The sequence below is a fragment of the Aedes albopictus genome, chromosome 3, assembly GCF_035046485.1.
Source record: "Aedes albopictus strain Foshan chromosome 3, AalbF5, whole genome shotgun sequence".
NCBI lineage: Eukaryota > Metazoa > Arthropoda > Insecta > Diptera > Culicidae > Aedes > Aedes albopictus.
Window position 1 is genome coordinate 388,674,615 of NC_085138.1, and position 125,166 is coordinate 388,799,780.

General features: G+C 39.8%; 2 protein-coding genes across 13 annotated transcripts; both read left to right on the forward strand.

Moving 5' to 3' along the window:
• Positions 1–6,921: 6,921 nt before the first annotated feature.
• On the forward strand, positions 6,922–84,022 carry LOC109399662 (1-acylglycerol-3-phosphate O-acyltransferase Pnpla3). 11 transcript variants are annotated; one of them, XM_062855950.1, is made up of 10 exons: positions 17,302–17,843; positions 27,047–27,657; positions 63,190–63,422; positions 70,422–71,071; positions 71,313–71,573; positions 72,340–72,445; positions 72,515–72,871; positions 72,993–73,181; positions 82,393–82,518; positions 82,589–84,022. In XM_062855950.1, the coding sequence occupies exons 2-10, from the start codon at positions 27,486–27,488 to the stop codon at positions 82,625–82,627; spliced, it is 2,133 nt and encodes a 710-aa protein (XP_062711934.1). In that variant the 5' UTR covers positions 17,302–17,843; positions 27,047–27,485; the 3' UTR covers positions 82,628–84,022. The 11 variants fall into 11 exon arrangements, 10 of the variants coding, with proteins under 10 accessions (XP_062711932.1, XP_062711936.1, XP_062711934.1 ...); XR_009998614.1 differs by having other exon boundaries at positions 17,305–17,843; positions 72,993–73,113; positions 82,589–82,612; XM_062855948.1 differs by lacking the exons at positions 17,302–17,843; positions 82,393–82,518 and adding an exon at positions 6,922–7,410 and having other exon boundaries at positions 72,993–73,113.
• Positions 84,023–92,802: 8,780 nt separating this feature from the next.
• On the forward strand, positions 92,803–102,693 carry LOC109418987 (two pore potassium channel protein sup-9). 2 transcript variants are annotated; one of them, XM_019693222.3, is made up of 5 exons: positions 92,803–93,082; positions 93,160–93,353; positions 93,522–93,804; positions 101,719–102,097; positions 102,163–102,693. In XM_019693222.3, exons 2-5 carry the CDS (start codon positions 93,227–93,229, stop codon positions 102,493–102,495), a joined length of 1,122 nt encoding a protein of 373 aa, XP_019548767.2. In that variant the 5' UTR covers positions 92,803–93,082; positions 93,160–93,226; the 3' UTR covers positions 102,496–102,693. The 2 variants fall into 2 exon arrangements, with proteins under 2 accessions (XP_019548767.2, XP_029731246.1); XM_029875386.2 differs by lacking the exon at positions 92,803–93,082 and having other exon boundaries at positions 93,211–93,456.
• Positions 102,694–125,166: the final 22,473 nt, after the last annotated feature.

Consider the following 125,166-nt stretch of genomic DNA (forward strand, 5'->3'; position numbering starts at 1 on the left):
AACATATATTTTTTAAACCCACATACATTCATCAATCCCAATCAAGTTCGGAAAAGTAGACCGTTAGAATATTGACAAGTATAAAATTGATTTTTCTAGAGCCGAGTTGCAAAAATACAGTTTTGGTGCTCTATGTTCTGCAATAAGGTCAAAATTTGTCAAAAATACAAGTTGAAAAGGTAATGTTGCTACACACTCTTCACTAAGTAAGGGCTACATTCTATTCGTCATCTACGCTTGTCACACAGTGAAACTCATTATGCCATGATATTTTTTATTCTTAACCGCTTAACCTAATTAACTACGCTCTTATGTGCACTGGGGCACTACGAGAGCGATTACAACTGATTGCTGCACGTACAGTTTTCACCATGAATATCAATTGGCATTTTTCGAAGGACTTCAGGACATTTCCCCGAATTCCATAACCCCGAATAGTCAATTACGCCGAATGATCCATTACCCCGAATGACCCATTACCCCGAATGATTTATCCGCAAGCCTATCTGAAGACCTGGTCTGGGTAACTAACGGTGCTCGAAGTTGATGGCCATATTTTCAACAAAGATTTTCCTTCTTTGCGCATTCTTCCTAACAATACTATTGAGGAACTTTTTGGCATTCCAACTGCTAATGTGATCATCAGATATGTATCCCTCTTTCAAGCATAGCCTATTCTTTCTAGTTATTCTTTCAAGGAATTTGTTGGCGTTTCAACTGGTGATACTTTTATCAGAGATTTTTCCTTCTTTTAATCATAGGCTATCTTTCAAGGTGTACTGTCATGTAGAATAGTGACATGACCACTAGTTTATTATTCTTATTATTCATTATTATTTTTCGATCATATGATCTGAAACCAATAGTTCAATAATGATATTTTCCTTCTTGTGGCTTTTGGTGGTTCTTTGATGTTCCAGGATTTGAATATACTCTCCTATAACTAATTCAGTTCTCTAAAAGGCAGAGTAATATATTATCAATCAAGCTAGTTCATTCCGGGGCATGGCTTTTCTTCATTTCAGCAAATAGAAAATAAATAATAGAGAATAAAATATTCGGGGTAATGGGTCGTTCGGGGTAATGTCATTCGGGGTAATGGAATTCGGGGAAATGTCATAGAGTTTTTCGAAGCTAGTCCATGACATTTACCTTAAATATTCAAAAAAGAGCGGTTTTCCGTGACTTTCTTGTAGAACTGGTCTAGCAGCTAAAATTTGTGGGTGGTTGAATTTTTATATGTCGAAATGACATTTTTGCATTACGTTGTGAAAACGTCAACTTCTTATTGAGCAATAGAGTGTTAAAATGGCCTACTTTTTTCATTAAAACAAAAGTGCTGAAAAGTACTACTTTTCGACACTTGTGCTGAAAAGTAGCTTTTTCGGCACTTTTGTCAACATCCTTTTTCATTCATTTTCGTGTGTGTAATCAATAGTAGAATGGACTGCATGTTAAATGAGGTTGATTGACCACGACTCGTGCTGAAAAAAATCATCATTTTGCTACTTGTTGCATAAATAACTATTTCAGTACTGATTCGTACGCTCATTGCGCTCGCATAATTTTTGCTCCTGTTTGACGTTTGTTCACTACTGGCATTCATTCTCCAAATATTGGTATTGATTGGCTTTTTGATTGGCATCGAGCGATTATGTTCTCATAACGATTGTTTTAATCGCAATTTGATCCAAGTGATACGTATATTTATCTCTGCTCACAATTTTAGTGGCTTGATCAGTAAACTATTGTTGTCACCTAAGGATGATTAGTTAATAAAATCATATCCATGCATATGCAAGGTACATACGCTTATAAATTTACACTTATCCGAAAAGGTAAACTGCAGAAGTGATTATGCAATATATCAATAAATAACAATAAATTTCATATTCTGGACATGAATTTTGAAAGATATTTCATATGTTTCGCTCAAAACTAAAATTCATAAATTTTCAAATAATCCGCAACCATGCGTCTCCATTACAACTTTTAACAAAAGAAAAAGTTATTTTTTTCGTTCTTTGCGCAGTTTTGCGTAACAAACAGTTACATGTATCTTCAAAAACTAGTAAAGAATTGGGGTTAGATGCAATACACATGATCGTTTCTAAATGTTTCATTAAATAGTGCTAAGATTGAAACCCAGCAGGTCATCACACCAGAGTCAAGCTCAGAGGCTCATGGCAGCGCAGCCACAACAAAGAAATAAAAGAAGGCGACCGAAATTTGAGCTGGCCACAAGTCAAGACGATGGCTGGTAATCGCTCAGGATGGAATATTTTCAGTTCAGCAATCTGGGTGCTCAGAACTGAAAGCAAGTAAAGCGTTGTCCAGTTAGAATCCGGACGCAAAGGATAATTTATTGTAACGCTCTAAATGATCACAATCATATTTTTTTTAAAGCAGTCTGATCATAAACAAGTCCTCTATTGATGGTGAAAATATCATCGATTAACTTGCTACGAGTGAAAAGTTATTTCAGATTGAAGACAAGCAAAGGAAAAAAATCTTGCACATATACGTTGAAAATTTTGCGTTCTCAGGTACGACAGTCGCGATAAATGTTAATATTTCCAAAACCATTATGTGTGATGTGCTCGGGTTACGTACAAAAGGCTGAATCACATAAGGCTGAATGATCAAAAGGCTGAAACACATAAGGCTGAATGATCAAAAGGCTGAAAGCATCAAAAGGCTGAAATATATCAAAAGGCTGAAAGGTATCAACATGTTGAAAAGTTTTGAAAGTTGTAGAGAATCGAATGAAATGACATTTTGGACATTTATGGCTAATCTATTGGTCTTTGATAAACATTTGACTCGACTTGAAAATGATCATAAGAAACAAAAGAATCTTTGCTCGAAAGTACATTTGGTCAAACGGTCATTTGGTCAAAACCCATTTTACGGAAGAAGTATATGACATTCAATCGATTTGACTATTCATCGAATGGATATCTGGTCACGTGAGCTAACTCTAACTGATGAAAAGACATTCAAGTGGAACATAATCTTATGGATTTTGGTATCATAATGTCTATGTTATTGTACTTTCTTCAGTATCATATCAGCCAATACCCCGCTAATACTAAACTATTTTAGCTCAAATTGACAAAGCATTTCGCCAACAATTTATTCCCACTCATTTGAAGTATTATGTGTGTCAACTCGGAAACTAGGTTGAATGAGTCTTAGATGTAAACAATTGTTCGGGTAATTTGGGTAATAAGCGGTAGTTGAGGCAAAAACTATTGTACCTAACTGTTGCTCAAAAATGTTTGAACTTTGTTCAGTTCTAAATTTATAACGCGTGCGAGCTCTAAATTGAACACTAGCGAAATCCGCGAAACTGAAATGGCAATACCTCCACCATGTTTCCACAGATTTCAAACATTTTGAGCTCATTAGATTTAGAAATTCTTCCGCTATTGGAACCATATCTGAGCGTACCAGTCCGGTCAACATGGGTTTTGGAAAATCCGGATTTCCAATCATATGATTTAATACAATACAGTAACGGAGTTATTGGCATGAATTATCGAAAATCATAAAATTGCCTAAACCATTGGCCATTCCTGATTAAGTTTCTCAAGGAACTCCGGTGAATTAACAGGTTTATTAGCATCACATATCGACAGAAACTATTTCCCCCAATGTTGTGCGCATAAGAATTCAGAACCGAATTGCAGCACTGCAGTGTGAACGCGTTCAATTTGCATTGAAGTTCATACTCGGCACACTGCGATCAAATATATTTGAACATGCAAATTTAACGCGGCATGAACTGGAAAGGACTGAACCCGTAGCATGCTGACTCACATGTTACCCTGGTATCTGTGATACTAAAATGGTCATATAATTGTGCCATTTCACCTTCAATCTTGGCAATCTTTTGGGCTAATTCAATCTCCTTTTATTGAAGAGTGAACCAGTCCGACCATCGTGTGTTTCGAAAAATCTTAATTCCTGGAGTTGTATTTCAATACCGAGACCACAATGTCGTTCCAAAGGATCTATGATGTATTTTCCTGTGACATAACATAATAACGTCCAAATGTAGATGCGGCACATGGTTTTAGTCCTAGAAAAGAAGACACATCGGATTTGATGATGAAGATAAGCGCATGTGAACTCAGAGTCGGATGGGAACCGAGCGGGCGCTCTTAGGCAGCAAAAGCTCTGACAGGCAAGTTCAATGCTTTGCGACCAAAAAATTTAAAGTGTTCAGTTCATTTTTGGCTCACGTTCTGTTCGAATACAATACTGCTTGAAAGAATAGCCTGTTTTATAAGAAGGAGAAACATGTGGTAAAAAGTAAGCAGCTTCAACACCTGAACTTAAATTTTGGTTCTTCCAACATTTTAAAAGAAGGAAAACCTTTGATAAAAAATAGATGCAGCTATAACATTCAAACACAGTAAGAACAGCCTATGTTCAAAAGAAGGGGAAATCTCCGATGAATCGTTTTTAAGGAATATGCGCACGCGGAAGCTCGCTGCATTTTACACATTGGTAAGAATGCCAACACTGAATTTATGCAAATACCTCAAAAGAACAACCTATTTTTAAAAGAAGGAAAAATCACTCACGGGAGAGTTATTAGTATGCAGATATTATCATCAAACCTTTCCGCTTGCTCGTTATACTGTACTTTTTGCGGCCACAATACTTACTCTTCCATCAGAGATTTTTCCCGCTTTTTTAGAAAGGCTGTTCTTTCGAGGTAAATGCATAGATCATAATTTAACCATTCAACTGGGCTGCCTAGTAAACCTCCTTTGCATAAAAATCATTTTAACCCATTCGTCTTAGTGGCATTCGAGGCCTGATATCCTTCGTCATAATGACACAGCACCAACGAGAACGACATTTCGGCAAATGCCACTCCGGAGTATAGTATTCCGGAACATATAATACCTTGTGTAATACCATCATTTAAATCATTAAACCCTCAGCTCAGATTCTATAGAGTTCATTATTATGCATATTTCAAGTTTTGAAATTTGCCGTGTTTTCAGCCTTTTGTTATTTCAGCCTTTTGTAATTTCAGCCTTTTGTTACATATCCATAGTTTCAGCCTTTTGTATTCAGCCTTATGTGCATTCAGCCTTTTGAAATTCAGCCTTATGTTACCATCCCGATGTGCTCAGATGTTGTTAACCATGCCATGAGGAAGTGTCCAAGGAAGATTGAAGTTTATGTTCATGGATATATTCAGCTTGGAATTACAAGATTTGCCAGGAGGTTCGAGCTCTGGACATCGTTTTCTCAAATCACGATTTTGACACCATATTTGTACAAAGATGATAACCTCAAGAATCGCGTGCTGTTTTATTTGAAATGCACACAAAGGATCTGTAGAGGTTTGAGCTACTTTGATGAGTTATCAGGACAGCCTGAGATATGCAGTGGTGTCATCACTGTGGGATAATGTTTATTAACGAAAAAACACTCAAATTTCGCTTCTTTGGAATTCACTGAATAGCCTTAATTTCGCAACAAGAGACATATTTGGCAAAGTTTCTTTGGAATCCTAATCAGACTGACAGAGGGTCTCAGGACACTACAGAGATGACCCGATTGTTAAACAAATGCGCCGAAGGGGTTGATGTTAACATTTACTACCATTGTGCAGATTTTTAAAGAAGCTGACACGGAAAAAATGAGAAAATGTATAAAAAAATAAACTAAATAATTTCAATGATATTTTTCCATGAAACTACAGTAAATTATCTTTGTTAAGCCCTCAATTAACCTTTTCTGTTTATTATTCCACCTCTGAGATATAAGTGATTATCTGCGTCCGGATTCTTACTGGACAATGCCTTAAGTATACTCTTAAACAAAAATACGAGTAACTTCCACGCATCGATCAAAAATACAAAGGATTTTCCATTCATATTATTTAAGTACATCCTAAAGCGAAACAACACAGGCCTGTGCTCAATTGACACATATTTGTGTACTACTGGATTATCCTCCAACCCTGTGTCAAATATAAATAGTTACTATTTTTGGCTCTGGCGCCAAAGTTCATAATTAATTTTCATTGAACTAAGCCATGCATTATCAAGAATCGATCAGTGCAAAAAAAAGTTGATTTTGTTCTCATGCCAGTGCTAGAGCCAGAAAAGTAACTGTGTACATTTGAAACAGCGGTGAGGCTGATCCAGTCCTACACAAAAATGTGTAACTTCTGTAACCATGTAGGTATCACTAGATCAGCACACTAACACGAAGCACGAATAACTAGAAAAAAATCTACGGCTGTGTTAGCGTGTAATGAATGTTCTAGATCCGATCGTTGTTGTCCTCCGCTCGATGCCATTCATTCAGTTCATTCAGCTGTTCTACATAGTTTTCGGTTGTTTCAATGATTTGATTCGTATTGCTACTAGCGACCATGCGTCCCCTTTCTTATTTAGCTGGACGTTATACGTGAACGTTATTGGTGGAAACGCTCAGTGATTATTGCCATTTGCCTATCATATGCTGCGGTTCATCAACGTCGCACCGATAAGCACCTCAGATGGATGGCTTACTAAATAATTTACTGATAAACTTTGTTGTTCCAGGTAGGTGTACTTTGTTATGGCACTTAAGTGATGTACCGCTATATTAAAATATGGCTCCCCAATATATACTATATTATTTTTTCCCAAGACACCAACCATTCATTCCAATCTAGTACTATACCCACCGATTTATGTCGTCACTTCTCTCTCAAATTATGCTTTAACATTCCCTCTCTCACGGCTCTCTCAGCATAACTATGAAACATAAAACACGCCACCTCCAGCCGTACCAGTATTGGTGCGACCCATACATCCCCCTGGTACAACACCACCAACGGCACGAAACTGAACGTAGTGGATGATAGGTAACAGAAAAAAACGCGCTTCCCAGCGACGATCGTTTACACGCGCGAATCAGTTACATTCGGACCGTTCCACTCGCAGCAAGTAAAAATTCACGAATAGGCCGTACCCATAGCTTTCACCATTCCAGATTCGCCCGTCATATGAGAAAAGTGTTTCTAGTTCCTGAAAAGTGATTGTGCGTGGTACTTACACTATACCGGGAAGTTCTCTAATCAACCGGAATCTAGGCACATATTTGTGTTATTGTGTGCACCAGGTTCAAGAATTGGCACAGTGGAAATAGCAAACGGCGGCCTTATTAGCCAGTCAGTGTCGCAGAAATTCTTATACGCGCATTCTTTGCGAGTGCGGTGTGTGGCAAGTTGTACATTAATCGCAATCACATATAGAGAGGCAAACAAGGTCAACAGGCGCTTGTGCGGTGTGGTACGATTTTTTTTTCGGTGTTTGTGATTTGTATAGTTGCTAATTTTGTGTGGCGTGCGAAGTGACTGCTTTTTATTGGACTTTTTAAGCACACGGAAAGGTACGTATCGGTCGGAGTGACTGTTTATAATTTTGTTTAGTGGTTGTAACTTTCGATAAGTAGAACAAGTGCAATGGAGTTCATGGCAACAAAGGAAAGTCGTTGGTTTGCTACGCTATCATGAGGAAGTATCACAATGGGTTTTGTGTAGTTTACGAGTGTGCAATCAATAACCCAATGTTCCCATCACAGGAGAGTGTGCGATGACTCGAGCGCGCAGAATGGTTCGGCAGTGATGCCAAGCCGTTGATTCATCTGGTTGCAGTGTTTTATCCGTTAACGTTTGTAATCATCGTTTCAGCTGTGTGCACTTGCATGTTTATTTCAAAATATGTTGTAATCATACAGAGCAACCCCCAGTCGCATTCCTAACGGTCACGTGTATCCTTTACACTGGCAACACTGCCATCGTCATACCTTGCCAACGGCCAAACACAATAGTGCATGCTGCAAAAGATAAATTCTCGTTTCGATGAAAATACTGATATCTACACAGAGCACCGAGCAAGTGATGGAAACTATATCGGCAGATGCTATCTTTCATCCAATATCTGCAGCTTGACTTCCGTTCATACAACGTTAGCAGTGACGGTGGCAGAGGGGCACTTTGGAAGATAGTTTAGTCTGGCTCTCCCGATGTTTCTGTTTACATATATGCAATCTAACATCATCGCTTACGGCTCACGTGTTTATCTTCATGTATATACGACAGCATGTAGGGCTCAGATGAAGCTCCGATGATCGTTTGTTTGAATGTTGCTAATGTCGACGCCGATGACGGTATAACTGGATCTTGGGTTGAATTGAAGCAGGGGGTGAAGGTGTGGCTAGTTGTTTACTACAAATTGCCATTAAAGTGTCTAATTTATTCATTTGAGTGTAGATTCCTTCCGCGTCAAGTTTGATTTTTGGTATGCTAATGTTGATTACAATACACGCCTCAACAGTTGGAGGACTGTTCGTTATGGCTGTGTATGTCAGACTCTAGTGGATTTATCTTAGTATTTCCCAAATATTTTTAACCGGTCTTCTCCAATAATCTCTACAAATCCTCGACCACAACAATGTCCGTTTGTTCTTATTACAAATGAAATATCCAAACCCGCAAGTTTTCTGTTACTTGTTTATTTTTCTGGAAAACCTGCATTGTTATTTACGGAAAATATTCTCTCCGCAACCAAAACAGTTGTGACTTGTGACTACAGTCATGCGAACTATAATTGGCACACAATTTTCTAGTTTCCAGTTAAGAAAAATAGGATTGTTTAAGATTATAACGGTTTTTATAAGGGGCTGTCTATTAATTACGCAAGGGAATTTCCACGATTTTCGACAAACGCTACCCCCCCTTGTAAGATTTTTTGTATGAAAACTCAAATATTTTTGTGTGAAACGTGAGATTTCTCAAACCCCCTCTCCCTCCATAAACCTTGACGTAATTAAAGACTGGACTCGAAAAAAATGAGACACAAAGAATAATGTATAACTTTTGACTGCGTGCACAAATATAGCTGATTTTTTGACCAGGAATAGTACATTATGTGTAGCTAATACCATAAAAATTTCATCAAAATCGGTTAAGTGTTGACGGAGATATTGTCGAAACGAGAGACTTACCATTTGAGAATCTTGGGCCAAACAAACACTTTAAAAAAATATCACATTTTTTAATTAAAACGGTAGAGCCAAAAATACTGAATCGATTTCAATGAAACTTTTTCTGTACAAAAAGTATGTATGTAGATGTATTGTGTCGAAATTTCATTCAATTTTATTTGACCTTTAAAAAGTTATAGCCATATATGTAGCACTATGTCACAATAAGCAGATGTGGTTTTTGATATAGAGATTTTCAAACTGCTCTAACTTTTAAAATGTTCAATCAAAATGGCTGAAATATTCACTGAGAACAGATTAACACAACGATTTTACACTGTCAAAGTTTCAAAAAAAATTGGGACAGTGTTGCCGATTCTACAGTCAAAATAATGCACACTGATTTTAAAATGTTAAAAAGTGCCCAAAATTTGAATCCCTTTTAAATCCGCCCTATGTTGCTTATCCTTTGACAGATACGCGTATTTCGACTACCACTTGTAATCTTAGGGCGGTACATAGGGCGGAATTAAAAGGTACGAAACTGATTCCACTCATTCGAAGAGGGTACTCTGCTTAGAGGGTTCGAAAAGTCGGTACAAGATTGAAAATCCCGTTTTTTTGTTTGAATTGTTAAAAAAAAGTACTGATTCGATTATAAAGAAATTTTCACCTCTTATTATGACTTACTTGAAGAACTTACAGTCAAATTTTCAGACGTTTTGATGAGCTAACAAGCAAGTTATAGCCTAAACAATTTTTATAATGGAAGCCCAAACTTTCCAAAATCACATTTTATTGTATCGACAATATTTGCGCCAATACTGAACCGATTTTGATGAAATTTTTTGGGCATTAACTACACATAACATGCTATTCCTGGTTAAAAAATCAGCTATTTTTGTGAACGCAATCAAAAGTTATACATTATCATTTTTTTTCGAGTCCAATCTATAATGGACAGCTCCTAAGATAGATTGCTAGAAATAAATATAAAGAAAGAGCCGATTTCCGTACAAAATAATTATGTCTGGGGATCAAAATCTCTGTTACTAGCGATTCGCATGTGATGGAAATTTTCGTTAAAGGTTCCATCTGAAATTTCTCCAGCCAGGAACTCCTGTTGGAGGAAAATCAGAAGGACATTGCCGGACCTTATTTTCTCAAAGAAATCCTATAGAAATTCCATGAAGAATGCCATAAACAAAAACTGCAGGAGAGATTTTTCAAAATACTCCCTAATGAAGCCTGGGAAGAGTTCCTGTAGAACTTCCGGATGCAGTTTCTGAAAGAATTCCAAAAGGACTTCCCGGAAGAGGTTCCTAAAGCAATCCATGAAGTAGTTCCTAAAAAAAAAATCAGAAGCAATTCCTGGCAGAAGCCCAGAAGATATTCCCGGAAGTAACCCTAGATGCAGTGTAGTTACTGAAAAAATCCCGGAGAAGTTTTTGGAGTAACACTGAAACAAGTTCTTGCAGGATTCCTGGAAGGAAGTTAGAAAGAATTTCTGAAGAAATCCCAGAAGGAACTCTGGGAGGATTCTTGCATGGAAGGAATCTCAGACGGAATTTTGAAAGGAGTTTCTGTAGGAATCTTAGACGGAATTTGTGAAGCAATCTCTGAGAGATCTCTTGGAAAAATTGCGGAAGAAATCCCGGGAAAAATTGCTGGAATTCCTTGGCATATTGTCCAGGAAGGTATCAGAAAAAAAAACTCCAAGAAAGAAGTTAAACAAATAAACTTCCGAATACATTTTAAAAGAATCTATTAGGAGAATATAATATGACACTCCAGAAGGATTCTCGCAACTTCTTGATACAGACTCCCGGCAGAAATACCTTAAAATCCCAGAAGAAATATCTGAAGGAATCATGATGGAGTACATGGAGAAACCTTTTTGGATTATTAGAAAGGATCCTAGAGTGAATTACTTAAGGAACCCCAAAACAATCTCAGATGGGTCTCTCTGTGGAATCACAGAAGGGAATCATAAGAGCGAATCCTGTGGAGAAACCACGGAAGAAATTCCCGGAGGAATCTCAGGAAAAAAAATGCTTGGATAATACTAGAAGGAATTGTTGGAGGAATTCTTCTTCTTCTTCTTCTTCTTGGCGTAACGTCTTCACTGGGTCAAAGCCTGCTTCTCAGCTTAGTGTTCTATGAGCACTTCCACAGTTATTAACTGAGAGCTTCCTCTGCCAATGACCATTTTGCATGTGTATATCGTGTGGCAGGCACGAAGATACTCTATGCCCAAGGAAGTCAAGGAAATTTCCTTTACGAAAAGATCCTGGACCGACCGGGAATCGAACCCGTCACCCTCAGCATGGTCATGCTGAATACCCGTGCGTTTACCGCCTCGGCTATATGGAGGAATCTCAGCGTTAATTTCGGTAGGAATTTAGAAACTACTTAAGTAGTCTCAGAAGGTCTTTCTTCAGAAATACTGGCAAGAGTTCTTGAAGGAATCCAGGACAGACCCTCTGCAGGAATCTCAGGAGACACTCCTGGAAGAATCCCAGATGCAACTTCTGAAGGAATCCTAAATAAACCAACGGAAGAATCTCATCAAGAACTCCCTGGGAATCCCACAAGAAACTCCAGGTTCTGGGTGTGATTGTCACTTTTAACCACCTGGTGTTAAGGCTTCAAGGTTTGGGCTTGCCACGATGGGAATATTTGAAAATTTGAATACCCTTATGCTGGGTCACCTCCATTTGGCAACACTTGAAATGATATAATATGTTACCATTTTAACCTTAGATAATGGACAAAGTCGGAATGTTCCAGAATACTAAAAAATCAGGTCTTCTTAAACTATGAACCGCGAATCTCTGGTGGTGGACCGCAGGCGGATTCAGGTAAATCGCGAAGATTCAGTTTATTTCGCAATAAATTTTGATTGTTTCTATGTTGGTCTATGCATAACTGTCCCATGTAAATAGAGATTCCCATATAACATGGGGCAATTGTGCATAGAACGGCAGTATAGTATTTATGTCAATTTTCTCTGTAGGTTTTTTAAAATACTTCTGATATTTTTTCAGTTTTAGAGTCTGTCTGCAGTAGCTTTGCGTGAAGTTTGAAATTATCTATGGAATTATCGGGTATTTTTGAAGTATGTTTAGGTTTTATCTATGGTGAGCTCATGGTGCAAACATTTCGGAATCAAAATTGGTAGGATTCCACAGGAGTTTCGTGGTTCGTTGCACCTGTCTTTCAATTTGAATTTCAAATCAGAATTTTTGCTTTGCCATGATTGCACATTCGAAAAATCATCTAAAATATCGGATATTTCGACAAAATGTCATGAGCTTCTGTACCTAATATTTTGCATTTTTTTTCAAACTCTTGGAATGTATTTTGTCTGTAAGAGTGGAAGATAAATGTTATTTGAACTTGAATCTAGCTCTGCATGAAAGTTTAGTTTAGTTTCCACTTGCTTTAAATAGTCTAAGTACCAAGGTTCCGAATATTAGCCTCACTCCACTCATATTCATTCCTCGAGGATCTTTTGTGATGCCAATCTAGAAAGTAGGCACCATCAAACGACGCGTCCCGAACGAACCACCCAGTCCCATCTCCAGATTATAAACACATTATAGACTCGCGGACAAGCTCGCGGAAACATGGTTGAGCAAAGCAAATTCAGTGTGTTTTGCCGTGAATTTAAAATGTACCGAGCGATTATGACGTTACACAATCCACTGTCGCTATTGAAATCATTACGGCATGCTCGTTTGGCTACACCGAACGGCGGCTTGCGGTGAAAATTACTATTCTGAGGGTCAATTTAAATACACAACGCCACTAAATTTGTGCAGACTGAGTAGTTTCGTTTCAATTCAACAGAATTATGCTTTCAATGTTACCATGTACTCGATTTCCATTAAAAAAAAGTTTCTGTTGGCAACCGGATTCGAACCAAAAACCTCGACATCGCAAGGCCCGCACGCTACCACTCGGCTATCGAACCGGTTGATGTGAGAAGAAACAAAACGCACACAAGAAGCGTTGGTGGGTCGAAGATCATGTTTTGCCATGGTAAATTTAAAAACATTTTTATGCTTGTTATTACTGCACGCCGCCTTTCAGTGTACACGAACGGATAGTCCGTTTGGCTAGAGTTGTCTTCGCCTCCGCGAGTCTATGGTATTTATAGTATCTGTACTCTAGATGCGATACGTCACTCCTTTGGCATCGAATACGAATGCATGAATTGTGATAGAGGGAGGGACTAATCGAAGTGATTGATTAATAATAAGCACAGAACTTTTGCACGAAAGGTATAAAGTTTTAGCTTAGCTTTGTTGTTAAGTTGGCACAGAAAATAATAAAGCTTATTCGGCAACAACACATCGGTTCAATACACGGCGACTGGAAGACGCTGCGGTGAAAAGGTCCTTTGTCGAGGAGCTGAAGAACCGTGCTGAGGATATTCCGGGCGTAGAAGCATAGAAGATCAATGGAGTGCCATCAAGAATGCCTTCATAGCCACCGGCAAGAATAATTTGGGTGAGCTATGCATCCAGAGAAAGCAGTGGATCACAGATGACACCTGGAGGAAGATAGAGGTGCGAAGAAACGCCAAAGTCGCGATAAAGCGAGCGAAAACACGATGAGCCAAAGCCGTAGTCTGTCAACGCTATTCGGCTCTCGAGAAGGAAGTGTAGCGGTCAAGTAGGCGAGACAAAAGCGCGTGGGTGGACTCTCTAGTCGACGAAGGCAAATACCGGCGACATTCGTCTCTACGATTTTCACGTCACCTTTGGGATGAATGCTACGATGCCCGTGAAAGACACATCTGTACAGCTATTGATCGACCCGAAGAACGGCTGAAACGCTGGAAACCTTTTCCAAGTGTCGGTCATGCAACCAACACCTCAGCATGATCCGCCATGGTTCGACGTATAACCCGTGTCAACACCGAAGCTCCATCGTTGCAGGAGATAGAAACAGCCATCCGTAGCATGAAATCAGACAGGGCCACGGGGGTAGATCCCATATCAGCCGAGTTGCTCAAAGCTGACCCCGTAGTATCTGCACTACTGCTGCATCAATTATTCTGCAGCATATGGGGAACCGCAACATTTCCCGTCGACTGGACATTAAGTAAAGGTGTCTAAAAAGGGTGACCTGACTATATGCGATAAATGGCGAGGTATCATATTGCTGTGCATCGTTTTCAAAGTCCTGTGAAGTGTGATTCTTAATCGGATACAAGAGAAGATTGACGCAACTGTCCGACAACAGCAAGCAGGATTCCATGCCGGACGATCCTGTGCGGACCATATTGTCACGTCCCGTATCATCTTGGATCAAATCAATGAATTCCAAGAATATCCCTACCTAGTGTTCATTGATTACGAAAACATATGGGGTGCCCTAAGTGTAGAATTAGCATAAGTTAAAATACACAGAAAAAAAATTTAAAAAAAATTTGGGGTGCCCTCAGCCGCAAGGGTATCCCTGAGAAAATCATCGGCCTCATTGAAGAACAGCACGGGGCGTTTGCGTACTGCACAACGGTATCTGGTCCGATCCCATCCGGGTCGTTGCTGGAGCGAGGCAAGGATGTATCACATCACCGCTACTTTTCCTTATCGTAATCGACGAGTTCCTAGGAGGTGCGATTGATCGTGAACCAAATCGTGGGTTTTTGTGGCAGCCCATCACCATGGAGCACCTAAATGACTTCGAACTGGTTGATTACGTTGCTCTGATATGCAGAGTAAGCTCGATGATCTTGCCGATCGCTCCTCGGCGGCAGGTCTTACCATTAACGACAACAAGAGTAAATCGTTGGATGTAATCACGGTCAATCCTTCCAGCACCACGGTAGCTGGGCAAACAGTAGAGAATGTTGAAAGCTTCCAATATCTTGGCAGCCAAATGGTGGCACCAAGATCAACATAGGTGGAAGGATCAACAAGGCGAGGGCTGCCTTTGCGAGTATAAGAAATGTATGGAAAAACAATCAGATTAGTCGACGCACCAAAATCCGAAGTTTCAACTCGAATGTAAAATCTGTGCTGCTGTACACAGTTAAACTTATTGTGTATCAGCGTAGAACACTCAACGGCTACAGGTCTTCATCAATAGATGCCTGAGGTATATAATTCGTGCATGGTGGCCTGACAAGAGGATCTCCGATGTGGAGCTCCTTCGTCGGTACCGTAATCCGGGGTATCATTGATCAGCGGGGTAACATTGATTGGCTTGACTGACCTCACGAATTGTTCAAACAAGCATTTTACATTGAATCAGTTTCTGCTATCAAATGGTATATCGTAATCTTCTATCATTTAGCTATTAAATGACATGCAATTCATGAAAATTGAATTTCATTAACATTGAAATAAATCGATTTTTCCATAACTGTGTTTCGTAACGCAATGAGATACATTGTCAAACATTTATGCTTGGCGTAAATACTAGAGACAATATGAGGTTCGAAATCACTGTATTAATTCGATATGATATCCTAGAGTTGGATTTAATAAACGACACTTTTATGAAAATACTCTTTTTCTATTAAATATACGGTTTATTAAAAGTCGGCTATCAATTCCTTAAGCCATTGCCTACCTTTAGGCGTTATTCACGGTTTGGAGGATTTTAATCCTACAATAACTCAAAAAGTACACAATTTGTAGGAATTTGGACAACATATTCGAATTCAGCTACCCCGAATTTAGTAAGTAAGGGTATTATCAACACAAATGAACATTGATCACTGACATGATCAATGTTACCCCAAATCAACAAAATCAAAAATTAGATTTAAAAACCTATTTTAACATGTTTTAAAGTTTTACAATACTTTTTCGAGTAGCTTAACACATACTCAGAGGGCCAGTACTTGTTTTAAAAATATAAAACATGTAACGTTTGCTTTAACAAGAGAATTATTCAAGAAAGATTGAAAATTCTGATCAATGTTACCCCGCATTACGGTATCATCAAAAGCCGATAGCGACAAAAAATCGGGAGCGAAATTGGAGGGCGGGAATGAAATCTGCAAAAATGAGGACAGCATAGGCAGACCCAGAGGCTCAGGCGGCGCATCCTCAACAAAGAAATTAGGGAAGTTGACAGAAATTTGACCAGGCCTTAGGCCAAGGCGATGACTGGCAATCGCCCAGACTGGAGATCTTTCAATTCGGCCCTCTGTACCACCATGGGTGCTCAAGACTGAAAGTCAGTAAGTTCGACAGCAATGAAGAATCGATTGTGCAATCATTCACGAATCGCGTCGTTGATCGACCGGGACCGTTTCGGCTATATGGGCTCTATCCATCTACGAGCTATCCGTGGAAGTTAAATGTTATTGAAGTTAATGCTTCGAGAACCTTCTCGAAGATATTCCACAGTTCGAGCTCCAGAAACAGCTTGCAATAAATCTCGATGATGAGTAATCTCAACAGAGTGTCATTCTTTTGTTGAACCACTTTAAGAGTATACCTTTTCTTGCCTTTTACCCTCACTTCTGTCGAACGGTTGTTCACACCTGACCCCACGGCTAACTAATTTCTAAGCTAATGCCACCAAGCATAGCACAGATTAGAGCGAGTTGATGGGTCGTGTGGTCAGACTTGCCAACCGTTTGACTGATGTAGAGGTACCCTTAAATGAATAACAAATTTGAGCCTGGAATGTTCTAGAAACATTTGGAATTTTCGTTGGATGGAACGGGGGAGGGGGAACGAGGAAAGGAGGTGGGTGTGAATAAAAAGAGGAAGAGGGGTAAGAAGAGGGGGGGGGGGGGGGGGGGTTAGTGGAAAGAGAATGTAAAGTGATGAAACATGGTTAGAGGAAGAGATGAAGCATGATCAACTGAATGGTTCTCGAAGCTTCTCGAACATTTTTGTTATGGTGTAATATGTAGTAACTATTTAACTCCTAGACGAGGGTTAAGATACATTTGAATGCATTTTGGTTCACGACCTCATGTTCATTTACGTATTACTGATAAGCGTCGTAAACGAAATTGCGATAAACCTTTTTTGAGCCACCCGAGCAATTTCATGATTATGACTCTATATTTTTGTCCAATTCACGGTATTCCCTGATTGTTGAAACCGTGAGAGTGTATGGATGCAAGGCGATAGAAAACTGTTTGTTTTCGTTTTCGCGATGATATTGGTGGTAGCAGCGGAACAGTCACTCTGATGATGTCAACAATAACAATAACATCAATAATCAATCCCGCTGCATTGGCGGCGGCGGAGCCGCCCGCCGCTCAACCGAGAACGCTGTCGATTGCGATAATGGCGCGCGAAGTCAGCGACGGATGCGGCGTGGAAAGGCAAAGTCGTGGCGAGATACGCGCGATGTCTAATCAGCAGCGACGACGTCGTCGTCGTCGTCGTCAGTACGTTACACACTGCTGCCTCGTCCTCGTCCTTCCGTTCCGTTCCATGTGGCCTGTCGCAGCGCAGCTGATTGAATCCCGCACCGCCAACAAAACCACCGAACGCGACCGCACAGGGCACAGTATAAAACGACGGCTCCTAGCTAGCGGTAGCTTTTAGTTCAGTTCCAGCTGGTCAGGCAGGCGATTGCAAGCTGCTTACAACCAACATACTTTCTTCTCACCACTTTGAGTTTGAGTGGATTCTGCTACAGTTGTTTTATTTGTTCCGATCTTTGTTTTGATTCGTTGATCCGGACGGTTGTTGTGAAAATTGAAGACGAAAAAACAATCGAACCAGCTTATAGTATAGTGTATTTGGAACGTGCGCACGCAGTGTGACTCTAGTTGGAGGAACTGAAACCGCGAGGAAGCATCATCGATCGATTGCGCGTCGTGATTAGAGGCGATTCGAGTGAGACTGGTGAGAGATGGGATTTCTTTGTTCTTCTCCGGTGGGGTTTGGAGTGATCTTTGAGATGGTTGATAATCAGTTGGGGTCAGTGCAGAATTGAGAACAACACATTTGATTGTGCTGTTGAATATAAGTGTTCGGAAGCAAACGTTGTGAATGCCACTGAAAGTAATGAAAATTGGCAGCAGTAACTGAACTAGTTTATGATATTTAGAAGATTGTTCATGAAAGATGGATGTGTTAAGTGACTCATTTCAAATCTATACAGAGCATTTGTTTTTGCCCTTCTTACATCCATAAGAAGGGCATACATATCGTTTAAAAAATCGACGATCGAATGGTTCGATCCGAGGCCGGGAGGGCCGAGTCTAATATACCAACCAACTTAGCTCGACGAATTGAGCAAATGTCTGTATGTGTGTATGTGTGTATGTATGTGCGTTACAAAAAAAAGTCGCTCCCGTTTCTCAGACGTCTGTCAACCGATTGGGGTTCTCTTGGCAGAAAATGAAAGCAACAACATCCTAGTACAACGCTATTGAATTTTATTTCGATTGGACATTTGGTTACCGAGATATTTTTCGAAGAGTACTTGGGAGTATCACAACTTAACAATTTAAATGATTGTTGACAAAGTGCATCATAATAAATTTCTCAGCCATCTACCAACCGGTTTGGGTTCTCTTAGCATCAAATGAAAGCTACTACATGCTAGTAGAACCATACTAAATTTTATCACGATTGGACATTTGGTTACTGAGGTATCTTTCGAAGATTACTTGGGAGTAACAACTCAACTTTGTGAGAGATTTTCGAAAAAGTGTATCTTAATGAATTTCTCAGTCTTCTATTGTCCGACTTAGGTTCTCTTAGCACCTAATCAAAGCTACTGCATTTTAGTAGAACCCTATTAAATTTGATCATGATTGGACATTTGGTTACTATGATATTTTTCGAAGAGTAATTGAGAGTAATATTACTTAACAATTTAAGATATTTTTGACAAAATGTATCGAAATAAATTTCTCAGTCATCTATCAAGCGATTTGGGTTCTTTTAGCATCAAATGAAAGCTACTGCATGCTAGTAGAACCCAATTAAGTTTTATCACAATTGGACATTTGGTTGCCAAGATATCTTTCGAAGAGTACTTGACAGTATCAAAACTTAATTTTTTGAGAGATTTTTGACCAAGTGCATCGTAATAAATTTCTCAGTCGTCTTTCAACCGATTTGAGATGTCTTAGTACCAAATGAAAGCTACAACATCCTCGAAGAAACCTATTAAATTTGATTACGATTGGACATTTGGTTACAGAGATAACTTTCTAAGAGTACTTGGGAGTTACAATTCAACCTTGTGAGAGATTTTTGACAAAGTGTTTCATAATAAATTTCTCAGCAATCTATCAACCAATTTGGGTTCTCTTAGCATCAAATGAAAGCTACTACATCCTAGTATAACCCTATTAAATTTGATCACGATTTTACATTGCGATTATCGAGATATTTTTTGACGAGTACTTGAGAGTAATACAACTTAACTTTTTGAGGGATTTTTGACCAAGTGTATCATATTAAACTTCTCAAACGTCTGTCAACCGATTTCAGTTATTTTACCACCAAATGAAAAAAAAAACAACCTCTTAGCGGATAGCTCTCGAATCTTATTTGGAAAGTGTTTATAAAACTCATTCATAGAATTTATTTCAATTTTTAATCAGGAATTGTATGAAAGGTTATGTCTAATTTTTAAATACAGTGGTTTTTCGATTTTATCACGGTCAAAAAAAATTTTGCCGTGAATTTAGCGAAACCGTGAATTTGGCGAAATGAAAAACAAATGAAAATTTTATGTTAAAAATCAATAAACTGCAAAATGTTTGAATTGTAATTCACAGCTTTAGTAATATGTCAATGAAAGTATTGTTTAGGCGCTGTCCATACACTACAGAGACCCATTTCGGGTCATATCCAACAACCATTTTCCTCTGTCGACTTTCGTTCTAACAAAATTTTGATTTTTTTTATGGACCTAAGACTTTGGCCAGATCTACCTCCCCCTTGAAGTCTACGAAGTTTACACTTAAAGGCGGCTTGCAGTTATGAGAAGCATAAAAATGTTTTTAAATTTACCATGGCAAAATATGACCATCGACTCACCAACGCTTCTTGTGTGCGTTTTGTTTCTTCTCACATCAACCGGTTCGATAGCCGAGTGGTAGCGCGAGCCTGGTGATGTCAAGGTTCTTGGTTCGAATCCGGTTGCCAACAGAAACTTTTTTAATTGAAAATAAAGTCCATGGTAAAATTGAAAACATAATTCTGTTGAATTGAAACGAAACTCAGTCTGCACAAATTTAGTGGCGTTGTGTATTTAAATTGACCCTCAGAATAGTAATTTTAACCGCAAGCCGCCGTTCAGTGTATGTACGGGCCAACAGTGATTAGGAGTCAAAACTTACAAGAACATTGTACCATTCTCACGCTTAGTATCATACAGGCGTAAATACAATGATCGTTTTCTTTTTATCGATTTTCTCTTTTGTTAATAACTTAGCCGGCAAATAATTTTCGGTTGATTTCGTTGTTCTAGAAGCTAGTACTAGTCGTCCATCACCGAAACATACCAAGATATCATTCGAATATTGAACGTATTTCTCGAAATAATCCGCAGAGAAAATCGATGAAGAAATATCAAGCATTGTAGATATGCCCGTAAGAAGTTTTTTTTGTAGTAGATAATTCAAAGTCTCTTTTATATATGAAGCTATAAGAAATAATCAGACAATTTACTAAATGGAACTGCATTTATTTCGATGAACGAGGTAATGCAAACTGAAGCAGTAATCATGAAAGTGAAGAAATAACAAATGGTAATCTTGTCAAGTTTGTTGTGACTTATTTTACAAAGTTTATTCGTCAAATCTTAAAAGTTTCCATAATCTAACTAATCGTTTCTGTATGAATTGCTTCCCTAACGGTTTTCATCAATTAGATATTGACAATATTTATTTATGAAATGGTTTAATGTGCAATGACCAAAAATCTCTATAATTTTGTTTTAGGGATATTGAGGAAAATAAAGTCATTGAAATAAAAATAAAATATTTTTAATTTGTGAAAATTCTTTACTCAGTTTTATATTTGCTCTGAGATTTAAAACCTCTATTCAAAGAAACCTATTTCCACTTTTTTCTCGTAGTAAAGGTCAAATATTCCAGACTCTGGAAAGCCCTAAAAGTAGTTTCACAATCAGGGCCTGTCTATAAACTACGTAGACTCTTAGGCGGAGCAGGGTTCCTGACCAAAGTCTACGCTTCATACACATTTCTATAATTTGGTATGGACAAAAGTCTACGAGGGGGTCTCAGATGGCCAAACATTAGTCTACGTAGTTTATGGACAACGCCTAACATTTATATGTTGATTTCGCGATGTTTTAGAAAAGGCGTGATAAAAACGAAACGAAAACCGTGATAAAATCGAGAGTGAATTTGGCGAGTAGTGAATAAAATGACTAGTGATAAAACCGAAACGCCACTGTATTTTGTTTTTTTTTCTGAATAGTTCTGAACAAACTATTTGAGCAAAGTTTTTTTTTGCTTTTCCTAATGTGTTTTTCTTAGATAAAAGCAAATTCTGCACTCTTAAGCAAAGATAAAGATGCATCATTTTGACCTCAGTTTTTTTTTCTTTCTATGGAATTGGCTCCATGTGTTGTTCTCCACAAGTTTTACAAAAAAAATCGTCTTAAAAATTCTCAATAAAATGTACTTTAGTCTAGTCTAGTCTAGTCTACACATACACAGCCATTCATTGAAAGAATCCTGGAAAATGATAGGATCGACTAGTCCTATCATTTTTCTTGTCATTATTAATGGTTGCAGTGCATCAGAGATGCATTACAAGCATTAAAGCGGCCAGGCCTACTGTGCAGCGTTGTTATTGTTATTGAAATCAGAAAACGGGGACATCTCGTACCAACCGTTCCTTGAAAAGTGATAATAATGTACCGCATCGTTGGGAGTGACAATGCTAAGAATATTAATGTCACTCCATGTCCTTTGGAATCCTGGGATGGGACAACGGTATTTACCCCGTATGCCCTGGCTCTCAAGCCTAGGCTTAAGCGCCTTTACCCGCTCTCTGAAACGAGATCAAAAGTTATGGTATCCAACCCTCCCCAAATAAACATTCACCTATAATACTTGGATGTTACTGATATGGGTATAAATAAAAATAAATCAGAAAGATCTCACCATATTGATTCTTATTGGAGCCCTGAGAGTTATTCTTTTATCACGGACAATCGGTGGATTTATCCTCGGCAATACGGCAAGTTTTTTTTAAGCTGCTTCAGATAGAATTAGCATCAGCAACACACTTTAGCAATTCCACCTTATTCAAACTCATTCAAAACATTTTTGTGGGTGGCAGATTCCTCTCATTAACCAAAAATGATCACTTTGAAGTCCCTATGCACTCAAACTCTCATTAGTATTCAGTTTATAGGGATCCAGTGAAACCAACATAAATTGCGATAGACCCATCTACACCACAAAATAATACACGGAGCAGGACCACTTTCTTACGTGGAAAAATATTAGCTCGGCATCAAACCGCAGCACCACCAGCCAAATAGTAAAGAAAAAAATCAATTCATACCAGTGCCGCATAAATGGAAAGAGAAACTTATTAATACTATTATAATTCAAAATCTTCTCAAAATCCACCCGGCAGAATCACTTCTTGGAGTAACAATTTTTTTCTTTTTCGGATGGCGTAGTACCTCTCTGACCGGCCGAATCAATAATAAACGCGGAAACCATAAAAAAGAGAACACATTTCCTTTTATGATTTTATCTGTAACATTTGATCTCACTTAAAAAAAACAAATCGGAATTATTACAGATTCCACTTGTATATCTTTTTCACTTCAAGTAATTTCAATTCTTCCGGATTTTCGCGAAAAATTCTGCTGTCACGAAAACGCGTTCACTCCCGAGCAAAGCTTACTACGATCCTCAGATTCAATTCTCAATAAAATGTACTTTAAATACTGAAACTATATCATAGGAGGAATTAAAAAAACTTATTTTTCACCAGAAACAAAACCAAAGGCAACTTAATCTCACGAAATAAAAAAAAATATTTTCAAAATTTTTATCAGGAATAGTTAATAGGAATGTTCCAACACTAAAAGCTCTAAAAAGTGCTTAAGCTGCGTGTTCTGAAGTTTAAACGGCAATTTTCATAAACTTTTCTTAAAAAAATATTAAAATTTACTCTTCCAAGATTTCGTTTTTATTTTGAAAATAGGTATCGCTTGATCCATTGATTGGAATTGAATTCCGAATTTCATTAATTGAACATAATTAGTGAAATTTTGTTTTTAAAAACTGTTACATAAATTCCTTATGGAAAGATTTTGGCTGAGCATATTAAAGAAACAACGCGGCTTCTTAGAGAGTTGAAAAAAAAAAACAAAAAACAAATCCGATAAACTATGATAAAACATTTATCACACCTTAGGGTAGACTTTTGAAGTAATTCATGAGGAGTTCGCCAAAGTTTTGTTGGAAGAAATGGGATGAAATAGGAGAACAACCCATTTTTTTAGTTTACCAGGAAAACATTTAAAAAGAATATCTCCGGTGAAATTTTCTAAGAATATTTTGTTATATATAATGAAAAATGTTCAAAGGGTTTTAATATCGTTTTGTTTGTTTTTTTTTTGTTCCAATGAGTTTCTTAAAATAAGTTTTGAAATTCTACCAGAAGTTTATTTATAATGTTTAGGGATGTATCAACCAATTCTCCTCCAAAAGTTCTGCCGAAGTCTTCTAAATTTTATCTTGAGATATATGTTTTTACATTTTTTTTTTTACTAAAACTTCTATGTCATACTTCAGCGAAGAGGCCAAACACTTCACATTTTGGCTTTTGTTCAAATTCTTACGTATTTTTTTAACATCAGCTCTAATTTCTTTTTGAGTTACCCTTTTTCTAATTTTTTTTTTAATTTCTGCTAAAAGTTTTAACTTTTGCTAAAAACTAAGGCAACGAAATATACTTTTTATTTTATAAAAAGAACATAAGGCTGTTACAAATATTTATTTCACTTTTTGTTCCACCACCCTTTGGCTGGTCGCTGGGGGGATAAAAATAATAAAGCATTTAAGGACAAACGTCTTGACATCCCTCTTCAACAGTGCATGAGAACTTCAGTCGCACAAATCTTAAGAAGCAAGCTTCAAACAACAATGCATTTTATTATTCTGTTCTTGCTCACTTGTAATAAGCTTAAAAGGAGAAACTCAGGTGCGCTGGTTTTGTTTACGAAGAGATTTGTGCCCTCAAAATCGTGAGTAGGCGCCGAAGTCGGCCATTGTGTCGGCCATTTTGGGATTCTAACAAGTCTGTCTTTAATCTGAAAAATATTAGGGACTCATCGGATTTGTTAATGACTTTTTAGCAAAACCCAAAATTTTGATAAATATTTTTTATCTGCCCCCTCAAAATGCAAAATTTAGTCAAAAATTTTTGAAGGGGGGGGGAGACAAATGAAAGTTAAAATTATATCAGCCTAAGCGAATTTTAACTACAGCTAATCCTTCACACCGGAAAATACTGGAAAGTTCTTATGTATACACTTTTCAGTATTCTCCGAAAAAAATAGTTTTAATAAAAATTATATAAAAATACATATGACAAATGAAAGGAAAGGAAATATAAAGAAAGAAAAGACTAACAAAACAAAGGAAAGTAAAGGAAAAGCAAGAAAAGGAAGGGAAGGGAAGGAAAGAAACAAATGCAATGTGACACAACACAATAGAATGGCATGAAATGGAATGAGATAGATTGGAATGGAATGAAATACAATATAATGGAACGGACTAGAATATAGTAGATTGGAATAGAATATAATCGAATGGAATAGAATGCAAAGGAATACAATCCATAAGAAAGGAAGAGGATGGAATGGATAGAAAAGGAAAGAAAATGAAAGGAAAGGTAATGAAAGGAAAGGAAAGGAAAGGAAAGGAAAGGAAAGGAAAGGAAAAGAAAGGAAAGGAAAGAAAAGAAAGGAAAGGAAAGGAAAGGAAAGGAAAGGAAAGGAAAGGAAAGAAAAGGAAAGGAAAGAAAAGGAAAGGAAAGGAAAGGAAAGGAAAGGAAAGGAAAGGAAAGGAAAGGAAAGGAAAGGAAAGGAAAGGAAAGGAAAGGAATGGAAAGGAAAGGAAAGGAAATGAAAGGAAAGGAAAGGAAAGGAAAGGAAAGGAAAGGAAAGGAAAGGAAAGGAAAGGAAAGGAAAGGAAAGGAAAGGAAAGGAAAGGAAAGGGAAGGAATGGAAAGAAGAAAGGGAAGGAAAAGAAAGGAAAGTACAGGAAAGGAAAGAAAAGGAAAGGAATGGAAAGGAATGGTAAGGAAAGGAAAGGATAGGAGAGGATACGAAAGGAAAGGAAAAGAAAGGAAAGAAAAGGAAAGGAATGGAAGGGAAAGTCGAATATTTAATGGAAGAATTGGAATAAATTTGGAAATTGGTTATATTGCAGTTTGCTAGAAATACATATGAAACGGATATTTTCAGAAAAGTTTTTCTAGGAATAATTGTTATATATCATCGACAATTTTCAAATAGATCCTAAAATATTTTTTTTAATTCTATTAGTAGTTTATTCAGAATTTTTCGAGATGCAAAACTTTCCTAAAAAATCGGCAAAATTATTGCAAAAGTTAACATTTAATATTTCTCTATAGACATGTTTTCAAAAACTCTTATATTTATGACGCGAATGACCCGCGAGGTTAAAGCGTCTTTAATTAAAAAAAAGAAAAAAAGAAACAAGACAAAATGAACGGGACTGGCAAAGTTTTCACTTTTTTAAAAATGTTCAACTAGCTGTAACTTTTCGAAAAGTGCATCAAATATTCTTAAATTTTTACTGTAAGCTATGAAAAACCAACCAACTTAAATTTTTTTTTATCTGTTATAACGGGTTTTTAGCCCTAGGCTAACTTATCTCGCGACTCACGCTTTACTTCCCTTCCGAAGGAAGAACTCACATTTTGTGAGTTTGTCGGGAGTGGGATTCGATCCCAGGTCCTCGACGTGATAGTCAAGTGTTCTAACCATCACACCAGATCCGCTCCACAACTTAAAATTCTTAATACGGAAGAAAATTATAACGATTAGATTATTTTTCTAATAAAACACCAAATCATCCAAAACATCAACATCGTTTCAAAATTCGAGATGCAAATTAGGGTATTGGTTCCCTTATTAAGCATGTGGCTCCCATTTTCATCCCACGAAAAACAAAGGATTGAAGCGCTGTTTGTTTTGTTTCTTATTTTTGTATTTTTTGTTAGAAGTGAGCACCCATGAAAACAAAAAGAACGGAGTCAATTGGTGCCGTAATCGCTTGTTTTCGAATAGGATGAAAATGGGAGCATGAGATTACTGATGGCACACATACCCTATAATTAACTTAATTTCCCTCAAATTGACTTTTATATAAATGTGTTTTGAAGGAAAGTAACAACATAGCCGCCCATTAATTGAAAAAGTAATGGGATGCATATTAAAAATTGACCAATTTACTAAAAAATCGTGAAAAAATAAAATCGCTTTTTCTCTTTTTCTCTTGTTAAAAATTTCAAGTATTGGCAATGGAAAATACAGAAAATATACACCTAAAAGGTATACAAGGAAAGGAAAGGAAAAAGGAAGAGATAGGAAAGGAAAGGATTATAAATGGAAAATGGAACAGAAAAAGGGAAAGGAAAATGAAAGAAAAGAAAAAAATGAAAATAGAGGAAAAAATGAACGGAAATTAATGTAAAATTAATGATTTAATAAAATTGGAATGGCATGCAATAAAATGAAATAGTATAAAATAACCTCCGGTGGGAGTGATTCCCATGCACCAAATACTTCAAATGTTTGATCTCAAAGCACTGATGAGTATAAATAAAAAAAAATAAACGAAGCGTATATTGAAGAAGTATTTTTTTGGCAGTAACATGTAGTTCACGCATTTCAGCTAATGTGCATTAAATACTCATCTCCAGTGCCACTTGACTCTTGCAAGCCAGTTCCACTACACTTTCTTTCACATCGTAAATCCGTTCCACTAAAAACCCTAATTAACGCTCAATAAAAACGAATCCCTAATGGACTTCTTTCTCGTCTGCTTTCCCTTCCACAGGAGAATCATGTAAACTGGATATCGTTCCACAAACAGTTTCAACCATTGAATTGTGAATAAACTTCCAGACAGCGAAGAACGATCTGTCAGTGATTGCGCATAAAACGGCCGGTTCTTTTTACTTGAGTGAAACCACAAAATCTTCCAAGACACAAGAAGTGTGAGTGTAGTGATCGACCAGTTTCGGGTGCTCATTTTTTTCGCTTTCCTGACAAAAAAAACAAGAACCAATTGCGGACGGAAAGTTTCGGGCATTTCGGCAAAATCGGAAGAACCCTACGGAAGCGTTTCTCGGAAAGCATTCCTTGTTCCTTTTTTACTGGATTTTCGTTTTATTGTAAGTGACTAGTGACCCAGAAAGCGACACCGACACCGACTCCGTAGGACTCGGTTTAATTGTTTCCCGTATCGTTAATTCCCCGAACCGGTCGTCGGTTGTATGGCCACCAAGATGAATCTGTCATTTGCTGGATGCGGATTTCTCGGAATCTACCACGTTGGAGTGGCCGTCTGTTTCAAAAAGTATGCACCCCATCTGCTGTTGCATCGGATTAGCGGAGCCTCGGCCGGCTCGCTGGCCGCCTGCTGTCTGCTGTGTGATATGCCCTTAGGTAAGTACCTTTCCTCTTTTTTTAGCTAGCTAGTCTAAAAATAGATCGGCGCACGAATCAAACAGGAAACAACACGAGCAGAACGGGGGTTTGTTCCTTTCTTGATCGGATGATTTCGTGTTGTTTTGTATGTATTTCATCATCACGTTTTAAAGAATAAAAAAAAATGCAAGGTCGGCCTTTCGCCTTCGGCTGCCTTGTAATTATCTTTCCATTTGTACGAGTCTGACTGAAATGGAGGTATCTCCTGTTTCAAATTCTAACAGCATATGCTCAGCAGGGTCGATCTACCTGAAACTAGCCTGTGCGCGCAGGCGCAGTCGACATATGAATGACACTAACGAGTGGAGCTTTTTTGTCGATCATATTTAAAGCTTTCAACAGTGTTCGACATTCGATGAGAAAATCTTATTGGAATCTTATTGGAATCGTAAACAACAGCTTTTCCCATTAAATTCTCATTGACTGAAATTCAATTTAACCGTTATTTTGTAGTTGAAAATATGATTTTTTTTTTGTCACGCGAAAATCGTTTTTTTTTCGTAAACCGTGGGATGGACGTACTTCGGACATATTGCGCTGGATAGAGGGCCAGATCTGCTGTCCAATGCATTACGTCCGCGTTATGTTTCACATATTTATTTGAAGAAAAAATTATTGTTAAAACCGTGACGACAATAGACTAACGTGAAGGTAAGTAATACATCAACGATTATCATTAGTTACATGAAAAAATAATTTGAGATCAAATTAGATTAGAATTAACAGAATTAATTAGAAACAATTACGGCAAGTATAACACTATAACAATAGCTGGAAAGTCAATCCTTTTTTGTCGTTAATTCAATGCAAAACTGCAAACTAGAACGGTGATTTTTTTTCAACGGTTGGAAGTTTAATTTACTTATTTATTTATTGTTATGACCTCCATCTAACAAAATCCCATCAAATAATTGATTAATATGGGGATTCACTTGACAGCGTAAACCACTTATTAAAGTATATTCTGATTAAAGGTCGCGATCGTCAAGGCAATCTTTGATTATTTCATTCACAATTTCATGAAACATTTCAAATAACAGAAAATCATGGCTTACGCAGCAATTTAAACTGTTTAGTGAGTCCTCTTAATAATTAATTAGTTTTGTACTGTTAACCTTCTTCGTGCATTAGCTTGCGCTCACCTCGCTGACCTAGTGTACGTTTAGGGGTCATAATGACCCCAATGCACGACGAGGGTTAATTTTAATTCCGCCCTCTAATGTTTATCTTTTGACTGATACGCGTATTTAGACTACTACCTATAATCTTCCTCAGTGTCTCCTCTAAGCAGAATATCCTCTTCGAATGAGTGTATTGTGGATTTAGCACCAAATCGGTGTCGGAAATAACTTCATTGACTTCCGCTGCCTTTCTTATGCGTTAAACATAACGTCGGAAGTAGTGCGCTGTATAGCAAATCTGATGCTCTATTCAGCGCACTACTTCCGACGTTATGTTTAACGCACAGGAAAAGCAGCGGAAGTCAATGAAGTTACTTCCGACACCAATTTGGTGCAAAATCCACAATACACTCATTCGAAGAGGATATTCTGCTTAGAGGAGACACTGAGGAAGATTATAAGTAGTAGTCTAAATACGCGTATCAGTCAAAAGATAAACATTAGAGGGCGGAATTAAAATGAACAGTACAAAACTAATTAATTATTAAGAGGACTCACTAAACAGTTTAAATTGCTGCGTAAGCCATGATTTTCTGTTATTTGAAATGTTTCATGAAATTGTGAATGAAATAATCAAAGATTGCCTTGGCGATCGCGACCTTTAATCAGAATATACTTTAATAAGTGGTTTACGCTGTCAAGTGAATCCCCTTATTAATTAATTAATTGATTACATTTTGTTAGATGGAGGTCATAACAATAAATAAATAAGTAAATTAAACTTCCAACCGTTGAAAAAAATCACCGTTCTAGTTTGCAGTTTTGCATTGAATTAACGACAAAAAGGATTGAATTTCCAGCTATTGTTATACTTGCCGTAATTGTTTCTAATTAATTCTGTTAATTCTAATCTAATTTGATCTTAAATTATTTTTTCATGTAACTAATGATAATCGTTGATGTATTACTTACCTTCGCGTTAGTCTATTGTCGTCACGGTTGAAACAATATTTTTTTCTTCAAATAAATATGTGAAACATAACGCGGACGTAATGCATTGGACAGCAGATCTGGTCCTCTATCCAGCGCAATATGCCCGAAGTACGTCCATCCCACGGTTTACGAAAAAAAAAACGATTTTCGCGTGACAAAAAAAAATCATATTTTCAACTACAAAATAACGGTTAAATTGAATTTCAGTCAATGAGAAAAGCTGTTGTTTACGATTCCAATAAGATTTTCTCATCGAATGTCGAACACTGTTGAAAGCTTTAAATGATCGACAAAAAAGCTCCACTCGTTAGTGTCATTCATATGTCGACTACGCCTGCGCGCACAGGCTAACTGAAGCATGCATATACTTGCACCAAATGTAAATCATGAAAGAACACGTTGATACCTGATCTTCGGAAATGTTTTACCAAAACACCCGCACGTGCAGCACCCCTTTGCTTTCGTGGTCGTGGTTCAATGGCACCATTTTCAGAGTCGGATGGTTTCTAACTTCACACGTCTAGCTCCGAAATCAGGTTAATTATACCTACATATGTGATGGCGATAACCTTGGGACGGATTCGTGTCGTTGATGGGAATTTGCGGCAATGTGAGCATAATGATTATGCGTAAAACAAAGGTCAATGGTTTGGCCGGATTTGTTTACTACATGGAGAGTGTAGTTATTATTCGACGCTTTCTTGCTGGCTTGCTTCCATTGCTATCTCATCTACGACAAGGGAAGATTCATTTATTACGTCCATAGTTTTTCGGGATTTCTAGACCCCCCCTCTTCCCCCTCTGTCACGCTATTTTCCTATACCTAATACACGTACTGTCACACTTTCTTAGACCCCCCTTCCCCCAAAATGTTGGACGTAATTTTTGAACGTTCCCCAATTGAGGTAACTTTTCAGTCGAATATGTTTGTAGAGTAACTGGGGGTAAGATGCTGATGTTAAGCAAGAAGACAATTTTAACTGTGAAAAATTAAACACTTTTATGCACTTTTATTGAGAATCGACATCCTCATAAAAGTCATTGCTCTGTACAAGTAAACGTTGTCATATAACTCAAATAAGGCATTTTTAGTGGTTCTTCACGTGTTTCAGGAAACAATGTTTTTCACGTGTTTTGGAAAAAAATGTTAAAAAACCCTGGAAAAGTATTGCTACGAATCGTGGAGAAATTTTCTAAAACATATGGAAAGTTTTTTGTAAAATTCCTGGAGGATTTTTGGAATGTATGTATGGAAGAAATTTTGAAAGAATCCTCGGAGTAGTTTATGAAAAATTGTAAGAAGAATATTTGAAGGAATTTCTGATATTTTTCTGGAGGAATTCTGAAGAAATCACAGTAAGAAATTCTGGATGAATCTCCGGATTAATTTCCAACGGAAAGTCTAAAGGGCCAAGGGCTGAAAGTCTCTAAAATAAAGATAAATCAATCAATCTAGAAAAGATTTGAAGAAATTCATGTAGGAAGTTTTTGAAACAAACTGTTTACTTATTATCAAAAAGAATCTTTTGAGGATTTCCTAGAAAAAACCATGATTTTTTTTTTCTATTTAGATCCACAAGAGATTTTTAAAAAGTTCTTAGAGAAATTTCTCGTGGAATTACTACAGGATTTTAGGAACGAACCTCTGTAGAAACTTCTGAAGGAATCCCTACAACATAAATCTGGAAGAAAGGCGAAAATTTTAAAACTTTCTTCAAAAATGCCTGATAGAATTTCAAATGTTACTTTGAAGAATCTGTTTTAAGGATTTTCGAAGGACTTTTCAGAAGAATTTTTAAAGGAACTCTTTGAAAATTTTTTTTAAAGAACCTTCGGAAGATTTTCTCATGAAAAATTATGATTTTTCTGAAGAAATTCCTTGAAATTTTCTAAAGGAGTCCATGGCGGATTTATTATGAAAATCTATGGAAGGTTTTCTTAAGGAATTCTTGAAGACATTTATGGAGGAATCTACAGAGGAATTTCCATAGGATGCTCAGCTCACGCTCAGTATCTTATTGAGAAATTTCTGAAGCAACCCATCGGAAGTTTTTTTTAAAGCATCCATCGAACAATAGAACTTCCAGAGAAAATTCCGAAGTATTCCCTGAAGAGTTATTCACCAGAATCCGTAGAGGGATTTTTGATTTTGAATCTCTCTTTCAGATCATCCACGACAATCTCGCTTTTGTGCCCACGAACTACATGTGAGAGCGAATTGTTTTGTGATAAAAATAGTGTTGATGGTGTGGCTTTCGAATCAGTTTAGATTTGTATTCCACAGTATCCTTACATGTTCTGTGGCTTAGTTGGTTAAAGCGCTGGTCTAGCGAATACGGAGTCGTGGGTTCGAGTCCCACTAGAACGCGTTTTTTTTCACAAATTTTATCTCTCAATTTGTCAATTGGCAACATTCTGTGCCTTCTGGAAGTTTTTCTAGTATGTTTCTTCAGGGATTCTTTCAGAAATTTTTCCGGTGACCCTTTAGGATTTCCTTCACCTCTCAGAGATTCTTTCATGAGCTCCTTTAGAAAACACTTGATGATTTATTTCTTGACATTTCTTTCTTCTTGGGAAATTGCTTCAGAGAATTTTATATACAAATAATGTTGGGTTGTGGTCCTCCTGGGTCTTTTATTATCATCCCACTTCTCAATCACAATTAGATGTCTTTTGTTCACAATAGGACTGATCGGTGAAGTACTAGATTTGTAGTAATGAGCTGAACTTTAGTATGGTGAGAAGGTCAATTCTCCGTTTCTGCAATAAAATGGTGCAAAAAGCGTGGGTATTATGATTCCTTGCCTAATTTGATGCTGTTTGAGCAAAACTTTGGACAACAGTGTTATTGTTTTCTTCATTTCTTGCAACATAAACAACATAGTTATCCGAAGTTTTGCTCAAACAGCATCAAATTAGGCAAGGAATCATAATACCCACGCTTTTTGTACCATTTTATTGCAGAAACGGAGAATTGATCTTCTTACCATACTAAAACTCAGCTCATTACTACAAATCTAGTACTGCACCAAACGTGCCCCATTTGTTACACTTAACAGGCTCAGTTTGATACAAAACGAATATATTTCACACAAATTATCTACGTGTATTAAACACACTTTTCTAGAAATACTGCACAATTTGACATAAAACAGAATAAAATCCTATTCGGTAGGCTGTTCTTATCGTCTTGGAGACTTTACCGGCACTGCCTGATGGGGATATTGCTCAAACTTTATTTAGATAAAAGAATGTAGATTTCTTCCCATTCCTAAACTAAAGATTCCTCAACACTCTCAGAGTTTCGTATTAGAATGACTCTCCAACAAATACGTTTCAGAAATTTTGCAAGAAATTGATCCAGAAGTATCTTCAGGAGTTCTTCCAGGATTTGTTCTATCATCTTCTAGGAATTTCTTCAGAAATTTATTAGGGGATTTATTCAGGAATTCCTCCAGTAGCTTTGTGTGCAATTCTTGAAGAATATTTTTCAAGAATTCATTAAGAAACTTCTTCGAGATTTAATTCAGAAACTCCTCAAGGTTACCCTCTGGAAATAATTTTAGGGATTTTCTCAAAAACTTTTCCATGATTTTTTTCCTTAAATTTCTCCAAAAAAAAATCATAAAATTCTTCTAGAAATAGAGGAATACATATATCATAGAGCCATATCAGAAGTTCTGCTCCTCCAAAGATTGTTGCTAAAATTGTGTCAATGAAATTGAATCAGGTATATTTAAAACATTCCTATAACATTTTTTCAGATAACCCTTGAAGAATTACTTCAATATTGTTTGTGTTATTTCATAAAATATAAATTCATTAAATCTTCTGTAAATATCTGTAGAGGAATATCTCGAAGAATTACTGGAGGTCTTTCAGAAGAAATACCAGGAGATATTTCTGAAAGAAACGCATAAGGGAATCCAAAAAGAAACCTTATGGACATTACTTTGGTAGCCCCTGACGCAATTTTTCAAGGGATTTCTGGAGGAACCTTGGAAGAGTTTCAGAAGGAATCGCTGAAAATTCTCTGATAATTCTGCAAACTAAAAAAATGGATTTTTTAGGTAGTCTCATGAAAAATCTCAAAGCTACTGAAGGAGTCTTTATTGATACTTCTGAAGGAGTTCTAGAGCATGTTTCAGATGCAACCCATGAAAAAATATCTGAAAGCATCCTTGGAGGAATATTAAAAAAAAAAATGTATATTTAATTCTTGCTGAAATCTCTGGAGATATTCTTAAACGAAGCCCCGAGATATTTGAACGAATCTCAAAAGTTTTTCTGAAGGAATTCTAGAAATATTTACTACAGAAACTTCTGGAAACTCTCCCTCAGAAACCCTTCATGGATTTCTTATAAGGATTTATCAATAAATGGGAAAAAAAATCCTAGAGAAATCTCTTACAAAAATTCATGTATAATTTTCTGGAAGAATTCCCGGAGGAATTCATGAACACATTTTTAAAGAAATGTCTGGAGAAATACTAGAATCTAGAAATAGAAGTATCTCCAGGTGCTTTTCCAGGGTTTGTTCCAAATCATCCTCCAGGAATCCTTTCAGAAATTCTTCCAGTACCGTCGTGCGGGGCTTCTTTATACACTTTTTCATGGTTTTTCAACTTTATGACATTATAACTCCCAGTCTAGTGAATGAATTTCCGCAATTTTTATACACAATAATTGTGAGTATGTATGTAGGATGTATGCAAAATTTGAGCTAAATCCATCAATACACAAAAAAGTTGTTCATACACCAATCGGACACATCTCATATAGAACCGGATGGGGGCTACTTTGGACATTTTTATCTACAACAAAACTGCATTTCAAATTCCAGGGTTATTTGGAAAACTACATTGTACCAATACTGTAGTATACTGTATCATACATAATTTCAATAAAAATATGCGTTTTAAGATGGTTCTGTGCTGCCTTTGGTATTATGAGCAGCGTGAAATTGCTATATAGATAGCCTGAAAAAAGGGACCATCAATCCTTTATTTGGGTGAAACGGTCATTTATAACGTATAACCATACAAATATTCGATTGTATATGCCACGTTGATACATTTTGAATGAATTGAGCAACCCTTCGAAATTTATGAACTGTAGAAACAATGCCTATAGACCAAATGTTCTGATACGTTATGTATATTATATTGGTTTATTTGATGTTTTTTCGCGTCCTGACAAGCAATAAACGGTCTGTTTGAAAAATAATTTCAACCAAATGAAGGGAAAACTATTGCTTCATAATAGTTCCTAAGACATCAAACAGATTTGAACCATATTTTGAATTCAAAAAATCCATATTCAAAAGTGTCCAAAGTAGCCCCGCATTTCAAAAGTAGCCCCGCACGACGGTACCTTTGTCTGCAGTTCCTGAACGTATTCTCAAAGAATATTTTTTAAGAATACATCAAGAAACTGCTTCGAGATTTAATTCAGAGATTCCTCAAGGATGGCCCCTAGAAATCCTATTAGGGATTTTCTCACAAACTGCTCCATGATTTTTTCCTTAAGTTCCTCAACAAAATACTCATAAAATTCTTCTCGAAATTCCTTCAAAGGCATATCAGAAGCTGTTACGGGTATAAATATTTGTTACATTAATAAGACAAAATAATTGTTTAATGTGTTCCAAATGTAACATTCGTGAGTTCTTTGTGTTTAATGTTTCAATTTGACTTGTAAATATTCGTCTAATTTTAATGCACATTTATAGGGTTCTGGAAGAATAGTGGCCCATGAAGTGCAATCCTCTTTTGATTGTCAACTTTCAGGCTGTTTCGTTCAGCGGATAAATACCAGAGATACAAACCTTTCCCTGACACGGACTTCAAGTTATAAAGCTCTAGCATCGAAACCCGAAACGGGATGCCCGATTAGGATTAGTTTTCCTTGACAAAACCAAGCTATGAACACAGCATCAAATGCTGTGAACTAAAAGGCAAACTGCCAAATAAAATACAATTCCAGGATGACTGATGGACCCAAATCAATACATGAAACCTCGTCATCCTGTGATCGGAAGATGTTATCCATCTGGATAACAGGGCACATTTATGTTATGTGTTGTGCTGCGTCAATTTGCGATGTTCCTAATTTGTGCATTTGTAAGGTTCTATGTGTATCGTGAAGTGTTAATACTTTGTAATAATTAATTTCTTTTATTTTTGTAACATGGCGCCCCACGTTGGGCGCCATGTTACAAAAATACAACATGGAACCCTACAAATGCAAGGGCCCAAATATTTACACCCGTAGCAAAGCTTCTCCAGATATTAATTCCCGAGGGGTTTTTCGAGGAGCTCCTCCAAAGATTGTTCCTAAAATTGTTCCAATGAAATTGAATCAGCATTTTTTTTAAACATTCCTATGAAAGTCCTTGAAGAATTTCTTCAATATTGTTCATGTAATTTTTCAAAATACTTAAATACTTCCGTAAATATCTGTAGAGGAATATCTCGAAGAAATACTGGAGCTCTTTCTGAAGGAATACCAGGACTCAGGAGGTATTTCTGAAAGAACCGCATAAGGAAATCCAGAAACAAACCTTATAGGCCTACCGAACTTGACGAAATTTTCCAAGGGATTCCTGGAGGACCCTATGAAGAATTTCAGAAGAAATCGTTGGAAATTCTCTAAAATATCTGCAAACCAAAAATAAAATGGATTTTCTTCAGAGGTATGCTCATGAAAAACCCTTAAGGTACTGAAGGAGTCTTTAGTGATATTTCTGAAGGAATTCCTGAGCATCATTGGAGGAATATTTGAATAAATTGTGTATTTAATTCTTGCAGAAATCCTTGGAGACATTCTTAAACGAATCCCTGGAGGATTATTTGAAAGAATGCCAAAGGATTTTCTGAAAGAATTCTAGAAAGGTTTACTGAAGAAAATTCTGGAAACGCTCCCTCAGTCAGAAACTCTTGATGGAATTCCTATAAGGATTTATTAATAAATAGAAAAAATCCAAGAGAAATCTTTTACCAAAATTCATGGTGAATTTTCCGCAGGAATTCGTGAACAAACTTTATAAAGTTATCCTTTTAAGAAATTCAGAAAGAAATAATTTTCTGAATTTTAAGAAATTCAGAAGGAATAAGAAATTTAGGAGGAATACCTGGACGAACTCATGAAGGAATCTCTTTACGAATTTGTGCAGAAATCACTGAAAAAATATCTAGTGGAATCTCTAAATAAAGTCATGAAAGAACTTCAGGAGAATTTCCTCCATGAAGAAATTTTTAGAAGAAACCCCGAAAGAATTTCGGAAGCAACCGATGGAGGAATTACTGGAACAACCCTGAGGTTACTTTGCAAATGGAACTCCTGGAGTCATTTCTGAAGGGGGAAAGTCCATAAATTACGCCACGCTTTGAGAAGGCTGGGGTTCTGAAAAGTGTTACAACCCATACTCAAATTTCAGAGGATGTCCCATACAAAAAGTGTGAAAAAATGGGGAAGAGGGTTGAGAATGAACGTTTTTGTGTGACCTAATTTATGGATTTTTTCAGAAATCAATGGAGCCTTTTTAGGAGGTTCTATATAGTCATTTTTTAGGGATTTTTATGGCGTCCCCAAAAAATATTTCTGAAGGAACTTTTAGATTTTTTTGAAGAAATCCTTAGAGAAATCTCTGGATAAAAATCTAGATTCTCCGTTTTCTGGAAATAAAACGCAGTTAGAATGCCTAGAATCTATGGATGGTTTTCTGAAAGTATTCCCGGAGAAATTTATTAAGCATGGAAGATCTACTACAATTTCTGGAGGGTCCTCTAGAAAAAAATCTGAAGAATATTTCATTCTAGCCGTTCAGGTTGGCACAAATATTCAAGTTATCTGAAAACACTATAATATTTATACAAAAAGCGACCGTCGTTCGTCGTGGTGTTGTTTTCAGTCCCATTCTTAGTCTACCTTTCCAGCGGCAGGTATACAATCTGGCAGTCTAGCTCCTGAGATTATCAGTTGACCTCTGAGGTAACGCATAAATTGACACTTATTTCAAACAAAATCTTCCTCAAAGCCAAAGCAAACACCTCAATCTGGTTCCGAACATCAAACTACCTCATTCATTCAACCCAGCAGCCTCAGCCATATTCGATTGTGTTGTATATTTGATCACCTCATTCAAGATGCAAACGCTAGGCGCTGCGCCGGCTGGCTGCTCTGAAATGTGGACCTATAGCTCCTATCACCTTCCGATTCCGTGGTGTGGCTCGGTGAGAATTGTTGTAAATTTGACCTCTGTGTACTGTTATCATTACCCAAACAGAGCGGAGGCGTTCGATTTCCGATTGGATGATGGGGGCAAGCACGTGTTACGAACTTCACCCTTGCGGGTGGAGTGTCCGTTCGCGTGCTGTCACGGGGCGGCGGCTGTCTTTGGAGCACACGGAACGTGGAAACCCTCCAAGTGTTCCTTGTGTGTGCGCCACTAACTAGGTACAAGCAGTGGCCTCTACAAGGTAAAACTGTAACTTGAAAGGATTGATAACCAAGGTCAATAATGCCCTACAAATGATTTGAGGTTCGTTTTGGTGTCCTCCTAAGAGGACGCCGCCCGTCAGCTGTCCAAAGGTAATCTAAACGTATCGATTGCCTTATTTGCCTTGTTTCTTAGGTAAACCGACTGTCTCCAAAGCAGGAATAAAGGGGTAGCACTGGTCAAAGTCCACACTCTTAATGAACAGTAGTTACACGTGCCGCCCCGTCGTACTTACTCGGTCTCGGTCATCGAGACGAGAGAAAAGGTAGATTCTCTCGCTAAGTTGCAATGCTGGTGATGTCACCGTATCAAACGGTAGGTAGGTACAAAGTTCGCTTCTATAAATCCTCGTTCGTTGGGCAGCTCTGATGGGAACAAAAAATAAATCCACGCCACCTCATTAATTGCACACAGTCTCTAGATGGACTGGCCATACTCAGTGCAGTGCAGTGCAGTGGCCAGCTGTTGCGTTGTCTGGAATTACTGATGGTGACTTTGAACCTTTTTCGTCTTGGTCGTGATTCCCGCGCGCTAATCAGCCGGTAGGTGAGGTGCATCATTCGGGTGCATTTGCTGCTGCGGCCGGAGAATAATTGGTGCAGCCGAATATTAACTGATAAAGAGGATTTGAGACGGACGGACGAACGGGTCTTTGTTGCAGTCGCTTTACGCTTCTGGGTGATGAAATTTAATGTGATTATTTGGGGAGATATATGCCCTGAGTTTATTTGCTGATTTAGATTCGATGTCTGAATACAATGCACTTTGTTATAAAGTGACATACTAAAGAATATTGTCCGCATTCATGTGATCTTCATCACGGTTTACAGGTTTGCAAATAACCTAATACCCGAGGCATCCGTTGATCTTGTTCAGTAGACCTGAAACAAACTCAACGGAAACACATTTGTTACAATCCGAAAACCTCGAAGACCTACTCGAAGAAAGTCTGCCTTCGTAAATCTTCCATGACCTACGGCTGTCTCATCTATCTATCTAGTATTTTAGCACATCCTTCTTGCGGTACACTCTAACATGCTATCGGTTAGACTGGATTAAAATTGTATGACGTTTGTAACTGACCAACCGATAAATTTCATTTTTCATTACCACATGTCACACGATACGAAGATAACACGTTTCGGGCGATAGGGGCAATGGAAATCTACGAGATATGTGTTGATAAGATAACTCCAAATCCCATCCAAGAACAATGGAATATCGCTGATTGATTTTCCGATTCTGTAGCGTGATGAAGATGACACTTAATTTTATCTTCATTGAATTTCTAGACGGAAGGATATGGTTAAGACTTGGATCATTAGTGCAGAAGTTGATTCAGCGGAAATATTTCAAACAGGTGTAGCTTACTTTCCAAATTAAGCTTTTTCTAAAGCTGTGGATCGTATTTGATTTATCCCAGGTAATCCACCAGCATTGATAGAAAGGAATAGTTTTGTTAATATGCCAAATGACATCCGTTCTCGTCGGTGTCCAGAAGGCAGATAGGTCTGTATGCCGCCGGGTCGTCAGGTGGCTTCCCGGGTTGGGGCAGTAGAACCAATCTTTGCCTTTTCCACCTCTCCTCCGGAGATTTGCCTCTTTTTTTTCCTTCTAACCCATAGGGGGATAATCTGCTCAACAGACACCCTAACAGAAGGTTAGGGTAGTGTAGGTCTGAGGCCGTCTTCTACAACAAAAGTAAAAGCCGGGACTACTCTCTCCTCGTACCCACTAAACCATTCCTATGGTCGCCAAACCCTACGTCTCTCCGGAACCACCAAGAAGGTATTGCTTCAGAGAGGGGCTAGTGCACATCGCACCCTCAAGGTTAGCTGCGTAGCCTAGCAGCAACGAACATCGATGACTCGCTCTGGAGAGTCCATCACGGCATGCTGGCGCTTAGCCAGTTTCCCGAGTGATCCCTCCCAAGTAACACATATGTTATATATAAGTTACGACAGCGCAAGTTTTGGTTGTATAGAAGTTTATTTTACGTAATTTCAACACAATGTTAGAATTACGTAAAATGAACTTCTATACAACCAAAACTTGCGCTGTCGTAACTCTATTATAACATGTGTGTTGCTTGGGCTGCCACTCCCTTTGTGCTCGGAAGGCGGGCAGGATCAACCCCGCCCACGCCCAACTGCTTGACAGACATCAAGAACTGATGCCCACGTGCAACCCGATCTGACCTGCCCGTAAGAAAGGGAATCACTACCCTTCAGGCCCTATCAGATGCACCCGAAGGTTGCAGACAGCAGGGTCTCACCTACCCCGACCCTTGCCGGGGACCCCTTTCCAACCGCGGGCTCGGATCCAACCCAGTAGACCGCCGCCACGACAGCACCGCCACCGGGACTTCCTCTCCGCGGCCACTTAATCGCTGTAAGGATCGATCTCGACCGCAGGGCTCCGGTATGACCTACGAAGCCGACTCCGAACCCCTGGACCGAACCCTGTACTGCATCTGGACTAGCCTCTGCATAGTCATACTGAACATATCTTGGCCGTCTTGATGGCTACTGCTGGAGCCTTGTTCAACTTAACCCTTATGTGGGCGACAGGGTACCCGGGTACCCAGCACCCCTTTAAAATACACAGTGTAGAAAAAAATCAAAAAGTTTGTCGGAAACATAACGGTTAAGCGACTTCGCTATTGCGATGAACTTATCATCCGTCACCGGGCTGACCTCGCTTTGTCCGTAGGGAATGGGGGTCCATGGTCTTTTGTCGTGATGCGGGAACAACGATTCCACGATCTTCTGCAGCATGTCGGGGGAGGGTTCTGGGAGTGCTGACGTGCCCTCCACTTTGGCCATGACTACTCTGTAGGCATCACCCCAAGGAGTCGTGTTGGCTGCCTGGCAGAGATTTTCGAGACACGCCCGCTTACGCGCCTTAATCTCTTTGTTGAGTGCCTGTTTAGCCGCCCTGTAGGCCAAACTTCGATTCATTCTACCCTCGTCGGTGCGAACTCTTTGCATCCCTCTTCTAGCTCTTAGGCGGGATGCGCAGAGTTCTGTGATTTTTGAACAATACCAGTATACCTGTTTGCGTTCATTTCTGGGTAGGGATTGCCTTGGTATTGTGGCGTAGGGTTCTGACCAGATCATATTGATTTATACGCCGAACAAACATATTGATCTATACACCGACGGGTCACCGGGTGGATTCCCAGCCTTTGGCCACAGGACCAGGCTTTGTCACTTCTAAACCTCTGGGAAGACTCTCTCGATCGGACATCGGACACTACTAAAGGAGGCCAAGTACTCGGATCTGGACGCGGGAAGAACCCCTCGATGAGCCTCTCCAGCATCGCTGAACACTGCTCAATAGGAGCCATTTATCCTCGTATTTTGGCCATCACGACCCTGTAAGCATCACCCAACGGGTTCGTTTTTGGTTGCCCTTATCTCGGTGTTGAGAGGGACAGACGCGACGCAGATTCGCAATAGCTTGAGTTCATCAGCATGGCGATGGTCTCCCATTTCTAGGGTAGACTTGACAAGACATTGTGGCAACTCATGCACGCGAGAGCACCGCTATCAACTGGTCACTGCTTAGACCGAGTAAGGTTCGCTCACGGCGGAGCACCTCCCTAATATCTCGTCGTTGAAGTATGATGTCTTCCACGTACGAGGGTTGGGCATTTGCTTAGTAGCCCTTTCCTCTACCCGCTGCCTGCTCTTATTGTATGTACTCGATACAGTAGCGAACCGTCAGATGATCGCTGTTCGTATAGGCATCGTCTACCCTCCAGTTCGAAATATTTGTTAGGGCAGGACTACAAAAAGTAACGTCGATGGTCGATTCCTCTCCGTTCCGGTTAAGGACACTTTTAGTAACGACATTAGCTCTAATTGGCAAAACGGCTTCCACGTGACACGGCACAGGCCTTGAAGTCACCCGCTATTATCACCGGTCTTGAGCTTCTGCGTGAACTGCTCGATCGACCACTCTGGAGGCGCATAGCAACTACAGAAAAAGACCACCCCTTAGCCATTAGCTTCATGGTCGCCTTTGTAAGTTGTAGATACCAAATCCTTGACTACGAGATGAACTAGCCTAGGGTTAAAAATCTCGTTAATACAGATAAAAAAACCCTTGACTCGGTATTTTCTCCATTACGATATGACGCCATTTGTACACATCTGCGATCCAATTTCCATTACCGGTGGGTATCCAGCGACTGCCTGATAGAGCATTCGCCAGGGCGCGCGCTGTCCATAAACTACGTAGACTCATTTTTGACCATCTTAGACTCCTCCGTCGCAGACTTTTGTTCATTCAAAATTTTCGAAATTTGTGTGGAGTGTGGACTTTGGTCAGATTCCCCCTCGCCCCCTAAGAGTCTACGTAGTTTATTGACAGGCCCTTGGTTGCGTCATAGTGGTTCAGGTGACTTGCCAGCTGAGGCTATCTTAGAGACCGGGAACTTTGGACGTCCCGTTGGTTGCCTGCCATTCAGAACACAGCTCAAGCATTTGGAAAGCTTCGTGAGGGCTTGCTTTTTATGACAGTCACCTCATCGCCTATAAAGCTTGCTCCTGTCAGATCCTTTACAGTTCCACAACTTGTGTCACGGTTCAAGAAACCTGAAGCAAGCCTGCTGTGGGTGGCTCATGTATACTTAGCGAACTTATCGACCAGCTCACCTTGAGCTTCCCTACTTTAACGTTTTGTGTCTGCACAGGTAGCTGCATTAAGCCCATCTGTGTCCCTGGCGAACCTTTCCGTAGCCGAACGGCTACGGTGGCCACCTGCATTTCGTGAGGAGCTCCTTCGCGTCCGTGATTTACATCCAAGTTTTATACCTTTTAAGTCGCGTCAACGGAGAGAGCTCTAACCGTAACACCATTACCAAGGCCGTCATCCCCCAGATTTTTGTAGGCTGCATCCTTGCGCGTTTTGGTGTGCTTGAGCTCGAGGACTAGTTCAATGATGCGAGTACATACGTCAATCAATGTGTACATCACCTGCAAGATCAGAGAGCTTGATATTGCTCCTCATCGCCATCAAAACCTCTGAATACTTGGACTCGTCTTTTAATGACTCGGCCTTGTATTTTTGGTGACTGAGAACCTACAGATGATCGCAAATCCCTGCTCGCTTTAACCCGGTTCGGGCCGGCCTTTTCAGGTCCACCCTTCCCAGCTTTCCGGGATGCCTGGCCGGGGTCCGACGTAGTGGCATTACTGCCCCTCACCTTCAGGGTTAACAACTGTCTGGCCTTACGAACGCCACTTGGTAGCTCCTTCCCTGATGGTTGGTTTCGCACACTTCTGTGGTTGCTTGTCGTAAGCGTGCTGGCGTACTCTTCGAATTACCCGCGAATGCGAAAGCCTCAGTCTGAGTAGACTTAGGCACTGTAAGCTTCACGGACTCTGCTTCTGCAGTAGTTTCCATGAGTTTATTATGGTCTTCCTTGGCCGCCATAATGGACTCACAAAGTCTCAGAAAATCCGATTCTAGACTTTGCTTGAGGTCCCAGTTTTTATTAAGCAGAATATGTAAACTACGAAGTTGGATTGCGGGAACTACCGCGGGATCACACTACTGAGCGCTTTCTACAAGATACTCTCTTTCAAATTTAATGCCACCGTCTATCACCGATTGCAAGAGAGTTCGTGGGACAATATCAGGCTGGATTCATGGGTGAACGCGCTACAATGGACCAGGTGTTCACCATCCGCCAGGTGTTGCAGAAATGCCGCGAATACAACGTGCCCACACATCATTTGTTCATCGATTTCAAATGATTCGTATGATACAATCGATCAAGAACAGCTACGGCAGATTATGCACAAATATGGATTCTCGAATAAACTTATACGATTGATCAAGGTGACGATGGATTGAGTGATGTGCATAGTTCGAGTATTAGGGACACTCTCGAGTCCCTTCGAATCTCGCAAAGGGCTACGGCAAGGTGATGGTCTTTCGTGTTTGCTGTTCAACATTGCTGTAGAGGGTGTAATTAGGAGAGCGGGATAAACACGAATTGAACGATTTTACTTTAGTCGTACAATTCATAACAAATATCACTCCACTTTCACTCTTTGATGTTAGACTTTTTCCAAAATTATCCCTTCTGTTTTAGTTTGATTTGCGATAGAAATTTTTAAGGATAAAAGAGTAACATAGTTAACTATTGGGGGTCTCCAGTTAGCCTAGTGGTTAAGGCTATGGATCGCCAATCCGGAGACGGCGGGTTCTATTCCCGTTCCGGTCGGGAAAATTTTCTCGATTCCCTGGGCATAGTGTATCATTGTACTTGCCTCACAATATACAAATTCATGCAATGGCAGGCAAAGAAAAGCCCTTCAATTAATAACTGTGGAAGTGCTCAAAGAACACTAAGTTGAAGCGAGGCAGGCCAAGTCCCAGTGAGGACGTCGAGCCATTAAGAAGAAGAAGAAGTTAACTATTGATAACTCGTTAAGTAGAAACACTGTCATTCAAAACCGCGAGTCCCAACGAGCCCCCAAACTGTCGACCGGTTTTTCAAATTCAAACCTACAAAACTTCAATCGAGCACCCCTTCACTATTCCACCGGTTGCGCAACTTCAAAAATTTTCCATGAATCCATCCGTCTACGACAAATTCAAAGCTTAGGACACGGGTTCCCAACCGGTGGTCCGCGGCCCCTTGGGGGGCCGTGAAGCCAGTCCAGGGGGGCCGCAATGTTACCAAATAATTGTTAAATTTTTATTCTATTTTATGCAAATTATACCAATTTTCAATTCTGTATACCATCACCCCCAAAATTTGAGGAACAAATTTTCAGTATAAAACGCCTTCAGAAGAAAAAATTTTCGGCTGCGCCGCTATTTTTCAGCTACGACTCAAATTTAATCTACATGACATCATCTTAACGAAATAAGAGTGCCGAATAAAAAAAAATTATCATTGATCGTCGAAAATATCTCCCACAATAAATTCCTGGCTACATCACTGTACCCAAAAAACTCGGTGTCGTTCATTTAATTCATGTTTTTTTTCTAAAAATTTTCATTGGGCCGCAGATGTTTTGAGAATGCTTAAAGGGGGTCGCCACCTCAAAAAGGTTGGGAACCCCTGGCTTAGGAGGTAGTGTTGGGTTGGGGGTATGCTGCTCGTTGCTCGCTACCCGACGTTAGCACCCACGTGTCTACTACGCGTGCGGTGTGTTCTTGCACGCAAACACCCTAAACCCAGTAGGACCTAGGTATAGGTAAAACCCCGCGACGACGTGACGCGACCGGACGACGCGACGACGAGCGGTCGGTGAAGATATTCACCATATGGCGTGATCGACGACGTCACCGTCGGATCAACCAATCGCAGCCGCGTAGCCAAAAATAGTTTTAGGGGAGTTGTTGTTTGTTTGGAAAACCGGTGCGCTGGTGGTGAGTGATAAAAACAAACTCGAATCTAATCGGAGACGTCGCTTCATAGGGCGACCTTGCGATATGCGAGGTGGTGCGGTAGCGTAGGGGGTGTTACTACCCTTTGTGGAGGTGATATGGGTGCGGGTGCAAGTGCATGTTGATATGGCTTCATCAGTTATTGTGTTGTCGAGTACATACGACAAGTACCAAGTGATTGAGTTTCATTGAATCAGGCTTGGAATCAGGAAGCCGAGTTTCGTTTCAAAACACGTGACCTTAAAGAGTTGCTAGCACACAACACTTATGGTGGCGTGAGGGGAAAAACGCGAATTGCGGGACGCGGAGATAGTTATAGTGATTGTAGTCTCACGATTTACGGCTACTCTCGCTAAACAGCCCGGGCGGGAAGGGAAGTGGCAAAAAGTGAGATGGAAAGGATTACGCGTGTTCTTGACCCTCTCGCTTCTAAGGTCACCGCGCGACGCGATGACGCAAGTAGCCATCTACGCTGATTAGTGATTAAGATTTTTTCTTTCGTTCATATAATGTTAGTAACACTATAGCTTGGGAGAAAAGTATTCGGCGTGCGCACTCCCAAGCAGGAGTTCTATATTAAGTACCGTGTGAGGCGATTTCGCATGGAAAGTTTTGTTATTGAATGGCGGTCACACGACACACGACGTCCATCAAAGCCGAGTTAATACAATCTTTCTCCCTTGGCTAACGGAACGGCAACCGCGTTGTTGTTTGTTATTATTGTTGCTCGAGAGATAACTGGAACAGCCCACTTTGAGTCGCGATGTAGTTCAACCGAGAAGTGGCCGCAGAGCTTTGACGTAATAGGGCTTTTTGTATTTCAGATTGTTTATATTCAATGGGGACGCGCACCCTTACAGAAACGCGAGCAATGGCGATGAAGGGATAGTATACTCTAAGAAGCTCTATTTTCCAAAATAAAAAAAATGTTTATTTTTAGTTCAGTCCCTATCGCTACCATTCCCCATCGTTGTAGTTGTTGTTGGTTTGTTGTAGTTTAATCACCAAGGCAACGATAACGAAGCACCCTTGCGGCTTTTTGCCTTTGGTTTCCAATAAAGGCAAGAAGGATTCATTAGGGTGCAGCTTCTTTCCAGAGTGATTGAAGCTAATATTTGCTTAAGGCGAAATTGGAAGTATTTCCTCACTTTTTGGTTTTTGATTTTTTATTAAATAACGAAGCAATATTTTCAAATTCGGTTTTCGTGCACATGTAGGGTATGGATCAAGGTATCTTCTGATTTTTTTTTGGTAGTGAAAAATGTTTTTCGTTTTTGCAGAAACCATTTTTGAACAAAATTTCACAAAAAAATGGTTTCTGTCAAAGTTGAAAACATTTCCACCTCAAAAAAAATCAGAAGATACCTTGATCCATACTCTACATGTGCACGAAAACCGATTTTGAAAATATTGCTTCGCTGTTAAATAAAAAATCAAAAACCAAAAAAATGAGAAAATGCTTCCAATTTCGCCTTCAGCATCTACTTCAAAAATTCTTTTTTTTTAGAAAATCGTTCAAAGTTTTGTTCTCGGGTACTTTTCGAAAATTTCCCAATAGTACTTTAAAAATTCTTCCTTGGATTCAGGAATTTCTCCCGGAATAAATCTTCCAAGGATTCAGGGTTCCTTCTCAAAACTTTAACATGGGATTTCTATAGAAATTCACAAATAATTCTTTCAGAAATGTTTGCATGATTTGCTTCATAAAGTCCTCTGGGTTCTTATTCCAAAATTTTTCTATGGATTCCTTTGGAAAATCTTCCAGAGATTCCTACAAAATTTATTAAGGATTTTTCAGTAAATCTTCAGAAATTACTTCATGAATTTCTTCAGAAAAAACTTCTTCAGGAATTTTTTTCCAGAAATTTGTCGTTAGATTACTTCAACAATTCCTCTTTAAATATTCGGAATTTTCTCTTGAGATAGTTTTGGAAAATTATTCAAAGATACTTTCAGTAAACTTCCGCTGGGTTTTTCTAAAAATCTTTGAAACAATCTTTCAGACATTGCTGGAAGCATTTTTCCGGGAAAATTTTCTCTGTTCCGAAGAAACTTTTGAGGATTTATTCAAAATTTTGTTCAAAGATTGCATTTGAAAATTCTCCGGATATTTCTTCTGAAATTCTGGAATTCTGCTCTGGACTCATCCAGAAATTGAAAAAAAAAACGTTCAGAAAAACTTGCATGGACTCGGACTGCTTCGGAAATTCATCCAGGTATTCTTTTTAGAATGTTTTCTGAGATTTCTATAGGCATTCAAAACCTTTTTATAAATTACTTTAGAAGTTCTTCCCGGATTCCTTTAGAAAATTCATCGATGATTTCTGCAGAATGTCTTCCAGAGAGGCTTCCAGGAAGTTTTCCAGGGTTTTTTTTTATAGATTCCTTTAAACATCCCTACAAAATTTTATTTAGAAATTCCTCAGAAAATCCTCCAGAGATTCGTTGAAATTTTTTTCAGAAATTTTTCTATAGACTTCCTAATAAGTCTCTCATAAATCCTTTAGAAAATCTGTCATGGATTCAGTGCTGCCATGGGTAAATCAATGCTGGTTACTTAATGTTTCAAAATTTCAGGAGAAGAAATTTCTTAAAAGATTTATCTTGAATTCATTTGGGATTCAAAAGGAAAATCCTTCAAGGATTACTACATAAGCTCATGCTAGTATTCCTTCAAGTATTTCTTCCCACAATTCTGAAGAAAACCATCTAAAAATATTGTCAACTTTTTTCCACAAGTTTTTTGTAATTAATACGAAAATTCTTCTAGAAAGTTCTCGAGGAATTCCATCAAACGTTTCATCAAAAGATGCAAATCCAGATGATATTCTTTTCCCATAGATTCAGAGATTCTTTCATAAATCTTCCAAGGTTTTCTTTTAGAAATTCAAAAATATTTACAAAACTTTTTGAGAAATTATTGTTTGAATTTCCATTCCTTCAGGGAGGGATTATGACGAACCAGCCAAGGGCTGAAAGTCTCTCAAGTAAAGATAAATCAATCAAATCAATCCTTCAGGGATTTTCTTGGGCATTTATTTGAAAACAGCTATAAAACAATTTCAACCGATTCTTATGGAAGTTTATGTAGGGGTTTCTGCAATAGTTCCTTCAGGTATTCCTCCAAGCATTGCCTTGGATTTATTCAGACCTTCCTTTTACTTCCATTTATTATTTCAATTTTTTTCTAAGATTGTTTCAAAAATTCCAGCAGAAATTACTCCAAAATATATTCTTTAGAATTTTTTTCTATGTTTTTCTGTCGAGGGTTCTCCAGTTCTTCCTTATACTTGGATGAATTGATAGATTCCGTAAAAAATATTTCTTCAGTGGTACTCTAGAGCAAGGATTTTCAAACCTTTTAGCTCGCGGTGCATGTGTTCAATATTGACACAAAGTGCAGTTCAAATTCGTAAAAAAAACTACTGTTAGTTCATAGCTACTCCCAGGCGAATGCACTCGACGTTGCAATATTTTCCGACACTAGTTATGAAACTGACTTTATTTTTTTTAAATTTCCTTATTTCTCGGGGCACTAATAACACAGTTGTTCGACTTGGAATATTTTCTTGCTTAGAATATCTCTTGAAGTTTCCGGGCAAAACCTCCGAAATGCTGTGGAAGATCCAGAGCAGGCTTATGGTAAAATTCATGCCAGGACCATTAATGTCCAGGACCAGGGTAAATTCTAGTACCATTACTGGATTTCTGGAGAAAGCAATGGAAAATTCTTTGCAAGAAGTTTGAATGATTCATTTAAATTCCTTCGTGGCATTCTGGTAAATTCGATGGAAAATCCCTTTGGAATTGTGAAATTTCTGGAAGAACTTCTGAACAATCTCTGGAAGAATATCTGAACGTATCTGAACTGAATAGACATCCTAGAAAATATTGCTAAGAAAACCGCAGAAGCAACTTAATAAAAAAAAATAAAAAAATCTGCAGAAATCACTGAAGAATTTGCGAAGAAATTCCTGTAGAATTTGAGAAAAAAATTTTGAGAAGAATTTCTGAAACACTTTGAAAGATCTGCCGAAGAAATGCCTTGCTGAAGTTTCAAAAGAAAATCCTAAAATTCTGTCTCTGGAGGTCCTTTCCAAAATTCAGAAACAGCAGGAATTTCTGAAAGAACTCTTGAAGGAATTTCTGCAGATATCTTTAGTAGAATCCCTGTAGGAAACTTAGGAAGTACTTTGGAACGAATATCTGGAAAAAGATCTGAAGAAATTCCAGGGGAACTCAGAAAGAATCTCAGGAGCAATTTTTTAAGAACTTCCTGGACTTTTCCTGGTGGAATTCATAAAATGAAAAAAAAAAAATATAAAAATTTAAACAAAATCCTAGAAAAAATCCTTAAAATTTGAAGATTTTTCAAAAAGATTCCTTTGAATAAAAAAAGACTGTTAGAATATCTGGAGAAACACATAAATGAACGTCTGCACAGATCCCTTCATAAACTCTCCAGATACGTCTAAAGCAATTTCCGTAAAAATCATAGGTATTTTGTTTGAATAAATATCTTGAAGAATCCGTGGAGAAATCATCTGAGTTACCATTAGAGGAAATGCCGGATAAGTTTCTAAGGAAATACATGGAAATAAAGAGATCTTGAAAGAATGTCTGTATGGCATCACTATATGGTTTTGCTTTCATAATTGTTGTATAAATTCCGTAAAAAAATCTTCTGGTTTCTTTCAAACATTTACTCAGGGATTTATCAATAAAATCTTGTATGGATTACTTCAGAAATTCCTTTATATTTTTTTTGAACATTCTACCGAGTTTCCTTTAGAATTTTTTCTAGAGATTCCTCCAGGAATTTCTTTAAGAACTCCTTTAGAAAATCTACCATGGATATCATTTTCGGGGATGTATTTTAAATCTCCCACGAATTTCATCAAAAATATCTCCAGGAAATTCGAATTTTCTCTAGCAATATCTTTAAAGTTTTCGTAAGAAATGCTTCCCGAGATTATTTAAGAAATTCCTCCAAATATTGTTTTAGAAAGTCGGAAAGATTTCTGCAAAAATAGCATTGGAAAACTTTACAAGAACTTTTGCAAAATTTGCGTCATGGATTCTTTTAAAAATTACTTGAAGAATTTCTTCATACAATCTTTTAAGGATTCTTGTAGAAAATTCTCCAGCGAAGTTCTCATAGCGATTTTTTGAGGAATTCCTCTTGAGAATCCTTGAGATATTCCTTTGAAAATTTCGTCAGAAATATCTCCCAGGATTTCTCAGAAAGCCTTACATGGAAGAAGTACTCCCAACATTTCCTCCAATGCATGTCTAGGATTTTTTGAATGGATTTTTTCAAGAAATTTATTCATAAATTCACCAGATATATTTCCTAGAAATTTGTACATCAATTATTTTCTTGAGAGATGTTTAGAGTAGCTTTTACTGAATAAGTTTCTCAAAATAATGCTCCGGGGATTGTCCAAGAATTTTAGCAGGAACTTTTCTGAGAATCCTCCTCCTTATTTTCAGGAGCTTTTCTTGCCTTCCTTCAAATATTCCTCCATGGATTATTCCATGAAATTCTCTAAAGGTTTTTACAGGAATTCGTGTGGAGATTTCTTCAAAAATTCTCCCAGGAATTGATTCACAAATTTATTCTGAAATCCCTTTAGAGAATAGTCCAAAGATTAATTTTGATTTTTTTTTAGATGTTTCTTCAGAAAAAACTTCAGAGACTTCTTCGGGATTCCTAGGATTTCTTCCTGAATTTATTTTTACGTTTTCCTTAAGAAATCTCCGAGATTCTTTATAGATTTCGCCATTTTTGTCTAAAAATCGAATATTACAAAGACCACACATAGAAGGTGTCTGCTAGTCCCAAACGGACATCTCAATGGTTCTTTGTCTAAATGTAGCTGATCTGACAATAATGGGTAGCAACTACGGGCGGTCAATCAAGCATAAGGTCAAGCTCTTTATCAAAGATTTCATCGTCCAGATGAGAAAAATAATCAATAATGAAGTGGTTAGGTTCTCCTTAACTGCAAAAAGCCAACGGCGCAGGCGTACTACGAAGTCCACGGCTCCTTCCTGGTCTCTGATGAATATGGTTTTAGCTTGTCGTTTCTCCGGCATACGAGCAGTGTGTCCAGCCCACCGCAGCATGCCGTGTTTTATTCACTCTTTAAGTTCAATATACCGTCCTTCAATTTACCGTCGAGTATTGTTCGCAGTGTTTTACGTTCGAAGATTCCAAAAGCACTCCGATCAGCTTCTCTCAACGTCCACGATTCATGGCCGTATCATGTGACCGGAAGAATCAAAGTCTTGTACAACGCGACTTTTGTCTTCGTTTGCAGCCTACGGGACTTCAGCTGGTTTCGCAGACCGAGAAAGGTCCGATTCGCAGCCGCAATCTGTCTTTTCACTTCGCGGGTAACATCATTATCGCATGTCACTAGAGTACCATGATAGAGAAATTAGTCCACACCATCAAACTTCGCAGCATACTAGTGTAGAGGCGCCGAGATTTGGACACCTTGAAAACCCGGCTTTGATTTTATTATGACTACACTGCAGTGTAGGGTTTAGGTCCACCAAAGACTAAACGTGGACGAATGCAGTTTTCAACTCTCTGGGACTAGTTATCAATTACTGGGTATGAATCAAGTTTTTGATAATTCACTGTACTTCAAAATAATCGATCAAGTGAAATAAGTGAAATTTCACACTGGAAGGTCATTGATAACAGTACAAAAACAAATATTATTTGTACAATAAACAATACGTCAAACCGGCAAAAAACTGATTCATCCACTGCAAATCATAAAACTCATTATCGAGAATTGTCAGAGGTCAGTTAATTTGCAAAGAGCAATAAAAATATTCAATCGTGGTTCTCATTTTTTTTAGTAGATTTTTGAGTTACGATATCCAACTTTTTCGATAAGATTTGGGATTTTTCCACTGATAAAGCTCAGTTAAAATCAATTCCCAGACACCTGACTAACCGTACACGCGCGACTAATGGCTGCTCAAATCCCGGAAGATACCTTCTATCAGACGAGCCCATTCTCAACCAGCAGCCGTAGGTACCTATGTCTAATCATATCAATCAAGCCGAATTAAGAAACGCACTGATATCATCGCACCAATCTGACTGAGGTGTAAATTTTCTGCGCACTTTGTGTCCCCTCCCTGCTGCTGTGCCACACCAAATGACGCAATTACCCCACGCGGTTCCCGTCGTCGTTCTTATCACTACTGACCAGTGGTGCCTTCAAGCAATAACTTGATTAGAAATGGAATGACCAAAAAAGAAATAGCTCGGTTCACATTTTTGACCAATTCAGCAAATCGACTGTGACTGCCGACGGAAATCGTACGATCATTAGCAGCTCTGGATGGCTCTGATTCAGAGAGCGTGACCGCGCAAGTGATGTGTGTGCTCAATTGGAAGAGTCACAGAGTATTTATTCCACGTCCTCAGTTGAACACTCATTGATGATAGTTATAAGCTCGAAGTCGTGTGAGCCACGAACACAAATTAATCGCATCTTGAAGCAAAACTTTCTGCGCAACTGGGCTCCTTCTAAAGGGGTGCTACATTTCCATTGAATACAACTGCGAAGACAATCGACGTGCAGCAGAGCAGTGGGGACAAGATCAAGTCGGGAGGTAATGAGACGCTGATAAGCCGCCAGATAACCTTTGTGGAGACCCCCGAGGATCGGATTGCGCGCAGAGCAGAGCAGAGCGAGCGCGCGAGATGCAATACATTCCAGCTCCAGTCAACCGAATCCTGACAGCTGCCCCATGTAGTGTAGTCGGTTGATCGCGTGGTGCGGTTTTATAGTGTTGTGGTTTTAGGGTGCGGCTTTTTTGAAGATTGCTGATTGTTTAGGCGATAGAAACGAATATCTTGATTGATTGGCACCACTAGATCGAAGGCCTTAGACCGGATGCATGAGCAGTGCATGTTGTGTACAGAAGTGCGTGTGTGGTGGCGGGATGGCACCAAACAAGTTCTGATCCCAAAGTTTGCCAAAACAGATCTTATATTCGATCTGGTTGAGTCTAGCTAGCTCAGATTTTAAGCTGGCCACAATCAGATTGGTTTCGCCAATTGAAGATTCATCCAGAGTTTGCGAATACACACAAATAAGAAACGTCCTATTCTGCATCGGCATTGCGTAGGTAGTGCTAAACTACGGAAGCATAAGACGTACAAATTGGGCAAATAAAGGACCGTCCACAAGCATAGCAGATCGACAATATGCACTGCTATATGTACTGCTGAGATGAGACTCATACTCATGAGATGTCCTCCAGCGCTATTAATCTGTTGAGTAGAAACGGCGACATTTTTACGCCGAGTTGCGACTGTCGTTTGCCGCCTTGAAGCCAATTAATAGGTGATACGTTTAGACCTGATATTCACTGCATTTTTACAGGATTTGTCGTAGGGTGAAGATCTAGTGCGTTGTCGAACGGCCATCGATAAAGCCGGCTTGTTATGTTTCGTCGAACTTATTCGTTTTAGTTGATACATGACGGCAGTTAATCTGGTATTCCACTTTGTAAGCGGCATCCGAATCGGTAATTGCTCTGAAATTCTATTACAAATGATCGCCTTTCTTGTGTGTGGGACAGATTACTCCTTCCTTCCACTCCTCCGATAACTGTTCGGTTTCCTATATGCTGGAATATCAGCCGATGCAGGCAGGTGGCCATCCTTTTCTGGATCAACCTTGGTTAGTTCAGTTACGATATCATACTTACCAACTGCTTTACTAGTTCTGAGCTGGTAAATGACATGCCTAACTTACCTCAGCGTCGGAGTTGGATCCTTTCCATGCTCTGTAGTACTGACTTAGTCGTTTCCTCCGTTGCCTTCGCCTCCTTTGCTTACACTATCTAAGCCATCGTGGTGCTCATCGAAGTACTGTTTCAGTTCAATCACGTCACGTCCGTGCGTCAGTAGGCTTCCATCATCTTCATTTCTGCAGATTTCGGATTGCGGCACGAAGTCGTTACGGAATCCGTTGAGCTTCTGGTAGAACTTCCATGTTGCATAGTAGTTCCATTTCTTCGCATTCCACTTATTCCAGGCGGAGTTTTTTCCCCGAAAGAGGCAGGTCTTCTGTTTCCGCTTATGTTTGTAACGATCAAATTCTGCCGGGTTTCTTGCTGCAGCATTGCTACCCGTGCTGCGTTCTTCTACTCCAATATCGCTCTACACTTCTCGTCAATCCATTCGTGCCATCGACTCCGTTCCACGTAACCGAAGGCACATCAAGTTCGCTCTCGTCTGGCAAACATGCCTCGTGATTCTGAGCTTATGCTGTTTCGACATCCAATTACTTCGGCCACTCCAGATTCTACCACGGCGGTCACCGGTACCGTATACAGTTATACCTCGATTTAGTGGACATTTAAATTTTCGAAATGTCTATAGAATCGAATTTTACATAGAATCGAAGCGAAGTTTTTATTTTATTTTATTTTATTTTTATTTAATTTGTATAGCACAATGTACTAGAACATTTAAAAACTGCATGAAAACTGAGTTTTTGATAATATTAATTTTTGGTATATATCAGTAATTCTCGCTAAATAACGAATCAACCACTATCTTGGTCATTTGATTTACCCTGGAGTTCCTTTACGAATTGCATCAATAATTTTCCTTTACGAATGGCTTCAGAAGTTCCTCCAGCGATGCCTTCTGAAATTCCTCAAGGGTTCTGCTCGGTCGCCTTTTGTTGCAATTCTGTGGTGTTTAGTAAAAGTATTTTCAACTTATTTTACGACGGTCTCCGAAAATAAACTTCCAAAATCAATCATCATGTTATTGTCACAAAGAATACTTTTATGAAACCTGGCATGAATTGCTCCTCCAATTCCTCCATGGTTTTTCACAAATCATTTCAGAGATTGTTCGAGAAATTCGCCCAGGTAGAAATTTCTATGGATTTTTAATAAACATCCATAGAAATTTCTACTTGGGCGAAAATCATTGTCATTCAAAGTTATATGTTTATTCAGAAATTTCTCTAAGTATTCGTTTCAAGAATCTTTTGGAGATTTCTTTTGAAAATCTACCAAAAGTTTCGTCAGATATTCTACTAACAATCTTTCTAAAACGATTTTTTCGGTAATTTGTCCGAGTATTCGGCCAAAAATTCCTTCACGGACTCTTTTACAAAATCCTCCATGGATTCATTCGGAAATGCTCTTCAAGGATTTGCTTAGAAATTCCTCATGTTCTACACATTGCAGAAAGATTTATTTCAAAGCATCTTGCATGATTAACTTCTGAAATTCCTCCATTTTTTTTTCCAAAAATATATCCATGAATTTGAGCTGAAATTCCTCCAGAGATTCCTTTAAAAATTTGTTCACAGATTTCTTCAGAAATTTCCTTAGACATTTATTCAGAAATTTCTCCAGAGATTCTCATATTAAAATTTTCAGCGATGCCTTTAGAAACTTTTCCAAAGTTTTTCAGAAAATATTTCAAAAGTATTTTCAAAAAATTTACTGGGGTTACTTTGGAAATAATTTCAAGGATTTCACTAGAAATTCCCACAGAAACTCCAGAAATTCCACTAGGGATTCCTCCAGAAGCTTCACAAGGAGTTGTGTAAGGAAGTTGTGTATGAGTTTCTTCAGAAATTCCTCCATGGCTTTTTTAGAAAATCCTTCAGAGATTGACCCTATTTTTCTAGTTTTTTTTTTGTTCCGAAAAATCCTTCAAAAATTCCTTTAAGCATTAACTCAAACGATCCTTCAAGGGTTTATTCCAAAACTTTCTTCGGGGTTTACTTTAGAAATTGCCCCAGATTTTTTTTTGAATATTTGGATTTCTGTCATAAAATTTTCCTGAGATTTTTTTCAAAAATTCTATCAGGGACTGTCATTAAAAAAAAATTTGAGTGATTTATTCGGGAACTTTCTGCAGGGATTCTTATAGGAGCTCCCCTAGGGGCTCCTTCACTTTTTTTGTTCAAGGGATTCTATTAGAAAATCTCACATGACTTTTGTTAAAAAATAAAATATGATAATTTCTAAACGACTAATAATTTCTTCATAAACATCTTAAGATTCTCCTCCACAGACTACTTCACAAATTTCTCCAAGGATTACCTTGAAAAAATTTTTACAGATTTTTCGACAATTCTTTCATGGACCCATTGTTGAAATCCATCTTAGGATTGATCTTAAAAATCTTTCACGAGTTCGTGAAAAAATCTGCCAGGGATTCTTGAAGAAATTCGCTAAGAATTTCCTTAGATTTTCACCCGAAAGGTTTCAAGGCATTCATCAAGAAAACCTTACATGAACTTTCTCGAAAATACTCCATGTTTTTTTTTTGAAAATCATCCACGGGTACATTAAGAATCAGAAATTCAAAACTCTTTCCAATTTTCTCAGAAGCTTACTAAAGAATTTTCTCCAAGGATTACTTTAGAAATTCTACAAGAGATTATTTTCCTACATATACCATCAAGACATTTCTCTTGCAGAAATTTCTCCAAAAATTTCTTAACCTTTCAGGGCGAGCCATTGAGCAGCTGAAATTGCACCGCGCTCCTGCTGTTTTTTTGGTAGTGTTGTACTTTTTACAAACCTTCAGCGTGGTCAAGAAAGTCTTAGAATATCCTCCAAGGATTCCGTCAGAATTTTTTCCACAGATTCTTTCAGAGATTCATATAAGGATTTATACGGAAAGGCTAGAATACATATTCTTACAGAGATTTCTTGAGAAATTCACACAGAGATTTCTTCAGAAATTCTGCCAGATATTCCTTTATGCATTTTCTCAGAAATTCCTACCGGATTTCCTTCTAGCGTACCTCTAGGAATGCATAGGACTTTTATCAGGGAATTTCTCCTGGTTTTGGTTTTCCATGAATATATCTAAAGGGTTTGTTAGGTATTCCAGCAGGAGTTCCCAGGTGTTTCTTCAGGTATTCATCCTGGAATTTCTTCAGAAAATCCATCTATAAATTCCTAAAATGTTCCGTTTTTTTTCAGAAATTCTTTCAAGAATTAATTCTTAATGTTTTTAAGTATTTTTTTAATTCCTCCTAAAATTTCTTCAGCGATTCTTTCTGAAATATCTTCAGAGACTTCTTCAATATTCCTAGAATTACTTCAGAAATTTCAGCAGGGATTTCTTTCAGAAGTTGTTCCAGAAGTTCCTTCAGGAATTGCTCAAGTGGCTCTTCCAGAGATTCCTCCAGGAATTCATCCGCTGAAATCGGGGATCCTAGACTAACTGGCTCTCACTTTACCGTGACAGCACTGGAAATAATTTATCAAACATCTGGTAAATAGACGTGTGCGCCGCCGTCGCCGACGATTTTTCCACGCCGCCGCCGCCAGTTAAATTGACCCGGCCCGCCGCTGTTCATATTTTTCCACGCCGCCGACCCAAATTTTCCACGCCGATGAGAAAACGACAAAGATTTTTTCTCGACAACACTTTACGAACCACCTATATAAACATGATAGCAATTTTTAAATAATTTCGATTGTTTTTTCTTCTGCTTATTAGATGTATATTTCTGGAATTCTTCTATATCTTTTGTAACATTTTTATTTGATTTACTTTAGTGATTTCTTACAGCAATCTTCTTTGAAGATCCTCACTTATTCAATTTTAATTGCTAAGCAAGTCTCTTTTGTAATCCATAATGAATTATCAAAAAAATCTTAGCGGTCATTGGTTCACAAACACATCCTTCTACATATTCTTTGTTTATCTCTTGGAAGATTTTTATGGCAATTTACGAATGACATTTTTTAAGTCATATTCCGCATCTTCAGAAATTCCTCAGAAATGCCATCATACATTCTTCTAAAGCTTGTGAAGCTCATGGTTTACTTAATAAATTTCCCAGGGGATTTTCTCAGAAAACCATCCATGGATTCCTGACATTCTAACAGCATTTCATTTTTAGAAAATGAAAAATTCAACATCCTTTCAGAAATTTCTCCAAGGATTCTTAAAAAAATATTCGAATGTTCTTTCAGAAATATTTTTTAGATGTGTTTCAAGTTCGTCCATAAATTTTCCATAAACGCTCTAGTGACGTAATTTTCTTTTACATTTAACTGAAATTTTCGTCATATGAAACGTAATGATGCACGATTCACAAATTGTTTACGTCACATTGAATTCAATTTTACAAGCATGACGTATTAATAAGTCTTAAGACCTATAAATTTACGTCATTAAATTGCTTTCGTTCTGTGCAATAAATTTGCGTCACGCCTGATTCTTTCACATAATCTTCAGGAATTAGATAAACAATTTATTCAAAAATTCCTCCAAGGATTTTTCAGGAATCCTTCTATGGATTTCATCTAAAGCCTACTAAAGAATGTATCTGAAATATCATTTAAGACTCCTTCAGTAGTTTAAGGATTTTTTTAATATGTAATATCAGTAAGAGATTACCTCAAACATTTTTCCGTGACTTTCTTCCCTTGAAAAAATCTAAAAGAATTTCTAATGAAATGTTTATTAATTTCCTGATGAGATTTAATTTCAGAAACAATCGTTGGAGGAGCTCCTGGAAAATCCCTTGGGAGAATTACTGAGATTCACCACAAAAACTTTGGAGGAATTTCTGGAAGAATTTCATGAGAAATTTTTGGAAAAAAACTAAGGAAAAAATCCTGGATTAGTTTCTGAGAAAATCGCTGAAGGCATTTTTAAAGAACATCCTTGAGGAATTTCTGAATAAAATCATTAAGGAATCCTTGAAAACAATTCATCGGGAATTCGTGCAGAAGTTGCGGACAAAGGTACTAAACAAATGAATGAATCGCCAAATGAATGATTTAGAACAAACCCTGGAAGAACTCCTGGACATACTTCTGGATTCTTGAAAGAATACCTTGCACAATGTCGGCATGGTATTAGTGGATAAAACTCCCAAATACAATTTCCCTAGAAGAACTTGTGACGTATTCATAAATGAATCACAAAAAGACATATTCTGGAAAACTGGGGAATGCTGTGCAGTAATTCCAAGAAGAGATATTCTTGAGATATTCCTGGAGAAATGTCAAGAAATAATTCCTGAAGTGATTTCTAAAGGAACTCCTGAAAGAATCTTTGGAGGGATTTTTTAGGGTCGCCGGAAAAAAATCTGAAAGAATCCACGAAGGAAGGTTTTTATAAATTTATAGAGAAGTTTGCGATCTCACCCGTGGAGGAATATCTGAGGATCTTCCATGAAGCCTCATGGGAAACTTCTAGAAGAATCTAATTAACATTTTCTGGAGGAATTCCTGAAGAAACGCATGAAAGAATCCTTCGAGGAATTCCCGAAAAGAACCCTCACAGAACTTCGATGTTAGCGTCACTGATGATCTTGATGTCACGGCTGAGGCTTCGGTCGTACTCGCGTTCCAGCGTTGAGTGGATGATGTGCTATCAAATTAATTTACAATAAATTTGGCCTCCATTAATTTTGAGTAGCGAACTGTTTGCTTGACAAGGATAATTATTTCATTATTTGTATTTAACTTTTACATTTCAACAGTGCAGTGCAATGAACTAAAGATCTACACTTGCCGACTTGACCTTCCATATCCATGACAACAAGTACCAACTACATTACCATTTTTCGGCACTCCTCTGTGACCTACCTTCAATTTCGCCACCGGCCACGTTCTTACTACGCTCGTTAAACCAATTAAATGCCACTATGAATGTCATTAAATGCCAAAGACCGTCTACGGCATAGTTAACGGTTCCACATTACTTACCTCCTTCGCCGCCGCATACAAACACGATTGCAGAAATTGAAGCGCCTCCCCAGCTGGTCGTGCCACAACCCAGCACTATAGGCACAGGCTGACGCGATTTCGCTTGCATAATGCACGCAAAATGCAACAGGTTGTTCGTTGGGTTTGAGCATGTATGGTGGTAGTATTGTAGCTGCTCTTATCCCATCCACCCCATCCTTCTCTACCGACAAAGTGCAAACGGCGTGCAGGCAGAGGGGTAAATTGCGAACTGTAAGCAAGCGTGCCTCGCGACGAAACGGTATCACAACGGAAAAATGAAAGTGTTGAGATTTGCCGTGTTTGTCCGTTTTGTGTGAGGAAGCAGAACTACCTGCTGCACTATGGGGATTTAGTGGCCAAAAGTCGAACATTGACTTTCCCCAATTCCAAAGTAAATCACTCCGGCCAGTGAACCCAAAAAACATCCTTCTTCTTCATTTTCTTCTTATGTTTGGCTCTACAAGCCCACTGGAACTTGGCCTGCTTCTATTCAATTTAGTGTTCTTAGAGCACTTCGACTGTTTTCAATTAAAGGTCTTACTTTGCCTGCCATTGTATGAATTTGTATATTTCCGGAAAAATTGGCTTTCTCAGTCTTGGACTATTCAAAACGGTGAGTTTTGCTTTGCCCGACGTTTCGGCTCTTTTATTGGGCCTTTTTCAAGGGGATAGCTGTCAACCGTTCCTCGTTACATTGGGTATTGCCGGATTTTTGAGGGGGAGCTTCTTGTATACAATTTTACACATTAATTTATCAATTTTGGGACACTGGGACACTATAGCAATTATCAACGACATGCACTACACTGGACGATAGACTGAGCAATGATGTATTGTATTCATGTATTCGGTGAAAAAATAAACACAAACACAAACAAACACAAAACAATGTAGAACTGACATAAACATATTTTTGGCCACCTACTTGATGGAGACGCCCCACAGTGCATGGGTGAGGTACGTAAACTCACGTGCCATTTGGAAGCCACAGTGAAAACTTCTAGAGGCGATCTTATGAGTCCAAGATGATCGCAGAAATCACACCAATATTGTGACATCATCTCTGTTCTCCAATTGGGCATTTTCCGCTTGGCGGGTATCATCGATCATCAGATCGCTCCAGGACGAATTGACTGTGGTAAAGGTATCTGTAATGAAGAGTAGGCACTTGCATTCATAAGAAAACTGACTTCAACCGCCTACTTCGGTAGCTGTGGAATGTTCCGTTCATACTTCGGTGTTCGCCTTCGAAAACGTTACTACGCTCGAAGGAAGAAGATAAGCCTGGGGAGGGAGGGAGAGCAAACCTTGCAAATACACGAGCAAGGTCAAAATCCATATCAACACAAGTAGGTAGGTACCGCAACCGAGGAAACGTGGACCTATGTGTTGTTGTTGTTGTGTGTAGTGCAGTGCAACTACGACGACGAGCGCGAAAAGTGCAATCGCAACTACGCGCAAAAACGTAAACAAAAACAACACTCCAAGATCATTAACGTGTGGCGTTGTAGCTTTTGGAGCGATTGGGGGGACGACGTAAACAGCAATAACTGGATTTGCTGCGACGTCGCTTATAGCTACTGCGATTCGCGCGTTGGGCGAGGTAAACAACCGGGATCGATGATCGTTTCTGGAAGCAGGGCTGATGCTCGTGTGTTTGGAATTTCTACCGGTTCCGGCTTTCTGAGCTAGATGGACTGATTTGTGGAAACCTGAAATTCACGTTGGCAAAGAAGCAATCTGCGGATCTTGCACGCAGACCTATCAGATGATCTCTTCCGGCACCCTTGTCAAGATTACCCCCCGTTGACAATCTATTATTGGAAGCTCTCTACGCAATCGCGAACAAACAACATTCTTCTACGCAGAAAGGGCTCGTCGCTGCCAATCTAACTCAATCTAGTTGACCTCGAAACGTGCCCCCGTACTGAAAGTTTTTTTTTTATCTGCGCCTACTCGAAAACATTCTACGCATTTAGGAGATCGCTGCCTGTCTCGCGTTATGACCACGCAATCGCGGCAGGCCATGGCAATATCTCAGTAACCTTCCACTACTGCGGGGCCGACAGTGCTGTTGCCGAACACGCGTGCCGTGCCTCCAAAAGGCGATTGGTGCGTAGTTTGAGACTTGTTTTTGGCGTCTCGGCGTTGACTCGATCGCCTCCTTTATCCTCTTATTTCCACTAGTATACAGCCCTTTGTGTGTCGACCGCCGTTGTCGTCGCCGTTGCCGAAATTCAGCACACTAACGCGTGGTTCGTAGCATAGAAACGTATGCCACACAGGCCGCAGATGCGTAAATGCCTCACCAATACCAGCAACCCCCAACATCGTACGATGTTTTCGAAATAGGCAGCCAGTCACTTATGTTGAGAAATCGCTGCATCTATGCTGGCCTGGCGGTCTTTTCCATTGACAGTTTCCTTCGTCCAACGTCTCCTCTCGTTCCACTTTTTCGCCGCTCGCTTTGTGAGCGCAGTTTTTGGAGGCTCGTTTGCTTTGGAAAAAGGTGTGTCGATGACGTCACCACACTCCGTCGCAGTAGGCCCTTCGCATTATGCTCCATCGGGTCCCCAAACCGGACTTTCACCCACAGCCGTTACATCATCTGCCCACTTCCCATGACATGCTATGCTTGAAAAGCAACCCTAACTAACATGCAAATTCTTCTTCTTCTCCACGCCCTTCCAGGTGAGATGACCTCGGACTTCTTTCGGGTGGTCAACGAAGCACGCAGCCACTCGCTCGGTCCGTTCAGCCCACGGTTCAACATCCAGACGTGCCTGCTGGAGGGTTTGCAGAAGTTCCTGCCGCCGGATGCACACGAGCGGGTCAACGGCAAGTTGCACATCTCGCTGACCCGCGTCTACGACGGCAAGAACGTCATCGTGTCGCAGTTCAACAGCCGGGAGGATTTGCTTCAGGTAGGCTATACTATGTAGATTAGTGCCGATTTCCGTGCTGTATCGTCTCTCTTTCAACGCATTCGTATACCTAGAACAGGTTTCTTCTACGGCGAGAATTCACTGCCGATCAGTCAAATTCTATTGTCTATCCGGTTGGAATCAAGACCGACATTCAATCAAAAATTGCCATTTTCTTGGTCCACACACAAGTGTCGCAACTATTTCGCATCTAGTGCGCTGTGTTGCTAACAACAACGGGAAGGATGCGCACTACATTTGACATGATTAAAAAAACGTCGCGAGTTAGGTCGCGTCGCGACTTGATTGTGCGAAGTCCGGTTTGGTGGCGGCCCGACAATATATAAAACCAGCACAATCTCTGAATAGAAGTATTTGTGCGTGTACGGGCTAGAATTTGACTAAGCTAAGTCACACACCTGATATGCTCTAGTACTGCAGCTTTAATTGTTACAGCGGTACGGTGCTATGAAATGTACCCAGTGGATGGCAAGCTAAGCGTCATACGGAGCATCAAACTTGTTCTAGAATATTCGATGGAAAATGCTGTTTTTATAGACCAAGAGCAGTCATTGGAATATTACTGGAGGAATTATTGGATGAACTCTTAGAAAAAATCTTGTAAGAAATTCTAAAGGATTGTAGAAAAAAAATCCTAGTGGGTTTTTGGAGGAAATCCTGAGAGAATTCTCGTAGGGTATCGCGCCACTTGGACGGTGGCTTCTATATTCGTCTGTTTTCCACTATAACTCAGTCAATTTTAAACCAATTCATTTGAAATGTTGTACACGGGTAGATACTATACCTATCTCACTGCATTCCAAAAATTGTGTCAATTGGTTCAAATTTGACAGAGTTATAGCGGGAAACAGACGAAAATAGAAGCCGCCGCCCAAGTGGCGCGATTCTCTAGGAAGCTTTGGAAGATTTCCTTAGAGGAATTGCTGTAGGATTTTTCAAAGTTTTCAAAAATTACCCAATTCTTTTGAAGAGTTTCTGGCAAACTCCCGGAGGAAATCCTCTGAGGATGTTGTGAAGGATATTCTGGATAATTGTTGGAGGAACTTCCAAATGATTGTTTAGGAGGAATTCCTGCAGAAGTATTCACAAGAAATTCTTGGAGGGACTGCTGCAAGAATTTGTGATGGAACTTCTAGAGGAATAGCTCGAGAAACTTTTCTGAAACTTTCTGGAGGAACTTCAGCATAAATTCCTGGTGGTAGAAATTCTGTCGAGCGCCTGGGAAGTCTAGATGAACTGTTGCATGAAATACCGAAGGAACATCGGGAAGAATTTCTCGAAATTCTTCTAGCATTTTTTTCGGAAGAAGAGCAATTCCTGCAAAAATTCCCGGAACAAAGCTCTGAAGATTTACCAGAAAAACTGCTGCAAGTATTCAATAGGACAGATCGGTGTAGTACTAGATTTGTAGTAATGAGCTGAATTTTAGTATGGTGAGAAGGTCAATTCTTCGTTTCTGCAGTGAAATGGTACAAAAAACGTGGGTATTATGATTCCTAGCCTAATTTGATGCTGTTTGAGCAAAACTTTGGACAACAGTGTTGTTGTTTTCTCCATTTCTTGCAACATAAACAATATAGTTATCCAGAGTTTTGCTCAAACAGCATCAAATTAGGCAAGGAATCATAATACCCACGCTTTATGTACCATTTCATTGCAGAAACAGAGAACTGACCTTCTCACCATACTAAAATTCAGCTCATTACTACAAATCTAGTACTACACCGAACGTGCCCCATTCACTTCTGAAAGAATTTAAGGAGGAACTTTTGAATGAACTTAAGGTGAAACATCTACAAATCCGATTGCAATTTTGCATACAAATTTTATCTGACAAACAAAGCATCGAAACAAGCCGCACTTGTTTATCCTGGCTTTGCTCACTTGCAAGAAGAGGCAGCTTTTCCAAATCGAGAGCATTTGTTTACGAATTTTCAAGATTGGTGCTCTTGAAAACGTGAGTAGGGGTCCAAGTCGGCGATTGTGGAAGCCATGTTTGTACTCTCTGAAGTTTCTCCTTAAAGAATTTCTAAAAATCCACGAGGAACATCTTGATGAATACTTGAATGGATGAATTCTGTTACTGCGAGAATTTACGGAGAAACTCCTGAAAGTATTCCTTGACGAGCTTTTTGAGAAACTTTAGGATGAACTTTAAAACAAACTTCAAGAAGCACTTCCGGAAGTACTTGTTAAGCGGAAAAACTTCTGGAGTTATTTTCGGAAAAAAATCGACATAGAAGATTTTTTGAAGAAACTCCTGAAAGTATTCCTAGAACTATTCATTGACGAACTTCTTGAGAAACTTCTGGATGAACTTTAAACGAACTTCAGGAAGTACTTTCGGAAAAACTTGTAGAAGAACTATCAGTGAAACGTGTGGAAGAAGTCCCGAGGAACGTTAGGAAAAAATTTCGGAGGAACTTAGATATTTCTGTGGAAGAATGTATGGGACCATTCATAAACCACGTAGACTTTTTGGGGGGAGGGGGGTCTGGCCAAAGTCTACGCTCCATACACATTTCAAATTTTTTGTATGGACGAAAGTGTACGAGGGGGGAGGGGGGTGGGTCTGAGATGGCCAAAATTTGGTCTACGTGGTTTATGAACTACCCCTATTGAAAAAAAAATCGGAATAAATAGGGTAACGGTTGAATTTTGGACCCCTAGAGGACATTGAATTGGATTTGATTCAAAATCAAACAGATTCAGAGGGTATTTACACATAATGATGATGCTCTTCAGTATATATTTTGGACACCCGGTGTTTAAACTCGTTTGAAACTATTTTGGAAGAATTTGCCGCTTGAATATGCTGGATCACATTCTAATTACTTGATTGACAAAGGCTGATTAGACGAACTTTGCGAATTTAATGCGCTAGAATGATAAACGTTTTTGTTTACATCTGCAAGTTTCCTCAGCACCGCAATCTTTTTTTGTAAACATGATGCGAAACTCGCACGGATGACGAGATCGATAAAAAATAATTTCAAGGCAAATACGGATATTTCCAGTGAGGAAATGATTGCTGCCCGTGCAGAGCGATCTTATTTATCGAATGATTCTAAAAATTTCCGTCATCTCATCATTAAACCTGTGTAAGTTGTGATAATAGGACACAGGGGGTCCAAAATATATGGGGGTCCAAATTATATTGGTTACCCTATAGAAAAAAAAACTTTTGAAAGAGATTTGTAGACGGCAACCAAGGGAAAATACGGAAGACTTTTCAAATCATGATGATTTTCAGTTCGGAAGAATTTCTTGCAAAATTTCTAGATGGACTTCTGGAAGAATTTCAGAAACAATTTCGCAACGAATTTCCGTATATATTTTTCGTAACTTTTCTAGAATTTCTAGAGGAACTCCTAGAAGGTAATCCGGAAGAACATCTTGATGAATCTTCTAAGGATCATTTGGCGTAAACTTTAAGGAAATTCTGGTACAATTTTTTGAAGAAACCCTGATAGAACTCTCAGAGGAACTTTTGCAAGAATATCTGAAACAATTTCCAGGATTCTCGAACGAGTATCACGAAAAATTCCCGGAGGCATTTCTGGAAGCATTTTCTGGGAAATTCATGTAATTTACGATGGATTGCTGGAGAAATGTACAAAAGAATTCCTGGTAAAATATTGAAAAACAAAATTTCCGCATGAACCTTCGGAATAATTTTCAAAGGAACTTCCGGAAGAATTTTCAGAAAACTTCGGCAAGAATTTCCGGAGAATTTCTCGATGATGAAGAGGAGTTTTGGAAGAATTTCAGAAACAATTTCCCAAAGAATTTTCGCATAAATTTCTAGCAAAATGCGGATCTCGGTTAAAGTTCATTTCCTGATATCTCGGATTAACACTTGACGTTTAGATTTTAATGACACCGGCACCCATGGGTGCTGCTAGGAATAAACTTGACTTTTTGCTGATATCTCAGTTGAATTGCGATTGCCGAGCACTCGGCTGTGCGGATCTCGGCAAAAGAATGAATGAAAATTAGCCGAGCTCAACTGAGTGTGTGGAGGAACTCCTAGATGAGAATCTAGAAGAACATCAGAATGAATTTCCCCGAAAAGTTTTAGCGAACTTCTGCTAGAATTTTTTGAAGAAATTCTGGTAAAACTCCCGGTAGAGCTTTTGCAAGAATATCTGGAAGAAACCCTAGGATTCTGGAAGGTATAATAACGAAACGAAGGCTTTTTTTTTGTAGAAATAATGTAATTTACAAAAAAAATCTTTTAAAACCTTTCTCGGTGACTTTATATAGGAAGATCTGGAAGAATTTCAAAAACGATTTCTGCAAAATTTTAATGATTCCTGGAGAATCCAGAAGAACATCAGAATGAATTCCCGAAGAAACATTTGGTAAAAGTTTTAGAAACCTTCTGCTAGATTGTTTTGAAGAAATCCTGGTAGAACTCCCAGAAGAACTTTTGTAAGAATATCTGAAAGTATTTCCAGGATTCTCGAACGAATATTACGAAAAATTCCCGGAGGAATTTCCAGAACAATTTTCTGGAGAATTTGTGTAATTTGCACTTGTAGGAACTTCAAAAAAATCTCATAAAACCTTCAGAAATATGCTGGAGATTTCTCCACAAGAACTCCAGGCAAAATATTGAAAAACAAAATTCTCATATGAAGCTCCGGAATAATTTTCACAGGTACTTCCAGAAGAATTTTCACAAAAAATCGGGAAGGATTTCCGGAGGAACTCCCAAAAGAATTCTTAGAACTACTCCTTGAAGAATTTCTCGATGAGTTTCACGAAAAACTTTAATAAAATCTTCAAGAAGAACTTCCGGAAGAATTTCTACAAGAATCATTAGCGAAACGTGTGGAAGAAGCCTCGAGGAATATTTGAGTTTCTAGTAGGTATTTATCTAGGAGAATGTATTGGAAAAAATCTCAGGAGAACTAAACTGGAAAAAATGTATAAACAAATTATGAGAAATATCCTGGAGGAACTTGTGCAAGGATTCCTGATTTGACTTATGAAAGACTTTTTGGAGGATCCAAGCGGAACAGAAAGAACTTCCGGAAGAATTTCTCAATGACTTTATAGAGCAATATCTGAAAGAAACAAATCAGAAACAATTTTACATAGCATTTCCTTATAAATTTCTGGTAGAATTTTTAGAATCCCTTGCGGAACTTTTAAAAGAAAATCAAGAAGAACATCTGAAAGAATTCCCGAAGGAACATTTGGTTAAAGTTTTAGCGAAGGAGCGGACCTGGTGTGATGGTTAAAGCACGTGACTATCACGCCGAGGACCTGGGATCGAATCCCACTCCCGACAAACTCGCAAAATGTGAGTTCTTCCTTCGGAAGGGAAGTAAAGCGTTAGTCCCCAGGGCTAAAAATCGCGTTAATACAGATAAAAAAAAGTTTTAGTGAACATCTGCTTTTTTTTGAAGAAATCCTGATAGAACTCCCGGAAGTACTTTTGCAAGAATATCTGAAAGAATTTTCAGGATTCTCGAACGAATATTTTGAAAAATACCCAGAGGTATATCTGGAACAATTTTCTGGAGTATTCATGTAATTTACACTAGTGAAAACTTCAGAAAAATGTCATAAAACCTTCAGAAATTTGCTGGAAAAATATATAGAAAAACTCCAGGCAAAATACTAAAAAACCTAAATTCTCACATGAACTTCCGGAATAATTTTCACAAGAACTTCCTGAAGAATTTTCAAAAAAATTTGGCAAGGATTTCTGGAGGAACTCCCGAAAGAATTCCTAGAATTACTGTTTACAGAACTTCTTAAGGAGCTTCTGGAATAACTTTCATAAAACTTCAGGAAGAACTCCCGGAAGAATTTCAGAAACAATTCAAATAATTTCCGAATAAATTTCTAGTAGAATTTTCAGAATTCTTGGAAGAACTTCTAAAAGAAAATCAGGAAATCATCTGGATGAATTCCCGTAGCATCATTTTGTAGTAACTTTAAGGAACTTCTTGTGGATCTTTTTCAAGAAATATTGGTAAGATTGTCGAACGGATATTTCGAAAATTCCCGGAAACATTTCTGGAAGAATTTTCTGAAGAGTTTATGAATTGAATTGAAGGAACTTCAGAAAAAATCTCATAAAACCTTAAGAAATTTATTCATTCAGAAGAACTCCTGGCAAAATATTGAAAAACGAATCTCTCTGAAAAAATCGGCAAGAATTTTCTGAGGAACTCCCGAAAGAATTTCTAGAACTACTCCTTGAAGAACGTTTCGAGGAACTTTTGGAATAATTTCCAAAAAACTTCAGAAAGAACTCCCTGAAGAATTTCTAGAATAATTATTAGTGAAGCATGTGAAGAACTCTTAAAAGAACTCACGGAGGAACTTCTGGAAGAGTTGATTCCAGAGAAGTAACTGAAACAATTCTTGCAGGAACAGCTAGTAGAATTTTCAGAAGAACCTCTGGAAACATTCCCAGAATTATTTTTGAATGCATTTTCAAGAAATTTCTGAAAGAACTCTCACAGTAACTTTTTGTAGTTTCGACTACCTCCCGAAATCTCCAGTTTCCTACTGGAGCTGCGAACAGCGACCGAACCATAGGGTAGAAGCATGGGAGCTACTGCGAATCGATGTGACGTTCATTAGTCAAAGCTAAAAAGCAGTGGTGAAGGCCGGAATGCCTCCACACTTCAATCATGCAGTTTTGTCTTCCGGAGTACTACTGTGGAGACTTTTTCTTATTGGAGACGCAGCGGTATTAGAAGAACAGGCTTTAGTAAGTACTTTTTCAGCTAACCTTACTGCAGTCTTCTGTCTGTTCGAGTCTACAGAATGCTCTTTGGAAAAGGTTTCGTCTTGAAAAGCCTCAAGATTATCTTGCGAACAGCTACCCGAAGGAGTATCACCGTATCTAGGATTTCAACTGCGAAGTCTGTTCTTTAAAGTCCATTGTTGCTAACTTACCAGTCCATTATATGTTCGCTTCTAACGCATATCCCTCCCCTTTCCTTCTTCCAGGCCCTGCTCTGCGCGTGCTTCATCCCGGTATTTTCCGGCATTCTGCCGCCCCGCTTCCACGGCGTACGCTACATGGACGGAGCCTTCTCGGACAATCTGCCCACCCTGGACGAAAACACCGTCACCGTGAGCCCCTTCTGCGGCGAGTCGGACATCTGCCCCCGCGACAACAGCTCCCAGATGTTCCACGTCAATTGGGCCAACACCAGCATCGAGCTGTCCAAGCAGAACATGAACCGCTTCGGACGGATCCTGTTTCCCCCGCGGCCGGAAATCCTGTCCTCGTTCTGCCAGCAGGGCTTTGACGACGCGTTGAACTTCCTGCATCGCAACAATCTGATCAGTTGCACCCGGTGCCTCTCGGTGCAGTCGACCTTTTCGCTGGCCGATCAGCCGACACAGCTCGAGGATCAGCTCCTGGAGGAGTACGATCCGGAGTGCAGCGAGTGCAAGGAGTGCAACGAACACCGGCAGAACGCCCTGGACGGCAGCATGCCCGACACGGTGCTGACCGTTTTCCAGACGTACATCGAGGAGGCCAACAAAGGACTGATGAACTGGGTGTTCCGACACCGAGGAGCGAGACTGCTGAAGGCATTGTCACTTCCGGCCACGCTGCCCGCGGACATCATGGTCGCTACGCTTAGCAAGTGAGTGTTGATTGTCATTTCATTGTTTGTATGTGTTCGTGTGTTTCGGACGACATGTCACGTGTCCCATTTGGTTTCCAAACAAAAAAGTCCATTCAATTTGGGCTCCACGAGTTGAACAAAAAGCAGTGCTGCCAGCTTGTAGACCTGTGTTCAATTGTCCAAAAAATCAGTGTCAGTGTGAATGTTAATAAACCCCGTAGTTGCTTCCTCGTTTACTAACCATGAGACCCTTCGGCAGTGCCGTTGGCGAACGTGTCGAACGGCGCCAATTCCGGTACAAGGTTCTAGGGAACATCGTCTGCCCCTCGACTGGCAGCACCGATGGTGATCATTTAGGTGGACCGGTGAACGCCCGCTGCGGCAAATGCCGGACACGGCAGCAGCGAGCACTGGCACTGGTGGGAAGTGCCGGAAGATCTACGGTCAATGTATACACTGCGGCGAGGCTGGAACCAGAAATGGATCCGATGCTTCTGGCACTAGAGACACGGTTGAGACGGTAAGGGTTACACTTCGATGTGTGGTTTGCCGAAGAGCGAACCAGTTCTCTCTGTGTGTGTACCGTTGGAGTGTGGGTTCGAATACATTCGTTGGTGCTTCGGTGAAGGTTGTTTTTTTTTGGTTGGTGACGGTAAGAATGCATAAGTTATTGTTATATAATATATCATAGTCCACATTTTAGATTCTTCATCTTTTATGAGAATGCAACCAAATGTGTCGAATGAAAAACTGAACTGAAAGATTTTGTTTAGAATTCACGAACTTCAATGGACATGGAAATCAAGATACTAAGTGCTTTAAGGTTCTCTGCAACCACAAAGAGCCATGGTGTACGCGTGATGCCACGGAACTGTCGGTCTAATTTAGTTTTTATAGGGACTTAAATGCAGAGTGTTTATAAAGGTGTATAAAAATTGGCGAAAAATGTTCAAAAAAAGCTCCATTGTCAACATAATTAAACTTCCCATCTATAAAATTGAAAGAATTTTTCAAATTACTGCCAAGAATCTAAGTTTTTGTGATGGTTTCATTCTGGTGAATTTTAGGGCTTCGTAAAACTAGTGAAGAACCACGACAATATGGGCTTGTAAAGTGCGTCCCTTAAAGTAAGATACAATCGACGAACTCTCTCGGACGAATCGCTGTAAATAATACATCACCTAACAAATTCTCCATTTCTCCAGTAGTGTGGGTTCCACTATATCACCTCAAAGTCACGCTCTCACCAAGCCAATTCCCCCTTCGTTTTGCCAATTTCGTTTCAGACTCCTGGTAGCGACTCCCACGATCGGCAGTCAGCTCTGGTCCGTCAGTAAGTTCGCCCTCAAAACGCTGAACGCAATTTTGCAGCGAATCCGCCGCGAGCACCAGGTACTCCATGATACAATGCTAACCTCTGTTATGAACTTATTGCAAACTGTGCAACTTCCCTCGATACAGATGACAGCCAGCTTGGAGTGCAAGGTGGCCTTTACGGAGTATTCCGGCTGGGGAGCGAAACTGGTGGGCACCCGCACCAAGCGGCTAAGCCACCGGGCCTCTGTGGGGTCTCTGGTGGACGTGCGGGTTGACGGAGGGAACGAATTGGTTGTTATACCGGGTGGTGGTGCTCTTGTTACCGCCGAAAGTGAACTAGTTGAGATTCGCGAGTTCGGTCGGACTGACCGCGAGGGAGGTGACGAAGACCATCCGGATCATCCGGACCACCCGGATTACGATACGTTCGATCACATTCTGCAGGCCACCTCCCATCACGAGGCCATGTATGCGTACTACTACCTGGATGCCGACAATAAGGTGAGTGTGCACTTGTGCAGCGCTTCCTGTGTTTGAGCCCGGGCCTATGGGTGATTTCCTTGGCGAGCTGGCCGGGGGAAGAACCGAATGATATGTGTTTTCTAATACGAACTTATCGCAGGTTAAGGTAACGGAGATTTTCGACATGACGGACGATGGCAGCCCGGCACTGCAGACGGTCCAGGAACGGGAGGTGAACCAACAGCTGGAGTACGACAACGATTGGGAAACGACACAGCCAGGTATGGCCCGGTCCGCAGATATACCCACGCCCAAAGCCCATAGTTGGACGTCGTCGATGAGCCAGTGTGTATGTCCTCATTTTCATCCAAGTTCATTTCCATAGTCGTGTGTTGGGGTAGTAGTGTTTGGTAGTGTGCTTAGCTAGTTGGGTTTGATTTGCTTTGGGTTTTGTATGGGGAATAATATTTATTTGGGTTCGATTTTATCAGTAGATTGTTTTAACACTTTAAATAGACATTGGGTTCAAAACCCACAAACCAAAGATTTTCTGGAAAAGAAGAAAAAAATGCGTGAATTCTCTTGAGTAAAGATGACCGTGTCTCTAGGTAAGACCCTTGAATGCGTCCGATTTCAGATTTGAACCTCTAATCTAACCAATCTCAAAATCCTGATAACAATAGAAATTCACTCGGTGCAAACCCTTCAACTGCAAAGCTTTGAAACAGAAATTTCTCTTAGTGATAAGCTGTGATAAGTGAATTAGTTTTACAGTTATCGCACCGCAATCCGTCAAACTAACTCGTCAACAGCGATTGGCTGCATGTGACAATTGACAGTTATTTGACGTCTGTCGGTTGCTACAGTTGTCGAATTTCATTCGATAAGTCAAACATTAACTTCTTTCAGTTGTCGAACGTCTACTGTACTTGGCGTGTTAGAGTCTTCAGGACAGATTGACGTGGGAAGTTGAAGGTCTTCTCAGGGGCTACAGCGTGTTTCAAAAGATTTCTAGGGGAATATCGGGAGTTTTCTAAAGAGTTTATTAATCTTTTTTTTTATAGTTGAGAATTGAGGGGGTTAGAATCGAAGGAATGTAAGTGACAAAAAACCACTTTCGAGTAAATGAGGTTTAAAGTTTTTCACCAATTTTTCAACCCGTAAAAATGTATCGAGTTTCAAAATCGACCAAATTTTCTACGATTTATTGTAGTTTTTCTGTTTGAAGAATTTGCATCAAATTAAAATTCACAAATACAAAGAAATTTAAAAAAATATAATTTTTCTAATCGTCGTAAAAATAATCTTAAAAAAGTTCCTGAAAGCTTGAAATCTGCAGAATTTTTTTATATGCTTAGCTCAAAATCGAAAAAAATGGTCACTTACACCGCTTTGATTCTGGGCCCCTCAGTTGTTACTTAACAGATAGTTTTCCACACATTTTTTTCAAAGATGTTTCAGGGGATTTCAAAAGATTTTAGAGGCGTTTTAGGGCTTCAAAGGTATTGCAGAAGGCTTCAGGAAGCTCAAGGGAGTTTCAGGAAGGTTTCATCCAAGTAGCATACGCTTTGATACTTAACACAAGTTTTCAACAAAGTTTTTTTTTGAACATAGATGACTGTTTTCTGTGCTGAAACCTCCATGAAACTTCCCTGGACTTCCAAGGCTTATATACTCGTTTTGTTCAAAAGGTGTTAAAAAGTTTTTATAGATATTTTTTAGAGCATTTCTGGGGGTTTCAAGGGAGTTAGGCGTTGATACTTGATAGGTTACAGGGAACTTAAAACCCTCTCCTCAAGTCTCGCTTGAAAAACGTCATGAATGTCCCCTGAGATCCTTCTTAACCACCTCTCAAATTCCTTGAAACGCTGGGGCCGCTAGCCCCATGAAACTAAACCTCATTATTGGAACGCCTTGAATCCCCATGATACTGCCTCAAAATACACTAGCAGCCTCTAAAATACGCGTTAATCCAACTTAAACCCCTTGAAACGGCCCTTAATTGCACTTAAACACTGAAACACCAAAAAGACTCCTTAAACCACTCCTGATATACCCCTCAAACCCCTACAACGCTTCAGAAACTCCTTCAAATGTCATTGAAACCCCGCAAAATACCCCAGAGACCAACATGAAACTGCCCTAATGCCCCTTTTAAATCAGTGGAATCCCTTGAAATTCCTCAAAACTGTTTTAAACCCCATGAAATGTCACGTAATTGGAACCTATGGTCGTATCCTGAAGCCTTTGAGCCTTTGACAATATGTTTCAGTAATAATTCAATATGGAACTTATCTAGAAAGCCATAGATCCACGGACATAGATGCGTGATTAATATTCTTCTCAGTGTAAATAAAAAGAAAATCGGGTTAAGTACGGTTCCTTTGAATTCCACTAAGAATTTGCATCCTTTGACAGATACGTATTTCGACCTCAACTGTAAGGTCGTCTCGACTTGAGTCGAGTCAAGTACAAGACACTGAAGACGACCTTACAGTTGAGGTCGAAATACGTATCTGTCAAAGGATGCAAATTCTTAGTGGAATTCAAAGGAACCGTACTTAACCCGATTTTCTTTTTATTTACAGATATTCCCCTAACAAGCCCAGGTTCATCATCATCATTACTCTCAGTGTATTTTTCGTTCTAAAATCCTTTCAAATATCCTAAACGTTTTCGAAGACATCATTTCAATCCAACAAACCGTTTTCAAGTTATATTTTTTTCTGAAGAAAATAAGGTTTTTTCATGTATCCTTATCAAAATTGGAAAAACCTCATTCACATTAGAAAATATTGATACAAAAGGGGCATTTTATTCGTGTTTTAGGCTAAAATGCCCTTAAACGGAAGGAAATACATTTCGGTGTCCTTAACGACTCCTTAGAAAATAAAAAAAAAACAAGAAAAAACGAGTTCAATTCTTTAATAACTTTAAAGATATTTCTTTAAGTATGCCTGCACATTTGATAAAAAAATAAATGAAAAAATCTGTAGACACATTGATGGATATTGCTGGTGAAAATTGCTAAGCAGTTTCTAATAAGGCTGCTTAACGAATTTTCTTTGAATTGTTATGTAAATCACTACTCGATTACTTTAAAAATTCCGTAAAAAACTTGTTATTCTTAAAAACTACTGCATAATTTTTTATAGATATGATACAAATCTTTATTGTGTTTTAAAGAAGTTGCAGAAAATCAAATTTGTTTTCAACAACTCCTTTACAAATATTTCTTAGGCATCCCATCTGTCGGTGCAACTCTTCAAAAACTACTAAAGGGACTTTAATACGAATTTGCCCGGAGTACGGGTAGAATTTTCAGAGTGATTTACCATAAGAATATTCTAAAAGAATTTCCTTAGAATTCCTAGATTATTTCCGTAAAATCATCGGGGTAATCTGTTGACAGGAACCCTCCCAAGTAACATTTTTACTCAAGTAGACTTGAAGAGGTTCTTATTACCATCATAAAACTAAAATACAAAGTATTAGATTTTACGGCGGCTCGGGAAACCCTTACAAGACTTTTTAGCCTTAAAATGTTACTTGGGCTAGATGAGGGCTAGGGCTAGTGGAAACTTTGAAAATTAAATCATGAGGAATTTTTGCAGGGATTTCGGGATGGAACCCACCCTGAAGAAGTTTGCTGATGAATACATGTAAGGACTCTAGTAAGAAAATGTTAAAAAAAATTCAATATTATCTCCCAGGAATTCCTCTAGACGTTCTTCTAGTTAACTGCGGAAGAAGGACTCTTCCAAGGGTTTGATCAGTCTTTTTTATAGCAATTCATCTAGGCATTTCAATTGCATTCAGAATGTCTACTACCTGGAATAACCTGGAAACCCGGGAATTCTCAGGGAATTTTTTTATCAGGGAAGAATCTGGAATACTCAGGGACTATTTTGAATACTCAGGGAAATTGCACACCGATAAAAAATAAAATAAAATAAAACATGAACAAGTAGTGAACGTTATGCCTGGTTTACATGGTGCAAGTGACTTGATTCAAGTCAATGGAGAGTTCCCAATTAAATGCGAATTGAACGTGTAAACACCACAATTCATCTCACTTGAGCAACTCACTTGACTTGAACGAAAGTTGGACATGCTGAACTTTTTCATTCAAGTCAAACGAAATCATTCCCAAACCCGCGATCCATGTGAGTTAAATTCAATTCATCTGTCAAACAAGATGAATTCAATTCAGTTTGTTTACGTACCGCACGAGATGAACAAAATAAACACTTGCTTTAACTGAGATCACTGAGATGCATTAAAGAGCATGCAAGTGGGCACCCAAGTTATTTGCTCAGTCTAAACACGTCATTCAATTCGATTGATCATGTCATGCAAGTCAGATGTTCATTTCAAATGAACAATCTAAACCAGGCATTAGTACTTGTAGATCTAGTCAGAAGTAGAGTACCTCAGAGTTTGTTGATATGTATCTGGTAGTTGAAATCAATCCAGAAATAACGTTACAATGACTTTTTTCCAAAAATTCTGTCGGGGTTTATTTCTAGAACTATTTTAGAAATACCTGTTGGAATGGCTCCTAGGATTTCTCACAGAATTCCTTCCGCATTTTTCCATAAAAAATTTTTTTGGTATTCTTTTTTGAATTCTTTCCGGAGATTTTTTCGGATCCCTACTGACATTTTTCAAGATTCAAACATTTTTTTCCTTAAGAAACTTCAGAAATTCCTAAATTCGTACCGATTTCTACTGGAGTTTTTCACGAGGATTTTTCTTCTAGAGTTTCTACTAGATGTTTTTTTTTGGTATTGCTCCCAGAGTCCCTCGTAGACTTTTCTCGAAATTCCTCCTGCGTTTTACCAGAAGATATTTTCGCGGGATTTCTTCCATGACTAATGAACTACACAAGAGTGTCTCAAGATATATCGCAGATGTTTTCACAGAATTTCTCCTAAAGATTCTTTCGGAATTTTTTTTTAAAGATCTTTCGTGATTCCTTTCAGTGTTTCTTATGGAACTTCTCAAGTACATATTTCCGGGATTTCTTCCAGAGTTGGTGCAGGAGTTATTTATGGGATTTTTACTAGAGCTCCTGCAAGGATTTCTTAAAAAGTAATTTGTTAAAAAAAATAAAAAAAAAATAAAATTCCGTGAGCTTTCTTCAGAGTTTTGCTTAGAATTTTTACAGGTGTTTCAGCTGGAATATTTCTTAAAGATTCTTGCGGGATGTTTTTTAAAGTTTCATCTAAGATTTCTCTTGGACTTTCCCCCGGTTCTCTCAGAACATTCCTTCCGGCGTTGGTCCTGGGATATCGCTCAGAGTTGTCTGAATTTATCCTGGGCTTTCTTCTAAGTTTTTAATGCCTTTTGGGATTTCTGCAGGAGCTATTTCTCATAGAGTTCTTCCCGTGATTTCTTTCCGAGGTTTTTTCCCGGCTATTCCTCTTAGTTGCTCACCGCACTTCTTGCAGTGATCCACGCGAAAGAGTCCATTGAGAAACTTGGGAAAATCTCTGAAAAAAAATCCCGGGAGGTACTCCAGCAGAGACCCCGTGAAAAACTCCTGCAGAAATTCTGGAAGAAACTCTGCTAAGAATCACAAGAACAACACTCAGAAGTCCAGAAAAAACACCGAAAAAACTGTTTGGAAGTATTCATTGGAATAGCCAAAATATTCAATTGGTATCACCAGTATTTTTTTTAATTGCTATTGTGCTATTGTGATTTCCACTTTTTCATTGGATTTTACATTACTAAACCACTAGCACAACAGACATCGAGTCCAGTTTCAAAACTGGACTTCCTGAATGTTTTTTTTCTGATCTTTAGAGTTTTAGGATGTTTTTTTTTTCCATATAGCCGAGGCGGTAAACGCACGGGTATTCAGCATGACCATGCTGAGGGTGACGGGTTCGATTCCCGGTCGGTCCAGGATATTTTCGTAAAGGAAATTTCCCCTTGGGCATAGAGTATCTTCGTGCCTGCCACACGATATACACATGCAAAATGGTCATTGGCAGAGGAAGCTCTCAGTTAATAACTGTGGAAGTGCTCATTGAACACTGAGAAGCAGGCTTTGTCCCAGTGAGGACGTTACGCCAAGAAGAGTAGAGAGGATGATTTTTTCTTACTAAAATAAATTTTCGGTAGATTTGTCAAATAAGTTTCTTGCAATTAACCTAAACAAATTCTGGGAAAAAAATAAAAGCTTAGCAAAAAAGGTACTTTGAAGAATTCAGCTATTTGGTGGTATTTATAAGGTGGAAACTTGCGCATTTTACCTTAAAATTTTCACTAATTTTTGAGTTTTTGAAAAGTATGTAAATCTAACTCAAATATCATTTGAATTATGAATTTTCAAAATTCCACTCTGGAAAAACCTTGAAAACTCAGTGAGTTTGATTTTGTCTTATGAGTAGACACCGTGACTCATAAGACTTAAATCGACAGTTAAAACTAAAAGAATTGCCTTATTTCAAGGGACAGGAAAGTGAGGGTGGTACTGAAATAGTCAGTGTAATATGTAGGTAGTTATGAATTCGAATACCGTGTGTTTGGTAGGATTGCTGATTGGTAACCAATGTAGTTAGTCAGACATTGGAAACATCCAGTCCAATCCGGGTCGACTCAAGAAGGTAATTTTTAAGTATCCCACTTTATATAATCGTTGCAATACAAATAAGTGTTCTGTCCCGTCTTGTGTCGCGTCTTTCAAGTGTTTAGAATTGAGCTTTAAGCCACGGAAACCGGAGTCAAACCAAAATCGCTGGAGCCACCAGCCAATTTCGAAACTTCAATAAAGTTGAATCTATGACAAAAGGTCGAAAGACATAAGGTCGAAGGACAAAAGGTCGAAGGACAAAAGGTCGAATGGACAAAAGGTCGAATGGACAAAAGGTCGAATGGACAAAAGGTCGAATGGACAAAAGGTCGAATGGACACTAAGGGGGGCTAATCCTGTGATATCAGAGACAAGCAGACGTCTTAAGCTGGTCAAGGACTTACAGTTGATGAATATTTTGGTTCCAAATTCCACCAACAGGTGGTGCTAGTGAGCTAACAAATTTTGTTTTTCATATATATCAGGAAAATTTGCAAAAATTGCAACTAGCGCCACCTAGCTGCAGAAACTCGAACCAAACGATAATTATCCTGAAAGCCCTTGATCTACCAAACAATTTTGCCGAAGACACCATCTTTCTAAAGAATCAGAATGCTGAGATATGTGAAATGTAAAATTTGTACGCTATTTAGCGCCGCCTAGCGGTGAAATCACAAATCACACGGCCCATATTCTGAAAGCCCTTGACCAGCTGAACAACTTTGCCGAAGAAACCAACTCTCTAAGTAATCAGGTTCCTGAGATATATGGAATGGAAATTTTGTCAGTGTTGCATCTGCTTGTCTAAGATATCACATAAATCACAGACAAGTAGATGTGACACTAGCGAAATTTCAATCTCATATATCTCATGATCCTGATTACTTAGAGAGTTGGTGTCTTCGGCAAAGTTGTTTGGCTGGTCAAGGGCTAACCGATAATAAGACTTAAGATTTAAAATTCTACCACTAGGCGGCGCTAGAGAGCAAACAAATTTTAAATTTCGCATATCTCAGCATCCTCATTTTGTAGAAAGATGGTGTCTTCGGCAATATGGTTTGGTAGATCAAGGGCTTTCAGAATAATTACCGTTTGGTTCAAGTTTCAACAGCTACGCGGCGCTAGTTGCATATTTTGACAAATTTTCCTGATATTTATGAAAAACAAAACTTTTTAGCTCACTAGCACCGCCTAGCGGTGGAATTTTGAATCTTAAATCTTATTCTCGGTTAGTCCTTGACCAGTCAAACAACTTTGCCGAAGACACCAACTTTCTAAGTAATCAGAATCATGAGATATATGAGATTGAAATTTCGTTAGTGTCACATCTATTTGTCTGTGATTTATTTGATATCTTAGACAAGCAAGTACTTTTATACTCCTGTGGTACACACAGTATTGCACTGGAAGCACGACTGAGTGCGATCTCAACACGAATTTTTGTGTGCACATTTTCTGCGCGCACAAAATGTGCACGCAGAAACTGAAAAAAAAACATGTTTGTGGTAACATTTGTTTGAGCACTCATTTTGAGGGTGAGCGGGTGGTTTGTGTGTGAAAAAAGTTGCGTAGTTCACCCTCGCTCTCGTTGAAAGTCGTGTGTAGAGTGTATGTTTTCTCTTCACACGTTTTGCACTGAGGAGCATGCCATCTCTGATTCCTTGAAAGAACAGCCTATGGGTTGAAGAAGGATGAATCATAGATCGGAATATTCTCATTTGAAATTTCAATCATTATTGCGATTAAATAAAGTCAAGCAGTCTATAAATTAGAAAAGGACAAATCTCTGGGTATTATAGTGGTGATCCATGAAGTACGTCACGAGGGGATCACCCCTATAATACCCAGGGGGTGATGGTTTGCAAAAGTGTAGCAAGCAATATAGTTAGTATAGGACAGGGAGAGGGAGATCGAAAATTCTCAATTTTTGGCGTAACGCCTGTATGAGCAAACAAAATGAAATTGTTTACTTATACAGTATAATTATTAGGATCTACCTATCACTCCAAGAGGGGATGATCACTAAGCACAAGTAGTTAATGAATGTTTCTGCAGTACAGTTAGAAAGAACAGATATTGAAAAGAAGGCAAAATTTCTGATTGAAAAAGGAGTCAATAATTATTTCACTAACAAAAGTTAAAAGAACAGCCTATAAATTTAAGAAGGAAAGATTCCTGAACAAAAAACTAAACAAAATTGTCATTAAATAAATACAACTTTAACAGAATTTGAAAGAACAGCCTACAAACAAAAGAAGGAAAAATTTCCTATGGAAATGTTAGTGACTGAAATGCATATAAATTCTATAACAGCACTACAATGTTTCTTTCAATGAGCGGCAACAAAGACTTCTCAAAAATGTTTGTCTTATAAGCGAGAAATACCAGCTGGTAAATTGGTCTACTAAAATTCGACCTTTTGTCCCATTCGACCTTTTGTCCCTTCGACCTTTTGTCCATTCGACCTTTTGTCCTTCGACCTTTTGTCCTTCGACCATTTGTCCTTCGACCTTCTGTCCCAAAGCCACTATAATATACACACACTTCTCGATAAACGATAACGATAAAAATAACGATGAGTAAACATATTTATATAATCAAACAACAGATTCATTTAAAACCTTCCTGATTGCAGTTATATCTACTTTCGAATGATATGATGGTTATGCTAAGAATTCTGTAGAACTAACAAATCCGTGATCAACACTGACTGGTTGAACTGATCTTGCCATACATGAAATTACAATTGAACAATCTGTTCAATCACAGTACATGTGAAAAACCTTCTCTGTCGTTTCCCGTTCTACAATTTGGTATGTACATTCTCATGAACCCAGCGTTCTTCCATGAGACGTAGCTCATAGGCTAGGAATTAAGGCTCTGAAAACATCCAAAGGTAGCGCTAGTTTAACATTGACAACTACAGCATGCCCGTCGCCTTCCGTTGAATCGACCTTCACCGAGCTTATTCTTGCAGATTGTAAACCACAATCCACGGCACGGAGTCTTTGAGCCGTTAGCATCCCAATCGGGCTCCAGCCATCCGCGTCAGCATCAGCCTCTAAGCGCCGATATTGTGTGTCGAACCGTTGCATGTGTCTATGTACTTTTCAACGCAAATCCGGCCCCTAGCGGTAGAAACTACAACCAGCCTCCTTTTTCCCCATTCGCAGATTTCCTCTACACCGAAACGTACGATCGAGACGGCCTGATGGATCTCGATGAGTTGATCGAACCATGCCTGTACCCGAACCAGCACCCCCACATGCACCACTATCGGCACCACCACCACTACGGTCATCAGCTCGAGCAGAACCATTCCCTCGACCCGGTGGCAACCTCGACGGCTCTCCAGCAGTGGCAGCAGCTGCAGATCGAAGAGCTTCCCAGTGACGACACCGGCAGCATCGACGACACCTTGTACCTACAACCGGAAGCGGACCAGCAACAGGCCTTGCTTTCGGAAGCCACCACGCTCCTGCTCAGCAAACCGCCGCCGGCTTACTCGATAGTAGAAATGTGATACGCTCCGTGTGGGCGGGGCTTATGTCGCCAACACACGGGGACATGCGTGTGACAAGTGCACCATGATGATATTAGCGCATTAACGGAAAGTTACCATAGCAAGCAAACCCAAAAGTGATGCAACGTGCGAGAATCTTTGCTGTTCAATGTATGCATGTGTGTGTTTGTGTTCATTGATGTATGTAAGGAATATTGAATAATTATCCCACAACTATGAGTTGTGCGTTTTTATTGAAATCGAATGCTTACGGATACGAAGGACTGCGTACCAGTAGGAGAAACATTAGGCAGGAACCTATGTGACTCTATCATCCCCCAAAACGATCATTAGGTGCGATTCTGAAAATTAAGAAACACAGTAGGAAAAGTATGTGTGAATGTGAGAAAGCTGATCAACCATTTCATCAATTAGATTAACCGAACCAAATCGTATTGTGTCTTATTAAAAAAAAACATGAAAACTGGAAACTGTAATGTGAAGATTTCGAGAGAAAAAAAAAGTTACGAAAGTGGAAACTTGTCAAAGGCTGTGCAATCGGGAGAGTTTCCCCTTCTAATCCGAGGTCCAGTCTAATTAAAGCCACAGAGAGAGAGAGAGAGCCACACTCCGAAAACAACGAAAAGTCGTAATCGTAGGCTAGTAGAAACGTTGCAAGTGAAACGGAAATCCTAATCAAACGAAACCATTGTACCTTAGCAGTAGAGCAAATTGAATAGCGAGAGAGTAGCCCAATGTGTACCGAGCAGGAGCGCGGGTTTACAGTTCAACTCCAGAAAAGGATGGAACGAGAAGTTCTAGTGTGCCTAGTACCTAGTGGTTATTTTATTTTTATGAGTTATTGTGTTAGCATTTTTTTTAATCAATTGAAACTGTGTCTCGTGTTTTATGATTTGTAGTAGAAGGCAATGAAACAAAAAATTGCGTTCGTTTTAGGATAAAGAAAAGGCTTTATTTGGTTTGTTTTATAATTTATATTTATGCAGCATACGAAGAAACATAGACGGTGATATAACCGCAGATCCATTATTTATATTTAATGCGACTATTTTACGATGAAATAAAATTTTCTAATTATATAAAATTTTGTTAAAGCTATTTCGTGAGGAAAGAAATCATTACTTACCTTACCGATCAGGCTAAGGCCTAGGTGGCCTCTGCTGGACATAGTAGCCGTCTCCGTTCCACTCGGTCCACATGGCTGTATGACTCCAGTTCCGCACTCTGCGTAGAGTCCACAGATCGTCCTCCATTTGGTCGACCCACCTAGCTCGCTGCGCACCACGTCTTCTTGTACCGGTCGGATGACTCTCGAGAACCATTTTAGTTGGGTTGCTATCCGACATCCTGATGATGTGACCCGCCCACCGTTGCCTCCAGATTTTCGCGGTGTGGACGATGGTTGGTTCTCTCAGCAGCTGATTCAGCTCGTGGTTCATTCGCCTTCTCCAAGTCCCATCTTCCATCTGCACTCCGCCGTAGATGGCAACACCTTCCGTTGGAAAACTCCAAGGGCGCGTTGGTCCTCTGCACGTAGGGTCCATGTTTCGTGTCCATAGAGGACGACCGGTCTAATCAGCGTTTTGTAGATAGTTAACTTCGTGTTACGGCGAACTTTATTCGATCGTAGAGTTCTTTTTTTACGACATTTTACACCAAGGGTGCATTCATATCTCTTAAAACTAAACAAAAAACTACATACAATTCAATCTCTTAGTATTCAATAATTCTGCAACGCGCTTCTATTGCTTCCTAGATCGCTTACTTAATTTCAAAACCCAACCGTCGATGTCATCTTTAGCCGGATCTGGGCCGTTGTCCGAATCACTATCGACATACGATAATAGCGTCAATCCTATCGTTGTTCGTTCGATGATATTCTATTATTGGCTTTGTTCTTGTAATTTTCTGATTCTGTTCAATCGCGCGCATGACTTGCTTCTTCCTTGGCGTTGATTTTATGGACGATGTGGCAGTACTTCTCACATAACGCTGTTTCTGCTGTTCCCGTTGTTGGTGCTCTGAATCCATTTCGTTAGATACTTCCATCTGCTTGTCAGCTTCGCAGTGTGCAATCGGTGACTGTTTGCTGATTGTTTGGTTCCCTTTATCTTCGGCTGATACTTCCGAGCACTTTTTTCTAGGGTGTGCTTTACGCTGACAGCGGCGACATGTTGCAATTTGCGAACGATAGCTGACCTTTTTTTTATTAGTTTATTTATTTATAGGTCCATGCGCACCTAGGCATTGTGACGTGATCAGCTATTTGTATGAATGACGGCACATGCTTGGCGAGTTCAATCCTCACCACGCGAACGCCGTTTGGAACACCGGGAAAGAACTTTTTCCAAAGTTCTCGCGCCACTGACTTTATTTTTCCGTACTGTTGCATATGTTCGACAACTATTGCATACGGTACGGCGGGTGGGAGGTCAAGGATGCGAACATTATTTGCACTATCCCCAACGTAAACGGGAATGTTGAAACCCTTCATCTCGGAAACAATTACGTGTTTGAGATGATGGGTCAATGCTATGCTTTCGGCTGCATCCAGACTACACATCTCGATAAGCACGCAGTTGCGGATAGTGTGAAGTTGGAGATTAATAGAAGCAATGTCCAGTTTGAGTTTCTAATCGAGAAACTGTTTTATGCTTCACCGCGTATTGAAAGCGAGAGCCTGCTCTGCGACAAAAGCGTCCGAACAGATCAGACGGTGGCTGACAACTGATCGTAGAGTTCTGCGCAGTCCAAAGTAAGCCCGATTTCCTGCCATAATGCGTGTCTGAATGGTATCGTTGTCGGCGGTCAAAACTAATGGACGTAATTTTTGAATGTTTTCATGAAGTGGCATCTTACCCCATGGCAGATGGCCTTTTTGCACCACTTCCGTTTTACGAAGCAGTTTTTTAAATTGCTAAAAATAGATGAAAATGCAATAGTTTAGTGAATATTTTTGCTGAAGCATTGTGCAAATATTGTCTAGTTGCTGTTACCACTTTGAAAACCTAACAAATGAGGCTATAAATCATTGAAAATGATGAAAGTTTGAAAAATGGCATATTACCCCACATTCCTCTACACGAATTCTTCAACCGCCTCGATTCCATCACCGTCGACAAAAATTCGGGGTGGCGGGCGCGATGATTCCTCCCTGGAGCCCTTTGTCATCATGTACAGTCGAGACTCTTATAAGATCACTGGTCGGGGGGCGCAATAGGAATCCGCTTAATAGGAGACTAAGAGCTTATGGGATTTCGGCATTTTGGGGGTGTGGCCTATTATCTCGAGTGTGTTAAGAGTTAACGCAATACTTTCTTCGGCAAAGTTTTAGGGCTTGATAAGATCTACCATTTAGAACTTTGGTTCATATGATTAGTTGGCAATTTGGCCGCTAGAGGGACCATCAACAATCTGATGCTAAATTGCACTACGGGAACCATATCAGGTTGTCAAGCAAACGTTACGATATGCGACAGCTCAAGACCCTGATAATTTGGAAGGATAGTGTCTTCGGGAAAGTTGTTGGGTACGCCAATAACTTACTGACAATGAGTTGCGAAGTTCGAAATTCCTCCATTGGGCGGCGCTAGTGAGCAAGTAAAATTTCAAAACCTCATATCTCAGAATCCCGATAACTTAGAAAGATGGTGTCTTCGGCAAAGTTGATCAGTATGACATGAACTTACATAAAAATAAACACTTGTTTCAAAATTCTGCCACTAGGAGGCGCTAGTGAACTTGTAAATTTTAGAAATCTCATAGCTCGGAATTCTGATAACTTAGGAAGTTGGTGTTTTCGGCAAAGTTGATCAGTATGACATAAACTTACATAAAAATAAACATTTGTTTCGCAATTCTGCCACTAGGCGGCGTTTACCGGGTTTTTTCGTCTTTTTTCGACTTTTTTGGAGGTTTTTCGGCTTTGCATGTTCACTAGCGCCGCCTAGTGGCAGAATTGCGAAACAAGTGTTTATTTTTATGTAAGTTTATGTCACTCTGATCAACTTTCCCAAAGACACCAACTTTCTAAGTTATCAGGATTCTGAGCTATGAGATTTCTAAAATTTGTATGTTCACTAGCATCGCCTAGCGGCAGAATTGCGAAACAATTGTTTATTTTTATGAAAGTTTATGTCATTCTGATCAACTTTGCCAAAGACACCATCTTTCTAAGTTATCGGGGGGAGCGACACTAGTTTTGCTGAGCCGAAAACCCCCAAAAAAGTCGAAAAAATACGAAAAAAGCAGTAAACGCCGCCTAGTGGCAGAATTTTGAAACAAGTGTTTATTTTTATGTAAGTTTATGCCATACTGATCAACTTTGCCGAAGACACCAACTTCCTATATTATCAGGATTCTGAGCTATGAGATTTCTAAAATTTGAAAGTTCACTAGCGCCTCCTAGTGGCAGAATTTTGAACCAAGTGTTTATTTTTATGTAAGTTCTTGTCATTCTGATAAACTTTTCCGAAGACACCAACTTTCTAAGTTATCGGGGGGAGCGACACTAGTTTTGCCAAGCCGAAAAACCGCCAAAAAAATCGAAAAAAGACGAAAAAACCCGGTAAACGCCGCCTAGTGGCAGAATTGCAAAACAAGTGTTTATTTTTATGTAAGTTTATGTTATACTGATCAGCTTTGCCGAAGACACCAACTTTATAAATTATCAGGATTCTGAGCTATGAGATTTCTAAAATTTGCATGTTCACTAGCGCCGCCTAGTGGCAGAATTGCGAAACAAGTGTTTATTTTTATGTAAGTTTATGTCATACTGATCAACTTTGCCGAAGACACCATCTTCCTAAGTTATCGGGATTCTGAGATATGAGGTTTTGAAATTTTACTTGCTCACTAGCGCCGCCCAGTGGAGGAATTTCGAACTTCGCAACGCATCGTCAGTAAGTTATTGGCGTACCCAACAACTTTCCCGAAGACACTAACCTTCCAAATTATCAGGTTCTTGAGCTGTCGCATATCGTAACGTTTGCTTGACAACCTGATATGGTTCCCGTAGTGCAATTTAGCATCAGATTGTTGATGGTCCCTCTAGCGGCCAAATTGCCAACTAATCATATGAACCAAAGTTCTAAATGGTAGATCTTATCAAGCCCTAAAACTTTGCCGAAGAAAGTATTGCGTTAACTCTTAACACACCCGAGATAATAGGCCACACCCCCAAAATGCCGAAATCCCATAAGCTCTTAGTCTCCTATAACGCTCACCCCTGTCTAGTAGGAGTTCGTTTAATAGGAGTCCGTTTAATAGGAATTCGTTTAGTAAGAGACTCGACTGTACTTTGTCTTTGACACATTAATGACTTGTCCGATTCGCCTGGCCTCACTCTTTAGTCGGATGTACGTTTCCGCCATTGTCTCAAATTTGCGAGCTCTTTATAATATCAATATCATCAGCGAACCAAATAGCTGAACGAACTTCGTGAAAATCGTTTCACTCCCAAATTCCCGATCTCTTTATAACACCCTCTAAAGCAATGTTGAACAGTAAGCATGAACGTCCATCACCTTGCCGTAACCCTCTGCGAGATTCGAAGGGACTCGAGAGTGTCCCTGATACTCGAACTACGCACATCACTTGATCCATCGTCGCCTTGATCAACCGTATCAGTTTATCCGGAAATAAGTATTCGTGCATAATCTGCCATAGCTGTTCTCGATCGATTGTATCATACGCCGATTTGAAATCGATGAACAAGTGATGTGTGGGCACGTTGTATTCGCGGCATTTCTGCAACACCTGGCGGATGGCGAACATCTGGTCCGTTGTAGCGCGTTCATCCATAAATCCAGCCTGATATTGCCCCACAAACTCTCTTGCAATCGGTGGTAGACGGCGGCAAAAAATTTGAGAGAGTATTTTGTAGGCAGCGCTCAGTAGTGTGATCGCGCGGTAGTTTCCGCAATCCAACTTGTCGCCCTTTTTGTAGATGGGAAACACAATACCTTCCATCCATTCCTCCGGTAATACTTCCTCCTCCCAAATCTTGGTAATGATCCAGTGTAGAACACTCACCAGTGCTTCTCCACCATATTTTAGAAGCTCGCTTGGTAGTTGATCTGCTCCAGCGGCTTTGTTGTTTTTCAACAGGCCAACCTCCTCCTCAATTTCTTGAAGGTCAGAGGCCGGAAGTCTTTCGTCCTGTGCACATACTCCAAGATCTGTTATCACGCCACCTACGGTACTTGCAACGTCGCCATTGAGGTGTTCATCGTAATGCTGCCGCCACCTATCAACCACCTCACGCTCGCTCGTGAGAATATTCCCGTGATTATCTCGGCTTGTGGCACAAAGCCTCTTTGCGAGCGGTTCAGCTTCTCGTAGAACTTTCGTGTGTCCTTAGCGCGGTACAGCTCTTCCATCGCTTCGCGATCTCGTTCTTCCTGCTGGCGCTTCTTCATCCGGAAGAGTGAGTTCTGCCTGTTCCGCGCCTGTTTGTAACGTGCCTCATTCGCTCTCGTGCGGTGTTGCAGCATTCTCGCCCGTGCTGCATTCTTCTCGTTTTTCAACTGTTCACATTCGCCGTCGTACCAGTCGTTTCTGTGATTCGGAGTCGCGAAGCCTAGTGCTGTAACCGAGGTACAACCTATGGCGGATCGGATGTCCCTCCAGCCATCTTCAAGTGTAGCTGCGCCAAGCTGCTCTTCCGTTGGTAGGGCCACTGCTAACTGCTGCGCGTAGTCTTGAGCCACTTTTACGTTACGAAGTTGCTCGATGTTGAGCCGCGGCGTTCGACTTCAACGCATGGTGATAACTGTCGAAAGTTTTGAGCGCATGCATACAGCGACTAAGTAGTGATCCGAATCTTTATTCGCACTGCGGTATGTGCGGACATGGGTTATATCTGAGAAGAATTTACCGTCGATTAGAACGTGGTCGATTTGATTTTCTGTTTGTTGGTCGGGTGATCTCCAGGTGGCTTTATGGATATCTTTGCGGGGGAAGAAGGTGCTTCGGACTACCATACCATGGGAGGCTGCAAAGTTTACGCATCGCTGGCCGTTATCATTCGATACAGCGTGCAGGCTGTTTCGCCCGATTACCGGTCTGTATATTTCCTCCCTTCCTACCTGCGCGTTCATGTCGCCGACAACGATTTTCACGCCACGCGGCGAGCAACCATCGTATGTTTGCTCTAACTGCGCGTAGAACGCTTCTTTCTCGTCATCGGGTCTCCCTTCATGTGGGCAGTGGACGTTGATGGTGCTGTAGTTGAAGAAACGGTCTTTAACTCTTAACATGCACATTCTTGCGTTGATCGGCTGCCACCCGATCACACGTTGTCGCATCTTGCCCAACACTATCCTGTTCCCAGTTCATTGGTGGTGCCACAGCTTTGGTACAAGGTAGCCGCTCGATGCCCGCTTTTCCACACTTTCTGTCCAGTCCAACAAAGTTCCTGCAACGCCACGATGTCGAAGTTGCGGGGATGTAGTTCGTCGTAGATTATCCTGTCACATCCTGCGAAACCTAGTGACTTGCAATTCCATGTTCCAACTTTCCAATCGTAGTCCTTATTTTGTCGCGTGGGTCTTTGCCGATTGTATCGAGTCGTATTTTCTCCTATGTTATTCGCAATGGGGATTTTTACGGGTGGCTTATTGGGCATACGCCAACACTCCTGTCTCGCTGGAGTGCCAGTTCTGTTTAACGTCCCAACCAGAGATGCCAGATTATTTCTACAAAAATCTGTATCAATACAGATTTTTCTGTATCGCCGTATTTGAGGGTATAGCAGACACCGAGAGTACCAGATTTCAATAGAAACTAATGAAAACATTCTACTTTTTGACGGTGTTTAATTTTTACTGGTATTTATTTTTGTAAAACATGTGTGAAAATGCACAAATTTTCATAAATTCTTCTAAGATTAAGCAGAAATTCAAAAAGGTTTCATTGAATTTATTGAAAATAACTTCAAATTTTATGCTTTCTGGAGAAATTTGTATCATATTTCAAAAATCTGTATTTTTCTGTACTCTGTATCTTGTCTCTTCTATGCAACAAACAAACATCTGTATAATACAGAAAAATCTGTATATCTGGCATCTCTGGTCCCAACCAACACTGGGACGACCACGCTGATGGGGCTACCACCTTGGATCTAGCTGGGCGTGGTGCAGCGTTTCCTACTCAGCCGCTGGATGCCAGAACAGACGCTGTTTGAGCCGCACCTCCTTGGTGAACAGACGCTCGGGTCGTACTTCCTCAATCTAGCTGAAGTCAGAAGGACAACAGTGCCCAGGCTGCACCACCAGCTAAGCACACAACTCTTAGCTGGCGGTCTTTGTCATCGCTTGACCCGTGGAAGCATGAGGTAGGAACTTCTAAAATTATCATTTCATGTTTCTTGATAGACTAACATATTTGTACTAATTTCCTATTTTGGTTGTGCTTTTTTATATGGGATTATTTTTCTATTCGGGAATGGGACCATTACTCTTTCTTTTTCGTTTCAGAGAGCGAGTAATGGCGCTTAAGCCTAGGCTTAAAAGCAGGACACATGGACAAATGCCTGTGCCCCATCCCAGGAGAAGAGATGTCAACCATAACGGAGTGTGCATTAACCCTCTTAGCTGCACCACTCCCCACGATTCTATGTTCAAACACCATTCCCCTACACCGAAACGGTTGGTACGGTTGTCCCCGTTTCATCCTTCATTCAATTCAAAAAGGTTTGTCAATCATGTCATTCATAAGTGGATAACCTGATTGCCTTATATTTTTGAATTATCTTTCAATCCAATAGTCTGCACAGTGGGCCTGGCCATTTTAATATTTATGTCACATCTATGATGTGCTACAAATATTGATGCTGACATGAAAATACCAGAAGAAATTTTGATATTTCCAGGATGCTTTTCAATACTGGCTGTGCAAGCACTAGAATAGAAAATAAAATAGAATAGATCACAACATCTGAAATTTATTCATTGTTAAATTCCAAAAGCATGTTGAAAAGTACAGTGGCGCTTACATCGACTATACGAATATGGGCAGTGCGGGCATAACGTCCCCCGGGGGCAAAACGCCTTCACATGATTCCATCATATTGTGTAGGTTTTCGCGAGATGCAAGCAAACTAGAACTAAAACTGAGCAGGATAAGTCCAAGTGCGGCTTATATTGTCGAAAGAAAAGCGTGAAAAACGACGATTTTTCACATTTGGAAAGATTATCTAATTTGAAGCGCACAGAATTTAAGCAATTGCGCGCTGGCTATATGGAATCATCCCATTAAACAACCACGCGACTCCTACCCCTTCATTTGCTGCTGGAAATTGTTCGATGGAGCCTCCTGGTAGACGATCTGAAAACCCCTGCTTTAACGCATTTACTAACACGAATTTTCGCTTATTTTAAGAGCAATTTGGGTATCAATTTTGTTTCTTTTTTGTTATTTCGTTTCCGTATTTAGAGGAACAATCTGAATATCTGTACTTTCGTACATTAAGAAAGTAGGACAGAAACAGCTCGTACAAAAAAAAAAAAAAACACATTTACCGCGAAATAATGTGATGAGGAGGAGGCAGGGTTAAATTGTTAATTGATACCACCTCGAACATAGAAGGTAAATTTTCAATTACGAGCAAACCTGTGTTTTCAACTAATTCGCATAGTCCAGTACAGCTCTCATTGGTCGAGGCCATATGATTGTGCCAAAAAAGGCACATGGCTCATTTGGCACATGCGCACTCTTGCGCTACACAATCTCGCGCCAAATCAGTATCCTTCTGGCACATCACATCCCCAACCACTAAATCAGCGAAAAACGTCAAACCGATGACATTCCCATCCTTCGGGGAGGTCCTTTCTGTCAGAAGAGCAGAAGAAAAAGAAACCCGAATCGAAGAAAATCGATCGATAAATTATCTGCATCGTAGCGAGCAAGAAGTGTGGCGGTGGCTCGACGTCCACTACTCGTCGTGTGTGCCAAATCCGGTCCTCTGGTGTCCCGAAGTGTGCCAAAATGCTTAGCTAAAACCTAAAACAACTGCTGTTCGACTCCGACGAACGCCGCGAAGGATATTGAATGCAAGGAATTTGCTTTCGTCGCTTTCCTGCCTGAGTACTTGGGCACCTGCCATTTTTGGAGTTTGTTTAGTATTATCATCATCATCTTTCACGTAAGCACCACTGTTCGATGAAGAGGAAAATTTTCTCAATTATGATCTCATTAAAACCATGTTTACTTTTCTTCCAGGTCGCCTTCCTTCTGCAGATCCGCCTAAACCTGCTTTGCAATTAATAGCTACTAGATAGCGAAAGCAATGAAGAAGCAAAATGTCCGGACTATTTCGCTGATTGTGTGTACCTTTACCTATTTACTAATTGGGGCAGCCGTGTTCGATGCCCTCGAGTCGGAAACAGAGAAGAAACGCTGGAAGGCCCTTAGTGGTAACGACATGAGTTTTGCCTAATTTCTTTCGATTTCATCGTTTTTATTGCATGATACTTTCTAAGTTGATTCCTTTTTGTTTCATCAGTTAACCAATCGCATGTAAGTGTGTTGATGTTTAATCCTGATGCATACGCAGTGTTCTAATAGTTACGTAAAATTTTCAGCAATCGAAAATGTACTCATCTCGCGGTACAACATATCGGCCGAGGACTTCAAGGTGATAGAAACAGTCATCATGAAGTCCGAGCCGCACAAAGCCGGGCAACAGTGGAAATTTTCCGGAGCTTTCTACTACGCTACAACGGTGCTGACCACCATCGGGTATGGGCATTCGACGCCGTCGACCGTCAGTGGGAAGATCTTCACCATGTGCTACGCCGCCATTGGGATTCCGCTGGGACTCGTTATGTTCCAGAGCATTGGCGAACGGGTCAACAGGTTGAGCAGGTGAGTGTATGTACTCCTTTCGCCGGAGTATTTTGTTAAATTTTGTTTATGATGCTGTTGGACGGTCATGATAAATTGGGTTTTCAGTAAAAAAGATTATCAAATTTTGAAAAAGTAACACTTCATTGTACAAAATTTAATTTTTAAAACAGGCAATCTTTAAAGACCCAACACACTTTAAAAATATCACTGGTAGTAGTCTCGAAGACATTGTCAACAGTTATTTCTGGGAGAATGAGTATATTGAATTTTTATAAGATTATGGTGGATCTTCTTGAAATATTTTTGACGGAGTCTCTAAATCTACTTTTGGTTGGTTCTTTTCTAAACCTTTAGACATTTACATTTTAACATTTAGTGGTCAAACTTTTGTATTAATTTATATTTTTTTTTTACAAAAATGCACTCCTTGGCACAATTCTGAGATGAACTATTCTTTAAACGGAGATTTGAATTCCACGGTGATATCGGAAGATTCGCCATACGGTGATGATCGGCATCAGATAGGTGATGAAAGGAGACGTCATACACTACATTGATTCTAAGTGTGAAGGGCAGACATGGGCAAAACACCAAACCGTGCCGCATCGCTGGCGTGTTTGCCCATAAACACACCACCGTGTGTGTTCATATCACCACCTTCGTTCAGCTTCTACTGATGAACACGCAGTGCGACTGGCGAAACACTCGTGTCGGTGTTATAACTCGAGCCTCAGTTTCGGCTCCGTGTTTCAGTTTTGGTTAGGCACGGAGGCCGAGTGTTTCCGATTGTATGAAACACCAAAGCAGTGAGCTCGGCCACAGTGTCTGGTAGCTTGGCTGCATCAGAGCCACTGAGTCAGAAGGGACGGGAAAGACACAAAAGGAGCCGCCAAGTACTTCACTCTCGTCGTCGACCAGCAGCATTTGCAACTGGTGCTGGAGAATGAACGGCACCGAGCGCTTGAACTCGCACGAGTGTTTTGCATAATCGGAAACACTCGGGCTCCGTGTTACCCGAAGCTTCAAACACCGTGCCCAGTGCCTGAGCACCGCCACCGACACCGGTGTTGAGCCAGACACGGTGCGTGTTCGTTCTGAAACACGGAGAGCTAGGTGGTGGCTTGGCACCCACGGTGGTGTGTTTGAGCATCGACTCCCCGTGCAGTGCGGTGTTTGGACATGTCTGGTGAAGGGCCATCTGGCCAAAGTCTGTGGACCTTTTTGTTTTTCAACTTTATGGAAACAAAAACTTCCGAAGAGGAAATGAGATTTGAAATGACCAACAAAAAGCCTACGAAGTTTATGGATTATGATTCGAAAAAGCTCAAGGCATTCCAGGGAGTTTCTGAGGGGTTTTGTAGAGTTTTTTGGATTTCAGAGGGTTCCAGAGGTGTTTCAACGAGTTTCAGGACGGTTCAAGAGGATTTGAGAGGATAGTCAGGGGTTTCAGGGATTATAAAATAACTTTATGAGTTTTCATGGCGTTTAAGGGACGCATTGAAGGGTTCGGGGGAGATTCAGATGTGTTTGAGGAGGTTTAAAAAGTGTTACACGTGGTTTTAGTGGGGCTCTATGGAAATTCTACAGGGTTTCAGGCGAATTTTGAGGCGTTGCAGAGGTGTTTCATGGGTGATTTATGGAACTTTTAGGTTTTTGAAGGTCCCATTAGACGGGACAAATATTTGGCAAAACAAGCGCAACAAATGACCAACACAACATGAATTATAGTAACCTTGGATAAATGTCGGACTTTAATGGCAACTATTTGACATGAAGTCAAACAGTCTACAGATAATACGATTTCAAGATCTTCCATGAGGTTTAAGAAATGCGAGTTTCAGGGGGCATCAAAAGGTTCCAGGTGCGTTTCCCGGCAAATTTTAAAAGAAGTCTGAGGCGTTGCCGGAGAATCAAAGGTTGGTTGGCTAAGGAAGTTCAACAGGGCTTTAAGAGTAGTTTCAGTATCTCTACATGGTTTTTAGGCTCCAGGGGGATTAAAGATTTAAGAGTTTCTAGAATGGTTTCTGGAGGTTGTAGAGGATTTGACGTGCGATTAACTCTCGAGTGATTGCGCTGTTGTATTTTGTACAACACGTTGGAAAAAAATCGCTTTTTTTTATACACAGTATTAGCGTGGTGCTGGTGCTGGTGTCAATCGTGCGAGCTCCGGAATGTTAATGGAGTTTCTTGAGCGCATCAGGAGGTTTTAGTGGTTTTTTTTTTTGGTGTTTTCAAATCGGTCAACTACTTTGTAAGATATCTTGATCTAGTAACGACTCTTTTTGAAAACACTATTCCGATATAATCGCGTTTAAAGTTTTCGCGATTTGCCTTGTCCTTATTGAGGCTGTGCGCTACAATGAACTGTAACTATGGTTCCAGTGCTCCGATCTTTATAAAATTTGGAATGTGTATTGTCTAGCTATTATACTTTCGGATTATGCAATATTTTTTTTTATTTTTTTTTCAAGGTATGTAACCTTTTAAGGAACGTTTAAGAAGGTTCCAGCGGCGTTTCAGATTTTTCAGGAGTTTCCAGGGCCAGGGAGGTTCATTAAGATTACATCAGGTTGTTTTCGAAGGGTTTCAAACTGCTTCAGTAGGACTAACTGTGAAAGGTTTCAGCAAGCTTATTGGAAGGTTCTTGGAGGGCTTCATAGGACTTTAAGGAGGGTTTCAGGGAATTTAATGTGTTTTCCCCTTGAAACTTCCTCAACTTGTGACGTCAAGAAACATCTCCTTGAAATTGCCTAAAACTCTGATATTTTCCCCTGGTGTCCCCTTGAAATTTTCTGAAATGCTTCTGAAACTCCTTGCACACATCTGAAACCCCTGGAAAACAATCCGGAACTACCTTCAAATCATCTGAAAAGCTATGAAATACTTCTGAAACTCTCTGAAATTTCCCGAAATGCCTCTGAAACCCATCGGAAACTCCCTGGATCTTGATGACCCCTGAAATCCCTTGAAGTGCTTCCGAAATCCATTAAAATATCCCTGAAACCTTCAAAAATCCGCTCATAGCACCTGAACCCCTGAAGAGGCTTCTTTGGCGCCTTTTAATATTATTTTAAAACCTCCAGGAAGCTCCTTGAAACCATTTCTGAAACTCTATGAAACCCCCTGAAGTACTCTTAAATTCAGCTAATACGCATTTGAAAACGTCGGAAACGCTCCAGAAACTCATTAAAACTCTGTGAGGATTTTCAGATGCTTCCTGAAACAGTCCTGAACTCCCGGGAACTCTCTTGGAACCCTCTGAAACCCCCATAATCCTTTTACCCTTATCCTTAATCTTGGCTACCGTATAATAACATAAAAAATCATACTCCTGTTCACTGGATAACTGACATTAGCGGAGCCAGCATTTTCTTTTCTCTTACTCACTCTCCTAAACATACACGAGAAAGAAACAGATGGAAGAGGGGACAGCTTGCCTCTTCTTTCATCTCGCTCATTTTTCTGCATGTTTAGGAGAGTGAGTAAAACAAAAGAAAAAGCTGGCTCCTCTAATGATAACCGACACTGAAGAAGATTACAAGTGGTAGTCGAAATACGCGTATCTGTTAAAGGATAAACAAAATAGGGCGGAATTAAAAGGTACGAAATTGATTACACTCATTCAAAGAGGGTTTTCTGCTAGAGCTTTTTTTTTGGACCGATTTTTTTAGTTTAGGTGTTTAACTTTCAGGTGTTCATACCAGGATTGTTATTGGCAGCATAGTTTCTCAATTATTCTGATGGGGTAGATTTTTTCCTTGTTGATGTTACGCATGCAAGGTATATGCTGCCGATACAAGGGGTTTCGAGAATTTTGGACATATTGTCACCTAGTTTACCTGGAGGGGGCTCCGTTCATTTGTTTTAAATCCATGCTTAAGACTTTTTGAATTTCATGAACTTTAAGAATATTAACCATTTTGATTATATTGGCCACATTTCTTGATTCTCTGGCACCCAAATTTTATAGATCTTGATCAGGTTTAGAACCAGGCTTGCGACATGCTTCTGAAATTGTTTTTTTTGTGACTCACTTGAAGTGCAAATTTTCTGTAATACCAATCCGTGTGGTCAAATTATGAAATTCAAATAACTCAACGTACATATGCACAGATGGGTATATTATTGGTTAAATTGAGAAAAAATCCACAGCTCAGGTGAGATTTGAACTCACGACCCTTATTCGCTAGACAAGTGCTTTTACCAACTAAGCTACCGAGCCAATTAATGACCCGACAACTTAGTTGTCATAAGGTTCAATTCTAATCTCATCGATCTATATCATCTTCCCCTAAACCGCAAATATAACCATCTCTGTTGTACATATGTGCGAAGAGCGAAAGCGATTTTAACCAATAATATACCCATCTGTACATATGTACGTTGAGTTATTTAAATTTCATATTTTTTTTGTGTTTTTTTTTTTATTCAAAAATTATGCCTTTTAAAGATTCCTATAATATTTTTTCTGCGATTTCTCGAGTAGACTTTCCAGTGGCATTCACATAATTCCTTACCTATTTTGCAAAGCATTCATGTTTGGATTCCTCAAGGGTTTTTTTTTTATTCCTGTTCGGGTTTGTCACTGCGACCAGTTTTTAGATCTATTGTGACATTACCCGTATCTTTAGTGTAGTGCATGTCGCATTACTCAATTGCCATTGAGGGGCAATAAAGTATCGATTTTGATACAGTTTTTGTTTTGTTTTTTTTTTAGAAAACAAAACAATATTACTGATATTGGCCATGCATCGGAAACCTAGCATCACCCTTGTTTTACTGCTAAATTCTCCCTAGTAGGACCCGGGTTTTAACATTAGCAGCAATATCATTCCAATAATGGAACATGTGTTCAGCAATAAGGATTCTAGTATGTTCCTTGCGTACTAGCACTTTCCAGTCTTCGAAGAGTTAGTACATACATGGATCCCTAACCCAATTTGATTTGATTAGTCATAAATGAACAAAATTTCATTGCATTCGGTTCATTGAATCCGGAGATATAACAGCTCAAAGTTGGCTATCGAATAATTATACCTTTTTCTAGAACCTTTATAACTTCGTGTAGAATGGCCCGAACTTTTCCAAATTTGAACCACTGATACACTACTACTTGACGAACTTACAGTAAAAATTTGAGAATATTTGATGCCTTTTTCGAAAAGTTACAGCGAGTTGAACATTTTTTGAAAAGTGAAAATTTTACCTGTCCCAGTTATTTTGAGTATCCCCTGTATATGGCCAGTTCCACCTGTGCTGGTTCGGAGCACCAAATCGCTAAAATCCTCAAAATGGGTCAATGCCTTCAAAGTGAGTGAATTTTTTTTTGCGCACAAACATACATGTATACATACATACACACATACAAACATCAATTAGTTTCGTCAAGTTGAGTTGATCAGCATATGTAATTCGAACCTCCTAGCTTTCTATCGAAAAATCGTTTTTAGAGTGAACAAATAAGCTTTCCAGAGCACTAAGTGTACGGCAAAGTATGTAGCCCCTTATGGAGTTTCTTCAGGGGTTACTCTAATATATCCATCCAGAATTCCTCCAGTAGTTCTTTTCAGCATTCTACATGATCTCGCTTCTGGGGTTTTTGTTCAGGATTTCATTTAAGAATTCCTAAGGATATTTCATATCACATATCCAAAAGTTTTCTAAAATTTTTCAATGTGTTATCTGCGTGTTGAAGGAGATCCTTCTGCAACCCCTTCAGCAGTATCTTATTTTATGTTTTCTAGAGTTCTGTCAAGGGTTTTTGAAGCATTATATCTGGAATTCCTGAATATATATCTTCTGGAATTCCTCCAGAAAATCATTCTAAACATATTCAAAGTCTTCCATGGATTTCCCTTGGAATGTTTCCATAATATTATTTCTGAAGCTCCTTCATGAAACTTATTTCTTTCTAAGAGATCTTATGGAGTTCTTTTTGAGGTTCCTACGTGATTTTAGTTTGGTCTGGTTCACCTTGAAATCTAATTTGGGATGCCTCCAGGTTTTCGTCTTGTAATTCCTCCAAGCGATCCTTCTGGTATTTCTTAATTTTTTTTTTGTATTTGCTGCCGAACTTTCTCCCTGGAGCGGGTTTGGTGGTCTAGTGGCTACCGCTTCTAATTCATATAAATAAGGTCCTGGGTTCAATCTCTGGATCGTTCCTTTCCTCATACTTTACGTCAACTATATTTTTTTTTCTCTCTCATCTATATACACACATGTATATTCTTATGTTCATAGTCATCGCTAGAACCAAAAACGGATTGAAAAACCCGTTTCCCTTCCTTCCAACTTTCACAGCACAGTGTGAATTTATCATATAACGCCTACAAGTTATGCAACTAAGCGAACTGTGCCGTTTCACAGTAATCTTTACACAATCTATCACTTTACGCCTGGCATTCATGTACCAATAATGCGTGAACCCAGTGCCAAAATTAAAGATTTCCCACCACTACTATAATATCAGCATGACCTTGTGCAGGCACATCACAATCCTTACCATTCCCCACATTGACCTGCAAGCTGATGCAGCAGACGCCATTGTCGCCTTCAAATAGTAGATCACTAACGCTAACACACTGAAGATTCCTGTTAGTCCCAAACAGATATCTCATTGGTTCTTTATGTGAGTGTACCTGATCTGGCGATACTGGAGTATCGGTCAGTCAAGCTCAGGTTCTGCTGCACTTTATCCAAGGATTTCTGCAGTTGATTCTTCGTGTGTGTTCTGCATGTGGGTTATCTTAAAAATTCCAAAAGAAATTTATTGAGCAGTACCATCAGGCACAACTAATAGAGCTCCAGAAAGATCTGCAGAACAAATCCCAAACAAAACTTTTTGGGAGATCCCAGACGAAATTCCTTGAAGAACCTGTGAGGAGCAACTTCTTAAGAAATCGTACAGAAATTTTCGATGAAGCTCCAGATTCTCAGAAAAAAAAACTCTAGAACTTCTTGAAGAAACCCAAAATAGGAGGAATATCAGAAGCAATTCCAGAAAAAAAAACCCAAAAAAGTACTGAATGATTGAAACAAGGGACATCTCTGAGGAATCTCCTAAAGTTTTTTTTTTTAAGTTATTCTTAACTGCCTAACCTTAAAGCTCTTTTGTCAGCGATTACAACTGCCAGCTGCACTTACAGTTTGTACAACGCCTAAATTTATTCTATTCTACTATATCGAACTGGTCTTCGTGCTGCTTTCACTTTTCTATTATGTCCATGATAGAATAATAAGCATACGGACGTTGATAACTCTGTTAAATGATATTGATAAAATAACGACCGTTAAATGAAACAGGTTAAACTTACTCGAAGTTCCTTCGTCTTGCTCTTACCCATTTGTCAAGAAGTTGATAAAAGCAGGATGCAGCAACTTTAAGTAAGTTCAACCTACGTCATTGAACAGCCGCTCTCGGGGAAAGAGCAAGTGATGAAGTGCTGGGACTATGATCGAACCCATGAGACATGACCATCCGTTTATGAAGCCACGGCCTCCTGCAATTCTGAAGTTTCTTCAGGAATTCCATCTGGAATCTATACAGATATTTCATCTGCGATCTTAGACATATTTCTGAGATTTTCTAAGCATTTACTCTAGAATGCCTCCAAACAATTCTGCGATTACTCCAGACATCCTTTAGAGATTCCTCAAGTATGAATTTCAGAATTTTCTCCTGGACGGGGTTGAGTCATTGGTCTAATAAAGGACACCGTTTATTCCTTTAGGGCCTGTCCATAAACTAGGTAGACTCTGTGGGGTGAAGGGTGGGGGGGGGGGGGTCTGAGATTGGCAATATGGGTCTACTTAGTTCATGCACAGCGCTTTAGTTACTCCGTAGCCGAAAATAGTTAGTTGAACCTTACAGTTGACTCATCACCAGTTCAACTTAGGAATTACAATGTTCTGATCCATCCCTTTTCATTTCAGTGTGATCGTCCATGCGGTGAAGACTTCATTCAACTGCAAGAAGGCCATCGCCTCCGAAGTGGATCTGATCCTGGTGGTAACAACGTTGAGCTCGCTAACGATAGCAGGTGGAGCGGCGGCGTTCAGCAAGTTCGAAAACTGGTCCTACTTCGACTCAGTGTACTATTGCTTCATCACACTCACAACCATCGGCTTCGGGGACATGGTAGCGTTGCAAAAGGACAATGCCCTTAACCAGAAACCGGAGTACGTGGCATTTGCGTTGATCTTCATTCTGTTCGGGCTTGCGGTGGTCGCTGCCTCGTTGAATCTCCTGGTGCTTCGCTTCGTTACCATGAACACCGAAGATGAGAAACGGGACGAGGCACAGGCCATACAGGTAACTATTCTTATCAATTATTGCTCTTGAAACATACCTCTAACTAAGTTCTGACAACCACGCAGGCTCTTCAAATAGCTGTCAAATTGGACGGGGACATCATAACTGGAAACTCGAGCGACACGGATCGCCGGTGCTACGAGCGGATATCCGTGTCGGGACCAAGTCGACCCAACTGTGGCACCTGTCCGCGGAAGTTCGACCAGCCGGATACGAGCATCGGGTACATCATGGACGCCAGCTACCGCTATCCGTTGGTGGACTGCGAAATGGCCGAGCTGCGATCGCCCAATACGGTGCGCTACAACGTGTACGAGATGGAAACGGACGACGAAGGAGGATTGATACCACCGCTGCGATACGATTTCCAGCCCAGCCGCGGAAGAGCGTCCGTTTAGGGGGTGTTGGGAACGGGGCAGCAGCATTTAGGTGTATCATCATCGAAGGCCAGATGCCAAAAACAAGCGTGTGTAGATTATGCTATTGTAAGTTATGTAATTTTTGGGTCTAAATTTTTAAAACAGAATACTAATGTCGAATTTTAGGATTAGTAGATTGGGAGCAATCGGGTTGAATAATAAATGAAATTAAACAAATTGACTCAACTTTATTTCATACACAAAAAAGTCCTGTAATCTTAACGACACATATAAAGTTTATGATTTGATTTCATTTGATTGCATTAGATTCAATTGAAATGGTGTGGCGGTCCTGCCGATCGAAGGAAGCATTTCCCTCCCTGTATCGAATAAATCTAAAGATCAATGATCACCATTGATCTAAGAAAGACCCTTTATTTCCTCATGGTGCTCCACGCAATTAGTGGATTACATCACATGTGGATTTCACGGTCATGTTTATAGACCAACGCCGGTTAACCAAGAAACAAGCGATGCAAGCAGAGAGAATGCTTACTGCTTGTTGCTGGTTGACCTGGTTCTCGCTCCAATGCCGGAGAAATGTTTTTCTTTTAATTTTTGTTAGTCGCCCGGCAGCGCTGACTGAACCCCAACAAGGTCTCAGTCACGCGGCCGAACTAATGAAGCCAGAGTGGACGACGCCCGGTTTGGCTTTTCTCTTTTCTCTTATTTCTTTTCAGATCGGGAGAATGAGTTCTTGCGACGGCAAGTTAAAAGACCCGCGATTGACGCCGGGGCGGGGTTGTATTGTTGTGGTATCCATTCTGTCTGTCCGCGGGGTCCGTTTGCCGGCCGATCGTCGTCGCCCGTGTCGCTGTGTGGTTGATCGTTGGCTGCTGGTGTTCAGAAGCTGGTGTTTAGAAGCTGGTGTTTATAGGAGTTAAGAATTGAGCCTTAAGAGTGTTAGAGGAGTGTTTGATCGTGAATAAAGTTTAGAAATGATTTCGACATTAGTGAAGAGATCCCAGTTGGTTGACCAAAAAAACCTTGTATATCGAAAACACTAAAGCGTCATATTGAAAGATAAAACTTATCTAGATCAGTGTCAGCAGAGTCAGATAAAAATCGAAGGCGTTAAAATGTAATATCAACCAATTCAAAACACTTTGCCGAAGACTCCAAATATCTAGGATGCATACCGGGAACTCTAGAGCGTCATATAGAAAGATAAAACTATTCTAGATCAGTTTCAGCAGATCTAGATCAAAACCAAAGACATTGAAGTGTAGCACCAATCCATCTAGACAACTTTGCTGAAGACCCAAACCCTCTAGGATGCTTGACAAGAGCACTGGAGCGCTAGTTCGTCGAAAGGCATAATTGATCGTTGCTAGGGATGTTCAAGATAGTTGAGAATATTTTGTAATATAGTATTGTTCAAAATTCTACAAAATCTATACGCATTTTCAATATTGTTAATGTTGCAAAACGCTTCAGCATTCATTTTAAAGCAGAGGGGAAACACTCGCTTTTAAATGTAACAGTAAATGAATGAAAAACGAAGGATTGACGCGTGGAGGGCGTGATAAAATCGGAACATTACTGTACCGTTCCTTACTCACGCCATTTGAAAGGAATAATGAGCATCCCTACAAACATATTTTTTTATAAAATAAAAATAGAAGAGTTGGGTCAAAGATCCCCAATAGAAAATTGAAAATCGGTTTACAGGCGCCTGAGATCTGAATTTTGATCTAAATATCATTTTTTGTCATCTAAAATCGATTTAAACTTGTTTTGGAAGATGATTCTTTTTAATACTCGATTTCGTGAATTTCAGTTTTTGTTTTTTGTAATTTTTATTTTTGAACATCCCCACTCTTTATATTTTTCCTGGAAGCCTTTTTGGGGTACGGATTTTTTGAGATTAAAACATTTTGAGATTTTATGATTATTGTTGAAATATTTTTATTTTTATTTTTTTTCCATAGAAAAAATTATTTTCCGTGTAATTATAAGAAAAATAATTTTAGAGTGTATTCGATTCCCTTAAACTAAGGCAGAATGATTTGGGAAAAAAATAAAATATGTAAATTGTAGCGATTGAATACAAAATAAACAATGACTTCTAAAAGGTGACTAAAACATCAATTTTTCAATGATTTAAAAAAAATGTAAATACACTTTAAAATACACCAAAACCCATTTTGAGATATACAAAACAGTCCCAAATATCAGCCAAAAGTATAAAAATTTTGATTCTCCATGAAACAAAAATTACAAAAATGCTCAATCTATACCCCGTCTAAAGGCGGGGTTGGGTATTAGAGGGTTAAAGCGCCAGACTAGCGATACGGAGTCGATGGTTCGAATCCCACCAAAATAAGTGATATTTTTTCACAAACTCATCTCTCAATTTGTCAATTAAACGTACTTTGCCTAAAAAGACTGCAAGTTTTAACGTCTGCGAGGGATTTCCGAAAGATTTTCAAGCGGAATACTCGAAGAATTTTCAAGAGAAACTCTCAAAGGAATTCCAAGAGGAATGCCAATAGGAAGTCCAGGAGAAATCCCGGGAGGAATTCCAGAAGGAATTCCTGAAGGAATTTCAAGAGAAATCCCCAAATGAATTTTGGGAAGAATCACCGAAGAAAACTCAAGAGAAATCCCTGAACGAATTCCAAGAGGTTTCCTCGAAGGAAGTCCAGAAAAAATCTTCGAAGGAATTTCCGGAGGAATTCTCGAAGCAATTCCAGGAGAAATCCGAGAAGAAGTTCCAAAAAGATACACCAAAGAAATTTCAGAAGGAATCCAGGAAGGAAGTCCAGAAGGCATTGTAGGAGAAATCACCAAAGAAATTCCAGAAAGAAACCCCGAAGGAATTTCAAGAGAACTCCAGAAAGAATTTCATGAGTAATCTCTGAAGGAAATCCAGGAGAAATCCCCGAAGGAATTCTAAGAGAAATTATCAAAGAAATTCCAGGAGGAAACTCCGAAGGAATTTCAGGAGAAATCCACGACATAATATCAGGAGAAATCCCCGAAACAATTTCTGGAGGAATCCATGAAGAAAGTTCAGGAGGAATTCCAGAATGAATTTTTAGAGGAATCTCTGAAGGAATTCCAGAGAAAATCTCCGAAAGAATTTCATGAGGAATCCCCGAAATAAATCCAGGAGGAATCTTCGAAGGAGTTCTAAGAGGATCACCAAAGCAACTGTAGGAGGAAATTGCAGGAGGAATTTCCGAAGGAATTCCTGGAGGGATCCTCCAAAAAAGTACAGGAGGAATCCCCTGCAAGATAAATTACAGGAGAAATTCCTGCAGAAATTACAGGGGAAATTCCCGAAGAAATTCCGGTAGGAATCTCCGAAGGATTTCCAGACGGAAACCAAGAAGGAATAGCAGCGGAATCTCCCAAAAGGGATCTTTCCGGGTATGAGGAAGGATTTGCAAGAGGTATCTCTTTAAGAATTTCTGGAGGAATTTTAGAAAAAAAAAATCCGAAAAGAATAGTTGTAGAAGCTCAAGGATATCCTGGAGATATGCCTGATTATAATACCAAGGAAATTTGGAAAGAAATCCTACAATTCCTGAATGAGTTTCTGGAAAAATCTCTGTTGTAACCCCTGGAGGAATCCGTGAGTCCTCCTGGAAAAATGTCAATCTCAATCTACTATATGAAAGAATCCCAGGAGCGATCCCCGGAAGAACTGCTGGATGAATCCCAAAAGGAACTGCTCGAAGAATACCCTAATCATACCCTGAAGGAATCTTATCAAAAACTCTTATATAGGAATTTCTGAATAAACGTCTGGGGGAATCCCTGAATCCTCCTGGAGGTATCCTTGGATCCTCCTATAAAATTCTCTGAAGTAACTCTTGGAGAGATTTCTGAAGGAACTTCTGCAGGAATCCCTGGAGAAATGTAGGAGGAATCTCTGAAGAAACATCTGCAAGAATCCCTGAATCTCCTGGAAGAATCTCTGAAGGAACTCCTGAACCAATGTTTGTAGGAACTCCTGTGGGAATTTCTAAATGAACTTCAAAAGGAATCCCTGCAGAAACTCCTAGATCAACTTCTAAAGACCTCCTGCAGGAATTCCTGAAGAAATGGTAGTCTTGATGGATCTCCAGGAGGCATTTCTGAGCGAACTCCTGTTGAAATAGCTTAGGGAACTTCTGAAGGAATTCCTAATGAACACCTGGAGCCATCCCTGGATCCTCCTTGAGCTGTTGGGGAGATCCCTGAACGAACTCCTATGAAGAACTCGTGGTAGGATCTTTTGGAGAAATCCTTGAAAGAACCCCTGGAAGAATATCGGGGAAAAAATTCCAGGAACACCGGAACACCTATAGATCTTCTGAAAAAAATCAATGTTGAAACCCTTAGATGCATCCCTGAATAATTTTCTGGAGGAATCCCTGGTGGATCTCATGGAGGCATCGGCATCATTTAATCCTTCTGGAAGAATCTCTGCAGAAACTTCTAGAGAGATGTGAATGACAAATTACACAGCGCAACTTTTTTTTGTCTCAAGAGCAAACTTATGTGTCTCCGAAGGATTTTGGGCCGCTGAATCCGAATCCGGGCTCAGATTTGCTCTTACACGTCACAATTTTGAGCTGTACCTCAATTTTCAGGGCAAAATATGCGATTTTGGGCTTTTTTGACTGCAAGCCATTAAGCTTGGAAATATTTTTTTAAGCAATCAAAAGGTTTATTAGTTAATTATCATCTAAATTAATAACTCATGCAAAATATTTCGATTGACCTAATCAAATTTTATAGATTCAAGCATTTTATGTTAGTATGAAAACTTGCATGCAACTTTTGGAGGGTGACTTGTATGGGAAATATCGTACCTAACATAAATCGCTTAACGTGTCATAATGCATCACGAAGCTTTCAAACGAATCATTGACTTTTTGCTTTTCAATGATTGTTAGCCTCGCATTTTTGAAGTGATAAAAAATTGCCAATTCTGCAGCAACGCAGCAGAAAAAGTATCATCGTAATCACTGCTAGTGAGTAAATAGAGTGATACTTTTTCATACGAATATTCGCTTTAGTTGCAGAGAATCATCACTTTGAAATTTTGAGGCTCATATCCAACATGGCTGCCGATGCTGATGATGCCGTAAGAAGCCTTAACCTATCAAATTCGATTTGGCAAAACGAAATATTTTGCATGAGTCGTTAATTCAGATGTTAACTGACCAATTAACCTTTTGATTGCTTAAAAAATATTTCCTTGCTTAATGGCTTGCAGTCAAAATAGCCCAAAATCGCATATTTTGCCCTATAAATTGCGGCATGGCTCAAAATTGTGACGTGTTAGAGCAAATCTGAGCCCGGATTCGGATTCAGCGGCCCAAAATCCTTCGGAGACATATAAGTTTACTCTTGAGACAGACCAAAAGTTATTTTTTGTTATGCTGTGTTATCAATGATTGAATTTTTCATTGATATTCTCATAAGGTTTAATTTCATTATTTTCCTCACTAGTCCAATAAAACATAAGGTTGCTCGCGAATTCGAAACCATTCTCAATCATGAGAACATTCTGCACAATGAGCCAATGAGCAGTTCAGATTTCGCCAGTTACATTTGACTACTCGTCAACTTTTGCGGGTAACGAATTTTATTCGTTTCAATTAAACTGAAGGTTATTCCACTGGGGTTGCACTACTTGGCATAGAAAAAGCATTCGATAGTGTTTGGCACGAAAGCTTGATCGTAAAATTGTTTTTTTTTTCAACTTTCCACTATATATTATTAGAAGAATCCAAAACTATGTATCCAATCGAACACTGCAGGTAAATTCTCAAAATTTCAAGTGAGTTAGATTACCTGTAAGAGCTGCTGTTCCACAAGGCACTGGGACCAATATTATACTATATTTTTACTTCTGACTTACCTGCTTTGTTTCAGGGAAGTCAAAAATCGTTATTTGCAGATGACACGGGTATCTTAGCCAAGGGACGGTGTTTGCTTGTCATCTGAAGTAGATTGCAAAAACAAGTTTAGATATTTTTCTTATATGCAAAAATAGGAAGATTTCTCCAAATGCTTCCAAAACTCTACTTATCATCAGTTGTCAGCCGACGTTTAATCGGGCCGGTCGTCTTTCTTTCGGTTCGATTATCGCTGTGGTATCGCTATTCACAATGGCCACCACACGGAAGAACACATTAGTCATCGATTTTAGTGTGCTTCCCGTACGACCAAGTGCTGGGAACATCGCAAAATTCCTCAACGAAAAACTGGAAATTGACTTATCATTCGTCAAAAATATCCAGCTACACTCCACTCGAAATTGTGCTCTCCTGGAGATGCGCAATTTAGAGATAGCTGAACGCATAGCCGCTTCTCATCATCTTAAGCACTTCATGATGGCTGCGGACAAAAAATTCAATATTCCAGTTTTCATGGAAGACAGTGCAACAAATGTCCGTATCCATGATCTCCCGCCAGATATACCGAATGAAGTAGTTGCAGATTTTATGAAACGGTATGGCATAGTGAAATCGGTTGCAAGAGAACTGTGGAAGAAACATTTTCCGGGTATACCGAATGGCGTCCGTGTGGTACGGATAGAACTTGATAAACATATCCCATCGTATATCAGAATTTGCGATGACGTAGCGACAGTGACTTACCGTACTCAAATTCGTACGTGCCGCCAGTGTGACAAAAGAGCACACCCAAAACAAAAGTGCAGTGAAGCTGCAGCGAAAGAACAAGAAGCCCTAGCAGCAAAATCGGCTTTACAACGCGATGTCCAACAAGCGCAACACAAACAACCACCAAACGAAGTTCTCTTATCCAATACGGCCGACAACCACACTCGAATGACCAGCACCGCAACCGAAGTAAGTAGCCGCGAGTCAAACACGAATGCTGTAAAACGAAATGTTCGTCAACTTTGCTCACCCGAGATCAACCCAGCGCCTCAGAAAAAAGCAGATCGAAAAGCAGACACTGTCGGAGCAACCGCATTGATCGATACGTCCGTCGCGATTGATGATAATTTGATGACCGAACCTGCTGTTAACATCGTTATAGACGTGGATAGCGATTTGGATTCTGGCCCTGATCCAGCTCCGGATGACGTAGATGGGTGGATAATTAAATGCAATAAGCGATCAAAACGAACGGATAAATTCATTAGAAAGTATTGTAATTAGTTTTTTTTTGTATTACCTGACACGAATGCACTGTCGTAGTGTAAAGTGTCATAAATAAATATTAATAATAATAATAATCTACTTATCATATTTCCACATAGGCTAAGAGCTCTTTATTTGAAACCCTCAAGTAAACATGTTGTCACTATGAAGAGAACTCCAATAAATTTGTCGGACGAAGTTAAGTATCTGGGACTCTTGCTAGATAAAAGCTTAACTTTCAAAAACCACATTGAAAATATTTGAATTTAGTGTCATGGATACATTGAGTGTTTTTATCCACTTATTAATAGAAAATCAAAACTTTGTCGCAAAAAAAATGAGTTGCAACAAATTTATTTACATATCTTTCCTTAAAACTATAAACTCCATAGTTGTATCGTTCCCCTATCGTGTTAGTAATGGTATGTGCTTACTTGTTGACATAAAGTTCAAACCCTAATAGAGCTATGTGGTACACGCTTCATCAACTTCAACCATTCCTCTGTTCCAGGCTGACAGAGAGTAATGACAAAGTTTTAGTTTACTTTCTGTTGACGAGTGTATCCTCACCCCCACTAAAGGGAAAATATCTCAAACTTTCTAGCAATGTGTTGGAAATCACAACCTCGAACAAAATGCAGCATGTTTCAAACAAGATCGATTATTCAAACCCGTTGCCTTGTGATTTTCTCTAGCCAGTCAACCTGGCAGCCCGTAAAGCGCAGCAACACTCGGAATCCGCCAAAAGCTCTTAGTAGTTTTAATTTCGAAACTTTGAGCCATCATCATCCATTTTTCTGCATTTTCCCACTCTAAGAGCACTGCTAATTTCGTGAAACTAAATTAACTTTCGACAATCCCAACAATGGTTCTACTGTGTGTTCCCACTTGGCCTCATTCTATGCATTCAATCCTGGCACAGCTACGCTATTTTTCCCGTCCCTTCTACTGCACTATCCCATCGCGCCTTGAGCACCCAGAAGTGGGGCTCCCGCTCGAAAGATGAAATATTATGCTTATTTATTCATTAACAACGCCACCAACAGAAGAGCGCCAGTTGTACCTACCTACCTATGTACCTTCCTAGTACCGCTACAACGACGTTGCAAGGAAACAACTTTTGCAGCTCAGAACCATCTTCCAAGTGCCAAGATTTTTTTCTTGTTGCAGCACTTTTTGCCCACCGAACGAACACCGAGCTGGAGTGCAATATTTGCGTAAGCAGCATACTTCTTGTTGGTGAAGAAGTTTTGGCCTGGTAGCGTTGTAGCCAGAGTGGGATTTCAACCCTCAGAGCTCGGGTGAATCAGGTTTTCTTGTTCTTATGCTCTGAAAATGTCTGTCCTGTCTGTCCTGTCGGTCCTGTCGGTCCTGTCGGTCCTGTCGGTCCTGTCGGTCCTGTCGGTCCTGTCGGTCCTGTCGGTCCTGTCGGTCCTGTCGGTCCTGTCGGTCCTGTCGGTCCTGTCGGTCCTGTCGGTCCTGTCGGTCCTGTCGGTCCTGTCGGTCCTGTCGGTCCTGTCGGTCCTGTCGGTCCTGTCGGTCCTGTCGGTCCTGTCGGTCCTGTCGGTCCTGTCGGTCCTGTCGGTCCTGTCGGTCCTGTCGGTCCTGTCGGTCCTGTCGGTCCTGTCGGTCCTGTCGGTCCTGTCGGTCCTGTCGGTCCTGTCGGTCCTGTCGGTCCTGTCGGTCCTGTCGGTCCTGTCGGTCCTGTCGGTCCTGTCGGTCCTGTCGGTCCTGTCGGTCCTGTCGGTCCTGTCGGTCCTGTCGGTCCTGTCGGTCCTGTCGGTCCTGTCGGTCCTGTCGGTCCTGTCGGTCCTGTCGGTCCTGTCGGTCCTGTCGGTCCTGTCGGTCCTGTCGGTCCTGTCGGTCCTGTCGGTCCTGTCGGTCCTGTCGGTCCTGTCGGTCCTGTCGGTCCTGTCGGTCCTGTCGGTCCTGTCGGTCCTGTCGGTCCTGTCGGTCCTGTCGGTCCTGTCGGTCCTGTCGGTCCTGTCGGTCCTGTCGGTCCTGTCGGTCCTGTCGGTCCTGTCGGTCCTGTCGGTCCTGTCGGTCCTGTCGGTCCTGTCGGTCCTGTCGGTCCTGTCGGTCCTGTCGGTCCTGTCGGTCCTGTCGGTCCTGTCGGTCCTGTCGGTCCTGTCGGTCCTGTCGGTCCTGTCGATCCTGTCGGTCCTGTCGGTCCTGTCGGTCCTGTCGGTCCTGTCGGTCCTGTCGGTCCTGTCGGTCCTGTCGGTCCTGTCGGTCCTGTCGGTCCTGTCGGTCCTGTCGGTCCTGTCGGTCCTGTCGGTCCTGTCGGTCCTGTCGGTCCTGTCGGTCCTGTCGGTCCTGTCGGTCCTGTCGGTCCTGTCGGTCCTGTCGGTCCTGTCGGTCCTGTCGGTCCTGTCGGTCCTGTCGGTCCTGTCGGTCCTGTCGGTCCTGTCGGTCCTGTCGGTCCTGTCGGTCCTGTCGGTCCTGTCGGTCCTGTCGGTCCTGTCGGTCCTGTCGGTCCTGTCGGTCCTGTCGGTCCTGTCGGTCCTGTCGGTCCTGTCGGTCCTGTTGGTCCTGTCGGTCCTGTCGGTCCTGTCGGTCCTGTCGGTCCTGTCGGTCCTGTCAGTCCTGTCGGTCCTGTCGGTCCTGTCTGTCCTGTCTGTCCTGTCTGTCCTGTCTGTCTTGTCTGTCCCCTCTGTCCTGTTTGTTTTGTCTGTCCAACAAAACAAAGCGGGACTTCAGAATAATATGAAGGGGCTCAAAAAGTTTTCAGGGAAGTTTAAAGGGGATTTTAAAATGGTTTCAGAGGGTTTTCAAACGGTTTCAAGGCATTTTGGTTGGTATCTGGGTGCTTCGGGAGTGTTTACAAGAAGTTTTTGGAAGACCCAAGTTTCAAGGCGATTCTGGTTACTTCTGGTGATTTTCAGCGGGATTTTAAAGCACTCTAATGCATGCATTAGAATTTCCCAAAGGGTTCCAATGGTGATCTTTGGGAGTTTTGAAGAAATTTTTGGTTGTCTGAAGGGAATAGTTCAGAGGCGTTTCAAGGCATTTAAAAGCATGTGAAGCCCTCTGAGCTTCAGGGAACATCCAGGAGCTTCAAGGGACACCCAGGAGCTTCAAGGGACTCCCAGGAGCTTCAGGGGGTTTCAGAAGAGTTTCTAAAGAGGTCTCTGAAGGGTTTCAAGGCGTTGCAACAGGGGTTGGGGTTGGCGTTGGGTCTCCAGAGTGCTTTGGGATTTCAGGAGCCTTCATACAGCTTCCGGAGGCATCAGAGAGGTTCCTGGTTTCCGGTGATTTAAGAGAAGCGCCTGGGTACACAGGGATAGAAGGGTTAATGGATGTCTTAAGGCATTTCAGGATGTTTGATTGGTTTTCAACGATGATATATGTTCCTTCTTTCCATGGTTGAGGCATTCGTGAAAGACTGCTTGACTCGAATGCACTTCGAGTAGAACTTCGTAAAGAGCTTCAACAATAACCTCACGGAGATTTTGCAACTTCTAAGGAAGGTTAACTTTGTTTCAGCTTGCACTCAAAATTTTTATTCAGAGTGCCTTCCGACACCTATGTCTTTTCGTCGCCCAACCAGTGCAAGCATGCAATAATCTCGGATTCCGCTGGTTGCAAAACTTCCTTCGCTCCATAGACCTGGCGCCCCATAAGTTTCGAATGGAAGAAGGAGGCAGGAATCGAAGGTCAGGTCCGGGTCCTTGCCACGTAGCGTGGAGTGTATGGGCACCGCTGCCGCCGCCACCAACCGGAGGAATTCACTTCGCCATCGTTCACAAGTATCCAATTTGCATATTTTTATGTGCATACATAAATATGAAAACGAAACGAAAAGTGGCTGTTTCGTTAAGATGATGAGAGGGCGCCTCTCAACTCGGTTCAACTACATGGGAAGATGGTAGCTGCGTGGCTACATTATCCTTTCGAGCGAGCGACAGTAGCAGCAGCAACGTCTGCCACAGCCTGTGGATGCAAATTTTTCTTCCTTCGACTACGGGGCACCTATCTGGAGCGGATTTTCGGAGGTTGGTTCTTCTTGATGGTGTGTAAGGATTCACACTCTGTGAAACGGTGGGACGAAGCAGAGGGGGCGGAGAGAAACTCACATTACTCATTGCACTTTCTTGGTGCTGCCAACAGCACCGCGAAGATGATGCTGCGAGGAAGTATTTATGGGCACTATTTCTCACTTATTCTTCGGTTAGTGAAAACGAATTATCGTCGCTTCCGGATGGAAAGCCTTCTGTTGAGAGTTTCGTGTGCGGGGGAAGATATATCTAGCATAAATTTAGAAATTGAATTATGCCATGGAAGATTCGACATCTATATTTTCTGTACAAGGTGTTTCGATGGAACGAAGATCCTGCTTACCTCGAAAAGGTAGAGTGTGTCAATGTCATGTGCCGTAGCGCACGATAATTTACACACCTTCTGTTAACAGCAAATGCAATTTTAAATAATTTCATGGGAACATGTTCATTTTATTACGAACAGCGTCAGCTGAAAAAGGCTGTTGATAAATTTGAATTTCGCTTGAGGAACATCAGACAACGTCTTTCAACACTTTTTCGTGATTTATTTCTGAGTCTGTAAATCAAATGCTTATATTATTATTCAATCTTATTCCCATTCTTAATTTATATACCCCAAAACCTCTAACAGGGTAGACACAGAGGCAAGTTCAAGGGCAAGCCTAATGATGTTGCAATGCTGAGGTAATGATTGATGGGGATGCTGCTGTTATGTGTCAGTTATTCGTTCCTGCTCGGGTAGCAACACTATGAAATCAGACCATATTTAGGATAACCAGTAGTATTCTGGAACCGGTTCCGTGTGTCCCGCTGGAAGTGGTCAAATGTAGATGGGAACCAAACCCATGCATGCGATACATTAACATTCCGGAAAGCGCGCGGTTGACCACCACTGCCAGCATAACTCTAGTGCTGAGTACAAAAAGCGAGATTTTTTCAACGTGCTGTACAAAATACAACAGCGCGATCATTCGAGGGTTAAATAGCAGCTTTTTCGATAACCTGAAGAACGGTAAGCAGGAAAACAGCCTTAGATCACAGCAGAGACTACCGGTAGTGCTCTAGAACCGGTTCCGGATGTCCCGCCGGAAGTGGTCAAATAGAAAAATGAACAAAACCCATGTGTCGTATTAAAATCGCGGCTCTTCAGATAACTTGATAAACGGTTAGCAAGAAAATGGTTACAGACCATATTTGGGACAACCAGAAGTATTCCGGAATCGGTTCCGGGTGTCCCGCTAGCAGTGGTCAAATGCATATGGGAGCCAAGTATTCACAGGATTTAGGATGCTTACGTCGACGAAAAGATCATGAGTACATATTCGACGAGAAAGGCACTATCACCACTCGGTGGATTAATCGTTTTTTTTTGTATTTGTTTTTGTTAGTAAATTTTAACTCATCAGGCTAATTCTTCACACACAAGCACCAACCTTTATTGACCATAAAAAATTCTTTCAATTTTCAGGGAAAGGTTTGAAATATCAGACATTTTTACCGAAAATGACGATTTTTTCATTAAATTTTCTTTTCATATTTTTTTTTGGTTTAGTTTGGTTCAGGAAATATACGCTGAAGGTGCCAAATTGTGTTTTTGTGCAGAAAATGTGCAAATATATTTTTTTTCAAGTTTTCACGGTCTCGGGACCAAAGAGGTAGCCTGATTTTATATTTCTATCGAAAAAAAAACTGGTAATTTGGCGTAACATATAAAATAATCAGATATGTATGTTTTATAGTTTTTGAATGGAGTGTCATATATTTTAATACAACCTACTCTAAAACCGTCTCATTTTGAAAATCCCTGATCCCTTCAACCTATTTTTCTGGAAATTAGAATGCAATAGTTTTTCAACTAAAAAAAGTTTAAAATCGATCAACTGTTTCAAAAATTATGTTTTTTTTTAATTTTTGGTTCTAAAAAATTTAGTTTTTTGGTCCATCATAATATTGGCCACCCTAATGATTAAATTTAAAATACGGGTCTAATTATTTTCAAAAAACTACAAACCCACTAAGTTTCAATCGGAGTTGCACAATATCGTTTTTCAATGGAATGACTGAATTATTAATTGTGGAATTGCACAAAGAACACTAAGTTGAAGAGAGGCAAGCAAAGTTCCAGGGGAAACGTAGAGCCACAAAGAAGAAAAAACATTTAAAACATCTTCGAGACATCATTCCAATACAACAAACCGTTTTCGAGATATATTTTTTTGATTTTTTCTTAAGCCTTTTTACAATGTTGGGTGAAGAATAATGCAAAATGCATTTCATGTTAGAAGCTCATACATTAGAAATATTTCATTAGAAATGAAAAAGGTCGCGTCTACGCGATTCGTGCGTTGAGCTGGAAGTACTCAAAATTTACTGAATACATTTATTTTTTCCCAAATTCTTTACTTAGGCCCTTCTTAGAGGTAAGACTAGAGTCAAAATGACGAACTGATGATGCAAATTGTTCTTTTGGGTCATCATTAAAAAAGCTTATGATAAATTTGAGACGAATAAAGCAATGCTAAAAATTAAAATATCATCGATTTCGAATAATTCGAAATTATTGCTCATTGGGCTCATTCTGGTCAACTCCCATCAACCCCCTTCAACTCTCCGTTACCCTAGCCATAGAGGTGTGCAGTGCACTTTCCGGGCGGGGTGACATACAAAATGGAAAAGTTTCACCCGTCCTTCCATTCGCTCTAACATCAATCCCGTTTGCGCAGAATAAATTTGCAATGATGTTTTGAAATTGTTTATGGAAGCACGCGTTTGCCGTTCTCACATACATACATAGATACGTGTGCATACGAACCATGCCAGCAAAACTCGTCCCATTCGATGTAACTTTTTCTGCTGACGTCAGGTTCACTCCTTCATGAGCTTGATAGCAAGCATGCATGCTGCCGCTGCCGAATGACGAGTATGCAAGCATAGCATATTTCTAGCTACGGTGACATTCTGTTTACTCGAGCACATGTCGAAGCAAAGTTCGAGAAGAATGATGTAGTTTGTGGACGAAGTTCCGTGTGCTCTATGATGTGATGATGGAATGGTCGATGTATGTTGAAGAATTGTTTGGTTGTGATATGTCAGTGCTATACAACTTGATCCATGTTGTTTGATGAACTGGGGGTGTGATCTATAATCAAACAAACCGTAAATGTAAGCTATAAATAATGGAAAAAATATTATTAAAAGATAATTTTTCAGACATGACACGAGTTAAAGCCACATTAATGATTCAACACCATATTTTACCACCAGACTTATTAAAATGTCGTTCCTAATGAATTAAATCGGATTGTTCGACGTATTTTTCTTGTTGCTACAGTATCAAAGCAGTCCATGTCTGGATCAAGTTTCTTGCACGGTGATATTTATGCTGTGGTTTCCTGGAGATGGCAGATTGTCCTGTACAAGCTTTTCACCCTTCGTACGCTGTTCTAGTGGATTCTGGCCAGGATGAAAGTAGACCCGAAAGCACTTCCCCTTATGGAAATCTCAAAAACAATAGCATCAGCACCCCAACCAATCTCACATTCCCAGCCGTCGTATTGAGTGAAGCTCTACCGAGCCATCCTGGAATTGGAAGCACAATAAGCCATTCCGGTGACCGCACTGGCACTATTCTCAAAGATACCTCAGACTCAGAGTTCGATGTTCGATTCTTGCTCCCGATTTTCCTGATTCCACTGCTTCTGTTGCTGCTGTGTCTTTGGTGCCTCATCATGAAATGCCGCAAGAAGTCACGACAACATAAGTCGATTTCGGATATCGAAACTCCAGAGCATGCAGTTTTGCCGACTGCTGTAGGGTTAGCTCACGAGCGACATGCGGCGTCATTAGCTAATCGGTTTTCATCTAAATATCGCGGACTCAACGGATTGCAGGAGGTTTCTGCAGGGAGACCCATGGTTCATCTACCGTTTGGGGTGATCGATGTACCATTTCAAGTGTTTCACTCAAGTGATTGCTATCTGTGGAACAATTGTGTATAATTATTGCAAAATTGTGTGCGGATACAATAAATACTTAGTTTGTCAATGCTTCATCTGCGCATGTAAATAAATATAAAAGGGCATAACATTCCTATAATTTAAGACCTCGATTTAGTAGACCCTCGATTTTATGTACTTTTTTAATGGTAAAACCTACAGTTTGTATTATGATGACTTAGGGGTTTTCAGTCTTTTGACACGCGGAGCACTTCATATAAATACATTGTTTTGTGGAGCACCCATAATAGCGCCAAAGCATAGCTCATGAACAACATTGTTTTATATATTTACCCTAATCTCATACTTCCCTTTCTGAATTCTTTTTTTTATGAATATCTCTCGCTTTGTCGATGATCGCGATGAGCGTTGTATATGGGGTGATTCTTTGGAGATATTTTTTTACAGATCACAACATTTTTGGCGGATGCATGCCAAGTGCCAATTCGCACGACTTTTCCTCAAAGCTCTCTAACACACTTCTTTCAACATTTCTTATGACTTTCTCACCGCAATTTCCTTAAAAGGATCATTGTCATGCTTCGGTAGCTTACTGATAAGATGTGTGATAAATTATTTCCAGTGCTGTCATGGTAAAATCAGAGCTACATAGTTAGCAAGGTTCCCCGATTTCTTCGCCCCTTCACAATATGCATTCCCATGGATGAATTCCTGAGGGAATCTCTGAAGGAACCGCTTGGGCAATTCCTGAAGGAGCTGCTGGAACAACTTCTGAAAGAATCCAGGAAACAACTTTTGAAGAAATCACTGCTGAAGTTTGTAAAGTAATTCTATATTGAAGAAGTCTCCAAAGATATTTCCGAAAGTTTCACCAAAGAGATTTCAGAAATAATTAATTTAAAAAAGTTGCAGAAAATTTTAAATGAGTTTCTGAAAGAATTTCTAAAAACAAAACAGGAATATTTTAAGAATCCATATACGGATTTTCAGAAGCAAACCCAGGAGGAATACCTGGAAACTCCTGATGGAATACCTAACAAAACCTCTTGAGATATTTTTTGGAACAAATCCTGAAGAAATTCCCTAATACATATTCTAAACAATTGTTTAATGAATTCCTGAAAAAATCCATAGAGAAATCCTAGAAGAACGCTGGAAATCCTGAAGCAATTTCTGATAAAATATATAATGGAATACAATATATTATCAATAGATCTGTGGAAGTTTTTCAAAGTAATCCTTCAAGAAATTTGTAAAGTAATCACTGGTGGAGAGGAGGATTCATCCAAATTAATAAAGCGATTCCTCCAGAAATTTCTCCTCTGTTTAATCATGTAGTTTTCCAAGGTTTGCTTTGAAAATTATTTCACAAATTCCTGAAAAAATATTACAAAAAATGCTACAAATATTTTTCAAAGGTATAAATACTCCAAACAAGGAATTCCTCATATAATTTTTTCTTACTTCCAGTGAATCGTCCACTGATCTTTACAGTTATTCTTCAACAAGATTTCTTAACATTTCATTCTGATTTTCTCAAAAATTCTTTCACAGATTCTTCTAGGAAACTTTTTGAAGGTGTTTCTGGGAATTGTTGCAAAAATTGTTTAACCCGGGAGCGGTCGCGTCGTGTACTGAGTCCACGCACCATGAAAAATGCACGCATGTGGTACACAGCGTGTGAGTGCGGTGTCGCTGCAGGTAGTCAAAGACGCGACTGCTCGAGGGTTAAGAAATTCTTCCAAGGACATCTCTGGCATTTATTTTATTTTTTTTTGAAACTTTCCCAAGGATCTCTTCAGAAATTTCTGTAGAGTTTTCTGCATAAGTTACTAAAAAAAAATAGTAAGAATTTCTGGAAGTGTTCTTGGTGAACTTATGGAGGCATCTGCGGAAGTATTGCTGTAGGAATTTTTGAAGAAATCCTTGAAGGTACCCTTTACAAGAATTAGTGGAGGGTTTTCAGGGTAATTCTTGGAATCTTGAAAATCTTGAAAACTTCTGAAAGATCCCCCGGAGAAATTATTAGAGCAATCCATGGAAGAACTCTTGGAAAAAAATTGGAGAATGCATAAAAAGAAGCTATTGGAGCAATTCCTGGGGGAATCCTTGGAGAAGTTACTGGAGTACAAAGTTAACATTAAATTATAGTTCTTGGAGAAATTCATGAAGGAATTCTTGGAACAATTTCAGGAGAAATACTGCTAGAGTTCCCAGATGAAGAAATCCTGCAGGATATTTTTGTTTTTTTTTTAAGTGTTCTTGTCATCTTGAAAGAATTCGAATTCTTGTAGTGTTTGAGAACTTCTGGATGAATATAAATAATAATACTTCGAGAAATTCTTAGTAGAATTCCTTGAAGTCTTTCCTAAAATACCCGGATAAACCATTTAAAGAAGTCCCGGAGAAATCATTGGTAGAATTCGCGGAGAAGTGTTTGAAGGATTTTTAGAAGAATTTTTGAAGGTGTCAGAAGATTTTCTAGAAGAATCCTGGAGGAATTCCTGGACGATTTCTTTGAAGAACTCCTGAGAACAAAAATTGCGAGAGTTTCTTGGAAATCCTTGGAAGATTTCCTGGAGAAGTCTTTGGAAACATTACAAACATATTCCTTCATAGAAAAAATCTTGAAGATGATTGAATTATTCTTGGGATAATCTGGAGGATTCCTGGAGGAGTTCATCGAATCTAGAGGGATACTTGAGATAATTCCAGCAAAGTTCTTGCACGAATTGGATATATTGAGGAAGAAATCCTTGAGCAATTTGTGGTACAGTCCTTGGATAAAAAATATTGAAAAAATACTATGACAAATTGTTGGAGGAATCCTGGGAAAAAAATAATGAGGAATGCTAATAAAATGGTTGGAAAAATTCTTGAAAGAATCTGCGGATAAATTTCGAAAGAAACAGATTATGAAAAAAAAAACCTATAGAAACCTTAAAGTTTTGGAAAAAAAGTCTGTTCAAATCGTTTCGATTTGCCCCTGAGAAAGTTTCTTGGAGGAACTCCTTAAAGAATATATAGGGAAATTCTCGTAGACCATCCGGAGGAATTACTATTTGAACTGCCGGAGGAACGTCGGGAAGAATTCTTGGAGAAACTTCTGGATGGATTTACGTAAGAATACCTGAGAACGTTTTCCAGAGAAACTTCTAAAATACATTCTTGAGCAATTGCTGTACGAATACCCGGAATAACGCACTGAAAAATTACGAGAAGAATTATCATAACCATTTCTTAATTTCTGAATTTCTGAAAGGTCTCCCGCTGGAGCATCTAGAAGAATTTTCACAGTCGAGCACTCGACACTGAAGAAGTATATAAGTCACGAACGAAATGGGCTAATCTGTCCCAAAATAAGCGCAGTAGGAGATTTTTTTTTATTATCGTCCAAATTGGTACGAAGGTTCTCAGAATTTAATGATTTTTTTTTCATAGGTGGGGTTCTAATACTGAACAAAAACTAAATTGAAAAAAATCAGGGTTTCCACAGACCACCTACTTTGAAAAATCATAACTCAAGAAGGAAGCATCGTTAATATGAAATCGTAAGCAAATTTTCCCAGCAATCAATTTAGAGACGAACCAGCCAAGAGCTGAAAGTCTCTCAAATAAAGATAAATCAATCAATCAATCCCAGCAATCAAAAAAAAAATACAAAAAGTAAATTGTTTTCCACAAAAGTTTCCACTGTGGAGAAAAATCAATTGGAAAAGTCGGAAAAACTATTTTCGAAGTCCGGAAAAATTCACAAAAAAATATTTTTGGAAGATATTTACATAAGCTATATTCTGTGAAATTTTCAAGATGTGTTTTTTCTCCGTTCCTGAGTTATGAACAATTTTGTGGAAATTTTCCAGATGTCCTATATGGGCCGTTTGTTTAAAAAATCATAACTTAAGAATGAAGCATTGCAGACACAATGTTTTGCCTTTCTCGTACACTAAGTGTACTGGAAAGGCTATATGTTCACTCCAAAAATGACTTTTCGATAGAAGGCCCGGAGGGTCAAGTCACATTATATTAATCAACTCAGCTCGACGAATTGAGGTGATGTCTGTGTGTATGTATGTGTGTGTGTATGTATGTGTGTATGTGTGTATGTGTGTGTACAAAAAAACTCACATCACTTTTTGGCAGTAAACCTCATCCGATTTCAATGACCGACAATTCATTCGACGCGGAATCTGGTCCCATTGTTTCCTATTGAAAATGGTTCGAATCGGTCCAGCCGTTCCGGAGATATGGCCATTTAGGTGTTCCGGAACGGTACCCCTGGAAGGGACCAGATATGAAAATGCATCAAACCTATGCATGCGACACATCAAACCACGGCATTTTCGATAACCTGATGAGCGCTAAGCAGGAAAATAGTCTCAGACCATATCTGAACCGGTAGTGTTCCCGAACCGGATCTGGGCGTCCCGCTGGAAGTGGCTAAATATGCAATTGAACCAAACCCACACACTTAAATTTTATTACCGGGCTCGGTTATCCAATTACCGAGTTTTCAACAGCTGAGCTCTCGGTTATCAGCTCGGTAATTGAGGTCGACTACCGAGTACTCGGTATAACGATTGATCTAACAAAATGTCAAAAAATGCTGAGCTACTCGTCAAACGATTGCTGAATACTTTGTAAAAACAATACCGAGTAATCAGCAACATTTTATTTCAAAGGTTTTGTGGTTTACCGAGTGGCTCAGTATTTTTTTACAGTTTTCCGTAATTTTTTACCTTCTATCAGCACAATAGAATGGTGAAAAACATAATAAAAAAATAACTTTTCAATACTATTTATTGTTTTTATTGTAATAACCTCTTAAACATTTGCATGTACCGTTTAGTAAAACGATGCCATAGAATAAAACAGTTCTCATAACGTTTACAGCTCACTTATGAATTATGTAGATTTACTGGCTCTGAATACCCTCGAATGGTCAAGTCCCTGGCATGGTTATGAATGGTGCTGTTTCTCAAAGTCCTGACTTGTCTTCAAGTACCATCAGCTAATCCTGAAGAAGAAAAATGTATAATTTGCTGTCAGTATTTTAATTTATATTGATGATAATGCAAACTTACCAAACATTTCTGTACAATTTCACGAACTTCGCAGAACAAAAAATGTTTTTCTGGACCACATTCTGTATCACACATCAGCTCCGACCCACCAACTCTGCTAAAAAAAACAAATGGCGTCAAATATGTCCTGCGGGAACTGAGTGCTCGGTAAAAGTTTGGAAGAGTATTGCACTTTTTTACTGATTGTACGGTAACCTCAATTACTGAGCTCCGTGCTAAGCTCACAAGAAGTACCGAGAAATGCAATGTGCAAAGCTAATCAGTATTTTTTATTACTGAAATTTGTAAAATATTTTATCATGCGGGGAAATCGGTAAAACTAATTACTGAAGTCGGATAATTTCATAAAATTTTACTGATTCCTCAGCATAAATTTATCTTTACAGTTTCCACTCAGTAAAAATTATTACCGAGGTGGAATCTCAGGTTTTAGTGTGCATGCATGCGACACATCAAACCACGGCATTTTCGATGACCTGATGGACAATGAGCAGGAAAATCATCCCAGACCATATCTGAACCGGTAGTGTTCCGGAACCGGTTCTACGCGTTCCACTGGAAGTGACCAAAAATACAATTGAACCAAACCCATGCATGTGACACATCAAACCACGGCATTTTCGATGACCTGATGAGCGGTAAGTAGGAAAAGAGTCTCAGATCATATCTGAACCGGTAGTGTTCCGAAACCGGTTCTAGGCGTCCCGCTGGAGGTGGCCAAATATACAATTGAACTAAACCCATACATGCGACACATCAAACCACGGCATTTTCGATGACCTGATGGACAATGAGCAGGAAAATCATCTCAGACCATATTTGAACCAGTAGTGTTCCGGAATCGGTTCCGGGGTTCCCGCCGAAGTGGTCAAATCTGAAAGAGAAACAAACCCGTACACAGACTTGTCATTTTCTCCCACAATGTGCCTCAAATGCTCGTTTTTGTTCTCTTTATCTTTGTGCGCTCCCACCGCTATCGTTTGTGCGAGAGCGAAGCGCAAGGAGGAAGCATGCGAAAAACAAAGAGAAACGTCGAGCCAGAAGGAACAGCACAAAGAACAACATTTTTGTGCCTCATTTTTGAGGCTCCCGGAAAGTAGAACGACAATTACACGGCGTTTCTCGTGGTAAAATCGTGCCGTTCACATGGCATGACAATATTACACATATAATCACTTATATGCTCTGTAATTATTGATTTATAGGCATAAACATATTTATGCTAACGCAACTGCACTTTTTTGTGTAAACAAATCCGCACATGTTTCAGAGTCACAAGCTGCAAGCAGAAAGGTGAAAGCAAACGAGAGAAGACGCTCTAGTTTTGAAAGCAGGAACGTGGAGCAGATTTTTCGTTCTCTTGTTCTGCTCTGAGGAGGATTCCATCTCTGCCCGTACATGCGTCACATCAAATAGGGTAACCAATATAATTTGGACCCCCTTATATTTTGGACCCCCTGGGTCCTATTATCACAACTTACACAGGTTTAATGATGAGATGACGAAAATTTTTAGAATCATTCGCTAAATAAGATTGCTCTGCACGGGCAGCAATCATTTCCTCACTGGAAATATCCTTATTTGCCATGAATTTTTTTTTCCAATCTCGTCATCCATGCGAGTGTCGCATCATGTTTACAAAAAGAGACTGCGGTGCTGAGGAAACTTGCAGATGTAAACAAAAACGTTTATCTTTCTAGCGCTTTAAATTCGCAACGTTCGTCTAATCAGCCTTTGTCAATCAAGTAATTAGGATGTGATCCAGCATATTCAAGCGGCAAATTCTTCCAAAATAGTTTCAAACGAGTTTAAATATCGGTTGTCCAAAATATATACTGAAAAGGGTCCAAAATATATTGGGGTGTCCAAAATAGTGAAAACTGATGCTTCAAAAATCAGTTATGTGCATCTATTTTTCAGCCAGAAATGACCTTGTGGATATTTTTAATGAACAGCGGAGCCTTTTACGAACATACTAACATCATCATTATGTGTAAATAGCCTCTGAATCTGTTTGATTTTTACTTAAATTCAAACTAATGTCCTCTAGGGGTCCAAAATTCAACCGTTACCCTAGCGGCTTTTTAGATTACCTAATGAACGGCCAGCAAGTGTTTCGGAATCGGTTTTGAATGGCCGAGAGAGGCCAAATGTAAAAGTAAACTAAATCCAGGCATGTGACACATCAAATCGTGGCTTTTGCGATAACCTGATGAACAGTTAGCTAGAAAATAGCCTTAGGTCACACTAAAGACAACTGGTAGTGTTCCGGAATGGGTTCCGAGAGTCCCGTCTTGACAATTTCGACGGGACTCTGCATGTGACACCTTCAATTTGCAGCGTTTTTGGTTAACCGATGAGCAGTTAACAAGACAATAATGTCAGACCATATTTGGTTCAGCCGGTAGTTACCCATAATCAGATCCGGGTAGTAAAATGTAAAATTTAACCAAACCCATGGATGCGGTGTATCAAATCACGACCAGTCTTGTAAACA

What these genes read in the sequence shown, in the direction of transcription:
- LOC109399662 (XM_062855948.1), top strand. Translation starts at nt 27,486, where the DNA reads ATGGCCACCAAGATGAATCTGTCATTTGCTGGATGCGGATTTCTCGGA. An exon ending in CTAGAGACACGGTTGAGACG is followed by an intron (nt 71,574 to 72,339) that starts GTAAGGGTTACA and finishes ATTTCGTTTCAG; the next exon opens with ACTCCTGGTAGCGACTCCCA. An exon ending in ACCTGGATGCCGACAATAAG is followed by an intron (nt 72,872 to 72,992) that starts GTGAGTGTGCAC and finishes AACTTATCGCAG; the next exon opens with GTTAAGGTAACGGAGATTTT.
- LOC109418987 (XM_019693222.3), top strand. Translation starts at nt 93,227, where the DNA reads ATGAAGAAGCAAAATGTCCGGACTATTTCGCTGATTGTGTGTACCTTT. An exon ending in ACGCTGGAAGGCCCTTAGTG is followed by an intron (nt 93,354 to 93,521) that starts GTAACGACATGA and finishes TAAAATTTTCAG; the next exon opens with CAATCGAAAATGTACTCATC. An exon ending in ACGAGGCACAGGCCATACAG is followed by an intron (nt 102,098 to 102,162) that starts GTAACTATTCTT and finishes ACAACCACGCAG; the next exon opens with GCTCTTCAAATAGCTGTCAA.